The following is a 144,179-nucleotide window of genomic DNA, read 5'->3' on the forward strand; positions in this document are numbered from 1 at the left end:
AATCATATTTGTTAGATGAGCAAGCAAAAGTAGCATGTTTGCCTGTATTTTTTAATGTTTCTAATAGTGAATTCTAAAAATACATATGCTTTTGAAATGCCAAAAGCCCTTGATAAAGAGTTACTATTAAGCAAACTTTTTTATTGTGGTGAAAAACACATGGCAATAAATTTACCATTTTAAAGTGTACTTTTAGTAGTGTTAAGTATATTCATATTTAATGCAACATATACCTAGAACTTTTCATCTTGCAATACCGAAATTCTATACCCATTAAACTCTAATTCTACTTCTCCCACCCCTCAAGCCTTTGGCAACCACCTTCTACTTTCTCTTTCTGTGATGTTGACTGCTTTAGATACTTCAAATGAATGGAATCATACCATATTTGTTCTTTTGTGACTGGCCTATTTTGCTTAGCAAGGTGTCCTTGAAGGTCATTCATATTGTAGCATGTGACAGGATTTCCATCATTTTAAAGGCTGCACAATATTCCATTGTATGTGTATATTGCATTTTCTTTATCTATTTATCTGTTGATTGACATTTGGGTTGCTTCTACCTTTTGGCTCTTAGGAATAATGCTGACACGAACATAGGTGTGTAGGTATTGCTTCAAGATTTTGAATTCTTTTGAATATATACCCTGAAGTAGAATTTCTGTGTCACATGGTAGATCTATACTTAATTATTTTAAAATATATTCTTATTGATTTCAGCGAGGGAGAGGGAGAGAAAGATAAAAACATAAATGATGAGAGAGAATCATTGCTTGGCTGCCTCCTGTATGCCCCCTACTGGTGGTTGAGCCTGAAATTGGGCATATGCCCTGACCAGGAATCGAACCCTGACCTGATGGTTCATGGGTTGATGCCCAACCACTGAGCCACACTGGCTGGCCACCCCTTATTTTAGTATAGACTTTTAAAAAAGTAGAAGTTCTGCCCTAACTGGTTTGGCTCAGTGGATAGAGCGTTGGGCTGTGGACTGAAGGGTCCTGGGTTTGATTCCTGGTTGTGGGCTTGATCCCTATGAGGGGGGCATGCAGGAGGCAGCTGATCAATGATTTTCTTTCATCATTGATTTTTTTTATCTCTCTCTCCTTCTCCCTTCCCCTATGAAATCAATAAAAAAAGTAGTTCTTCTTTTTTTCCTTTTTCTTATTGTTTTGTTTATCACATCATCTAGAAATCTAACACCTACCAGTTAGCATATTGGAACACATTTCCTTCCTGTTCTTAATATATTTAAATATCTGAGCTCAAACTGTGCATATAATGTTGCATCCTATTTTTTATACTTAAAAACATATGGTAGTCATTTTCCTATGTTTTTAGCTCTTCATAAAATCACATCAATGACTGCATAATATTATATCATGTGGCTTTATATTAATTGATTTTACCAATTGCTTAATGTTGCACTTTTTAATATCATTAAATTTTTAACATTAATGCTAAGATTTGGTTGCCTCCACTATGGAACTACTGATCTAGACCCAACTTGGATTCTTTGTTAAGAGAATGAGCCAGACATTCTGGGTCTAAGAACTATGGTCCCTCTGAGAATTTTCGGTCAACACGGAAATGCCAAATATGATGTGTGGGTCTCTCAGAGATTCAAGGGTGTTTCATGGACTCTCTGAAATATTTGTAACCATGTTGATCCCCAAGTTTTTTTTTTTTTGTGAAGATGGGAGCATCATGTAATATTCCCATTTCCTTTTCTTAAAACCATCACCGGACTGTCATTTCAGCAACATCTTAACAAATGAAAATCCTCCTCTGAGTCAATAGTAATTATAGGAATTTATCACAATTGCCAATCAAGGTGTTCTGAAGAGACTCATCCTTCTTGTTAAATTAGCTTTCACGGCACGCAAACAGTGAGTTATCTTTAGGAAATCAATTGCAGGGAAATTACAGCTTTCATGGAGGGATATAACCTTGCCAATCGTCTTGTTATACATAATTTCTCTACCAAGAAATTCAGCTGGGCTCATATGACTTATTTTTGGAGATCATATTTCGATGCAGGAAACGTAGAAAAGTCAACTTCTAAAGGCCCAGGAAGGAGGGGGCAGCAAGGACCTTAGAAACGTCCAGAGACACTTGCAACCAATTAAGCTATCATCCCAGAAGAGGTCAGTAGACTGGGGCTCGTCATCTCGAAAGACTTTGATCCAATGTATTTGGAGGAACAGTCGGTCATTGGTGGTAGATGTCACTGGCTAGTTCTTACATACCTACAGCAGAAGAAACTTTAATTGGAGGCTACTTTAGGCAATTACTGGACTCTTTTAGAAGCAGTGCCATAGGAGGTTTTTCTGAAAAGCCTTGGTGATATGGAGTGATCAGGGATCATTTCCTATAGCAGTGAAGAAAATTCATTTTAGCGTTCAATCTCTGCTGCAGGTTCCCATGTCAAATGTATGGCTCATTGATGCGATAACAAGATGTTAATTAATATGCAATTAACCTGGAATTACTGGGGAATTACCATGTAGTTTTTAAATGAACTCAACTTAGTAATTGTTATATTTATTAGCTGTGCCCAGTGCATGTTTTCCTCCTGGAACATTGGTGAATGAACTGTCGTCATGAAAATGAGACAAAATCCCAGACTCTCACATTAGCATGCCCCACCCTGGGCAAGGCATGTGTATAAAATAGGTGTGTCTAGGGAAGTTACTAGAAGGCAGAAGGACCTCTTTTAAGTTATATGTCCGTAGTGTGTTAAACACTTCTTCCATAAATTGTCTCATTTAGTCCTCACCTCAACACTCTGAGGTCAGGCTATTATTGTACCCACTTTATAGACCAGGGAACTGAAGCACTTGCCCAAGGTCAGTCACAAGGCTAGGAAATGGCAGAGGAGGGGTTTGAAACCTGCCAGTGGACTCTCAAGTCTACATTTAATGCCTCTTTTCTTACTATGTTCTCTAGCAAGGTCCCCTGAGGGCTGGGCACTAGCAGTCATGCATGAAAGCACAGTACTTCCATTATCACAGCCTGTTGGATATTGCCATTCTTGAGAATATCAGAGGCAATTTCCCTGTGTCGAAACTTGGTCTCTCTTTGGTAGGAGGATAAAGGTGGGTTCTGGGGAGGACAGACTGTAAGGGCTGCACTCTATTTCTATTTTTGCAATCACTTGTGTGATTTGGGGTAAGTCGCTGAACATTTCTAGCCTCAGTTGCTTCGTTTTCTTTGTAGACGATAAAATTGCATCAGATAAAGGCTACAACCCCTTCTAGAAACTGGATTTTTACTTCTACAGAATTTGTCATTTTAGACACATCCTGAATTATCGTGTAGTTTCAGGGCTCTCTAACATAGTTCTGAAATGGTGAATTCACACAGGCAGCCTGGCTAGGACCCATGATGACATTATTCTCAAAGGGTCACGAAGGCTGGAAGAAGGTGCCAAGCAAGGAAGCGAGGCTCTGAGGAAGGCTGGTCAGTGAAGGAGGATCTGAAAGGGAGAGTCAGGGAGGAAGAAGTTGGGGCTGGCATCTGGTCAGGGGTCAAACACTATGGAAACTGTAAGGGAGAACTCTGGATATCTTGCAAAGTGAAGAACTTTTGACTGTGGGGCCTAAAAGGGAAATCTGATTTGAAAGTTAAATGAGATCTAGGGTAGCTTGTCAGCATCGAAAGAATTTCTGTAATAAAGTAAAATAAGATAAAATAAAATAAAATAAAATAAAATAAAATGCTGGCCCTGACCAGTGTGGCTCAATTGGTGGAGTGTCCTCCTGTGCACAAAAAGGTCTCAGGATCAATTCCTGGTCAGGGCACGTGCCCAGGTTGCGGGTTCAATCTCTGGTCTCAGTGTTTATGGGAGGCAACTGATTGATATTTCTCTCTCTCTCTCTCTCTCTCTCTCTCTCTCATTGATGTTTCTCTTTCTCTCCCTCTCCCTTCCTCTCTCTGTCTAAAATCAATAAAAAACATATTTGAAAAAATACTGGACAGTTAATATACAGTTTTTAGCCAGATTTCTGAAGTATTCAGATACAGGATACCCTGACACACGCAGAATGGTTTATTCAGGTCGGGCCCCTGGTAGCGCATCTGTGCTTTGTGTGCATTAGAAAGAGGCACCTGAGGGGTAGGTACTGCTCCTTAGCAGTGTGGCCTGGGAGGAAGCCATGTGTTTGTGAGAAAGACACTCCTTCCTCCAGGCCAGTGATTTTAAACTGGTGTGCTGCAAGAATTTTTAAAACATGTGATACCTGACTATTTAGTCAGGGGCACCGACCTCTTTTCCCTTAGGTTGTCAAATGAAAAAATGACAACAGTCAACAGAACAATAGGTGTGGAGGAATCAAAATTATACCTACTTTTTTTGGTCAGATCTGCAAAAATACATAATATATTTTTTGGTGTGCCACAGAATTTTCATATTGAGTTTATGTGTGTCATGAGATGAAAAATGTTGAAAATTGCTGCTCTAGGCCGCTGTCCCTGCGTGTGCCCGCACGTGACTGGGGGAGTTGGTGGGGTCTGGAGGTCAGCTCCTCTCTCCTGCTGAGCCAGACACTTTTGTGCATAAACAACCCACACAACCACGCTCTGCACCTCCACCTTGGGCACAGGGGCCTTGAGGCTGGAAGCATCAAAGGCCTGGGCTGAAGGGAGTAGCTACAGGGTTAAGTTTTCTCTCCACCTGGGAGGGTGGCTTCTATCTGCAGAGCGAATTGAGATATCTGTCTGATTCTCTTTCTCCTGTTATAGGCCGAGGCTTCTGATGTATGTTAGGGGTGCTAAAATTTGTTGGTTCTACAGGTTGATAGACTGAAGACATAGTGAGAGGGCATAAAATCAACCTGCCATTCCTAGTTTCTCTCCTTGATCTAGTTATGAGCTTAGCCGCTGAAATAGTTTATGGCCTGCTCCTGTCTGGAAAGCCTGTTGGGGGAATCCCTGCTCTGAAAAATAATGCCCTTGCACTAATTCAGCCCGCAGCCGAGCCAATCCAAAAGAGGGCTGCGGGTATCTACCTGGTCAGTAGCTTTCCTTTCAGATTAGGAGGGTGAGGGCCTCGGGAGCTGTAGCCTTGGAATCAGAGCCCAAGGCCACACACAATTCGATGCCTCTTCCCCTGCCCTTAGTGTCCCTTGGAGCCCTGAGAAACAATTGTCTAGAAGGCAGCAGCTCTTTACCCTGAAGGGGCCTGGGAGCATCCTCCTGTTGTTCTGTGCAAGCTTCTGTCATTGCTGGAAGCAAATGCTACCCCCTAAATCCCAGGGCTTAAAGGTACAGGGCCTCCAAGCATCTTGGAAGCTGGTGGAGGCAGGGATTATGGGTAAATAGTAAAGAAACCGGCTGATAAATGTTTAAAGACAGACAGATGGTTTCTAGACAATGTTGTAACCACATCATAAGATAACTGAATGTTGAATCACTATGTTGTATACCTGAAACTAGCATAATACTAATATTGTATGCCAACTGTAAAAAAGGGAGATCATACTTTTTGTTTTGTTAATCCTCACCCAAGAATAATTTTTCCATTGATTTTTAGAGAGACTGGGAGGGAGGGACAGAGGAGAAAGGGTAGGGGAGAGAGAGAGAGAGAGAAACACTGATCCATTGTCAGGGATGAAACCTGCAACCCAGGTATGTGCCCTTGACTAGGAATCGAACCTGTGACCCTTCGGTGAGCAGGCTGATGCTCTAACCATTTAGAAACACTGGTAAGGGCTATAACACTTTTATTTTCTTGTCCTCAGTTGTTACTGAAAAAACAATAAAACAACGTGAAAAAGAAAAAGAAAAATGTGACCCGTAGCCCCCTCCATCTCCGCACAGCAACTATTTTCACTTCTAGTTCTTGCTCTTGTATCTGTATATTTACACAGTCATAAACCAAATTTGCAATTTATAATATATTAGGTGAGGGAAGCAGAATACTTAATGCCTTCTCATATTTATTCTTCCTATCTTCCTTTCCTCAATTTTAATGGCTGGATAATATTCATATATTAAAATAACATACTCTCAAAACATGGCTGTGTCTCAAAACCTTTATTCCTCTTCTGCCCTTACATATTGGTTAACTTCATCCTGCATGGACTGAAGGAGTGCTTATCATGTTTAGACTTTAGAAAACACCTAGCATGGTCACTACTGATAGAAGGTGAACATAAAGGTCTTGCCTGCCATAATTACACTTTATATTATTTGTTGTCAGTGAATTTAGATAGGAAAGCCCTCCTGTAGTTTACAAAGCCATCTCAGACATGTGATCTCATGAGATCCTCACCAAGACTGTACGGTAGATCTTTTATCACTTTCATAGAAGAAGGAAAAAACCCACATAAAAGTAAGGGGCAGCTTCAGGACTTAAAGTCAGACTTCCGATTCATTGTCCCACTAACTCCTATTCACCCTTCAGGGCCCAGTTCACACATCGTGACTTCTCAGTAACTTTGTTATCAGTACCCTCCTATAGCCCATTCTCACTGAATGAAAATGTTCTTTTATTGCTTTTTTTATTGAGGAAAAAATACACATAATATCAAATTGACCATCTGAATTGTTTTTGTCTATAGGTCAGGGGCATTAAGTACATTCACACTGCTGTGCAACTATTCCTGAACTTTTCCATCATCCCCCAAGAAACTCTATACCTATTAAGTACTAAACTCCCCTTTCTCCCTTTCCTCAGCCCCTGGGTAACCTCCATCATTTTTCCTGTCTCTATGAATTCGTCTATCTCATACAATATAGGGTGGGGCAAAAATAGGTTTACAGTTGTTGTATAGAAAATAACACAATAATTACTAAATAATAATAATATAAGAATAAACTCTGTGTTTCACATACTCACAACTATAAACCTACTTTTGCCCCACACCCTGTATTTGTCTTTTTTCACGTCTGGATAATATCACTTAGCATAATGTCTTCAAGGTTCATCCATGTATCAGAATTTCCTTTCTTTTTAAGGCTGAACAATATTCCAGTGTGTGTGTCTGTTTTACCCATTGCTCTGTTGATGGAGATTTGAGCTGTTTCAGCTATTATGAATAAATAATGCTGCTATGATATACAGGTACTTATTTGAGTCTCTACTTTTAACTTTATAAACTTAAAATTGCTAGATCCTAGAAGTGGGATTGCGGGATCATGAGATAAAACTATGTTTACATTTTTGAGGAACCATGGAAAACTGAACCATTAGTAGCTGAACCATTTTGTACTACCACCAGCAATGCACCAGCGTTCCAACCAATAGTTGTTTTTGATAATAGCCATCCTAATGGGTGTGAAGTGGTACTTCCATGGCCTCTAAGACATCTATTAAACATGCCACTATTGCCCACTCCACCCCCTGCACCATCTCCTGTGGTTCATGTACCTGAAGCCTGTGGTAGACTGTGATGTGTGTGGCCATAGGGATCGTACACCCCCAGCCCCTGGTACAGTGCCGGGCAGAGCACAGGTGCTTGGGAAATGCTTGCTGAGCTGAATTCGGACTGCTCACTATCTTCTCATTTTGATGTACTCACTAACATTAATATTTCAAAAGTGCCCTTTTGTTGTTTTGGCGTATGAGGGCGAGACGAAGATATAAAGGGTTTTTGTCCCCTGAGGAGTACGTCTGGAATAATGAACCTGTTGGACATAATTTGGCCTTTCCATTTCATCACGGCTACCCAGAGCCTCACAATGGCAACTCCTGCCTATTTTTTTAAATGAAATACTTGAGAGCACATCTTGTGTGATAGATAATGGGTTAGTCCTAAGGATCCAAATTGAATGAGACATCGTGTCTGTATTTGAGAAGTTCTTGGCTTATTGGGGAGGATACATATAAATAGAGCAACAGAACAGTGTAAGAAGAGCATTGTATATACTATACTATGACAAGACTGAGGAAGATGGAACTGACTGAGTGGAGGAGCTGGGATAGTCCCGAAGAGGAGTTAATATTTGGTTGGTCTGTAATGTGTGATTAGGGAGAGAGGGGAAGGGGTGTGATCCTAGGAAGAAGTACCATCCTGTACTTCAGGGAGGGAGGTGAGAAAGAGCATCTTGGAGTAAGGAGATATTGGGCAGGAATGTGAGCCAAGGGAACTCATTTAAGAATTTTAAACAAGAAAGTGAAGGATGGGTTGGATGGGGCTGAGGTGAGAGGCAAGGAGACCCATTGGGAAGGTTTTGTCATACATAGTCTGGGAGAGAGAAGATGGGGACCTGAGTCACATCATTGACAGTGGGGATGAGTGGTACAGGGAGAGGTGCTGCAGGCTTTTCTAGAGTTGGAATGACAAGATGTGTGTAGTGGCCAATTGGATATAGAGGATGAGAAAGAGGAAAGTGAATTTACCAGACTTATGAGTGTAGCTCAAAATACCAAAGTGCATGTAGCATTCACTTATTTACTTTTAGTCCTTTAGAGGCTAATGCTTACATGTTTTTGTCATATCATCATATATCAGTGTCAATTTTTATGAGCCTATTTATTACATGCCAAGTGCTTTTCATATATTCATCATGCCCAAATTCCTATGTGGTCGTTATTATTATTCCCATGTAGTGGATAGATACGTTTGTTATGTCACGGACAGGAGTGTTGAAGATGTCATATTATTTTCTGTAAAATCAATCTGAATTCATGTACCCCTGTCCCACTGGAGTGGCAGGAAACTCAATTTGTCATTATTGGGATTGCTTTACCAACTTCTCTCTGGGGACAACACAAAGGCCTTAAGGGTCTTGCCTTGAACAGAAGTTTTGGAGAAAGCCCTTTGGTTTCATGTCCATGCTGATCACAGCTTATTTGCTCATTGCTCAAGTCCACATGGGTTTTTAAAGGCATCCTAGTCAAGAACACACAAAGGTGCTTATGGTACTACCTTCCTATGAAACCACATGACCACACCTTCTTATATGCCACATTCTCTTAGGAATCCTGCCAGCTTAGGTTTTTGCAAACAAAAGCCAAGAAGAAAAGCTGTCTTCAGTCCCTACAAATCCCCCTGAAATGAGGGAAGCCAGGTTATCTTGTTAGAATAAGAAGGTTAAAGTGCAGCAGTAACAGAAGAAAACAGAAAAGTAGTAATTCTGTAAGGCATCCTGCCACACCTCTTTTAGAGTTGAGGAATACTCAGGTAATTTGCCCAAGTTATTCTCCAAAGATATAGTAATAATGGCTCTCCAAAGATGTCCATGTCCCCATCTCTGGAAGTTGTAAATACGTTATTTTACATGGCACAAGGGAATTTGCAGATGTGCTTTAAAGGGAGAACAATAATGGATTGTTTGGATGGACCTCCTGTAATTACGTGAATCACTAAAAGGAATGAGGGAAGCAGAGAGTGGGTCAGAAGGGAGTGAGGACTTGACTCCATATTGTTGGCTTTGAAAATGGAGAAAGGGAACCATGAGTTAAGAAATGTGGCCACTCTAGAAACTGTGGACAGCCCTGAACTACAGCCAACAAAGAAATAGGGATCTCAGTCCTACAACCATAAGGAACTGAACTCTGGAATGAGCAAGAAATGGATCCTCCCCTAGTACTTCTGGAAAGGAACACAGTCTTGCCAATACCTTGACTTTAACTCAGTGAGTCTGTAGGTTTGACTTACAGCACTGTAAGATAATAAATTTGTGTTTAAACTGTTAATTTGTGATAATTTAAGTCAGTAAGAGAAAGCTAATATAGTCACAAAGCTAGTAAAAGCCAAAATTGTACCTGAGGTCATACTCTCAAGCTCATTACATTATGCTTCATTCTTTATTTTTTATTTTTTAAAAAATATATTTTATTGATTTTTTACAGAGAGGAAGGGAGAGAGATAGAGAGTTAGAAACATCGATGAGAGAGAAACATCGATCAGCTGCCTCCTGCACACTCCCTACTGGGGACATGCCCGCAACCAAGGCACATGCCCCCGACCGGAATCGAACCTGGGACCCTTCAGCCCGCAGGCCGACGCTCCATCCACTGAGCCAAACCAGCTTCGGCAATGCTTCATTCTTTAAAAATGTTCCCAGGCCCAGCACTATTCTCCACAAAGTTAAATTAGAAAATAGAAGATGTGAATTTATTTTCTCTTGGAAATAAGCCTATCATTGTCAAAACAATAGATGTTACTTTGAGAGAGTCAAACAATACATAAAAACACTCAAAAGAAAGTAAAATCTCCCAGAAATTCCATAACCTAAAAAATGAGCACTATTATAATTTTCACAAACACCCAGAAAATTTGCATGTATGCATGTATGTATGTATGATAAATATTTATATTTTATATGTTTCTATAATTTCTTTTTTAAGTGGATAATTTTTTATAGATATCCTTGTGTCAGTAAATATAGATCAACACCATTATTTTAGATATTCTATGGTATGGATGTTTCATAATTTACTTAAGCAGTTCTTATCAATGGACACTTACATAGTTTACAAGATTTAGCTCTTAAAAATAATATTGTGATTAATGCCTTTTTACCTTACCTTACTCATTTAAATATCCCATAATGGTAATTCTTGGGAGTGAAGAGTTCTAAAGAGTAAACATACATTACATTTTTATATATTTTGAAAAACTGCCATCCAGATTGGTTTTATAACTTACATTCTTAACAACACTATGCAAGCAAGTCAGTGTTTTCATGAACTCATGAACACTAGGCTTTGCGAATGTTCTTAATCTTTGTCTACCTAACAAGCTAAAAAATAAATGAATAATTATTCTTTTGGTTTTGACTTTTTGGTTACTATCACACTTAAATGTTGTTTAAATTTTTACTGGTCACCAGTATTTCTTCCTTTGTGGGCAGCCTGTGAGAAATTAATATAACATAGTGTAAAAGTGTAGACTTTCAACAGACAGATCTGGTTTTGAATCACTATTTCTTTCTTTCTTTTTTTTTGTTTCAGAGGCTCAGGCAGAAGCCAAACACCAGGGCAATGCAGAGGGCCCCTCAAAGTCCTCTGATCTCCAAAGTTTCCTAGTTGTACTTGTGGGTAAACTTTTCAAAGAGATGCTAGCCCAGCTCAGCCTAAGGAGGCTACCATCCTGCGGAGGTGAAGCCTATCTTCTTGATGGATGTGGTTCTCCAGGAAATGGTTCTCTAGGAAGTCACAGAGCTGAGGGTCTATGCAGGCAGAACCCAGGACATGCAGGTCCATGAAGGCCCAGTTCAGGTTATTCTTCATGACCAAGGAGGCTCTCCTGGTGTCCTGAGCTTAACCCACTCAAGTTGGGAAGGCTTTTGCATGTCCTGGAAGAGAACTTGGCTGACACCCTGGTTTTGCATCTTCAAGAGATGCTCAGCGCCCTCATGCTTCTCCTGGGCCAATTCTCAGAAGTGGTCCACACCCTCCAGAGCCACACTGTCACAGTCGAAATGGAAGCCCAGAGAGGGGTAGGTGTAGGAGGCCACAGATGCAGGGTGACCAGGCGGCTGATGGTGGCCTCCATCTTGGTGGAATAATTCTGACAGATTTGGGAGCTCATGGTTACTTAGCAGTCAGGAGTTAAGCTCAAAACCGGTGTTGACCGGTGTTGGCAGAGGATAGCTAAAATGGTTTTGAAGGTGGCGGCTAGAAAAGAGGTTGGAGGGTGGTGGGAGGCTGGAAGAAGGGGCATCCCTGGGTCTGTTCCGTCTAAACACTGTTGATTTAAGTAACTGCCCAGAATCATTATTTCATTACCTACTAGCAATGTGATCTTAAGCAAGTTACTTAAATCATCTAAGCCTCAGTCTTTCCACCTCTCAAATTGGTATAACATTTACTTCCTAAAATTTCTGGGAGAGTTAAAGGTTAATAACTTAAAGAAAGCTCTTAAATTTTGCCTGGCATGTAGTAAGGTGTTTTATAAATATTAGTTATTATTAAGGAGATCTTTTGTTTATTCTCTTTGATTTGCAAGAGCTTATAAGCTCTTTAACTAGTAAGACCCTTTATCCTTTGACATATACGTTGCCAAGTGTTTTATGTGAGTATATTTTAAACTGATGGAGGGGAGAGAAAAAACACACCCATACAGTCACATACCTGGTAGGGGGGCACACCATCATCACTGAAGCTGTATCCCACACAAAGCCTATTCGTCCTGCTCAGCCCTGCCTCGCTGACCCTTTCATCACTATGATGTTAGCAGCTCTAAATTCTTGGGCAAGGAGGAGCCCTGCACTTGAAGGCCCTTCTTTTGATTACAGGGACACACGGGGGCTTTCTGGTTGACATTTCTGTGTTTAACTGGTGAGCATCTCCTCCGGGGTCTCCTTGTCACACTGAATTCTCCTCTCCTTCCTCAGGGGCTGCAATTGGCCCAGGTTAGGAGGCCCCAATGCCCTGCCCCTTCCTTGCCGAGACTTTTCCTTAATCGTCAGCTTGCTGCCTCTTCACTAGCTGACTCCGGTCCCAGCCCGACAGCTGCTGACAGAGGAGTGATTCGTTGATTCATGTTAACAACTATTAATAGGGCTCATTATTTCCCAGGAAACCGACAGGATGACGGTCCTGCTTGTCTCCTGTTTCCAGGGCACAATTGATTCTTCTTTGCCACATTAAGTGGCAGCCGTTTAAATCATATTGATGTCTCCAGTTCAAAGTGATGCCTCTGATGTCTTGTGTGGTAACAAATTAAATATGGAAGCCAGAATCCTGAACATGCCACTTACCCGTTTCCAGGCACGGAGAGGAGCTCATGGCACGGAGGGAGGCGTAGATGTGTGCACACACGTGGAGTTGCCATAGGTACGTATTTGTGTTTCACTTCTCTCTGGGAGTGTGCATTTCCCCCCTTTTTATGTATTAGTAATTTTTATTATATACTCCCATTGCCTCAGTGGAATTAAGCAAGAGGGTTTTACAAGATCTAGTAGTCTCTGGTCTCTTCCAGAAGGATGCTGAACTAACTGTTTTAAGTGCATATGTATTGGCTGAGTGGAATGGACAGTTGGGTGAGTGAGAATAGGAAGTTAAAGTGGGTTTGGAGGGAGAAAACATAAGATTCAAGATTAGTTACTTGTAGAAAGATGTTAAGAAATTAGGCTAAAATGCAGAAAGTCACCCAGTGGATAACAGTGAAAGAGTAGGACACTGAACTATTTTTTAAAAAAATACTTTCATTGAATTTTAGAGCGAAGAAGGGAGAGGGAGAGAGAGATAGAAACACCGATGAGGGAGCACAGCCCCCACTGGGGATCCAGCCCACAGCCCGGGTATGTGCCCTGAGCGGGAATCGAACCAGAGACCTTGGTTCTTGGGTCGACAGTCAACCACTGAGCTATACCAGACAGCCGTGAATTATTTTCTTAAAATTAAAATAAAAACAAGCAGAATTATAGTCCTTTTATCTACTGTGGCTAGCATGCTTACAAGAAGGGACATGGGTGATCGATCTTGTCATCTGCCATTGTATTTCCCCAGGTTCCTTGTTGAGGTCAGAGCCCTGAGACCCAGCGGCTGCTCCAGCGCTCCGGGTGTGTGCGGCTTTCTGTGTATCTGGGGGAGGATGCTCCCTTTATGCCTGGGCAGTGCATTTCTGTGTGGGTGCATTTCAGAGGATTTGTGGCTTGTCTGGGAGTTATTGATTTACCAAGTGCAGTGCAAAGCCAGAGAGGGAGGAAAACTTTCCTAAGGATGGATATATAATGGCTTCGCCAAGTGAACTGGACTCAAATAAAACTGCAAGGCAAGCCGCTTATGCGGTGATTGCTTCCCTCGCACGTCCTAAGTGAGTCCACAGCCGAGCTTCTGCGCGTGGCACACCTGATTGATTGATTTAACATTACAGCCTCTGAGAAATGTGGAGCAGCTGTAATTGTTGCTGGAGGTCTCTGTCAGCTTCATGCCGAGTGAGTGACTGGTGCCTGAGAGGTCCCTGGGGGGGCCTCCTGCTGGCTCAGGGGGAGAGGGCTCCCTTCTCACTTCACTGGCACTGCTGTTGCTGAGCAGACCCCTCAGCAACCAGGGAGTTTGAGAACTCTGGAGGTTAATGTGCAGGCAGCATACACACACATATGCACGCATGTACGCACATGCACACATGTACACACATGCATACACACCATATCTATTGGAGCCTCACAGTGCAAGGGCAAGGGGGATGAGACACAGTGAGCTATCAATTTATTTATTTGAGCAGAATCACAGAACAAGTCCTTGCTTGTAGGGACTGGCAGGTGGGGAGGGAAGGGGGTTCCACACAAAAGAAATAACAGGTGGGCAAGTGTGAAGTGTGTTCACCCCTGATGGGACCAGAACAGTCAAGGAAGCCACTTTGAATTGTGTCTGTAGCCCTACTATTTTCTCCGGAGGTGGGAGGTGGCTACAGGAATAATATGAGTCCAAGGCCACTGACCCTCATATTCCCTTAATCTGATGACTGATATTTCATTACTTTGTCCCTTGTTTAGGGTGTTGGCTACTCTACAATTCCAATACCTTAGAGGAGGGAGTAGTTTCACTATTGTTATTTTTGTTTTGTTTTTACTCACTGATATCTAATTGCAAGTGGGTTTATTAGATCTTCTGTGAACATGTTTTGTGGGGCGCAGGTGGGAACAAGAGAATTCTTTAGAAGATAACTAACATGATCTCTATGAGGTAATTTACGGTCGAATGGAAAGTGACTCCTGGGGACTCTGGCTGTCCTGTTGGAGTGGAGGCAGCGGTGGTTGGAGTGGGCATGGGGTGGGGGAACACTTATATAAAAGGTAACCAAATACTCTGATGCTTCCCTCAATCTTTATTTCTTTAGATTTGTTTGTTTCATTGCATTGGGGGAAACTGAGGGCTTAGGAAATGCTTCAGAATAATTCCTGCTAAACATGCCCAAAGGCCAATGGCATTGATAAATCATTGCTCCATCTTATATACAGGGAAATGTGGGGATGTAATTAAAAAAGTAATTAATAAACTTTAGTTTTTGGAGCAGTTTTAGGTTCACAGCAGAATTGAGGGCAAAGATCAGGGAGATGTGGGGTTTGTTTTCAGCATCCCCTCTATGCCCACTCCTTCTCTTGCCACTTCCCTCCAAACTCCTGATCTTCTAAACCTACTGCAGCGGCAGCCTTCCCTATCTCAATTGATAGCAACTTCCTCCTTCCCGTAGCTCAGGGCCAAATCTTGTTCCTCACTCCTCCAGGCGGTCCTGGTGGTGCCGCCTGAGCACACAGACAGGACCTAAGGCTCTTCACACCTCCACTGCTGCTACCCTGGCTCACCTATGTCAGCACTTGCCTGGCAAGTTCAACTTTACATCGGAGTCTCCTAGAAGCTCACCTGCTTCTACCTTGTCCCCATAGACTTGAATCTGTTCTTAGCACAGCAACCTGGGTAATTGATCAAAACATAACCCAGATCATGTCACTCCTTTGGCTCACAAACTGGGGATAGCTCCCTATTTCAAGAGTGAAACCGAAGTCATTACCATGGCCCACAAAGCCCCGAGTGACTGCACCCCTTCCCTCTCTCACCTCCTCTCTTCTATTTTCTCCTGATCACTCAGGTCCAGCCATAGTGCTCTCATTGATTCCCGGAATAGCCCACAAGGCTGGGCCTTTGCTGTAGCAAAGTCTGGAAAGTCCTCTCCATTGAGATCTGCGTGGCTAGTCTCACCTCCCTCACCTTTTTATTAAAATGTCACCTTTTCAATGAAAATTTCCCAGACTGCCCTATTGAAAATGGAATCTTCCACTCTTTATTTTATTTATTTATTTATTTTATTTTATTTTTTTTAAAAAATATATTTTATTGATTTTTTACAGAGAGGAAGGGAGAGAGATAGAGAGTTAGAAACATCGATGAGAGAGAAACATCGATCAGCTGCTTCCTGCACATCTCCTACTGGGGATGTGCCTGCAACCCAGGTACATGCCCTTGACCGGAATCGAACCTGGGACCCTTCAGTCCGCAGGCCGACGCTCCATCCACTGAGCCAAACCGGCTTCGGCTCTTCCACTCTTTATTCCCAAAACCATGCTTTACCTTTTCTTTTAAAACATTTTAAATTGATTTCTGAAAGGAAGGGAGAAAGATCTTTTAAAAAATATTTTTATCAATTTCAGAGAGAGGAAGAAAGAGGGAGAGAGAGATGGAAACATCAACGATGAGAGAGAAGCATTGATCGGCTGCCTCCTGCATGCCCCCTACTGGGGATCAAGCCTGCAACCCAAGCATGTGCCCAGACAGGGAATTGAACTGCGACCTCCTGGTTCATAGGTTGATGCTCAACGACTGAGCCACACTGGCCAGGGTACCTTTTCTTTTCCTCTATAGAATATATAGTATATATATTAAATATTAAATATTTTTATTGATTTCAAAGAGGAAGGGAGAGGGAGAGAGAGATAGAAACATCAATGATGAGAGAGAATCATTGATTGGCTGCCTCCAGCACGTCCCCTACTGGGGATTGAGCCCCAAACCTGGGCATGTCCCCTTGACCGGAATCAAACCCGGGACCCTTCAGTCCACAGGCTGATGCTCTATCCACTGAGCCAATCAATATTTAATATGCAATATACACTCAATTATTGTGTATTTATTTACTTATCTTTTGTCTGTTCCTTTTACGAGAATGTAAGTTCTATGAATTTCTGTTTCGGTCACTGATGTATTGCAAATACCTGGCAGTGTGGTGCTCGGTATGTTTGCTGCTTGTGTTAAGATTGATTTCCGCTCTTAGTTTGGTGCCCATGCCTTAAAAACTCTCCTCTGGCTGCTCATTCTGACCTTCTAAACTAAATCTACCTTCCCAGGCAGTGCCTCAAGCTTCTAGATATTTTCAGATTTTCTACCAACCCCCTTTACCAACACTTACAAAGTTGTGTTCTCTTAGGACTTTGCTTTTAACTATATAATGCAACTCATTAATCTATGCTAAGATGCGATTATTCATTTTTTTCCCTTTGAGGTGTTTACAATATAATTTGGTTCTAAAAACCAAATGTGCTACTCCCAGGAGTCGCTACTGTTTGGCTCTTAGGTTTCTAGCACGCCAGTGGGGCAAATGTTTTTTAATGATAGAGAAAGAAACTTGTATCTCAAGTCAGGTAGTAATAAAGGTAACTAGTCCCACCTCGAATCCTCATCTCCAGTCTCTGCCCCAAATTCTACATATTATTTTTCTATGATCATTAGCTAAACAAATGTTGAATGTGTGTCTGTACATATCACTTTATTTTGACCATTGCAAGATTTCTGTCTGGCAGATAGTATCATTCTCATTTTAAGGGTGGTGTCACTGAGGTTCAGAGAAGCCAAGTGACTTGCCCAAGTTTGCACAGCCAGCATGCAACGAAGACCATAATAGAATTAGAATCTATATCTTTTCAGTCTATAATCATTTTAATGCTTTATAAAAGTTAATAAACTTAATTTTTAGAGCATTTTTAGGTTCACAGCCAAATTGAGTGGAAATTTCAGAGAGTTTCCCTGAACCCACCACCCCACACACAACCACCCAGACCACAATTGACACATTATAATCCCCTAAAGTCCATAGTTACATGAGTGTTTACTTTTGATGTTGTATATTCTGTAGGTTTGGATAAGTATATTAGTGACATCATTATAACATCATACAGAATAGTGTCCCTGCCCTAAAAATCCTCTGTGCTCCACCTATTCATCCCTCCCTCTCCTCTAACCCCTGAAAACCACTGATTTTTTTCACTGTCTCCATAGTTTTGCCTTTTCCAGAACGTCATAGAGTTGGAATCATACAGCATGTAGCCTTCTCAGATTGGCTCTTTTCACTTTAGTGGTATGCATTTAATACTCTTTTTAATACAGCAGGCTAGAGGCCTGGTACATGAATTTGTGTGCACGTGGGGCCCCTCAGCCTAGCCTGCGTTCCCAGTGATCAGCCGATCAGCCGTCTCACCCAGTCCTGATTGGGGCCAATGGGGGCCGGCCAGCCGCCAGGGGAGGGACCATGGGAAGCGATTGGGTCGGTGAGGGAGTGCGGGAGGGCTCTAGGGCGTGTCCGGCCCTCTTGCCAGTCCCAATCATCTGGACCCCAGCAGCAAGCTAACCTACCAGTCAGAGCGTCTGCCCCCTGGTGGTGAGTGCGTGTCATAGCGACTGGTCGAGTGGTCGATTGATAGGTCAGACACTTAGCATATTCCATTTTTATTATATAGGATTCCCCTTGGGTTCAAAAAATTGCCATCTGTTGCCCAGAGTATAAATGCATTTAAACATGCCAGATTTTGTCATTGTAATGCATTTGTTGATAGCTATTTATCAGATGCCAAATTATAGCTGATTGTGACATGCAATATGATTTTATTTATTCTGACTTCCCTTCTCCAGCTTTCAACTTCTTGTGAAAATGAACCCCCTTCTAAGCCCGTAGCAACAGGACTCTGAGCTGGCGACTTCTTTATAACTAACAAGGTATAAATGGTAAGACAAACAAGACAGGGAAGGAGAAGCCAGGAAGAAGAGAACACAGACACAGAGACGTGGTGACCTCTGATTATCCAAAGCTGTTTATTGCACACATTTTTGTGCTAAGATTGCCCGCTGTTTCCAGTCTGCACGCTGCCTTCACTCCTCCTAATTAAAGCCAGCGGGCTAGAATGGAAGAAAACAATTTCAAAGCGAAGGGGCAGGATAGAGAGCAAGCAGTAGCTTTCTTTTCTCCCTTTTTCAGAAGACTGAGCTCTTTCTAGGAGAAGCTGGTAGAAAGGACATGTCCTGGAAATTAAAACTCAGGGTAGCCAAAGGCATCTTTGAGTTGACTGCAATCCATTTCACCTGGACTGTGGCTGATTGTGCCAGAAGAAAGGGAGCCTTTGTCTGGCTGATGTTCTCAATCTGCATGACTACCTCCTTGTCTTAATTATTCCTGGAGTCTCAATGGGAGGAAATAGCTTTTCAAAAATGATGGCATTTGCCCTTACTCTTTTTTCTTCAGTCTACTGCTCAGGTAGTTCTCAAATTTTAGTGAGCACCAGAATCACCTGGAGGGCTTATTAAAACAGAGATGGCTGTACCTCACCCCAGGGTTTCTGATTCAGTAGAACTGGGGTGGAGCTCAAGGATATGCACTTCTGATAAGTTCCCAGAGGGTGCTGATGCTATTGGTCTGGGGATCACACTTTGAGAGCTGTTGCCCTCAACCAGCTGTTCTCTGGCTGAGTCATGCATTCTTGAGTTTTCCTGGTTTGCGTTATCCCACAGTACATGGAGCTGCCATGGACCAGCGTGGGAGGTAATGTTCTCAGCTCAGAGCATTCTGAGTGAACGTGATCCCACTCCCAGTGGTAATGATACTCCTGTCCATAAGGCTCTGGGGAAAGGGAGGTAAGCTCCTTCGAAACAGAGTTGGGCAAGGAGGGAGTTGAGTGTGAACTTGCTGTCTTTTCAGGCAAGCCACATGGTATTGTGAAAAGAGCATGCGTGGCTTTAGAGTTAATCAGGTCTGGCTCCACTCAACTCTTAGCTCGTCCCTTGTGTTTGATTAACGTTGAACATGTTATTTAACTTTTTTGAACTTCAATTTTCTACCTGTAAACTAAACTTATTCAACATATGTGTAGCATGTGACCATCTTTCTAGCTTCTGGGAATACAGATGCGGAAGGGATCCAGTCTGTGTCTCATGTCTTCATTTCCTTATGAAGGTACCTGAATCATATAAAGTTTATATTAAATACACTAGTACTCTTTTATCTTGCTAATCTGTCTATTGTTCCAGGAGCCTCAGCTGAAAACTTAGGAGGGAAGAGGTAAAAAATATTTTTTGTTCCTTACATGGGGTTACAAAAGTTGAGAACGATAACTGGGCTCCTCTTAGACACTATTATTATTATTTTTGTTAATCCTCACCTGAGGATATTTTTTCCATTGATTCTTAGAGAGAGTGGAAGGGAGGGAGCGAGGGGGAGAGATAGAGAAAGAAACATCAACATGAGAGGGACACATCAATTGATGCCTTCCCCATGCACCCCAACCAAGGCAGGGATTGAACCTGCAATACAGGTACATGCTTTTGACCAGGAATCGAATCCTTGAGCCTTAGGTTCACAGGCTGACGCTGTCACCACTGAGCGATACCAGCTGGGGCCCTCTTAGATACTATTTATCACTGGTTCTGAGGATCCAAAGCCTCTTTGTTATTGAGACTGGCCACTGAGGCAGAGGTGATTTCTGGTACCTTGGAAGCCTTCTTTGTCCCTGTTTCCCCCCACCCCCACTTCCTGTCCTTCCCCAACATGCTGCAGGCACATATAGGACCTTAAACCTCCCTTTCCTTTCAGATGTCTGACACTCTTTTGAAAGAGTCTTAATATTTCACCATAATTTGTGTGATTTTAAGTTAATGGATTTGTCTTTTCTCCCTGAGCTGTCTGCATCTCATCTCTAAGGTGAAAATGACATATAATTAGACGCTTTCCTTAGAGCAGGTTTTGATGGAGAGAAAGAGAGAAAAGCATAAGGACCAGTCTAGGCCCTGGAGTGAGATGGGTGGGGAAGAGAAAACAGTTCCGTACTTGGCATGGATTTTTGCTTCAGAAAGGACCAAGGTTGAATTCTAGCAACTTCACTTAGACTTCAGGAAATTACTTAACCTTCCTTTGTCATGCATCAAATGAAAATAGTAATAACAATAACAGTAATAATAATACCTGTTTTCTGAGGCTGGAGCAGAAGAATGACTAGTTCTAATCTGAAGTGTCTGCTCCATCAGTACTTACTACTTAACATATCATTTAGCGCCTCCTTCCCATCTCCTTTCCACCTGCTTCTACCTTCTCACCAATTCCCTCTAGGCTGACTTGTTCTCCACCTGCTCAGGTGAGGAGTGGTTTCTGCTGTCTGGTGCACATTTTAGGGAAGAAAGACATAAGAATCTGCTACTTTACATTAACGTTTGGGGCACAGTAAGTCAAGTGCTACCTTTGTGACAGGTGTTGCATTTTAAAAGGCAACATTCTGCTTGGCTGGCATGGCTCAGTGGTTGAGCATTGACCTATGAACTAGGAGGTCACAATTCAAATCCCATTCAGTGCAGGTTCCATTGCCAGTAGGGGGCATGCAGGAAGCAGCTGATGGATGATTCTCTCTTATCATTGACTAGAGCAGTGGTTCTCAACCATCCTAATGCCACGGTCCTTTAATATAGTTCCTCATGTTGTGGTGACCCCCAACCATAAAATTATTTTTGTTGCTACTTCATAACTGTAATTTTGCTACTGTTATGAATTGTAATGTAAATATCTGATATGCAGGATGTATTTTCATTGTTACAAATTGAACAGAATTAAAGCATAGTGATTAATCACAAAAACAATATGTAATTATATATGTGTTTTCCGATGGTCTTAGGTGACCCCTGTGAAAAGGTCGTTCCACCCCCAAAGGGGTCGCGACCCACAGGTTGAGAACCGCTGGACTAGAGGCCCAGTGCATGAAATTTGTGTACTGGTGGGGGGGGGGGTGTCCCTCAGCTCGGCTGGTGGCCAGTGCCCTCCCGCAGTCTGGGAGCCCTCGCTCCTTCCTGCCCACCTACTTGCTGCTTCTTAGAGCTGCTGTGGAGGCAGGGGAGGCTCCCACCACTGCCACTGTGCTCACCAGTCGTGAGCCCAGCTTCTGGCTGAGCGGTGCTCCCTTTGTGGGAGCACACTGACCACAGTAGGAAGCTCCTGCATTGAGCATCTGCCCCCCTGGTGGTCAGTGCATGTCATAGCAACCAGTTGTTCCTCCAGTCCTTTCTGCTGTTTGGTCAATTTGCATATTAAGGTCTTATTACATAGGATGTTTCTATCTCTCTTTCCCTCTCCCTTCCTCTCAGAAACCAATAAAAAATATATTTTAACATGCACCATTCTGTGGAGGAGGTGAGGCTTAATACCCTCACTAATTCAGCAAAACTAATTTGGCAAAACTAATTAGGGGTGATGGTGGGCAGAAGAGTTTTCTGGTGTCAGTCGAACCACCTAAAATAATTTCTTTGATTCTCATCTCTGGGTCCTACAAAGTGAGGATTTATGCCATCCCTGCAATTGCCATGCTCATCAGGGGAAGGGCTCCTGTAGTGTAGAAGGCAGGTGAGCAAAGATACCTTCTGGGTCTTAATGAGATTCAGTTAGTTTCTGCCCACAATCTGGTGGTAGTGGCGGCAGTGTGTGCATATTTAATTATAGGTATTACGTATCATTTATGTATGCATATATAATAGCACTATATATCATAGAGATGTATTTATACACACAAAATTTATTGCTTTTTTTTCATGTGTTTCTAAGATAGGCTGTGAGGGGCCATGGGTCACAGGTAAGGCAGTTGACAGTGGAAGGAAGGAAAATTTCCCCCAAATAACACCTTCGATGTACTTGAAGGAAGAAGAGGAGTCCAGCAGGCAGGAAGGGCATTTTGGGCAGAGGGAGGAGCCTGTGCAAGGCCCTTTTGAAGACAGCATGCAACCTATGTGATGGAGGGCATTGCTGAAGCATCGATAGAGCTCCAGCTACATTCAAAAGAAGCATAACCACAAGAGGTGAACATAAAAGAAATAAAGATCTCAAGGATCAAATGTGGAGCTCATGTTGAATGTGTTCTACGCTAATGCACTCACCCGAAGCCCAACAACTTACCAGCTTTTATTGAAATTAGGGGGCAAATGTCTGGCTGAGCCCCTTCCCTGTGAAATCAGGGAGCAAATGTCGGCTGAGCCCCTTCCCATCCCAGCTCCATACATTTCAGGGCCTCCCAAACCACTGCGCTGGTAGCAACTCACTTGTCTTGGAGGACAAACTCAGTGCCCTTCCTTTTCTCTAATGCTGTGTTCTTTGGGTGTTGGGTCCCAGACAGCCAAGGGATGGTGAAGCTGTCGGTCCACATGCCTTTTTGAGAGGCAAATGTAACCTTTTCGGTCCTGGGGTGGCTAACCTCTGTGATTGTTTTGCCCATTTGCTATAAATGACTATTTCTACCGCTAGGTTAATTATGTGATTACAGCACCCAGTGACAAGGAGAAAATTAAAAATCCGCGCTGCATTTTCTAGAACACTTTATTGCTCTATGCAAAAGAGGGCAAATGCAATTTAACTGAGCTTCGGTGAACAAGGCCTGCTTCCTTCCCCGCATTCCAACCCCTCCTCTTTCCCCTGGAGAGAAGCTGTGTTAGCAGTTGACTAAAGCTGGGAAGAGAGCAGGTGTGAAATGAAACATAAATTACCATTATCCTTGACAATTCTGGACAGTGCCACCCACAGAGAAGGAGCTCAGCCGGATTTGCCCCCTAATTTCAATAAAGGCGGGTAAGCTGTGGGGCTGCGGGTGAGTGCATCAGCGTAGAACACAGATTCAACATGAGCGCCACATTTGATCTTTAAGATCTTTCTTTCTTTTATGTTCACCTCTTGTGGTTATGCTTCTTTTGAAGAGTCCAAGAGGCACACTGCTAATATGGAATGACTACAGTTCTTGGCACCAGGAGATCTGAGTTTGCCTCCCAACTCTGCTACCTACCTGGTGTCTGATATTGGGCCAGTGCTCACTCTCTCTAAGCTTTAGTTTCCCACTCAGAAAATGGAGAGTTTTAAGACACACGTTTTTTCCCCTCTCCGATTTTTTTTTTTAAATTAAATCTTTATTGTTCAGATTATTACATTTGTTCCTCTTTTTTCCCCCCATAACTCCCCTCCTTCCAGCTCCTACCCCACCCTCCACCCTCGCTCCCCACCCACTGTGTTCATCCATAGGTGCATGATTTTTGTCCAGTCACTTCCCGCATCTCCCACACCCCTTTTTCCCCCAAGAATAGTCAGTCTATTCCCTTTCTATGTCCCTGATTCTATTATAATCACCAGTTCATTCTGTACATCAGGTTATTTATTCACTTGATTCTTAGATTCATTTGTTGATAGATGCATGTTTGTTGTTCATAATTTGTATCTTTACCTTTTTCTTCTTCTTCCTCTTCTTAAAGGATACCTTTCAGCATTTCATATAATACTGGTTTGGCGGTGATGAACTCCTTTAGCTTTTCCTTATCTGTGAAGCTCTTTATCTGACCTTCAATTCTGAATGATAGCTTTGCTGGATAAAGTAATCTTGGTTGTAGGTTCTTGGTATTCAGCACTTTGAATATTTCTTGCCATTCCCTTCTGGCCTGCAAAGTTTCTGTTGAGAAATCAGCTGACAGTCGTATGGGTATTCCCTTGTAGGTAATTGAGCCTCTTTCTCTTGCTGCTTTTAAGATTTTCTCTTTGTCTTTTGCTCTTGGCATTTTAATGATGATGTGTCTTGGTGTGGTCCTCTTTGGATTCCTTTTGTTTGGGGTTCTCTGCGCTTCTTGGACCTGTAAGTCCATTTCTTTCACCAGGTGGGGGAAGTTTTCTGCCATTATTTCTTGAAATAGGTTTTCAATATCTTGCTGTCTCTCATCTTCTGGCACTCCAATGACTCTGATATTAGACCGCTTAAAGCTGTCCCAGAGGCTCCTTACACTATCTTCACACTTTCGGATTCTTTTTTCATTTTGCTTTTCCAATTGGGTGTTTTTTGTCGAATCTTTGGTTTGATTATCGTACTCCTCTGGTCTGCTATTGGGTATAATATTCTTTATTTCAGTCCGTGTATGCTTACTTTCTAATTTCTTTATCGTAGCATCGAGGGTCTCATTAGTTTTCGTGAGGCTCTGCACAAATTTATGGCAAGCCCTCAAAATTGCGATTCTTAGCTCCATATCCTCCATTTCTGTCATGTTTTTTTGTCTCCGCATCTTTTATGCTTTCTTGGTGCACCCCCTTGTGGTCTCTGTGCGCAGTCTTGTTCTAGCCAAGCCTTAATTGTTGTAGTTAACACTAGAGGGATTTGACCCCCAGGCCGACTGGCTATAGGAATCAGCTGTATGGAAAACGTCTGCCTTCTGGGGAGGCGCTAATCCAGCCTTTGCCTGAGGCGATCGGCAAATGGCTGTGCGCAGGGTTTGGGCGGGGCGGGATCAACAGGGCGGGCGGAGGGAGCAGTTATGGCCACGCTCAGTCCCGTTCCCAGAGGCTCTGCTTCTCAGAACCCCGGCAGCCGCTGCAAACCTCGGAGAGAAAGCTGCCCTCAGGTTCCAACTGATGCCGGATAATCCCGCTTCTCCCGTTTGAGTCTGGGTCCCTAGAGACTCACCCAGATCTGGAGCCCAGAGTCTAAGACTCACTCCCGACAGAAAACGACAACCGCGCCCTCAGCCACCAGCCCGCTTTGCGCGCGCACCTCGGTACCTTTGTATTTTCCACACTGCGCCGCCTCTGAGCCTCGATTTGCTGTTCTCTTTCCTTCTAGTTGTAGAGTCTCTCTTCAGCCAGCCTTCCTGTGGTTCTGGGTGATGTCCGTTCAGTATTTTAGTTGTATTTTTGAAATGGTTGTTTGCGGCAGCGGTCTCCGGTGTTTACCTACGCCGCCATCTTGGTCTCCTCCCCTCTCATATTTTAACATCTCTGAAATCAGGATGCTCTTATAATGAATGGTGTTTGAGCATGTGTCAACGCTTCATTGAGCTTACTTTTTCTTTGTCAGTGTTCCCTAAAATAACACTGGGTTTCAAAATTGGCATTTTAGGCTTAATAAAATAAGGTCCGGTGCAGGCTTGTATTAGGGATCCAAAGAGGAAATATATGTGATCCATGTGGCACTCTAAAATACTATTAGACTCTGAGGACATGAATTCTAATTCTGGCACCCTGGTGTCACTTAGACAAATTATTCAAACTGGAATAATTCATTTGGAAAATGGAATAATCCCCCAAATCTCCTTAAGGATTATCATAAGGCAGTCCAGGGCTGAGGAACTAAACAAGGATTAGATGGTAACATAATCTGCCTTGTCTGTACCTTCTTCAACAAATAGTTGTGGATGCAAAGAGTCATAGAAGATGCAAATATGAAGAAAAGTTGGCCACAGATGGGGGCTTATGGCTTATGGGTGGAGGTGGCATACATGTGACACCCGGACTGGTTCCATGCTGGGGGCTGACTCTGCCCGGCATGGTCCGGGACCTCCAGGCTTTTGATTTCTGCAGGAAAGAATTCAAGAACAAGTTCAAGTGAGAGCGAAAGCAAGTTTTATTCACGTAGAAAAAAATAGAGACTAGGATGTGGGTTCCTGGATACAGAATCAGGGGTTGAGCCACCCACTGCCCCGCAGTTGCAAGTCTCAGAGGGCATCGCTGTGAAAGAAGCAAGGGTACATATGCCAGTGGATGTGGGCGAACTTGCCAGTGAGTTGCCTACTGTGGTCAGTGGTTCTTGGGATTTTATGTTTACGAAAGTGTTGTTTGTAAGCTTATTCTGTCTCCCCGTTCTGGTTGGGATGGTGTCTTGTTCCTAGTGTAGTCCCTTCTGGAAATGTCATGGTGTTCATCTCTCTTGGCCCACCTTCCACTTGTAGTGTCAGTTTTCATTATAATGATGGAATAATGATCTGGTCATTTTTTTCTCCATCTTGGATGCATCTGGTTTTAGCCAGTTCTTGTTGATTTCGGAGGCCACCGTAGGAATTTCCTGCCATCCACTGTTTTCCTTTGATCAGGCCCATGTGGAGGTGGGGGCTCTAGTGAGCAGGCCTTGCGGTTTATCGGCCTGTGATGTCTGCTCTTACTTCCTCATTCCACTTGTTGGGAGCTTCACATGGACAAAATAATAGGGATATAATTAATATTAATATATGTTTTAATACGATAATATTAATAATATTAGTACAAGGTGGAATAGGTTAATTGTAATTGAGGTATAAAAAAAGAATTTCAGCAGACAAGCTCAGAAACTATGACATTGGTTTTGAATCTTGAATTATGTCCAGAGGTTAAAAAAATGCAGAAATAAAGAAATTGGACATTAAAACACATTAGAAAAGAGTACACTGTGCTCAAGAGGTGATGCTTTTTCTAGTTTGACTCTAGAGTGTTTAGGGGCCTAAGGGACAAAGAAGGGGATACAATGGGAACTAAGCAAATGGCACCGCTGTCTGCCCACTTGCTCAAGCGAGGCACTTTGAAGCTGTCGCTGATGTCTTTCATTCTTCTCTTTCCTCTGCCTCCCACATGCGATGCAAGGGTGCATTGTGTCAGTCTGTATCCCACATCTCACCACTCAGTTCATCTCCTCCATGGCTCAGGAGATGAACTGATGGTGATGAAGAGATGACTCTGATTCAAGTCACAATCATCTCTCACTTAAACTCTGCACGTGCTTCCAACTGGGATCCCTGCATCATCTCTTGCCCCAGTTCACTCCCTTGTCCTCAGAGCAACCAAACCGACCCACTTAAGCAGAATATCATATTGGTTCACTTCCTTGCTTAAAATTTACTAATGGCTTTTCACTAGATATGGAGTAAAAATCCAAATTTCTCACCTTAGCTACAAGGCCTATGTGCTCCAGACCCTGACCTCTCCCCACCTTCATCTCACACCTTATTTCCCATGTACCTGATGGTCTCCCCTCCCTCGTCTTCCTGGTTCCACTGCCCCTTTATCTTGGCTGGTACCGTTGTTGGACACCTTCAGCCCTGGAGGGTCATGCTGCTTGCCCTTTTTATCAGGTCTCAGCCCAAATGTTACTTGTTCAGATGCCCTTCCTAATCACCTGTCCTAAAGGAGCTCCCTGCCTTTCCCTATCACTCTGTCTTCTTTTTCTTCATAGCACTTATCAACATTTGCAATTTTTGTGTGCTTGCTTAAGTTATCTCCCTTCCAGTATTCTATCATGAAATCAGTAGACATGACTGTCTTGTTTTTCTCAGTGCCTCCCATGCCCAGAACAGTGCCTGACACCTAAGGGATATTGAATAAGTAAGCAAGGCTGGGACAGCACACTGAGGGTAGGTTTGGGCGTGTTTAGGAGTCATGTTAAGGAGTATGGACTTCACTTGGTAACCAAGGGGAGAGGCACTGCCAGCCTTTGCTCAGGGGATGAACACAATTAGAATTAAACTTTAGGAGTATTAACTAGTGGCAGGATGGAAGATGAATTAGAAAAAAGATGAGAGGTAAGAGGCCAGTGAGGAAAGCAAACTTTAAGTATCAGGCTACTCGACTTCTTCCAAAATATTTGATCTCTGGCTTTTTCTTTAGCCTTGTGCATAAGAAATAGTATTCGGATGCTCATATAATAGTTTGTACATAGAACCATTAGAACATTAATCACTTTCAAATTTCCCTGTTTGTTAACTCATTTCCCCCCTTTCCCTTCCCTGCATCGCTGGACAGAGAACTTATTGAGGGTAGTAGCCATACCTTGTTTTCCTCTGATCTGACACTGTGCAAGGCTCATGGCAAGTGCTTAATACATGTTTGTGGGGTGAATAAATGCAGGAAGCAAACACTTTTAAGTGTTTCCAGAGGCTATTATCCGAGTCATTTCAGGCTGGCCCATGCCTTTCTGTTGTAGAAACCAAGAAATGCAGCTTTAATAACCTGGGTGGCTGAGGTAGAGATAAAAGAATGATGAGCAAAAAGATGGCGATCTTTTATTTTGGTCTCTTCTCCAGACTTTGACCTATGATTATAGAGGTTTTCAGGTCATAGATGAAGAAGAGATGTTTAGATCATTTCTAGGAGGACTGAGAAGGTATCTGGCCATAATTTAGTATGTTTCATTTGGGGAAATGAGAAATTCTGTTTTTATTTCATTTGTTGTTGCTAAGCTCTGAAGATTGCCAATTAGCCCTTACCCTCGCTGGATGCTTTGGTAAATTTTAAAAATGTGTGGTCCTTGAAAAAACAAAAACAACCCTATTATTATCTATACTTTTGTATCTTTATTATAGCACACATTATAGTCTGCCTTGTAGTATGGTTGTTTGTTGGTGTATTTTTCTTCTCTCCTAGATTGGGAACATTTTAAGGCAGGCACTAAACTTATTCATCTCTTAGCATGGTGCCAGGTACATGGAAGGAGCTTAGCTGATGCAGGTGTATTGAATTTGAATTGTGCATTAAGACACAGAGAATGGACTATTTAGCGTTTTCTCAGTTCCCATGGGAACTAGGAGTTAATACCATGCCTTTCCATCTTTCTGTTTGAGCTGAAAGCATTTGTACATTACCTTCAGGTGATCCATAAAGATTATATATATCTGTGTATCTATCTGTCTGTCTGTCTAGTCCAAGGGTATAGCTGCCTCTCCCACAATAGACAGCTCTTCAGAAACTAGGCAGTATCTATGGGATAAATGTTGCCCTTGAAAGACCTCCATTGGTATCTCTCTGATATTTTTGCACTATTTTGCTTCTTTAAAGTTGTGGGGCACAGGAGGTATTTTCTGAGTCATTGTTAGTAAGGACTTCTGTGGAGTTTTCCCAGGAAGGGACTGAATAGAAAGCTGAACCACAGCTTAAAGTGATTCTTCCTTATAGGGTGGGTTGCTGCAGAGACTCTATGACCTTGAGCTGAACTTGAGTTGCCCAGACCTATTGATCCCTGGTGCAGGCACTCAGGACCCCCAGAAGACATGGATTTTGAATCTTGAGAGGGCCGAATGGGACTTTTGGAACTGCTATCACTGGCACACTTATCCCCAAAGGTCTGGACACCCGGACTCAGTCAAGGCTGTCAGGCAGCCCACTTTGTATTCCTTTTAACTCAGGAGGAAGGCAGCACACTGGTAGGGCTGTGGAAATGTAGGCCGACGCTGGTAGCAAAAGTTGTTCTTGGCTGTCTGACTGTGATCATGTTGGAAATCAGGATTCAGTCCATACCTCCAGACTGACATCCAGGTTTACTTTATTCCTTGACTCCAAGTTTCTTTTGGGGATTTGATTTTAAGAGTATGTTTCACAGAGCTAATTAAAAAATCATAGTGTGGATGTGTAGATGGAGCCAGGGGACGAGAAAGCTGGAGCCTTGGGGATGTGCATCAGAGCGATGCCGGAAGACAGCCGGTGCACTTAAAAGATTCACAGAGGTGGCCGTAGCAGTTAAAAGAAACCCCTGTGAGCCAGCCCCAAGACAGGGATCTTCAAATGATAGCTTAGGAGGGAGATTTTTCAAACAGCGGTTCAGTGGGCAGCTATAGCTACTGATATCTGGAGGAAGCCGTAGCATTAAGTATAATTTGCCACAGAGTGGAATGTTGCACAGAACAGTACCTTTAAGAATGAGCAAGTTTCTGGTCCTCTTGAGATAAATCAGTGTAAAAGATTTTGAATGAGTGGTCATATCAGTGATGGAGAAAAGGATTGCTGTCAAATGAATGAATTGACTCTGGAGATGGGGACAGATGAATTCAGTCTGGGATGAGCAGGTACAACATCCACAGTGCATGTCAGGTTATGGTATCTGCTAACCTGAGCCACCGAAGGGGCGGACATAAGCCATGAAGCTCCTACTATAGAGACGAATCCTCCTTGCCCACGGAGCCTCCCCTTGCAATGACTCAGAGCGCATTATATGTGGCTCTTCCTTGTCTGGCTGGGGTAGCTGAGGGGCAGCTTTGCACAGAGACAGCCGCATGGCCAAACCACCCTGTGATGCAACTGCCTGGAAGAAGCTGGAGATCCCACAGGGCAGACTAACCAGCAGCCACGAGGCATGGCCAGGGAGATGGTCATGGGACCGTGGTTTTTTTTTTATTTTTTTTATTTATTTTATTTTTTATTTATTTTTTTATTTTTCGCTTAAAGTATTACAAAGGGTATTACATAAGTGTCCTTTTTCCCCCCCCTCCCTTGACAAGCCCCTGCCCTCCCTTACCCCCCAGTGTCTTATGTCCATTAGTTATGGTTATATGGGTGCATACAAGTCCTTCGGTTGATCTCTTAATCCCCTCTCTCCTCCCCCCCAACCCTCCCTGGCCCTCCCATTGCAGTTTGACAATCAGTTTGAGGCAGCTCTGCCTCTGTATCTATTAATGTTCAAAAGTTTGTAATGGTCTTTATTATCCATGAATGAGTGAGATCATGTGGTATTTTTCCTTCATTGACTGGCTTGTTTCACTTAGCATAATGCTCTCCAGTTCCATCCATGCTGTTGCAAATGGTAGGAGTTCCTTCTTTTTAACAGCAGCATAGTATTCCATCGTGTAGATGTACCACAGTTTTCTAATCCATTCATCTACTGATGGGCACTTAGGCTGTTTCCAGATCTTAGCTATGGTGAATTGTGCTGCTATGAACATCTGGGTACATATATCCTTTCTGATTGGTGTTTCTGGTTTCTTGGGATATATTCCTAGAAGTGGGATCACAGGGTCAAATGGGAGTTCCATTTCCAATTTTTTGAGGAACCTCCATACTGCCTTCCATAGTGGCTGCACCAGTCTGCATTCCCACCAGCAGTGCACAAGTGTTCCTTTTTCTCGACATCCTCTCCAGCACTTGTCGTTTGTTGATTTGTTGATGATGGCCATTCTGACAGGTGTGAGATGGTACCTCATTGTTGTTTTGATTTGCATCTCTCGGATGATTAGTGACTTTGAGCATGTTTTCATATGTCTCTTGGCTTTCTGAATGAGCTCTTTTGAAAGGTGTCTATTTAGATCCTTTGCCCATTTTTTGATTGGATTGTTTATCTTCTTTTTGTTAAGTTGTATGAGTTCCCTATAAATTTTGGAGATTAAGCCCTTATCAGATATGACGTTGGCAAATATGTTTTCCCACGAGGTGGGTTTTCTTGTTGTTTTGTTGATGGTTTCTTTTGCTGTGCAGAAGCTTTTTATTTTGATGTAGGGACCCTGGTTTTGGGTTGAGGCGGTAGGCACCCTCAGCTGAATCCCAGCACTGGCACTCATCACTTGTGTGACCTGGGCAAGTGGTTCACATTTTTGTCCTTGGATTCCTCTCTTGCCAAGTGGGTACAATAAAGGTACCTCCTCCATAGGCTTTAAAAAATTATATTTATTGTTGAAAGTAATACAGATGTCTCCCCTTTTTTCCAATGACCCCCTCTACACCCCACCCCTCCCCGCAGGCCTTCACCACACTATTGTCTGTGTCCATGGGCTATGCATATATGCATTAAGTTCCCCAGTTAATCTCTTTCCACGCCGCCCCGCCCTCCCCCCCCTTTCCTGCCTCCTCTCTGAGATTTGTCAGTCTGTCCCATGCTTCTAAGTCTCTGGATCTATTTTGCTCATCAGTTTATTTTGTTCATAAGATTTTACATATGAGTAAGATCATGTGCTTTTTCTGGGAAAAAATAACATTAAATATTATTATAGAGTAGGTGTCTGCACACTATAGCTTATGGGCCAAATCCAGCCCGCCAGACTAATTTTCAGAGAGGCTCTTCATTACTCCATCCCCACCAGCAATGTGTGAGTGATCCAGTTTCTCTGCATTTTCACCATCATGTGGTATTATCACGATTTTTCATTTTAACAATCGTGATAGGTGTATAGTGATATATCATCGATGTTTTAATTTGCATTTCCCTAATAGCTAATGATGTTAAACATGTTTTCATGTGCTTATTTGCCATTCATATATTTTTTTCAGTGAAATTTTATTCACATATTATGTCAATTTTCTAATTGTAACATTTGGTTTTTACTGTTGAGTTTTGAGCGTTATTTTCCATAGGAGGCCTTTGTCGAATATGTAGTCCGCAAACATTTTCTCCCACTCTGCAGCTTGTACTGTTATCCTCTTTACAAGCTTATTTTTTCCCTAGTATAGTTTTTATTTTTATTTTTGTGAGGTTCAGTTGATCAAAACTTCCTCTTATGGATTGTACATTTTGTGTCAAATGAAACGATCTTTGACAGGAGGGTGGAGTGGGCAGGGAGCAGTGGTGTGGAGAGAACATAGGGATCAGCCACAAAATACGAAGAGACCAGGTGGCCCTTTCCCTTGTTTTGGCATCACTCCATGGGGGTGGGGGGGAGTGGGCGTTGAGCGTAGGCATGCCACTAGGGCATAGGAAAGGCGACAGAGGCTGGGTGTCAGCTGTGGGGGAGCAGGATAAAACCGTCAAGGGCCAAGAGCTATCTCAGAGAATTAATGGACTGCTTTCCTCCAGCCTATTCAAATAATCCAGCTCATTTCATGTGAGATAAATTGCAGGACCTTGTCGCCCTGGCTCCGAGAGGAGGACACTTCTGTGATTCATAGCTCGTGCCCCCTGGGAGCCTGAGGCGGGGAGAGGGCCTGCCTTGCTGACTGATGACTGGCGGCCTGCTGACCTCGCCACAAGGCTGCTGCTCAAGGAGCAGGGCCAGGGAGGAATTCCAATAAGGCCTTGTCCGCATGCCCCCAAGGTGGGGTGGTCTTCATGATCACTGTCAGGTTAAACCCACTGTCACTATTCCTGCCACTCCCAGGGGCCTGGCACAGTTTAAGCAAATGCTCCAAGCAGCCAACATCTAGCTTTGTTGTGTTGAGCCATTATTGTTATTGGTGGTGGTTATGTTGGTTGCCTGTTCTGGCTGTGTTGAGGCTATAAGGGGTTGTTTTGTAAAGAAGAAGAAAATGCTGGGTGTGAGCTAGGAATAATGGGACTTGCCAGAAATGGAGTCTAGGCCATATCATGTGGGGACACGGATTCCATGAGATGGCACGTGTTTATGGCCCTTTGAACAATGGAGATTAATGGGAATTAACCAGAAAGCACCATTCTCTATCTGTCCCTTGCCCCTTTACACCTGTTCACAGCAGCTGGTTTTTCTGTCATTAGCTAACAATGCAGGCATTTCCCTGGCTTTCCTGATCACTCTTAGGTAGTATAAAATCCAACCATTACTTTAAATAACAGATGCAGCCTAGTTTTAGAAAATAGAATGTCTACCGCCTTACAGTAACCAGTAAGTCTATTCTAACCTACAGTTAAGACTTCCCCCACCCACTCCATGTCTAGCCAGGTACAAAAGGGAAGCCTGCAGCAAAGAAAGAGGGGTGCAGTCAGCCTCTCCTCCATTTCCTGCTTCCATTTGGCTACCTGTTATTTCTGACTCTCCAGGCTAGAGATGCCAGGACAGGTGGAGGGACCGAGGGAGCAGAATATTATTTAACAGACACTGCTGGAGGCTGGCCTCAAGCTTTCTAAGCTTGGCAGATCTCTAAAATAGCATCTTTCTCTCTAATGCTATGCTGGTTGGGTCTGTGGAGACTGCTCACCTCCCAGGTGCCTGGGGTGTCTCACCAGCTGTTCCCTTACTGCAGCCAGAGGTATCTGTAGTCTGACTGGTCACTTACTCCTGTCACAGCCCATGGGGATTTGACAATACCTTCCACTAGCATCTCTCTAGTACAGTGGTTCACCCAGGACACATTTGGCAATATCTGGAGATGTTTTTGGTTATCACAACTGGCAAGTGCTATTGGCATCTAGTAGAGAGTAGCCAGGGGTGCAACTAAATACCCTACAATGTATAGAACAGTCCCACACAGCAAAGAATTATTTTCCTAAAATGTCAATAGTGCTGAGGTTGAGAAGTCCAACTCTGGTACAAAGAAACTCTTGTGCATCCTGTGCTCCAAGTTATGGGCTTACAGGTGGCTATCATTGCAGTCTGTCACCTTTAGCTTACCTGTCAACGTCTAGCAGTTTACCTTTTCTTGCCCACATCCCACAAACTGCAGTTCTGTGAGTGGTCCTGCTGAAATCCTTTTTCCTTGGCTTGGGGTGGGGCCTATAGTACAACTCTTTTCAGAGAAATCTTCCTCACAAGTCTCTCCTCTTCCTCCACTGTTATTCCCTTGGTGTGGGTGATGGGCTTCAGGGTTATCTAACTGAGTATTATAAAATCTATCAGCTAATCACTGCCACAATAATTCTGTGTAACAAACAACCTCAAAACCTCCATGACATACAACAATGTGCATATTTATTGCCTGTGCACTTGGGGTGGTTGACTGGGGCTCTACTGATATGACCTTGCTCATAAGTCTGGGGGTCAATGGGCCCTTTGCTGATCTGGGATGGGTTTGGCTGGGGTGATTAAGCTGTGTCCTTCATCCTCCAGAAGGTTTGCGGGGGCATGTTATCATGGGAATGGCAGAGGAGCAAGAGTGTGAGCAAGTTCAGGTCCAGAAATCTCATCTCAGAGTGGCTGAGCACTGAATGGCACAGTGTTGGATACAAGAAGGGGTGAAAAATTAGGGTTATTTATGCAAGTCTATCCCACTTTCTTTGAAATTTCTACAAGGTACTCATGTAAGAATATGGTGTTTCTTAGCTTCAAGCCTCAGCTCAAACATAAACAAGATTGTCATATTAACATATGTTAAACATATACATGTATATTTATCTTAAACACTAGAGGCCTGGTGCACGAATTCGTGCACTAGTGGGGTCCAGTCGGCCCGCCCTGATGGGGGCCGATTGGGGTCAGGGCTGGCTGGGGTGAGGGGCCATGGTTGTTCCGGTCGTTCTAGTCGTTCTGCCATTCAGTCGCTGGGCTTTTATTATATAGGATTAGTCAGCTCAGACAGCCATAACAAAATATCATAAATTTGTGTGGCTTAAACAACAGAAATGTATTTTTCTCGAAGTTCTGGAGGCTGGAATTTGGGGTCAGGGTACCAGCATAGCATCGTCCCATACACCAGAAAGTGGTATATCGATTGCCAGTCAGGGCATATGCCCAGGTTGCAGATTCAATACCCAGTCCAGTGAGTGCAGGAAACAACAGAACAATGTTTCTCTCTCTCTCCCTTCTTCTCTCTGAAATCAATTAAGATGAATGATAAATAAATAATGTTCTATAAGTATGGTTTTAACAGGAAACACATTAGTGATCTATGAAGTGAAAAACTCATTATGACACATATATACAGCATGACCCCATTTAAAAAATATTTATTGATTTCAGAGGAAGGGAGAAGGATAGATAGATAGAAACATCAATGATGAGAATCATTGATCAGCTGCCTCCTGCATGCCCCTTCTGAGGATCAAGCCCAAAACCTGATTGGGAATCATATAGTGACCTCCTGGTTCATAGATCGATGCTCAACCACTGAGCCCACCAGCTGGACCCCATTTTTATCAATACCAGGCACATGAGGTACATTAGCAAGATCTCACTCCTAGATGAAAGTCTGAAATTGCCCAAACTCCTTTGCAGCTAGGTTTCTGGATATGAATTTGTTTCTGCCAATTGGATGCGCTTGCACAATATTTTGAAGGCAGAAGTGGGGCAGAGGCATCTTCCTTCAGTTTGGGCTGTTTGCTGCTGGTGATCATGTTTGCAGAGATGTGGAGGTTTTCTGCAGCAGAATCCAGGCTGTGCACAGGCAGTTGTGGCAGAGGCAGTGCCCAGTGACCTGTTTTGTGGGAGCTGGAGGGCACTTGTGGGGATAGCAGTTTCCCGATCCCTGGGTCACAGCTGTGCCAGAGTGTCCTAGAATTCAGTTGTGGCTGAGGGGGCAGCTCCTCCCACTGGCCAGAGAGTCTTTCCTGAGAGCTCAGTCTAATACCTACTCCTCCAGCTTTCCAATGATTTCCCAAGCACCAATTCCCTGTGCTAAATTCTTTCCTGCCTAAAATAGCAAAGACCTAAAAACATTTTGGATCCTCTACTTTCAACAAAAACAATGCTGCACAGACTCAGGTCTGAGAAGTGGGTGAGGTGTTGGGGAAGGCTGCCTTCTTTGAGTCTCAGCTTCCTCTTCTGTAGAACAGAGACCAAAGATTATCTGTTCATAGTTTCTGAAGACTGGCAGCTGTGTTTCCTGAAGATGGCCACATTTCCCATCCCTCCTGTGGCCTTGCCACTTTCCGCCACGTCCTCTCTCTTGAAGCAGGGCTGACCTTTGAATTCTAAGGCCAAGGCTGAAAAGGTGAGGGGCTGCAGCCCAGCTCACTCCACCAGGGTTTCCAGCTCCGGCCCCGCCTATGCCGCTGGGGGCTCTGTCTGGTGCAGGGCCTTGCCCTCCTGGCTTGCTTCCCTTTCGGTCTGTGGCCCAGTGCCTCGCTGCACATCATGGCCCACCTGCTGGTGCTGCTGGGCCCAGTGGGTGGGGTAAGGGCATCCTGCCTCCTGGCTCCTTTGTGCTGCTGCCCCCTGCCACTGTTCTGATCCGGGCCAGATGCCTGGGAGCTGTGTGCTGCCTGAGGGGACTGCTGTAGCCACCAGGAAAGCCTCCCCACTGCATCCCCAACTCTGGCACCCTGATCCTGGGTCCACTTCTGCCAAAGGAGAGCTTTGCCTGGCTGCCGGAGACCGAGACTGAGCAACTCCAAGGTCCCCGGACCCCAAATTTCTGCCAGCCAAGGCAGTTGGCTGGCTGGCCCCGCCCTGATTGGAGTTTTTGGGGGTGATCTGGCCCGGATCAGGCTGGTTGGCTGCCGCAGTGGGTATCATAGCCACCGATTGTTCTGGTTGTTCCACTGTAACGGTCGCTGGGTTTTTATGTATATAGATGGTTGTACAGAGAATTAGCACACACTCATGCTATTGCCAGCATCTCAGGAAGCAAAACCTATTGGCTCTAGGCTGATCTGGCCTCTCTAAGCCACTTGTCACTCATATCCCCTTAAAACACAGGTTATAAACCTACACTCAATCTTACACCTTAAAATCATAAGACTTCAGGAAAATCAAAAGTAAGACATCTACAGGGAAATACAAGAAACTCCCGAAGAACAAAACAAAAAATGTTAGCCAGGTTTCTTTGAATTTAGATAGCACCAAAGTTGAAAACTCAGCCAGACTGGGTTGGAATTTTCTCACTCCTATCTTTCTTTTAACTTTCCTGTTGTTTAATAACAGCAGGCATTTACTGAGAGCTTATTATGTGTAAAGCACTGACATAGAGTTTTGCAGCTTTTTTTACTCACAACTCAGAGAGGTATGAACAGTGATTATTTTACTATTGAGGAAACTGAGGCTTGGAGAAAAGTTTAATAACTTGCTTAATGTCACAGTTGAGTTCAAGTTTGTCTGGCTATCGTCATGACATTGTTCTGCTTCATACCTTAAGTTTGGGTTTGTTTTCTTTGGAAGAAAACTCTCAAGCCACACTTTGTTCCTACCCACTTCCCTATATTTTGGTGCCAGAAATTGGTTGATTCATTTCAAACACTAAGAAAGCTTTACCCCTTAAATATCAGCCCTTAACCTGATACCTCTGTCACCCAGAGACGTATTTTCTTTGCCCCCTTTGGGCCACTTAATTACATCTCTCTTCTTTAGGAGGAAAGCTGACATGTAATTATTTTCATGATTAACACTCTTGTGCAGCTAATTGTAATTATGCCTTATAATCACAGTTATGATCATTAATTACTCATTCCTGCTTCATTTAAATATTTTTCTTTATTCAAGCTTCACAAAGTTGATGGAGCTAATGTGCCTGCCCCACTCCCCACCTTCTAAATCATGATGCATGGGTATTATTTTGGTTTTCTCTGTTTATTCTCACCTTTGTTCTTGCTCCACATTTCATTATGGTGCGTCACTGCCCACTGCCCATTTGCCACTCATTTCCGGGTTGGCATGCTTTAATTGCCTCCCACTGATCCTGTTGGTGAGGGAGGGGTTCCTGCCCTATGGTTATGGGGATGGCCAAATACATGACACCTGACACTGGATGGATGCAACTGACAGCAGGTTATTGGTCATATAAACTCACTGCTCTGAGGAGGAGGACACTGTGCCTGCCACACAGGGACACAGATGGTTGTACTTGTGAACAACTAGGAGCAGTGGGGGATAGATTTTGTAGTATCTAGAGGTTGGGGTGATAATAGAAGGAAGTGATTGGCTTGCTAAAATAATTCTCTGGGCTGGTGGAGAACTGAAACTGGCTTCAGTGGGATAAGCAGGAACTGTGCCTGGTCCCCATGATAGGGACAGTCACTTAGCTAGGGGGCTTTATCCACAGAGGGTATGGGGAGTAGGACTTATGGTCAGATCACTCAAGAATGTCACCAGATGTCAGGGCAGTACATACTAGTAGGCCTTATTTTAGGCCTTCGACTGCACTGCTCTCACCTTGAAGTAGGAGCAAGGATGCTGTAAAATGAAGAGGTTATAAGTACAGGTCCTGGGTGGACCATGCAAATTTGAGCTCTGGCTCCAATACTTAGCTCTTTGATCATGGGAAAGTAACTTCACATTCCTGTGCCTTGATTTCCCCATCTGCAAATAAAATAATTCATTGCCCATGTCATTGGGCTGTTGTGAATATTAATCCTGTTCTGCGTAGTCTATGAAGCACTCAGCTCAGTGCCTAGCCCACAGCCTTGCTCAAACCATGTATCTAGTCCTCTGAACATGTCTTCTCTGGTTTTGATGTTTGAGTGAGTTCTCTAGGGCCTAGGGGGCTGCCTTTTCTCTGTTTCTTTCCTTCTAAGATGCATGAGGAACATGAAGTGGCCTCATATAGTTCTAAAATGCAGAATTCAGATTCTGGTTCAGGCTACACAATCCTCCCTGGGGAAGACCCGAGCGCAGTTTGAGGCTGAATGCATCTCTCCTTGTCACCATCCTTTCATCTGAGGCTGGGGCCACCAGCTTGCTGAAATCATGAGCACCACCCACCATTCACCTTTCCTCAAATATGCTTTGTCCTGGCTGTAGCCCGGACAATGTCGGGGACCTCATTCTACATTGTGCTCCACGAGTTTCAAGACACATGGAGTTGAAGGACCAGGCAGCCTGGGCTTTGTCCTCTCTGGAGCACAGCTGCCTGATTCAGGGACGCCTCTCCATCTTCTCTGACTACCAATAGCTCTAAATCCACTAACCCATTTTGTTCTTCAAGTCCCAGATGGTATCTTCCCATAAAACTTTCCCTTATCTCCTCAGTAAGAAATGAAATCGTCCTTTTCTCAATGCCTATATTTATGGTCTATTCCAATCTTAGCCGCTCATTCGTCATTGCAGTGTCTTATGTTGCTGATTATATTTTTACTAGAGGCCCAGTGCATGAAATTCATGCATGGGTAGGGTCCCTAGGCCTGGCCGGTGATCAGGGCCAATCAAGTTCCCCGCCTCCCTACCTCCTCTTTCCCTCTCTCTCTCAGCGCCTCACTGCCACAGTTGGTTGCCTGCCATGTTCCACACTGCCCCCTGATGGTCAGCGCATGTCATAGCAAGCGGTCAAACTCCTGGTCTCCTAGTTGAACTCCCCAGGGGACACTTTGCATATTAACTATATATATATATACTAGGTTCAAAGGCTGTTAAATCGCATTGTTTACCCAGATCTTCAGAAAAAAAAATCACTTCTACTATCGTGGTAAACAACCTGCTTCCCTATTTATAATGGTCTGGCCCTCCAGCAACTTCAGCATGAAATTATGGCCACTCAGTGTGTGTGTGTGTGTGTGTGTGTGTGTGTGTGTGTGTGTGTATAAATGTAAACCTCACTTGTCTGTCCACTTCAGATGTGAGTCTGGCACACAGTGGGCACTTGATGACCTGTTGCTGATTGAAACTTCCAGAAACAATGTGTGTAAGGATTTCTGGGCTCCAGAGGCCTGGCGGGGGGGATAGTGTAGATAGTACTGGAGGAGGAACAGGCCCAAGGTTGCTGACAGGCAATATCTCCTGGCTCCTATTTTTTGTCTCAAATGCTGGTGCTCTGCTTTGCACTTATCACCTGATAGAGGGGAGCTGATATTGAGCTTGATTATAATTTCTGGCCTCAAATCAGAGTCACTCTAGAAAGGGCCTGATCCTGGAGAGGTTAGTGGCAGGTTTGCTGTGGAATTGCCTCTGGGAAAGCTGAGAGAGGGTAAAAGGAGCTAACATTCATTGAGTCTCTTCTACATGCATCGTGACAGTCATTACCACTCTAAAAATTGCATCTCTGTGTTACACACAAAACATAAAGATGTTGCAAGTTGGCTTTTCTAGAAAGCAGGCTCTGGGATGGAGATTGGCACCTGAAAAACTTGTTAGGGAGAGTTCCTGCCTTTAATGTGTGTGGGACAAAGGAAGGAAGCAGGCATTGGGTAGAGTGGGCTGTAGTGCAGTTCCAACGAAAGCTTCAGTAGTCCCATGGGAAGTTCTAGAGCTGGGATGGTCTGTCAGAGGAATCCCACATTAGGAGGGGGCCCAGGCCACTGGAACCTCACCAAGCAGTGAGGTAACCTTGGGCAAAGTAACACTGCTCTTTCTTTAAGGCAGCACCCACGGACACTGAGGAAATGAGTCACTCAGTTCTTCAGAGGAATTTAGTGGGTAGCACAGAATCCACCACAACACACTTCTGATCTCCATTGAGCCCATGCCCTTCAAATCAGAAAATCATTTCTCACTCACAGTGGCAGGCCCAGGGACCATATTTCCCTGACCCAAGTTGAATTGTCCAGAGGTAGATCCTAAACCACAGTTGGGCCAATCAATTGTTCTTTCCCATGGGCTGACACACTAGATACCAGTGTGTAGTCCCAACAAAAGCTTCAATAGCCCCATGGGAAGTGCTAGAGCTGGGATGGCCTTTTAGAGGAATCCCACATTAGGAGAGGAGCCCAGGCCACTGTAACCTCACCAAGCAGTCATTGGCTGTATGTTGCCTCTGGGAAGGGAGTTAACCTTGGGCAGTCATTTTATGCCATATACACAAAGATCTTGAGAAAGCCAGGCTGTATGCATGGCGTCTATAGCCAATAACACTGTTTGTATATTTGAAAGTTGTTAAGAATGTTGGTGTTAAAAAAGTTTTCTTCACACACACATACATACACACACACAAATACTTGTAACAATGTATGGTGATGAATGTTAACTTAATTTATTGTTGTGATCATTTGTAATATATACAAATATCAAATCACTAGAGGCTCAGTGCATGAATTCATGAATGGGTGGGGTCCTTTGGCCTGGCTGGCTATCAGGGCTGATTGGGGCTGTCTCGCCCAGTCCCTATTGGGGCCAATCGGGGCTGGCGTACCGGGGAGAGGGACCATGGGAGGTTGGCTGTGGAAGCGCACTGACCACCAGGGGCAGCTCCTGCATTGAGCATCTGCCCCCTGGTGGTCAGTGCGTGTCATAGCGACCGGTTGACTGATAGTTTGGTTGTTTGGTCACTTAGGCTTTTATATATATAGATTATTTTGTGCCCCTGAAACTAATATAATGTTGTATGACAATTATATCTTAATAAAATAAAGTGAATAAAAGGAAAGAAAGACAAATGGGTAAAGATCCTCAGTCTTATCAGTAATAAGAGAAATGTAAATAAGATTGAAATACCATTTCTTCACTTGTCAGAATGACTATTCAAAGGAATTACAGTATTTGGGACTGGTAATGGTGCTGAGAAACAGTACACTGTGAGTGAAGGTAAAATGATTATACAATCCTGGAGAGCAATTTTATACCATGTAACTAAAGTCAGAAATAAGAACTTTCACTTCTAGTAATCTTGAAAAAAAGAAAAAAGCTGGTGGGTAAAGTGACATAGACATGATAACTAAAGATTCATGAGGTAAAAAAGAGGTGAAGTGACAGACTGCCTGGGTTCCCGAGGACTTTTTACTTTCTGGTTTTTGCTTGTGACTCCTGACTGCATTTCCTGTCCTTAGGTTCTGTAAAATAGCCTGGTGTTCTCTTATTTCACACCTCCTTTTCCTCAAATCAAAGATGGCTTCTGTCACTTGCAAGGAAAACAGCATTGATTAAGATCAAGGATGATGAAATTGAGGTTCAGAGAGGTCAAGGTACTTATCCAAAACCACACAGCAAATTAGTGACAGAACAAGGACTCAAATTCAGTATTTTCCTCAGGAAAGTTTTTTATTTTATTATGCAATGTTGCACTTTTAAAATGAACCAAAATAATGTCCAAGATTGACGTTTATATTTTGTTTATTTACATTTTTTATGTCTTTAAGGTTTTATATTCACACTCATCATTTCACTAGAATCAATCAATACAACTTGGGTGTAGACAGGGTAGATAGTATAATCTTCATTTTACTAGTACAGATAAGGAAACTTAAGCCTGGGCTACAGTCAAAGTGTGTGTTTGTGTGTGTGTGTGTGTGTGTGTGTGTGTGTGAGAGAGAGAGAGAGAGAGAGAGAGGCTATGAATTTTGAAGGTGAGTCTAGAAGTATCTCTTTTTGATGCAACATACCCAGATTTGGGCTCTGTTAGGTGTTGGGTAATGTGGAGTTAGAGTTAGGTGGAACTTTTTAACTAAAGAATTATGAGATCTTGAGAATTAAAAGGAGAAAGAAAAGTCAGAATCCGTAACCTGTAGAGATCAGGGACGAACACCAAATTCTAGAATTGGAGGGAGGGAGTGCCTTGGTTCTTGTAGATCCAAAAGCTTAAACAAGAGTTTGGAACAGAAGATGAGGAGAGATTCCTAGGGGTGTATGTGTGTGTGTGTGTGTGTGTGTGTGTGTGTGTGTGTGTGTGTGTGTTTCACTGTCTCCTGAGGGTGAGGGTGTCTACAGCAATCATTAAGGTCAATTTCAGAACCAGGGCAAGAGATAGTTTCCTCAACAGCCTCATGTGACCTGAAATTGGCTCTGTGCAAATTTTCTCATTCGGCAGAAAATTCTTGTTTGGAATGAGGCTGGATATAAGTAAATAAAAAATAAAGACAGAAGGAGTGCTTCAGGCTAACGTGAAGTTTAATATACTCATTCCCACTTCTTTGACTCCAAGCTATTTTATCTTTGAAGTCTAAAAACAGACCTAATATAAACTATGACTACTTTGAACTCTGCAAGTTATAAGTTTTAAGAAAGGCACAGGGCTTCAGTTTTCTTTCTGGAACATTTCCTCTGGTTATCTCATTTGGTCCCTCATCCAGGTACACATTTGAGAGGTGAGCGCCTGAGTTCTGTTGGTCATATTACAACTGGTGTATGTGGATGGTCTTTGTCTTGGTCTAACAAGCTCCAACCTGTGTCTCCATGTTGGAGATTTTGGTGAGCAGAGTAACCATGGTTAACTGGCTAGGCGAGGTCATTTTATTCTAATATTTTCATGTCCACTGTTTATTCTTCAGGTTGATCTGATGACAGCAACAGATGAGGGGAAGTGGTTGTCTGAAAATCACATGAATTTTTCTGGGGTGTACAATGGAATCTGATGCACATGTCTGTGAGAAGGTAAGTCTCCATCTTCAAGAGATAAGAGAGGTGGTATTGTGTGTGTTTGTGAGTGTGTGTGTGTGCCCACACGGGCATGCATGACTTTATGGATAGAGATGAGGGATATGTGGGTATGGTGGATATAGGGTGGTAAAATGCCTACTTTAGTAAATGATTTCATTATTATCAGCTAAGTAAGGACAATTAAAAAATTACTTTTGTGGTCTTGGATTTTGCTGAAACTTGGACCCAGTCCATGTTTCTCTTCACCTCACTCCAACAGAGAGCAGTGGGGGCAGGGCTCCAGCTGGAAAAAATTCTATTACTTATTCTAAAGAAGCCAGATTCCTTTTCCGATGAATAAGAGCTGTTCTCCAACCTTGAGGTGACCGCTTTATTAACAAAGCCTACAGGGAAATATTTGTTTTGGGTGCTAATTTGAATCAAAAGTATTAACCCGCGGTCCTCCTTTCATTGGGATGCTTCATGTTCTGTGTGGTTTCCTGCTGCGGCCTCCGTGACTATTGAATACTCTTCCCCCATAAGCCCACTCAGCAGCAGGAGGCACTGATTTGTTCTCTCTCTGGACTCAATGTCCAGTGTCCTCACCATATCTGGCTGCCTCTCTATCAGAAATACCTTCTTATGCTTTCTCGGCCTGGGTTAGTTGGATCAAATTTATAAGTTAGAGTTGGAAGGTGCATCTTTACAAACGTGAGAATGCAGACTCAGAAAAGTGAGGCAATTTGGCTAACAGAGCTCTGATAATGGCAGAGGGGAAGTTAGGGCCCAGGGCTATGTGACTCCTAAATCTAGGGGTGTTTCCTTTTGGTGATTCTGTGGTAGTTAATAATTAACTGTTCAGATCCTTGTATTTACCAAACACCTATAAACCAGTCACAGAATTTTTCAGCTCATACTTAATTATTCTTCCCTATCCTGTTCTAGGTGAGTAGGGACAGAAACTCTCTTGATTTCTCATGGGAATATTAAACATTTAACAAATTAAAAACATATTTTTATTGATTTCAGAGAGGAAGGGAGATTATATATATATATATATATATATATATATATATATAAACATTAATGATGAGCCCTAGCCAGTTTGCTCAGTGGATAGAGCATTGTCCTGAGGACTGAAGGGTCCTAGGTTCGATTCAGGTCAAGGGCACATGCCCGGGTTGCAGGCTCGATCACCAGTAGGGGACGTGCAGGAGGAAGCCGATCAATGCTTCTCTTTCATCATTGATGTTTCTCTCCTCCACTCTCTCTCTCTTTCTCTCTGTTTCTCTTCCTCTTTGAAATCAATAAAAATATATTAAAAAACGAAACATCAATGATGAGAGAGAATCCTCGATTGACTGCCTCCTGCATACCTCACACTGGGGATCAAGCTTGCCACCCAGGCATGTGCTCCTACCGAGAATCAAACAATGACTTCCTGCTTCATAGGTCAATGCCCAACCACTGAGCCATGCCGATTGGGCTAAGCATTTAACAAATTTAAGTAGCAATGCTGAAGTCAGTGACTTGGAGGGGGTGATATTCAAACAAACACTTTGAGGAGATGTCCTTCTCTTGGTCCCTATTTTGAAATTTCAACACTTGATGTGCATAGGGGTAGATTTGGGGATAACAGTCAGATACCAAATTTGCTCTTGTAGCACCTACAAGTTTTTATTCAGGTGAATGAAAGTGAGCTTCATTCATTGACTAGTGCTATTTCACTGTGTCATTGTTTGGATATAGGGAAAATAAAGCGTTTACAAAAACAATTAAAGGGAATTGCTGGTGTAGAGGAGGGCATTATGAGAACTCATTTTATGATGTTCTAAGTGTGTGAGGAGAGACAGAAATGGCGTTCTTGAAATGGAAAACCTAGATTTTGATTGTCTAATTAAAACCCCTTACTACAGAATCTGGAAAGGTGGCAAAGTTTATCAAACATTTATGGAAAGATTTCTTCTTCTGGAGATTTTAGAAAGAGGATAGCCATCTCTGTTGTTAGCTTAAGAACTGAACTTTCTGTAAGTAAAAAGATAAAACAATAATTGTCATACTGAGTTCCGGTAACAAAATTCATTTTCTTGCTATGATACTGATTGATGTGATGGACTCATTTATGCTGACATTTAAGATATTTTCAAAGGTTCTATTACTTTAATAAGCTTTACCCTTTGTCTCTCTGTGAGTGCTCCTTTTTTTCTCATTCCAGATTGTCCATCTTTTAAGCCAATTTCCAATTCACGATATAATTAGCCATCAAATTCCATGAGGCTGTCAATACCAAAAGGCGGTTTTACAACTTGCAACTAGGTGGGATGAGGGAATCTCCACAAGATCTTTTGGGAGATTGACTGATTACTCTGCATCAATTGACCAATACACGACATGTTAGGAAGAAAGCCCAATACTGCAAATTCATTTCAATAAAAAGAATGATTCTGTAATGAGGAGGATAACACTACTCAAAACTTCCCTTCTCCCCAGGTGAACACTCTACAGCAAATGCTCTTAGTTAAGTCAACCTTTAATGAAAGAATCAAAGTAATTGAGTATATCTATGCTTCTTATTTTTGATGAAGATTTTTTTACCAAATTATAGAAGCATGAAAAGAACAAAAATTTTTGCATCTCAATTCTACTACCCAGACGTTTTAAACAGTAACACTAAATGTTCATCACTCTATTCATATACACTGTACACATATATGGAGAGAAAGGAATAATTTCATAAAATGGAATCAAACCAATATGTTGCTATTAGCACATGCTAACTTTACTTTTATGTAAAGTTAACAGAGAAAACAACAAGTGAATTTATAGGAATTGCTGAACTTGTATAAATGCTGGTTGTTTTTTTTTGTTGTTGTTTTTTTACCTCAAGAGGTTTCAGTTTTTTAAAAGATCTGTTTTAGGTTATGAGAAAAGACCAGGAAAACATTATAGAATGGAAATCCTTGTGGGTATTTTATAGTTCTACGCCTGCATTTTAGACAAGGAGTCATTGGCTCTCCTCTCCACCTCCCAACTACTATTTTTACTGTGTCAGTGTTTATAACATTTACATGCTCTTCTATAACCATAATGTCCACAGTATATTGAGTTCAAGTCCTCATTTTTAAAACTTTCAAACTAAAGGTTAAAACACATTTCTCAATGACACTCTTCATCTTACTTTGTATTTCAGTCTTCGGGAGCCAACCCCTGGCAGTCTATTGCCTTTTGTTGCACTCTGGGTTGAATTTAGTATTGACTGTACCAAAAGACATCTTCCTAGGTTTATTCCACCTATTTTGGGGGAATATTTACTCAATAACTTCCTGAGAATTTCTTATTTTATGAGAATAGGGTGTTAAAAAAATATTTGTGGGTTGCTGCTTTGGTAAAATGTGAAGGTTGATAACAAATACAGGTTCAAAAACCCTGAAACAATTGAGGAGTTGAGACATTCTTATATTAAAAATATTTTTTCTTTAAAATAAAACATGCTCTTTATATATAATTTAGAAAATATAATAAATAAAAAGAGAATAATCATTCTCTCCCACAATTTCACCACCCAGAGAGAAGAATTGTTAAAATCTTAGTAATTAGGTTATTTTGTATACTTACAATCTCTTTCTCTGTTCACAGAAAAATACTTATTTATCCTTAAAATAAAAATAGGCCCTAACCGGTTTGGGTCAGTGGATAGAGCATCGGCCTGTGGACTCAAGGGTCCCAGGTTCGATTCTGGTCAAGGGCATATACCTTGGTTGCGGGCACATCCCCAGTGGGGAGTGTGCAGGAGGCAGCTGATCGATGTTTCCCTCTCATTGATGTTTCTAACTCTCTATCCCTCTCCCTTCCTCTCTGTAAAAAAAAAAAAAAAAAAAAAATCAATAAAAACAATAGGATATATTATGGTATTTTTGTAACCTTATTTTTAAACTCAACATTATTGGGAAATGTTGGGTCCAACCCCAGCAGGTCCAGGGGTTCTCAAAGGTGTGGATGGAGTCGGCGAAGAAGAAATGACACGGAGACAGTGTTCAGTTGATCAGCAGTTTAGCCAGATTCTCTAGTTAGGTTCTCTAGTCAGGTTCTCCAACCAGGTTCTCTCTTTATTCTCCTGTTACATCTGTATTTATACCAGTTGATTTTAATCCTATCCATTCTATTCCAAAGGTTAGGGCATTTGTTATCTCCATTCCAAGGTCACTACTCTATTGTTCTGTTAAGCTACAAGGAAGTAACTGAAGGAGATTATCCTAAGTAAAGATTATGTAGCTTAAGTGTGATCGTTCGTAGTTAAAGTGATTAACTACCCGCCTGGCACTTAGTTAAGGGGTTTTACTGATTTATTCCCTTCCTTAGTTCTGTTAATCCCTAACTCCAGGGAAAAATCCCCACCTGGGAAAACAAATTTTCTTGGAGAGGTGACCTTGGTTAAAACACATAGTGCTAAGTAGGGGAGCAAACATATTAAGAACAGTATGCTATATACGTCAGGTCCCTTGAAACATATGCTGTGCAGATGTTTCTTCCCCACAGCGACTGTGTCAAGCAGCAAAGATGGACTGGCTTCCAGCAGGGAAATATCTTAATTGTATTTTTATTTATTATTTTAAATAAGTATAGCCTTGTAAAACCAATTCAGAAAATATCAAAATCAGGATGGTCTGAAATAATATTACCATCAAGTAACACAATACTATTATTTTCAAAAGGCCCAAGAACTTAAGTTTATTAAATTCTCTCTCTCTCTCTCTCTCTCTCTCGCTCTCGCTCTCTCTCTCTCTCTCTCTCTCAAAAGCATGGAGAATAGGGAGGGGACATCACTAACATGTTCAGTTTCCTTCTTTGTGTCAGAACCTGAGAATTGAGACAGATAATGAGTTTCATAGAAATGGTGACTGTGATGGTTAATTTTATATGTCAACTTGGCTGGGACATGGAAGCTCAGATTAAACATTATTTCTAGGTGTGTCTGTGTGGGTGTTTTAGATGAGATTAGCATATGAATCTGAAAAGTAGATTGCCCTCCCCAAGTGAACATCATCCAGTCCACTGAGGGCCCGAATAGAACAAAAAAGAGAGGAAGGGATAATTCACTCTCTCTGCCTGACTGCATGACCTGACGTCTCAGTCTCTTGCCCCAGCACTGGGACATACTATTGGTGCTCCTGGTACTCAGGCCTTTGGACTCTGATGGACATTTACATCATTGGCTTTCCTGGGTCTCCAGCTTGCAGATGGCAGATCATGGAACGTGGCCTCTATAATGGAGTAAGCTACTTCCTTCTAATATCTATCTATCTATCTATCTATCTATCTATCTATCTATCTATCTATCGATATCTCCTCTTGGTTCTGTGTCTTTGGACAACTCTGACTAATACAGTGATGGAGGGTTTTTTTTTTTAACTTCAAGTTTTTTTTCCATTACAGTACAATTTTTTTCACTGAATGAATGGCTATTTACATATATTAAGGAAAAACATTTCCTGACCTTTCCTAAAAGTTTCTTGATATCTCAATTGTATAGTGATAACTAGGAAAAACTTTCTACAGTATATATATGCCTCAGTTTAACCATTGTCTAGTGAAAGTCTAGATCTTGGTATGAGGATATGACTTAATATAAATTAATTTCACTGACCAGTCAGTCCTCCACAATAGTAATTATTTTCTTTCATTGGTCTACAGACAGTGCTTGAGGTTGAAGACCCCTTGGAGTAACTCTGCAGTCCAAAGGTAGAGGGACTTCTGCTGAGATGACTAGACCCACATAGGCAGTCCAGGCACCTTTCTTCACTTAGGGCTAACTACTCAGATAGAATGAAGAGCTCAGAGAGAAATGAGTGAGCGACTGTATTAATTTTCTAGGGCTGCCATGACCAAGTACTACAAATCATGTGGCCTAAGACAACTGAAATTTATTTGTTACCCACTCTGGAGGCCAGAGGTCTGAAATCAAGGTTTCTGCAGGACAATGCTCCTTCTGAGATGGTGAATAGAGTCCTTCATGGTCTCTTCCTAGCTTTCGTGGTGGCCATCAATCCTGATGTTCCCTGGCTTGTGGCTGCATAGCTCCAATCTCTGCCTCCATTTTCACATGGTGTTATTTCTTTACATCTTCACACCATCTTCTTCTAAGGACACCAGTAATACTGGAGTAAGGGCCCACACTATCCCAGTATAGCATCATCCTAACTAATTACAGTGGGGCCTTGACTTACGAGTTTAATTCATTCCGAGACCGAGCTCGTTAAGGAGCTCGTTAACTCAAATTACTCTATCAACTCAATGCAAAAAATCGTCCGAGACAGCTGGTATCTCAAAAAACTCGTTAGTCGGGACACTCGTAAGTCAAGGCCCCACTGTACATCTGCATCAACTCTATTTGCAAATAAGTCACATTCTGAGGTCCTGCGGGGTAGAACTTCAACAATTCTTTTTCTTGTGGGACACAATTCAACTCAACAATGACCTCTGAAATACTAGCCTTTGATGGAAAGATTTATAAAATAGTGGCAAATGTCACATAGCCAATACTATACTTTTCTTTCTTATTTCCAAGATTACACTTTCTTGATGACAGTGAGGAAAAGGGCAAAGGAAATGATATGATATTTAGTTTCCTGAGAAATTATGACCCTTGTAAGGTCTGGTTATCAGAGGTAGCTTTAAAAAATAGCCAGCACACCTATCACTAATGTAGCCTTTTACAGTTTATAAAAGGCTGTTGCACACATTATTGCTCTGATCCTGACAACGTCCCTGTGAGACGGATTGTGCTGGTATTACCATTTCTCCCATTTTACAAAAGTGGAAGCAGAAAGTTAAGCAGGTTACACAGCTAGTAAGTCATGGCTTCCTGACATCAGATTACTTTTTCATACCACCCAGGGTACGTCAGGAAGTAAGTCAAATCCCTGTCTCTTCTGTGGCTCCCTATATTATATTTAGTAGGTATTAGTAGGAATTTCCTTAGGCCACATCAACTTGGGAGAGTCATGGGGAAGCAATAGAATAAAAAGCCCATCAATCCCTGGGAATGGCTGACAGACATTCTCCCCAGCTCTGTCAAGTGTCTGGGAGCTTCTGAATGGCATTGGGGCTTTCCATTCCATCAGCAGACTTAACAGAAAGCTTATACTTTTATTCAAGGCTTTCTCTCCATGTATGAGGAATTATATGCACACATTAATCTCTCCACACAAAAAGAGAATCTTATGAAGAAAAGGTTCTTTGAAAGAGAAGGGAGACTTAGGCTCTTTCTTACTTAGAGAAGGCCTATGATCCTCACTCTCCTATTTTAAAATAAATATTAGTAGTAACACATGCAGATGGAGTGTAACTTAAAACAACACAAAATGTATGTTGAACAATCTTGATTCTACTCATATCTCCATTGCCTAGTTTCCATCCTCTGCAAATAAGAACATATATATTTATCCCCCCACACTCCACATTTTACACAAAAAGTAGCATCCTATCACAGTCTCTGGACCTTGCTTTTCTAAATTCAACCATGTACTTTGGAAGTCTTTCTACAGCAGTGTATACAGAGCTTTGTCATTCTGTGTTGTACTGCATAGTATTCTATTACACAAATGTAGCATAAATTACTTAAACAGTCCCCTGTTGAAGGACCTTGGGTTGTTCCAACTTGTTATTATTAAAGACAATGCTGGAAACAAACTTGTACAAACACCATTTAGTGCATATGCAAATATATCTAGGACCAATTCCCAGAAGCGAGGTTGCTGGGTCAAAGGATAGATGCATATGTTATTTTGATAGTTCTTGCCAATTGCTCTCCACAGTGCTTGAAAATTTTGTACTTCCTCTGGCACAGTATCAAAGTATATGTTTCCCCAGAACTTTTGCAAATAGAGTATAATGTCAAAATTTTGCATATTTTTCAATTTTCTTATGATGAATGAAGTGAACATATTTCCATATGTTTAAGGGCTATTTGTATTTCCTTTTCTGTGAATTATTAAAGCTCTTTGCCATTTTCAGCTGGCAAAGTTGCTTTGATATTTAGGTGCTCATTATGGTATTTAATTATCTCAATTATACAACTAGCACATTTTTAATGCAAAAATAACAAAACAAGCCAAATAAAAATTACCCTAAGTGACAATACCCCACATTTGATATATAATTATTAGACCTATTTCTATGTATATATACACTTATTTTATAACACAGCATCATAGTACACATATTGTTATACAATTCTTTGTAACATATCGTGAACATCTTACTATGACACTTTGAGGAGGCATGGAATGCTTGGTGCTGGAGGGATTAGGCAAGTTCAAGCCCACATGAAATGGAAATGTTTCAGACACCAAAGAGATCAGGAACAAACTCTAAGTCTGCAAAGTCAGAAGTAGGAGAAATGATAGGGTCTTAGAGGTGAAGTAAGACTCAAAGATGAGATTCTGGCAAGTAAAGGATAAACCTAGTATGGGGGAGAGGAGATCTTGGGTTAGATAGTTGCCTTAGGTTGTGGGTTAGTCAGCACTGGGCCCAATGCTATGCAGACTCTCACCTGGCCAGGATATTCCATGGGCAGAGGCAAGGATGACTTTGACTTGGTCTGGGTCAAGTATTCTAATTCTATCTTAAGTATTTAAAGAACAATATTACCAGAACACTATATTTCTACTTACAATGACTAGATAAAGGTTCAATAAGTTACATTTATTATTTAGGAATTTGTGCAGTATGATTTTTTAAAAAATATATTTTATTGATTTTTTACAGAGAGGAAGAGAGAGGGATAGAGAGTTAGAAACATTGATGAGAGAGAAACATCGATCAGCTGCCTCCTGCACATCTCCTACTGGGGATGTGCCCGCAACCCAGGTACATGCCCTTGACAGGAATCGAACCCGGGACCTTTCAGTCCGCAGGCCGACGCTCTATCCACTGAGCCAAACCGGTTTCGGCATGATTTTTGTTTTTAAAAAATATTTTTATATTGATTTCAGAGAGGAAGGGAGAGGGAGAAAGAGAGAGAGGGAGAGAAACATCAATGAGAGAGAATCATTGCATGTCCCCCACTGAAGATCGAGCCTGCAACCTGGGCATGTGTCCTGACTGGGAATCAGACCATGTCCTCCTGATTCATAGGTCAGTGCTCAACCACTTAGCCACACTGGCCAGGCAACAGTAGTTTTTTATCAGGCTGTGCTCACCTTTCCAGAGAAATCCTCCAAGAAACCAGGGAAGAAGGTTAAAGACTTAGCTATGTCACTAGCTTTCCTTAAATTGCCTGACGACCCTGCCCTAAAATACCCTGAAGACTTTGCTGTACTAAATCCAGAAAATTAATTCAAACCCTGAATTGGGAGAAATCCTTAGGAGGGAAGGTATTCATGTCACAGTCCTTCCTGGCATGACAGAGAGACAGGATGAATAACTGATACAGTTGGGATGATTTGGAAGAGATGCTCTCACAGAAAGATTTGCAGATTTCATTATCCTGGGCGTTTTTGCTCATCATTCTGATGAAAGGTGTGAGCCTCTGTCTTTCCGTGCAAATGAAGATAGACGTGGGGTATCTGCTGGAAGGTAATAGCATTCCAGCTGGCTGTGGCAGCCCCACAGAATTTGGAGTTAGACTTAATCAGCAGCAAACACCATCATCCACGCTCTCCGTTGTTTGTTCCAGGTCGCCATGAAGAGGCCACCAGCTGGTGTTTTGGGGATTGAGCTGATGAGATATTATTATCTGCCAGTCTTCATTTTCAAAAATAAAAAGAGATTCAAATGAATGCAGGGATCCTTGCTTTTAGCTCTCAGCCAAAGCATGTGTGAGCGTTGGGAAACTGTTGAGAGTTTTAAGGGTAAGGGTGAGAGAACAGGAGGTCTACTTGCACTCTTTGGCCTATGGAAGGTGTCTAATACACGCCCCCCTTTCTTCTTTCCATTCCCAATATCCTGGTTTTGATTTCCCCTTGCCAACTTTCTCTGACTTCACTTTTTGTTACTTGACTTTCATCTCTACTGCCACTTTTCTTTCTTAAATACAAATTTGAAGCTGTTGCTCCCTTGCTGAAAAATCCATGCGAATTGTTTTTGCCCATAAGGGTAAAATACCAAATTTTTACACAGAATTCAAGTTCCACATCAGGCCACAATATACTCCTCTGCTTTCCTTTGCCTGCCATACAGTCCAAGTCCCTGAAACATAAAAGGTTTAGGGATCATCTGTATCTTCCTTCCTTTGCCTTGGGTATTCTGATTTATCCTTGAAGTCTCAGCTCAAATATATCTCTGCTAAGAAGCCTTTTTTTGATTCCTCCAAGCAAGAGCAAAGGCCCCCTTAACAGCGATCCCACAACACTACATCCTTTCCCAGCATAGAATATTTTGGGTGGTTCAGTCAGTTTTCTACACTAGACTGAACACCCCACAAACAGGTTCTTACTTGTATTCGGTTATGTAGACTCAGTCTATTTTAGGGTCTCTCTCTATCTCTCTCTGTGTGTGTGTAAATGAAGGGGTGGACAGTGTGGGCAGTGGGACCAGATATGTGAATAAAGTATAGGCTAAGATGAAGTTCAGGTTGGGGAAAGGTTGTGCAAAAACTAGAAGTTGAACTTTTATTTTTGTCTTTGAAAATAAAGGGCACCATAAATGAAGGCACCAAGAATGAAGGCAGTGAGAAATGCCAGAATTGTCAGGGGCCTTTGTGATTTGAACATGGTGTCTTTACCAGGAAATTAAACTGAGATCATTATCTCATTAACTTTTTACTGGAGAGGGAATATTCAGCTGAAATTGTATTATCTTTCCAATATGACAAGTTGGTAACAACCTGGGATTTTGAAAGACACTTTGTTTTTTTAGCAAGAAATTCCACCAATACAAATGAGTACTCATAGAGAGGAATTCCATTTTAGAAAGATCCTTAAAGGCAGGAACCAGGGGTGTCTAAATTGCTTTGTGCGCACAATAAATCCCAATGGTTGATAAGGGTATCCTTACACTAAGATTAGATTTCACCATCAACATATTGGAGTAGTTAAAATTTTTAGCTGCTATACAAGATAATTGTGCTAGACTAACCTTTTTCTTCTCTCAAGAGATCCTTTGAAATGCAGATAACAATCCCAGCCTGTTTATTAGCAGCCATCATTTTTAATGTCCTTCAACTTCTAATGAGATATTACAAATTCTGTTTGATCAGATTGTTTATATTCGACCTTGTTTTCCAAAGATGGGCGGAAATATTTTGAGATTCTTAAACTGCTTGTTGGTCAGACAAACACATTACAAGCAAGAGGCAATCTGTGTTCTTGAAAGACACTATTTTATTTCTGAAGGTGTGCTTGAAGTCAGAGCCATGGGTTTTAATTCCAATTCTTCCTCACGTTTGTTTAACTTTAGTCTCAGTTCTCTTAGCTATAAAATAGGTGGAGGACATATGACATAAACGGGAGCTACTGAATGGGACATGGACATCTTGCCTGGCTCTCAAAGACCCCCATGTGTTCGCCGGGGCAGAGCAGATCCTGGTGTTTGCTAAGCAAATATTTTGAGGAATGATTTTACCTGATACCCTTCAAACAAACCTCTCTATATATTAAAGTCTTAAGAAGTACAATATATAGAGAGGTTTGTTAACTGGGAGGTTAGGAGTTTAGTATTTTAAAACTCCCTATTGCCTATCATCAGTGTTTGCAGGGTAAGTACCTACAAACACTCTACTTAAATATGACAGCTAACATCTGAGGAGACATCCAACGAGGTCACCTTCTTGAACAGCAGGTTTCTAAATCTGTGTGAAGCCAAGCTGAGGGATTGACATCAGGCTGGCCCCAAATTCCCTTTGCAAACTTATTTTGAATCTGCATCAAGTCATGAGCACTTAACATTTGAGAAACTAAAATCAAACCCTCTTTACCTAACTTATTTTGAATCTGCATCAAGTTATGAGCACTTAACATTTGAGCAACTAAAATCAAACCCTCTTTACCTAATATAGGGTTTCCTTTCTCTTTTCCATAGCAAGATGCGCATGAAGTCAGCACCATAAAGAGGTCACAAGTAACAACTTCACAGAGTATAGAAAACTGTACATCCTTTCTAGGATCTCTATGCAGATCTGCATTTGGAAAGAAAAGAGTGTGAGGCTAACAAGGTTGCCTAGGAAGACTCTGACAGCCCTTCAGAGCCATACAAGTGAGGGGTAGGGAAAGCTATTGCTCAGAATCTGCAAATAACTTTGCAATAAGATGAAAAGTTAGCATCATATGAAGGAATGTTACAGGTGGCTGAATTAATTAACTCCAAATCCCAGCACCCCCAAACATCCGGTGCTGAAATTAGGGAATCAGAGCTAGTTTACTAGTAAATCCCAAATCTCAGACATGATTTGGATTCAAATTGGAACAATTGCAGATGGATCCAGGTGGGGAAAGGATTAGGGAAATAGGATGGTTGGATTATTTTCTTTCTCCTCTGGGAAAAAACTGACCATCTCTCTTATTTCTTCTCTCTTTGTTCTCTCAGACCTCCCTCCTTTTTTTTAAAAAAAAAATTGTTTCCTCATTGGATTTTTTTAAAAAAAATTAAACTTACGGAGTGACATTGGATACCTTAATATATCTACCATTGGCCATCCTTCTTTATTTCTTCTTTCCCTCTATCCATCTCTCTGTCTCTTTATCTAATGCGATGTCTGTTCCTCATCTCTTTTTACTCCTGTCAGCCCCCTTTTCACCACTTCTCTCTCTCAACTTTCTCTTTCTGTTATTTATGGTTTATCTATTGCTTGAAGGCACAAATGCACCACTTGATGAGTTTCTCTCTATTCTAGAACATTTGATTTAATGAAAAAAGGTGAAAAAATGCTGCCATTATGAAGTGGGAGTATGAAAGGTGGAAGTGAACAGCCAACAAGAATACGGTAAAAGGGCTGACTTAAAAGGTCATGCTGATGTAGCCTGGGTGAGCCTTCCACTGGTCTAGCACATCAGTGGCTGATGATGTTTTATTTTCATTAGCAAATCAAGGAATACTGGGTATCCTCAGGTTCTATGGCAATGTTTTTGATAGAGAAAGATGAGAGTTAGGGGGAAAGTAGGTCAGGGGAATCTATTATGTGTAGGGTTTTAGAATTAGATATGGGGTGGGATTGGTGAAAAAAGAAATTTGGGGTATAGCAGAATATAGTGTTACTCCCAATTCATCTTTAGGCCTAGCCTTCCTGAATGCGGGCATTCAATTCATAAATGCATTTATAATAAACTGGGTTTGGGAGCCAGGCAGACTGAAGTTTGAATTTTCACTTAGCCATTTATTAGCTGTCGACCTTGGGAGTATTATTTAAATTTCCTACATTTGGTTTTCTTACCTTAAAAAGGGGGGTAGGGGGATCATGAAAACTACCGGAGGGATTGTAGATAATTTTAATGAGATGACGCCTATGAAATTCCTGGAACATAGTGTGTGTTCAATAAGTGATAGCTAACATTATTATTATTTCCATGGACAAAAGACCTGTGCAAAATGGCCCTTGGTCATACTTAAAAACACCTGCTACTGAAAATAATCACCTGGAACTTTCAAATTCTCTTAGAAAGACTGCTTTGCATAAATGCAAATGAGGCATGCTCTAGTGGAATTTTATATTTTAACTAGAGACCCGGTTCACAGGTTCGTGCACTGGCGGGGTCCCTCAGCCTGGCCGGCGCCCTCTCGCAATCTGGGACCCCTTGGGGGATGTTGGGTAGCCAATTTCAACCAGATCCCCGCAGGCTCAATGAAGACAGGAGGGAGCACTATCCTGTGCATTGAGCATCTGTCCCCTGGTGGCCAGTGCGCATCATAGCGACTGGTTGACCAGTTGTTTGGTCACTTAGGCTTTTATATATATAGATGGAGCAGCTTAGAGTGATGTCTTAGACCAGGGTCAGCAAAGTTTTCTTGTAAAGAGCCAGATAGTAAATATTTTAGGCTTGTGGGCCAAGGGTCTTGCAACTATTCCACTCTACTGTTATGTTATAAAAGCCATTATAGGGAATATAGGAATGAATAAGCAGGGTAGTGTTCCAATGCAACTTTATGTAGGGCTGCTGAAATTAGAATTTCATATACTTTTCCTGTACCATGAATATTATTCTTCATTTGATTTTCCTCCCATCATTGAAAAACATAAACACTATTCTTAGCTGTGCATAAACTGGCAGCTGGCTAGATTGGACCTGAGGGCTGGAGTTTGCTGACCCTAATCTTAGATTTACAAGATGCTAAAGCATCAGGTTGTTTCCTTCCTTTGGGTCACAGATGAGGACTTGGAAGTTCACAGACTTTCAGTGACATGGAAGAGCTGAGGTGAGAATCTAGACCTTTTAACTACTGTTAGTCCTGCTGTCTTTTTGCTGACCCCCATTTTGCTCTAAAACTTCCCTTAGTCTTTGCACTCCCATATTGTTTGGTTCTCTCAGAATATGTTACCAATAATATTGTATATTGATTTCTGCAGGGATCTCATTGATTAGCACTGGAGGCAAACTCAGATGCCTCAGGACCAAAAGGTTAATAGGTCTAGAACATGCAGTGGGGTGGGGAGTGTGTCAATTGGAGGGCACCTGCCACATCTAATGAAGAAAAATCTAATCAGCTTAGATGACTCTGGCCTTCAGGTGTGAACCCAGAGATCCCCGGTCTTCTGGCTTTGCAGGGGTCACCAGAAATCTGGATTTTTATGTGGAATTTTAAGATACTAGCACAATTTTTAAAAAGCCTGTGATGATCCAACAAAACCTGTCTAGGGACTGCAGCCGGCCTTTGGAGATCAGTTTGTGATCTTTCTATCAGACCATCATTTCTTTACTGCATGACAAAAATGTGAACTAAGTATTTTGAAAAGTCTTTCTTGTTTTCTTTATAAATATATGTTTGTTCCAAAAATGATAAAAATATTTGTTCGGCAAAAGACAGTAATGAGCATCAGTCTAGGACAAGTAGTTAGCCTTTATGTTTTCACTTGTATTGTTATTATACTTGAAAACAGACCTGTGGGGCAAGTCTGGAAGTTTGGAGGGAGTCTAAAGAGAAACTGCCAAGTGCCTCAGGGGTGGGCTACTTGTAGTTCTTTTATTTATTTATTTTTTTATTCTTTTTTTATTTTTTATTTTTTATTTTTCGCTTAAAGTATTACAAAGGGTATTACATAAGTGTCCTTTTTTCCCCCCCGCCCTTGACAAACCCCTACCCTCCCTTACCCCCCAGTGTCTTATGTCCATTAGTTATGCTTATATGCATGCATACAAGTCCTTCGGTTGATCTCTTACTCCCCTCCCTCCTGCCCCCCAACTCTCTCTGGCCTTCCCACTGCAGTTTGACAATCAGTTTGAGGCAGCTCTGCCTCTGTATCTATTATTGTTCAAAAGTTTGTAATGGTCTTTATTATCCATGAATGAGTGAGATCATGTGGTATTTTTCCTTCATTGACTGGCTTGTTTCACTTAGCATAATGCTCTCCAGTTCCATCCATGATGTTGCAAATGGTAGGAGTTCCTTCTTTTTAACAGCAGCATAGTATTCCATCGTGTAGATGTACCACAGTTTTCTAATCCATTCATCTACTGATGGGCACTTAGGCTGTTTCCAGATCTTAGCTATGGTGAATTGTGCTGCTATGAACATCTGGTTACATATATCCTTTCTGATAGGTGTTTCTGGTTTCTTGGGATATATTCCTAGAAGTGGGATCACAGGGTCAAATGGGAGTTCCATTTCCAATTTTTTGAGGAACCTCCATACTGCCTTCCATAGTGGCTGCACCAGTCTGCATTCCCACCAGCAGTGCACAAGTGTTCCTTTTTCTCCACATCCTCTCCAGCACTTGTCGTTTGTTGATTTGTTGATGATGGCCATTCTGACAGGTGTGAGATGGTACCTCATTGTTGTTTTGATTTGCATCTCTCGGATGATTAGTGACTTTGAGCATGTTTTCATATGTCTCTTGGCTTTCTGAATGTCCTCTTTTGAAAGGTGTCTATTTAGATCCTTTGCCCATTTTTTGATTGGATTGTTTATCTTCTTTTTGTTAAGTTGTATGAGTTCCCTATAAATTTTGGAGATTAAGCCCTTATCAGATATGACGTTGGCAAATATGTTTTCCCAAGAGGTGGGTTTTCTTGTTGTTTTGTTGATGGTTTCTTTTGCTGTGCAGAAGCTTTTTATTTTGATGTAGTCCCATTTGTTCAGTTTCTCTTTAGTTTCAACTTACTTGTAGTTCTTTTAATTTTTCCTCCACTAACCAAGAGCCAACAATCATGGCAGTTGTTCTGTTTAATGAAGAACTGAGATTTTGTGGTAACTGTTTTCCCTCATTTCACTGATGCATACAGTAATACAGCTCCTTCCTGAGGGGCTGCCTCATTGTGGGAGTTTAGAGCCAAAGAGGAGGGGCATTAGTTACCAGTGATGGGTGACTATGGTAAAGAGAGGGGGGCTCTTATGATTGAGACAAAGTAGTTGGACAGAAATCCGCCAAATTAGAAGTCCCCAGGTTTGTATGACCCAAACCTTACTTTAACATCCAAACAGATGTGCCCATATCTTAAATGTATATATTTCGAAAAATGAACATTCAGGCTCAACATGGGCCAATGGCCCATTGTTGATAGAATAAAATTTAATGTTTTCTATTCTGCCTCTATCTTCCCTATCAGATGTTATTATCCACAACTTACCAGATTTTTCCGTCCATTGTATCCTGTACATGTTATTCTCTTTTTTATTTTATTCTGAATTTTAACTCCCACTGTTCCTTTGAACTAAAATACCCTTCCTCCTTCACTACCTATCTTTCCAGCTCCCACTCTTGTTGATTTTCCTTTCCTCATCCTGTAGCAGTTATTATCAGTGTCATATGGGTTATTAATCACATATTGATTTACATTGTATTCTAAATTAAAAGTGGCTTTTTATATGCAAAAGCAAATGTATTCATTGTGAAACTAATTCAAAGCTACAGCTGTTCAAATTATAAAAATAATCCTTCATTTTACCTCTGACATCCAACTTTTATTATATTTTCTGATCTTTTTGTACACACATTTGCCCACATTTACATGTGATTATTTTATTGATCACAAATGAATGACAACTCATAAATAATTTTTTAAAATTATGTAATATATTTTATGTGAAGTTACTGGAATGCAGATGTCATTTACTGGAATTACGCTCACAAGTGTTGAGTTGTTTAATATTTCCAAGTTTAAAGAACAGAGAAAGGCTTTAACTAAAGTAATTCCCGTATGTGCTACAAATCCACATGTCACTCTGACATGATCTGATTGAAAATGAAATGCAGTGGGTTTTTTAGGTCCAAGGATATGCACATTTTGAATGCTTTTTAAAATAAGTATGATAAATTGCAAAATTTGTACCTGTTTTATCTTGTTCCTGCAGTGTGAGAGGTGGTGTGTTTCCCCAGACCCTGCCAAGATTAGAGCTACCTATCTATATCATCTATGTCTACGTCTATGTCCATGTCCATGTCTATCTCTATCTATTTATCTATCTGTTTTTTGGGGGGACAGCTTTGATACTCCTTTAACCACTTCTTAGTTATTACCTTTGTGCTTTATGGCATATAAAGAGCCTCCACAAATATCATCTTCTTTGATCTACACTGCAATGCCAAGAGTAGGAAGGAAAGATATTTTCCCTCTCACCTTACAAAAGAGGAGCTCAAAACTCAACGAAAGTCAAATAGCTCACACAGTTCACATGGTTAGCGAGATAGCTCAGAAAAGAACTCAGGTTCTCCGTGCCTTCTCTGTTGCTCTCAGGGACACCCTGAAATACTTCCCTTGGAGTGAACTGTATGGGAGCCAGGGCCCCAGCACTCCTGGTCTGAGAGGTGGTATGGTGTTGGGGATCCCTGCCTGCTTGGCAGCTGCTGTCCCACCTGATGGGATGGTTTCCTGATGCTCCTTAGAACTTCCTTATTAGGGCTGCCTCTGAGCCCCTTACTATTTCACTGGCTTGTTAAGGCCACAGATTTGGATTTCTCTCTCTTAATGAAGGGTAATATCAAGGATACATTGAGGAAAATGAGAAAGATCAGCTACTTCACTCACTAATCACAGTACACTCGGTGACCTCAAGGTAAGGGGCAAACTGAGGGAGGACACTGAGCATAAGGAGGAAGAAGTCTGGTGTGTGTGCATTCTAGTTACAGACTGGACAGTCATGACTATTCTTCCCTAAGCTGCCAGCTGGAGTTATCAGAGTGATGGAGAGAGCTCCGCCTCCCTGCACAGCAGCAACCCTTGCTAATGGAATGGAAATGATAATTATTCCCAGTCCTGAGCAATTCACTTCCTCTGGACTGTAGGGGTATTAAAGTTGATTAAACACATATGCTTTGGGTAGATAGCAACTCCAGTCACATATGGAGTGATCAGTTTTTTTCCCGCTCAGGAAGAGGGAGACCCAAGATCACAAGAGCCAGGCAGAGGCTGAATTGGGGGTAGGAGACAGGAAATGAGGGAATGCCAGTCCTTTGTTGCAGACAAGGCAGCAGCAAAAACTCAAAGACTTAAAAAAATTTTTTTCAACATCTCTGTGCAGAAAAAAAAGCTTTAAAAAATGCTTATTAAAGTTGAAATTCAATTTTAACAGAATTTGTGATTTTTCCCTCCTTGCAAAATATATGTACTTGACAAAGATGAATAAGTTATACCCATTTGTCTAAATTTGCAACTTAGGTACAAATGTTCGTATATATGTATTAGATGATGGGTTTAGTACTAATGTGTAGGAAATGACTCACATGTCCTTGGGATTCAATTATTATTTTTAAATGTATTTTTTAAAATGATGGTTCCATGCTACAACATTTCTTAAAGACAAGAAGTGATGTTTGCCTCATTCAAAATCACATGTTTAATTAATCACAGCTTGATTTTCCATACCATTAGCACGAGGAAATATTAAGGGGCTGCTAGAAATGGGCTTTGGAATACTTGATGCTGGATCTTGAGGTGAAACTTCTGCACACTCTACTTGTTATGTGTCAGCTTTGACCTGTCTCTCAGCTTTGCTGGCACAGGTGGGAACTGTAGCTCCAAGTCTAGGCTGAATGGCAGGGTGGGTGTTGGGCAATGGTTAGCCCAGTTATGCTCTGGGGTTCTAGAGATATTTGACTTGGCCACATTGTTCAGAATAAAGAAAGTCCCTCCCCACTCCATGTATTAAAATATATGTATTATATCTGCAAGGAGTGAATTTATATAACTGGATATACAAAACTTTTTACAAAATATTTTACATATTAAAATTTAATAAATAATACCCATGTTTGCCAATATTAGCACTTCTATTTTTTTAAATCTCAAAAAACATGTTTGTTGTTTGTTGTGTTCTAATTCAGAAAAATGTAAAGAAACAAGTTAGAATCATCTCAATCCTGTCATTCAGAAGTAACCAATGTTCATATTTTAATGTTTACTTTCTTTCATTCATAACTTTTGATAGAGTTGCAATCCAAAGCATTTATCCTCCATGAAGACATGGAGGAAACTTAAGTGCATATTATTAAGTGAAATAAGAATTTATCCTGATTTTTTAAATATAGGCATTTTTCCTCATCTCAAAACTATTTTAAAATATAATTTTAATAGTTTCACACAAAAATTAGCTTTTAAAATAATGTTCAGTTTTCTTGATGATAAAAGTACCAAATATTCTTATTAGAAAATTTGGAAAAATAGAAACATAAAGAACATAAAGTCACACAAGAGCCCATCAAGTAGTAAACAATTACTAATATTTTTGGTGTATGTTTCTTTCTCTTAATCTTTTTCCTTCCCTTCTTTTACAAACATGTATATGTTACACACAGACACACACACATACACACACAATGATTACCTATATGTGTGGATGGGCTAAATTATGAAAAAAATTATTGATTTTTAATTTTTTTCTAATGGCATTACAAAGTTTTTGCAAATCTTAATTTAATGGCTACATTATATTTAATTGTATGGATGTACCATAATTTATCTAATGGATCTTACATTTAAAAACATAATTTTATTGATTTCAGAGAGGAAGGGAGAGGGAGGGAGAAAAACATCAATTATGAGAGAGAATCATTGGTTGGCTGCCTCCTGAATGTCCCCACTGGGGGTTGAGCCCACAACCTGGGCATGTGCCATGACACGGAATTGAACTATGACCTCCTGGTTCATAGGTTGACACTCAGCCACTGAGCCATACTGGCCAGGCCAATCTTACATTTTTGATACTTAGATTGGTTGCAGCCTTTCAGTATTGTAAATATTGAAGCAGACTGCATTTAGATGTAAAAATCCATGAGCCCATCATTATGGCCTTACTTAGGACAGCTACTTCTAGGTATTATAGTAGGGTCAAAGGAAGCATTATGAGGCTCTTGCCGTGCCCTGTAGATGACTTCCCAGAAACTTCCCCCTATTATATACCTTCCTAGAGGACTTGAGGGGTCCCGTGGTCTCTCCTCTATAACTCACTGTGCTCATGTAGTGAGCTGTGGAAAGACCAGCTAGTCTTCCCTTTTTTAATAGGTGAAGAAAGGGGTCCAGGTAATCTTACTGGAGTTACATGGGCAAACAAGCAGTTAAGAGGTATAGCTAAGTGACTTGAATCTTAACTCAGTGCTAGATCCTTAAGACAAAATAAAGTAAAATAAACATGGTTTGTGATGCCCAGAGGCAATGGAACTGATAAAAAACAACAAAAGAGATACAAATCAACAGGTCTTCCAGCACTTTCGCCAGCCAGTCGGAGACTCCAAAGGGAGGAACAGAAATAGCTGCTGCTTTGGACTGTAATTGCCTCAGTCTGTCTAGGGAAAAAAGTGCGAGAGCTCTAATTTGTGGAATCACAAACTAAAGTGCTTTGAAATGTACTTAAAAAGAAATCAAAGTGCTGAGACAGCTTTGTTCCTTCATAACCACAATAGAAATTTGGGATAGTTATAGTTTTTAATCAGATGTTTAGGGAGTCCATGTGGCTATTCTCTTGATGGTGGTTGTATGTATTTTTTTATTTGAAGAAGGAGCCAGACAAAAATTCCTTAGGATGAATGTTTCTGACCTAGATTAAACCAACAGAAAGCAAAACTCAAGCTGTTAACTCTTCAACGGCGCGTTGTGTTTGGAGGATGTCTCAGAAGCCCTGACACTGGACTCTGATCCCTAAGTTGAGCACAGACACTGGTGTGTTCTATTCTGCAGCTGCCCCCTGATCCTGCCGCTCAACATCTGGATCAATATCCTGATCCTGGCAGCCTGAGCTGGTGTTTCACTGGGGGATATTTACTCCCACACAGCTGTTAAACAGAAAATCAACTCGGATACAATTAATACCATGTGGTAATAAGGGGACGTCACCAAGAGACAGTTGCTGAATTGATTCTGATGATGCCGAGGAGGGTGACTATAATGATAATGGTGATTAATATAACCATTACTGGGCACAGACTCAGGGAAGGAGCATATTTTTATCCTGCCTTTGTTTAGGCTGTTGCCATCTTTTATGCTCCAGTTACTGACCCAGAATATGCACAGTTGTAGATAAACTTGGTTTTGGTTTGAATTTGCTATATGGTTGATGAAACATAGTCAATATAATTCAGGTAGATGATGGGATGACACCTAAATGCTAGTATGATTTTTTTTTTCTGGATAGAGATAACCTTGTCTGAAATTGCCAAAGTTCTCATAAACTGAATTTCTTAACAAGCATGGTCAGACTGTTGAAGTTGAGTTAGAGAGGGCCAGGGAGGCTTTGATTGCTTAGTATTCCTCCCTGTCTTGGGGAGCACTATTAGGACCCTTTGCCCAGTTGCCATGGTTCAGTGGTTGAGCATCGACCTATGAACCAGGAGGTCATGGTTTGATTCCCAGTCAGGGCACATGTAGGAGGCAACCAATCAATGATTCTCTCTCATCATTGATGTTTCTATCTCTCTGTCCCTCTCCCTTCCTCTCTAAAATCAATAAAATATATTTTTTTAGAAAAGAACTCTTTAACTGGATACAGTATCTCCATTGCCTATGGGCACTTTTCCACGCTACCATCATTGTATGAGGAGGGTAAGTCTCCTTTATGTGGACCTGCCTTTAAAACTGCAGACCATTCAGCAGCTGTAGGCTCTGCATACCGTTAACCCCATCCTTGTGAGAACCTAAACTGTTCCTGCACTTTCCAAACTGCTCTCCCTGCGGAATGGTCCATTGGCCTAGGCAAAGATCCACGGTGGTGGTGGTGAGGTGTTCACCAAACTTTGTTCAGTTTAGTCAACTTTTCAGGTTGGAAAGAATAATTGAGATCTGTGACATCAATTCTCCTTATTTCACAGTTGGAATATTGGAGTTCATGATACTTTAAGACTTTTCCTTAAAACTGATGCCTAAAATCCTACCACTGGAGATTACGTTATGTATAGGAATAGAAAAGCACTCACTCTGGCATTTTACTACCTGGTTCAAATCCTGGCTTCTCCGTGTCTTTGCTGATAATTTTGGGCATATTAATGAACTTTGTGCTGCTGTGTTGTTATGGTTCATGCCCTTGCAATGTGACATTATAGCTTCTTTCAAAAAAGTGGATCTTTCTCAACTTTTGGACTAGACTTGTGACTTGCTTGGGCAGTGGACACTAGTGGACGTGGAACACTCACAGACTTGAGAAATGCTTGCACAATGAAGCTCCACTGCCCTTAAACCCCTGGACCCTCATGTGAGCAAGACTTGGCTAGTCTGCAGCATAAGCAGAGGTACGTGGCTCAATTGCCCCACTGCCCCAGCTGGCAGTGAGCCAAGCACTTAGGAGCTGAGTCACTGACTTATGACACACGAGTGTTCCCAGCTGAGATCAAAAGAACTCATTCAAATTGCTGATCTGCAGAATTATGACCTAATGGCTATTGTTTTAAGTCACCAAATTTGGAATGGTTTGCTTCATGGCCAAAGCTAACGGGTACGTATGTAAGAAAAGACAAAGCAGGAGTTAAATAATGAGAGAAAGGGATTGGCTTTAGCAGATGCTGGTGTAAAATTTCATAGTTCCAAAAGCTAGGTCAAGCCCAAGGGGTAATGTCACTGCTGGGCCATGGAGCAGTTATTCTGGGTCTTTAATGAGGCTTCTTCAATGCAGATAATTAATACTTTTTAATTCTCCTGGTACTCTTTCTCTGGTGGAAATAGAAAGGCATATTTGCAAAGTAGGTGTATCTTTATGGCTTCAGGACCTAAGCATGGCAGATCATCTTAGCAAGAGAATTGTATAATTTTTCTAGTAAGTTAGGAATAAAGATTATAGAGTGATTTTTTGAGAAGTTAGAGTAGGGACTAAGTGGCATCGGCCAGCAGGGCCACTATTTTCCTTCCCTGGAGATGATCATGCCAGGGGTTATCCCAGCACAAATAAAAGAGGAACCTGGGAGAAGAAGAATTGAAAATCCAAGGCCTGTGCAGCCTCAAGCTGTGGGGTCACTTGTGAAACCCAGCAATGTAGGAAACAATCTGATCTCACTGCCATTAACCAATCTTGTAACCCTGAGTGAGCCTTTTCATATCTAGGGACTTCAGATTATTTATCATAAAACATGAATATCTGGCGGCCTACCACAGTTCTGGATGAATGTTCTGAAACTTGTCTACAGGCTGGGATGTGCCAGTTGAGAGAGCTGGCTGTGGGCGGAATGTTGGGGAGGAGCCCTTTAGAGTCCGTGCTTGTCCATGAGTGTGTTTGGCTGAGGTGGGAGCTATCTTTGGTTTAGAAACCAGTTGGTGGATCTGGGGGAGGGGTGGATATTTATGGCACCATGTAGGGCCAGACTGTGAGGAATCTTTTAATGATTAAACTGTGTAATATGTTGAAGGCTATTATATGCCTTTGAAATACGTGCATATGTTTGATGAAACTTCCTTAACATATTTCCTAAATAATAAATCCTCTGCATCATACCATGAATGTACTCCACAAGAAAAGAAAAGGTACTGCATCAGTCTCAGGGAAGTGAGATCAGTGAGCTGTAAGGATGCATCGCATCCACTCATTCACCAAAACCTTTCATAGCCTTCACTCCTGGGGCATTCATTGGAGAAGTTGCCATTTTAATAAGTTCTCAATAATTCCAGAAGATTCTTCAGGAGGTAGTAAAGAATATAACTGGGCTCTGGGAGAAACATTAATGTTTTCACTCAACAACTAGATAGTGAATATCTACATATGCCAAACACTCTTCAGGGCACTTAAAGTGCATCAGGAAATAAAATTCATAAAGAATCCTGTCCTGGGGGTGGGATGTGCATGGAAACTGACAGTAACTAATAAACACAATAAAGTAAATAAATAGAAGTTTTGCCAACAGGAGATATGTGCTATGGAAAAAAAAGGCTGAAATAGGGATAAGAGGTATCAGGAATGATGGGAGCAGTTGCAGTATTAACAACGTGACCAGGACGGACCTCATTGAGAAGGTGAGGTCTGAGCAAGGAACTGAAGAAGGTAAATCCCAAATGTCACTGTGGAGAGATGGCAAGTGCTCTTGTTCACCTTCACATCTTTTCTCCTAAGAATCTAGTTAAGCACTTTCTGTATAGTAGTGGCTTGATAAACCTTTCTTGATGTAAATTAAATTAGAGGTATCCAAACCTTTTTTCAGCATGGGGTTGGGAGGCTTTTCCCCAAAGAGGATATGGCTATATTTATCCTTGATATGTCTCCATTTACTTTCTTCACATCTTCCCTCTCTTCTTGCTTTTCATCCCATTGCATTCTGGATTCTTTTTTTTTTTAATTAAAAAAACTTTGCTGTCAAGAGTATTACAGATGTTCTTCTTTCTCCCCCCTCATTGTCCCCATTCACCTAGTTCCCACCCTGCCCCAGGCCTTCACCACCCTGGATTCTGTTTTGATCACTCCCATTAAATGTCATCACTTTTTCCTTGGCTAACCTCTGGCTATGGATGAAATACTCTAGTTGCTGTGATTTTTTTATTCAGCAGCCCAAGTCTATTTGGTGCTGCTGTGGGAATGCATACAGATTGTTCCCTGTAGCAGTTCCCACACGTCCTAGGCACCACCATCACTGCCAGGACACATACTCTCCTCTCTCCTCTTGCCCTAATATCCCTGACAGAGAGCAAGAAGAAACTCACTTTCCTCAACTGTCAGAGGGGTAAGATGTTAACTTCCTTTATTTAAGGGGAAGTGGAATTGATTGACAGACTAGAGAGCTGCTACTTATTTACCCACCAGAAGATATTATATGGCTTTAAGCAGTGTTCAGGAGCACGAGAAGGTAATAAGCTATGTGTATTAGTTTGATTCTCAAGGGAAGGAGAGCTGCTGCAAAACCAATACTCAAATTGTTTCTTTCCTTCTTTTTGTGGGGCCCTCCGTGCATGCCATGTTTAATAAAGGCAATAAAAAGGTAGCATTATAAAGAAGAAAGAGGCCTATCAAGAAAAGAAGTCTCTTTATTTATTCTGTCATGGTATTCTTCTCATCTACTGGCATTTAAGCACATAAAAGACGACTCGCTGAATGGCAGGCATAGAACAGAAGAGCAAATGAGGGTTATATGGATAAATAAGTGAATTTGCAGTGTTCCCAATATTGTCATTTTTTAAAATTTCTTTATTGATTAGGGTATTACATATGTGTCATAGTTTTTGAGGAAACCATACCTCTCAAGAGATTGATACGAATTCTCAAAAAGCAGAGCTGCTCCTTGGTTTTTTGAGTGTTATCTGTGTGACCACAAACTGGGTAGGAATTTTGGGTTCTCCATTGTTCTCCTGGGTCAGCTTAGACAGGTGGTGTACAGTTTGTGTCCTTCATCACATTGAGGGCATAACTGGGTACATTGTAGGTACCAAGTACAGTTTCATTTATAAATTAATTAATCTCCCCTGTGTCCTTGATGCCGTAGTTTCTTCAGTTGTAAAATGTATAACTAACTAAAAATATTTTCCCTTATATTCCTCCAAAATTCCTTCAACTATACATGAAAATATTTCATCAACATGTTATTCACTAGAATGAGATTCAGTCTGTGGAGCTTATTAGCTCCTTAATGTGGAGATTTTTAAAATAAATACTAGAATATTACCTTGCCTTTCATGGAAATTTCCAGGTGTTAGGAAGTCCTGGGAAGAGTCCTGGCAGGAGAGAATTATCATGTGACTGTTGCATATTCAACAATAATAACTGACACATGTTGAACACAATGTATTAGGTCCTCTTTAAAGTACTTACGTGTATTAATTTATTTAATCTTCACAACATGAGTTGGGTAAGTCCTACTGTTATCCCCATCTTATTGGTGAGAAAACTGAGCTGTGGATAGGTTAAACTGCTAAGTATCTTAAGACTTACAGCCCGACTGGCATGACTCAGTGTTTGAGCATCCACCTATGAACCAGGAGGTCACGGTTCAATTCCCAGTCAAGGCACATGCCTAGCTTGTGGGCTCAATCCCTGGTGGGGGACATGCAGGAGGTAGTCAATCAATGATTCTCTCTCATCGTTGATGTTCCTATATTTCTCTCTCTACCTACTTTTCTGAAATCAATAAAAGTATGTTTAAAAAAATTACAGCTAACAAGTTGAAGAACCAGGATTTGAACCCCAGCAGTCTAACTCCAGAAACTTCTCTTGCAGCCACCAAGCTATAATGACTGAACAGCCAATACACTGTGACTTTTACAGGAGACTTGAGCAAGCTTTGCTGGTAAAGGAAATGCTATAATTGCTTCCACATGACTGTTACTTATTTAGAGGTTGTCACCTTTCTCTTCTACTGCTCAATTTTTAAAAAAATTTAAATTTAGGAAGAATCCATGAATTACTGGGGTAATTATTCATTTTGCTAGACAATATAAGTAGCCATAGAAATCCCTTCCAATTCATTATTCACTCTAACTAATATAGGTCACTATATCTACTGTGGGCAATGGGACTTATATGGAAGCCACAGTTTCTGCCCTCCCAGAGGTTTTCTATCTGTTGGAGAAACAAGAATATGCACACGGGTCCTGAAAGGATATGGTGAAGCAGCATGTGGTATGTGTACAAGGGGATGGCACAGACTCTCTGCTTAATGGGAACTGAGCTTATAATGGGGCTGTGTGGATAAGGAAAATGTCATGGAGGAGGGCCAGCTTGGCCCTTTCCTCATGGGATGGGTGGGATTTTGAAGGGAGCAGAGAAGTGACAATTCAATTCTAGTCTAGTGTGTTAGTGAGGCACTACATAGCTCAGGGGCTATAAGAGAAGTTTCTGGAGCTAGACTGCTGAGGTTCAAACCCTGATTCTACTACTTATTAGCTTTAAATCTTGAGAAACTTAACAATTTAACCTCTCTGTGGCTTAGTTTTCTCATCTATAAGGAGGTGGGAGGAGGGAAAGAGAGTTTCAGTCAGGGTCTCAACAGGAAACAGATGGGGTACTCTACATAGATCAGAGGAGGAGGATTTATTTACAAGTAATAGTGCATAACCTGGAGCAGTGGTGGTGAGGAGAGAGGAGGGTATATTACCATCAGGTCTCTAGGAGTGAGGGCAAAGGACGGTCACTAGAACCAGTAAGTGCAGTGTAGAGGAAGCCACCTCTTTGGGAGCAGTGCCCTTCAGATGAGGGGCAACAGTTAGCTTCAAGGAACCAGATAGGGAAGGAGCCATGACAATGCTGCATCCCTCAGATCTCCTGCCTACCCCCACCCATCTCTCCCTATTGGCCAAGCCCAACCAGGAAGCCACCGTCCCTGGGAATTGAATGAAATTTGCCAGTCAGGTTCCCAGTGGAGACTGACAAAGTGTGGACCTGGAGAGGCAGACCGAAGTGGGGACTCCAAAATGTCAATGCAGGGAAGGGCTTGCTGGGGCCAGTTCTTGAGAACTAGGCTTAGGGATTTGGACTTGGTTCTCAGCAAGAGAGAGCTAACCAACATCTGTGACCGAGGCAGACTGTGAGGCAAAAAGACAGAGTAAGTGTTGGCAGGACAAGTGCCGGGTGGGACCTCAGGCTTCTGCTCTCCATCCCCTTCCTGTGGCCTTACACGTTTTCCTGGAGGCAGCCATCAGGAGCTGTCAGGGACCTCCCTCCCAGCACCATAGGAAGCATCTCACCTCTACTCTACAGGAAGTGCTTTCCCATAAGAAACTCCTTTCTAGGTTGACTCCCCTTCTCCTTCCTTGCCTGTGCTTTTAAGTCCTGACCTGGTAACCATAACATCCGTTGGCTATGGACTTGAGCTGGATCTGAAGCGAGGCACAGTCTGAGTGGCCATAGAGCAGCACCACGGAACCCTCTGCTGAGGAGTGGAAGTTAATGCTTCTCATTACAGCCTAACGCAGAGATTCCCTCTGGCAGATGCAGGCGGTGATGGCTTAGAATGAACACACACCTACGAACAATTGGAAAAGAAACTTTGCTTTGTTCTTTGGGGCCATAATTTGTTTGCTGTACGAATGACTACGTTGGTTATCCCACACATTTCCTCTCTGAACAACGCCTCTACTGGATCAACTTAAATAGATGAAGAATGAAGGGCTTCGTGCAAGAAGAAACCCGGCGCCTGTATGTGGGCGTGAAACAGCAAGATATCCTGCAGCTAAGGCTTTGGGGCTGTTTCTCTGTTCCCTGATGGTTGTGTTTACATCTGCTTTACCAGGAAGAACCTGGCCCTGCCTTTCCCCATGAGGCAGAGGACTGCAGGGTTCAGGGGCCACCACAAAACCAGCCGGCGTCCCCTTGGGGGACAGCTGGCTGCGCTCCTGCCCCTGCAGAGTGGGCTTTGGGAGAAGATGCCACCATAGACTGCTCTCTATAAATCCCGCAGGAAGGAGCAGTTCTTTTTCATTCCAGGTGCTGGTTCTGAGCCTCGCAACCCCAAACCAGGAATGGTACTGCTTCCTCAGAAAAACAAGTACATGGCAAGACATCACATTTCTTTCTAGAAAGTCACCCATTCTCATTCCTCTCATCCAAATTGCAGGCTGCTCAGAAGGCTGGCTGATGGCAAAGAGGCTTGATTTCAGAGTGGGAGGGGTCAGTGGGCCTTATTTCTGATGAACCCAGATGAAGTTGCGATTTGCTCTTTTCAATCAACAACATCCGGAACAGGTCATCCACCAACCATGTTTTATAAGAGGAATCTGAAAATACCTCCTTAAAACAGCCCTCAAGAGCAGTTTTCTGCCTTTTTCCACAGTGCCCCTCACAAATAGGATGATCACAAATGTATGTACATTGGGCTTCGATTTTGCTTTCGGATGCACATAAAATAATTGCTTTAGAAACAATCCCCTTGTGATTAAAAAAGCCCACAAAACACTACAGCTAAAAATCCTAATATATAAAAGCCCAGGGTCATAATGACTGATCACAACCAAAGGCTGACCAATCCAGAAGCCCTTCAGTCAGTGCTGGGTTGCTGTGGTGACCCAGCACTGATGGCCCAGGGGGCTGAGACCCAGAGAGAGAGGCAGGGTCTTATCTGCAGCCTCAGTGGCAGCTGTTGATCAGTACTTGCCTCTCTCTTTCGCTCCCTCTTTTTTTCCAGGCTTTGCCAGCAGCTGGGTCTTTCTTTCTCTCCTGGCCTCTCTGATCAGGCCTGAGATAGGCCTGGAAATGCTGACTGGCATAGGAACCAACCAATCAGAACCAAATGTGGGTGCTGTGAAGAATCAATGGCTGTCTAGGAGGTGGAGCTTTTGATTGATGCTGACTGGCATAGAAACCGACCAATCAGAACCAAACTGGCCAGCAGAGGAGGGCAGTTGGAGGTGAGATCAGGCCTGCAGGGGAGGGCCATTGGGGGTGAGATCAGGCCAGCATGGGAGGGCAGTTGGGGCAACCAGGCCAGCAGAGAAGGGCAGTTAGGGGTGATCAGGCAGGCAGGCAGAGGCAGTTAGGGGCAATCAGGCAGGCAGGCAGGTGAGCAGTTAGAAGCCAGCGGTCCCAGATTGCGAGAGGGATGTCTGACTGCTGGTTATCCCCAAGGGGGTCCCCAATTGGAGAGGGTGCAGGCTGGGCTGAGGGAACCTCCCCCCCTCTGTGCATGAATTTCGTGACTGGGCCTCTAGTATTTAAATAAGGAAGCATCTCCAAATAAAGGACTTGACAAAACACATCCACTATGACAAAAACTTTGCTGGTGGAATGTAAAATATCAAAAGACCAAGCTACACATAAGGCACCATGAAGTGCTAGAGTTTTGCTTGGTACCATTTGCCTGAGATGTTTATATATCTCCATGTAATTGCCATTGCAGCTAATCATATACATTCTTTGTTTCACTTTGAAATCTGTTCAGGTTAACACCTCCACTTTTGTGTTGATTATTTTTCTCTCATCTTCTGATCTCCTTCTGACCCTTTTTAAAAAGAATAAATTATTGGCAGAGCATGGGCTTTTGAAGCAGGGATTTGAGTCTGTTGAACTCTCTTCCCCCCCCCCCCTTTCTTGTTATTATGTTCATTTTCAGCATCACTTGGTCTTGAGATCGGGGTCCACTTCAGGGTCTCTCAATAAATCTTTATTTTAATTTTTACCTGTCATACCAATCTCCTTTCTTCTTCCCTTTATTCTCTCCCTTTCCCCTTTTTTCTTATTGCCTTTCCTAGATTTATTTTCACATTTTATAGGGCAATTCTAAGCTTTGCACTCTCACATATCATGGATGAGCTGTTCTGTTTGATGGGCTAGGGTTCACAACTAGATTTTATGACATTGATGTCCCCACTTAGAGGAGAAAGACTTACCCTGACACCAGAACTATTCTTCCTTCTTTTCTCGCTGCTTTTCCTGGCTACTTGACCAAATTTAAGTTGGGCAAAAGAAAAGGTGTACAATGATCATGGCTACTACCCTCTCCCTACCCATAACAGGGATCATATAGTTTTTGTGAATAGACAGAGGAGAGCATTGGAAGTTTCTATACTGCTATGGTCTGAATGTTTGTGTCCCTCCCAAATTCATATGTTGCAATCCTAACCCCCAGGTGATGCCATTAAAGTGATTAGGTCATGAGGATGATTGGGATTGGTGCCCTTGTAAGAAGAGGTCCAAGAGAGCTAGCTTGTTACTTCCTCCATGTGAGGGCACAGTGAGCAGATGGCTGTCAATGGGGAAGAATGCCTCAGCGGACACTGAATTTGCTGGTGCCTTGATCTTGGACTCCCTGGGCTCTAGACTGTGAGAAATAAATCTCTGTTGTTTATAAGCCACCCAGTTTAAGGTATTTATGTTATTGCCACCTGAACAGCAGGCAATGTTTTGGCAACATGATGGGTGGGAGCATGATGATGCTAGAGTAGGACAGAGGGTTGGTCCCACTGTCTTCCTCCCCCCCCCCCTGTATTCTACCATAAGTAATATTTATTGATTGTTACATAAACTAATTTAAAAACAAAACAATGAAAAAGAATTCCAGCTGGAACAAAGGCAGGTGTTGGGAAAGAGAAGAGCATTGGCAGTTAGAGGTGAAGAAGCATTGGGTCCCCCTGTTCCCTCCCTTCGTCTGTCATCTGTGACTTAGAGTGGTACGAGTCTGGGGCAGCTGCAGCACCAGGCAGAGCTCTCCTTCCTCTCAGACCTCACAGCCCTCTGACTTCCCTGGAGCTTCATATAGCTCTAAAGGGGGTGTGATCCCAAGATTGAGAGCTAGAGTTTGTTACATTCCTAGATCCCAGAAAGGACGCTGGGATCTAGGAGTAGCATCATTTTAGAATATTTTCCCTTTAAAAACATTTCTATTTATTCAACACTGTCCTCCCATTAACATCTAAATGTTAGAATAATAGGCCATCAATTTCCATCTGGAACTTACTCAGTTCCTGCTTCCTGTGATTTCAAATCACACTTTTCCTGACTGTTCAATCCACAATGATATTTCCATTTCAAATGCCCCTATCCAATACCAGGGCTCCATGAGGGTGGGTTCTGCCTCTTATTCTCTTTGAATCCCTAGCACTTAACAAGAGACATGTCACATGTGTGGAGCTCAACAAATACTTTCCAGCAGTTAGCATGTATTGATGATATGACTATTTTTTTCATTTAAATATGTTTAGCTTGCCAAACAGATTGTAACTGGCCAAGAGCATTGTACCACATCCCATCATAGAGTGTGCTGTTTTTTGCATGAAGTAGGTGCTCATTATTGACTTGTTTTGTTGATGATCGTTAGAATGCCACAAATTTTTTTATTGAATTTCTTCTGTGTTGTGTGCCAGAAAATGTGGTGGGTACATAGGATGCAAACATAAAATACAAAAGAACTCTGCTCTCTAGAAAGTCATAATATAGCATGGTCATAATAACATATCCCTGGGCTCTGGCAGGAGATGAACCTTACTCAAATAACTGTTGATTTCATCATCATTATGTAGCCCTGGTTTTGGAAGTACCTGGGCATGGTCATCCCATCACATGGCATGTTTAATGCAAGGCTGGGATTAAATTGTCTTGAGATGCCCTGAGTTTTTTAGTCAATGAACTGCATGCATTGCTTCCCATACAGTAACTTACACAATGGAAATTCACATCAACCATCAGCACAGGCTCTGTGCTGAGCACTGAGCAGAGGGAGAGAGAGAGAAAGAGGGAGAGGGAGGGAGAGAGAGGAGTTGTATTGGATATATTACTAGGTGTCAAGGACTCACAACTGGGACTCACACTGACATGAGGCATTTTTTGCTAAAGTGTAGGAACAGAGACAGACACCAAGAGTTACTGGAATGATTAATTCTGACTGCAGTGATTCTGGCACACTTCACAAATAAATTGAATTTGAGTTGGCCCTTGATATTGGGTTTTGACAAGCAGAGACTGGAGGAAAGACCAGCTCAGACAGGTGAAATAGGATAAACAAAGGCACCAAAGTGTGAACATTTCTGCCCTAAATGAGCAGTGAGGCATCACAGTTGGGTATGGTTTGAATACAGATGTTCAAGAGCCGTGAATGACCCAAGGCAGGGGTTTCACTGGCATTTTCTGGGTCAAATCAGGCCTTCGGCCAAGTTTTGTTTGGCTTAGCACAAGGTTTGAAGAGGTTTGAGTTGCTTCCAACATTTAAAAATCAGGAGATTTCACATACACGTTCAGGTTTCGGGCTTCTTTTGAAAACAGTCTAGCAAGACTGTGCCTGCATTTCTTTAAGGAGCCAACTGGCTGGAATTGAGTAATGGCTGCTCTTTTGAAACAGGCAAGTAGAGCTCCTCAGCTTGCCTTGCCCCGCTGTGCCGCCCCCTCTCTCCCACTAACTGGCTACGATCAAATGGCATAAGCAGGTGTTTGAGTTGCACCCTCTAACCCAAAAGCTCACAGACTGCTGCATGCTGGGACAGCTGGTGTCTGGCGCAGGGAGCGTTTGTTATACAGTGCTTGACTTGAACACACATCTGGATGGCTCTTGGGAATTGGCAGACTCTTTAAGGGAGGAAAAGTGTCAGGAAGTCATCCCAGATGCTGCTCATGCGGCATCTTGTTTGTCTGATTCTAGCCGAGGCTGGCACACCTGGTGGGTTTTTAGAGGCAGAGGCTAATGACCTTCATAGTTTAGAAGATCTCTTTCCATGGCAACCTGCAATGCTTTTGTCAATTCGAGAGCTTATTAGCATCCCATCTCTGGTTTATCTTTCCCTGATAAGTGAGTTTTCTTTTCTCCTGGAATGTGGACTGGCAGTGTGCCAACAAGCATTCAAATCCATTTTCAGAACAAAGGAGGAAGTGTGTATGTTCGTTCCCTTTCATTTCCTTTGTTCATCTGTTATGCCAATCAGCTGTTCATACTTCTTGGGCCTTTATGAGCTAACTTTTCACTTCCCCTTTTCTCATGTACTTTGATTGCACTGGTGTGCATGTACCTATGCTGGACTTTGGATGCAAAAGCATGCAAACGCCCCTATTGCAAACACAAAGTGATATACACACAAACTGTAGTTGTTTATGTCCTCTACCCACACAGAGACCTGAGCTCTTGCTCATATAGGAACTCTGTGCCTGATGCCCATGAAGAGTGAGAGGCTCCTAATGGACATAACCTTCTTTTTGAAGGAATAAAATAGGATAGAGTCAATGAGCTAATCAGATGCCTCTGAGCGAAATGCATTTAATTTGCATGAATTATCTTAACATGCAAAGAATAGGACACAGGAAGGAAGAACTCAAGGAAATTTGCATTTTGATTTTGGGCGGGGAGGCTTGGGGTCTATAATCCAGAAGGTCCTTTCTTCTTTTATGTTTTGGAACTACACACTAGAGGAGCTCCATTGTGTTGCCTGATGTCAGCAAAGACAGCCCTGCATCCTTGGTTTTGCAAGCAGTTCTTCCAGCTACCGATGAAACAGCCCTCAAGCCCAGATCATGGAAGCTTCATTAAGGCAGTGTCAGGGGATGCGGATAATCAGTTTTAGTCCTGGCCTCTTGCTGGCTGGAAGGACAATTGCTTGTTGGCCTCTAGGTGGCACTGTTGTATCTATTGTAAAAAGCTCAGTACTTTGGCTAGATGCATCACAGCTATTTAAAATGGAGGGGGAGGAGGGGGGAGAAAAAAAGAATAAAAAACAACTCCCCCTTTCTGTCCACCTCACCTTGTAACATCACAACCTGACACAGCTCTCCCATGCTGCCCTTTGGACATTATATGTTGTTTAACCTCAGAGAATTTACTTAAAACCAGTGAGTCTCTTGGATGCACCTATGGAGCACAGGGATAATTCATTTGAGATCTTAACTGTCTAAGTTGTACGTGCCTCTCCACATTTTACTCCCTCTGCTCCAACCCTCCCAATTCTTCCTTTCCATGCTGCTGTTGACATTCACGCAGTGATGGGAGTGTTATTGGAAGAAGGATTAGGGTTAGTAGTGGCACAGGTTAGCAATGGGAGTCAGGGCTGAAAGCGGCAGCATGGTAGTGATATGACAGGGAAGATGGCAACAAAGGGGAGAGAAGGAGAAAAGCCGCTGGCTGCTTCTCCCATCCTGCTTTTTCTGGCATTTTAGAACACTTGTTTCCTCCCTGGCTGGCAGGTTTGGGCCAGGTATGAGAATTACATTCTGATGTCTAGTTAGAGGTAGTGAGATTGAGGTAGGGGAGAAAGAGTTCACTCATTAAGGTTGCCTCAGTGTCTCCAGTACTGAGATGGGACACCCTACTTACCCATTAGGCAGAGTCTTGAGGGCAATCTTAAAGGTATTTATAAAAAAATGATAGGAGTTTTGGGAGATGGGAACTAAGTCTCAAAACAATAGCTTGTAATGAATGAGAGGAAATGATACAGGGAAAATAGGTCACATTTGGCAGAACTATAAAGTTTTCATGGACTTCTTTCTCTCTGATATTAATAATCTCTCTTTCTTCTCACAGCATTGTTATCCCTAATTCACTAGGAAGATACTGGGTCCATTCAGTGACTTTCTCAAGGACTCCAAGTCCAAGTTTTGCCCTTACTAGGTAGTTGTCTTGTTTATTTTTATCCTGAACAAATTCTTCAGTTGGGAAGCAATATTCAAGTCTAACCGATCAACATTTGCCTTACTTGCCAACCAAGAATCAAATCAAGATATGCTTAGGGCAAAGTAATAAAAAAGGAACCAGTAGTCTTTTTTTTTTTTTTAATGAAAATTCTGACTTTACATTGACTTGAGAAGCAATAACCTTAGGGAATATTCTCTGTTCACTTTCAATTTTGTAGTTTTTATTTATTTTTGTTCATTATTTTATCTGTTTGAGCCTCAATGGTATAGTCGGTAAAATAGGTTGAATAAACTTTATTCAGGTCTTGAACATTTATGGAAAAATTAATGAATGTTTTATGAGTTGCTCGGGGGTCTTTGAATAAAAGATTCAAGATAAGCGTTAGTTTTTATCATTGTTTTTATTGACAATTTATAAAGCCAAAACCATTGGGAATCATGTAAGAATATATGATTTCCTCTGCCTGATGAGATCTTTGAGTTTTATAAAAGTTTATAATGGATGAAATAGTACTTAACAGCTTCATAAACCAAACTGTTACACATGTTTAAATGGTCTTCACTCCTATCTTAACTAATGAATTTTGCCAGGCATCTTTGTTATAGCTGTATGATTTATAAAGATTATATTTACTTTTCCTCCTTATAAGAACCTAATGAGACCAAATTGGTTGCATGTAATCAGACACTGGCCTTTTTCATTTCTTCGGGTTTTATTTACGAAAGCTTATTAGAGCAAACGTACTGAGTAATATGCAGCGATGGCTAGGTTTTGCCTAATGATCCCAAACAGCCAACACAGAATGCAGATAGTGAAATGACAGGCTGATTACGAATGCAAGGAGAAAAGTAAATGCACTCAGGGCCCATTTCAAAAATCTTTACCTAGGCAGAACACCCATTAACATGTTTTCAACCGAGGAAACATTTACTTGCACAGAGCTGGAATGAGACTAACGGATCCCAGAAAATGAGGGTGAAATTTTTGTTTTCCAGTATAATGTGTGTAGAATTGTGTCCAAGTCCTACGTTCAATGGTTGTGCAGGATGATGACTGCTGGGGCCCCAAGGATCTGGTGAGCCCCAGTTCATGAAGAGAAACTATAGGAGTTGGTACACAGGGCTTAAGTTCAACAACTAAAATAAATAATAATTTGGATTAACATGGGTATCTTTCTTTCGGAATCTCTTTATTAGAGCCAAACCTAATATGGCCTGGACCAATATTGCTCAAGTTAGAATTTAGCACATGTCAGTCCTGTCTTAGAGACATAGCCAAGGACATGATGACATTGCTGGACCAAGTGTCTAGTATTAGTGCTGTTTCAAGACTCTACAGTGTTTTTGGTTGTCCTCAATCCAGAGTATTTTCTTCCCTTCCTTGTTGTGATGTTTTTTTTCATTTGTAGTACTTCCAGCAGTAGAACATTGAACTGATTTTTTCCTTCTATGACTTAGAAGGGCCCTTAGTGATCAGAGACAGCTTTATTGTATTCCAGATGTCAACTTTAAATGTTGCCAGTCCTTTGTAACGTTCTAGTCTGTAATGACATGGTCATTTATAAAACCATGTTTGAAGCCATTTATACATTTATGTCCTCCCTTTACCACCTGCTGATGTAATGCATTTGGTAAGTTTATTACCCTTTGGGTAAACAACTTCCTCTATAAATTTTCAAAGGGTGTCCCCCTATACTAGTATTTTGAGATTTAGCAAATAAATCTGTTTGCACGTTGCTCATACTATTGAATATTTTATAGTTTAAGACAATGTTCTCTCTCCATTCTTCACATTTCCAGGCAACTGATAACCTAAGATCTTGGACCTCCAGTTGGTTTGTGAACCATTCTCTTCAGGCTATCCCATTAGTAGAGCAATATTTGGGTTACTTATTTATTCATTCAGGCTTTTGCTCTATAATTTTGTTTCCTTTACCTAGACTAGACTCAGCTAGTCTAGCATAAACTAAAGTAAAAGGTGAAAGCCATTTTGGAATCAGAGAATGTTAGAAGCCACTCTTATCGTAGAATGGAGAAAGTCAGGCTTAAAGAGGTAAGATGACTTGCCCAAAGTCATGTTATTAGTTAATTAAGAGAGAGCTGGTTTAGAATTGGACTATCAGACTGATATTCTTTTCAAGGTCTTGCTTAAGGTCAAATGGACAACTCTTGTAGGTTTTTGTTGTTGTTCTTATCCACATATGGTCAAAAGTTCATGGTCAAAAAGTAACAGGGACAAAATTGTGAAGTAGTCTATTCTTGTCTTCAATGCTTCTTTATTCCCTACCATGTCTCTCATTCTGATGAGGGTGTTCTTGGTTGTGTTTGCTAACCACCCATTGTCTTGGTGCTACTTTCTATCTGTCTCAGGCCACCACATCTGACAATGTGACCCTATACACTGTACTGTTTGCAGCCCCATTTGACCTTTCCTGTTGTTTGCTCCTTTCTTTCCTCAGTTCTATCAATCTACTATGTGGCTCCTGCGTCAAAACTTCCAAGTCTGGTACCATTCTGTGACCTTGGGACTTGAGATTCATACTCTAATCAGATACACCATTTCTAGCTGAGACACTCAGGATCCCAAATTTGTGTTTCTTTAATCTCTCTCTTTCTGTTATTGCAATTACACAAAGAGTGAATATTGTGGAGCTTTGAAAATCATGACTGCTCGATGGAGAAGATGATTTTGGGCAAAGGGGTCTTTCCCACGGTCTATTGCTTTGAGGTGCTGGCCTAGACTACAGCTGATTCTTCATATATGAATCTGAGCCCACCTTTGCATAGGGGCTATAGCTTTCTCCTTTTTAGCCTCTACCCCCCTCAGAGGAATTCTTTCCAGAGGAATGCATGGAGGTTGAAAATGACTATTGATGTGGCTAGACACAGAACTCAACCAAGAACAGCATGAAGACACCAGGGAGAGGCCATTTATTTTTTATTTTTAAAATATATTTTTATTAATTTCAGAGAGGAAGGGAGAGGGAGAAAGAGATAGAAACACCAATGATGAGAGAGAATCAGCCGCCTTCTGCACACTCCACACTGGGGATTGAGCCTGCAACCCAGGCATGTGCCCTGACCAGAAATCGAACCGTGACCTCCTGGTTCATAGGTTGACACTCAACCACTGAGTCACATCGGCTGGGTAGGAGAGGGCATTTAAAGACAAGAGCACTCAAGGGAAGGGTTTGTGGAGAATAGAGAGGAGAAAGGACCATAGAAGGCAGGTTTCCCTGTTACTACAGTGTAGTCTACTGTCCATTTATATTACATGTCTCCTCTCACAGTTTCTGGTTCAATTCTTTCTCATTTTGTTTTGTTTTATAGTTTTTAATCTGTGTGCTTCTTCTTTTCTACTTCCTGCAATGCCTCTCAGGCACTTTTCTACTTGAACTGAGCAGTTTTTCTGTTACATTGTCCCAGAGAAGTTTCCTCTGGTGAACTCTCCCCAATTCTCCCCCTATTATAGCTGGCTTTAGGTGTTCTTCACATTTGTCTGTGCTGTTTGGGATCCTGAACTTGAAGGATACGGTTACTCCTTCTTCATTCAGAGTCTATATTCTGATGGTATTTCAGGGCTTGGTGTCTCTGCTTTTTCCATCAGAAGCATTTGAGCCTATAAGAATTTATTCCCCAAACTTTGTATCTCCACATTTATGAGCATCTTGTAATACCAGTGGTAGATGTTATCATCTGTATATTACTTTGAAGATTGCAAAGTGTATCTACAGGGCTTGCCTTGTGGAGCTGTTCGACCTGCCTGACTGTGTAAAAGTTTCAAGTACCTGATGGTTTTACCCCTCTTATGACTGTAAACACATGGGTAGAAAAGTCATTAATTCCTTCTTTCCAAAAGTTGCCCCTTGTAGAAGAAAGCACTGTACACAATGGACACTCAATTTTCTGGATAGGCTTATAAATCTCAGCCCTTAACTCAAATGTCCCTATTACAGATTTACTATGATTTAAGAAACCCAATACACACAACTAGAATCAACAGAAACATATATCATTTGTATTACAAAAGGATTTACCATAGGACTTCCTCTAGTAGCAAACTCCTTTAGTGTATTCAAGTTGTTTTGATCTCATAAGGCAATTTAATTTACACAGAAAAAATAGATGTATTTGGCTAAGGGTCATATTGATTGCACAGGTAAGAATACTTGATTCTTAGTCAGTGACTAATGGCCTGGTGGTATCTCTTTTGATCATATAGTTATGTCATATATAAAGGTGACTCTATCTGTCATTATTATGAACCACTAGCTCTCAATTTATGGAAATGGAAAGCATGTAAGGGTAGGTAGCATAGAGGGAAGGAGCATTGTTCTCCCAGGTTTCAGCTTGGAGCCTAAAATCTATCTCTCCTGTGGTAGATAACTTGAAAGGGATTTGGAGGCATACACACACATGCATACATACAGAATCCCCACCTTTTCAGGTATGAAAAGGGCATAGCATTGTCTTGCAGCCCCAGATTAACCCTGGCTTTGCTTGTGAACTATCCTTACCCCTCCTCTGACTTCTCCTGAGCCCTGTTGGACTTTGTCTTTGCCCCAATGGGTGCCATTCCCTGGGCCAAGTCATCCCCATTCTCCAGGGCAGGCCAAGGAAGCGGACACAAATGTTTCCGAGCTGGCCCAGCTCCTGGCCGAGCTCAGCCATTGTGGAAACACTGGGATGGAAACAGCCGCCGACCTCTTAGCCCTTTCTTTCTCTCCTGCTCTTGAAAGCCAATTTCCTGCTTCAATCTTATTCTTCTGAATAGAAACACGTTGCTTGCATGGAAAATGAGAAACTACTGTATCATAGGAAGCAATCACACAGAACACAAAAAGCCATTCAAAGTAATTAAACTACTCCCATCCCCTTTTCTATATTTCTTTTCAGCTCCGTGCTGATGGGCTGTTTATCTTTGCCACCACAACAGCCGCAGAGGCAGCCGAGGAAACAGCGAGCCATTTTCTGCGAGGGCTCATGCCGAGAGGGCAGAATTAAGACAAACACTTTCATTTTTGGCTGCCAAAGCATTAGAGCTTCTGAGAATCAAGGGAAGCAATGCCATCACCCCATGTCAGGAAATAAATACATAGATGCCCCGGTGGTGAGAGAAGCTTCTGGGTGATTTTGCACTTGTGAGAGGAAAGGGGGTGCGGTCGGTGAGGATGGGGGTGGGAGGGATGGGCAGCTCATTATCTTCCAGCCCCTAGAAGCTTTTGTTCTCTTCAGCTGTGGTAAGGAGGCTGCAGCTCTGCTCCCAGCTGTGCAGAACCTTGCAAGACTAAGAAGGGTGTCTGAGACCACAGCAACGTGACTCCAGCAGGCATTGCACCAGGGAGATGGCAGCTGGGCAGGAAAGTGGAACCCCCTGGCTCTGGCTGAACAGAACTGAGTGAACAGGGCTCCCATGAAAATACCTGTGTAGATGCTCTTTTCCAGGCAGCTGCAGAGAGAGAGCTGAGGACTTAAAAAATATTTTCCCTCTTGGCCTGGCCCCAGCCTGTCTATGGCAGCTGCCTGAGAGACTGGGCACCTTGGACAGTGCCACGACGGCTTAAAGTTGGAGAAAAAAGGGATGAACCCAGCTTGACTCGATAGCATCTACTCTGTCATTAGCCCAACATTACAAATGCATCTGGAATGTATTTGTTCTTTTGTGAATATCAATGCTTCTTCAGAATAGTGTTGGGAAGTGGAGAAGAGAACTTCAGGAAATTTGCCTAAGGGCTTCTGAGCTGTCAGAAGTCTCTCAGGCCTGCACTTCCTGGATGGGAACTGAGAGGGGTCACAAAGGACAGGAGGCAGGCTCCCTGATGCAGGCTGGGCTGCTTGAACATAAAGCCCTTGGGTGGACTCTCACCAGCCCCAACCCCTGAATACCAGCTCGAACTCTCCCCATTTTGGGTTTCAAGTAACTTTGCATCTAATAGGCAACCTGGCCTCGATTGAAGATTTTGCAGAAGATGGTCCATAAAATGCCAAATCAAGCTACATGGACTACCTCAAGCCTATTTTAGGACGAAGTGGCTTACACTCCATTCCTGGGAGCTGCCTCACTCTCCACTACAGCCATGGGATTTGTAGTGCAGGTTTAATTTCCTGGTTTTGGAAAACGCCAATTTCAGAGCAGCTCCAGAGGCCCTTGATCCACTCCCTCCCCAGTCCCGCTGTCCCCGCATGGAGTTGCCTGCTTGGCTTGATCTGGGGAGCTGGCCCCTTCACATGCTCCACAGACAGACCTGCAGAATTCAGCATGTGTTTTGCACCTGTCATATCTTTTGTAGGCAAGGAAGCTTCATGTGCAATCAATGTAAATGGCCAATGTATGTTCTGTGTTTTATTAATTCTCATTTGAGCCTGTTGTTGCCAGCAACTGCTCTGCCTTATCAGGATTCATCAGCAAGACTTTCGGTCCTTGGTTTTCTTTGCCTGCTCCATCTCATTTCCGAAATCTGCTTTATCCAATGTCTCTCTCTGCCTCTCAGTGCCTTCCTTTGGCTCTCAGGGTGATGGGTACACCCACATTTCAAATGGCCAAGTCTTTCTGGGATGGTTTACTTCAACCATTACCCAGATCTGGAGGGAGGGGGGTGGAGAGAAAGGCCTCTTGTGCATGTATCATCTATCTTGTGTATGAATATTTCAGCAGGTAGGGAACTTCAAAAGTATTTCCTGAAAATCAAATGTTGCTGCTGAGACAGGAACATTAAATCCTTCCCCACCCCCATTTCAACATTTTTAAAACAACCTTGTCTTGCAATAATTTTACTCACTTTGCAAAAGTGTTCAATATGCTAAATTAAAATGATAATTCAATTTATTCTCTCAGTAGGAATCCTTGTAAGGTACAAGAAAGGTGGGGAAATGCCTACTGAAAACCAATTGAGTCTTTGGGGCAACTGCAAAAGCCTGGGATTCTTATCCTCAGAGCAAGTGCATTGACATTTGAAGGTCACTGGGGTTAATATGTGTTTTTAAATACTCACCTAACAACTTAGGCTGGCTTCAAGTAATGCGAACAGATTTTAATTCTGACTTTTGGGTGAGCACTGAGAGCAGTAAATCAAGGGAAAAGTCATTCCTATAATGTTTTCTCAGAGACTTAGCCAGTGAACATTCCTGGTTTGAGGATGAGAGAGGGTATCAACAGTCGCATGTCAGACACGAGGGAGGAAGCCTAGTGCTGAGAGAGCGCCTTGGTCAAAATCACAGGACTCTGGGGTGGCTTTCACAGCTCCAAAGCCATGGGTAGACTCTAGGTGGCGCTCAGAAAATTCACAGCCACATAGTGCAAAGGTCTCCCTTCCCAGCCCTGGCTATATCTTAATTAAGGGACTTTTCAGGTACTTCTGGACAGCTTCCTAGATGTGCTATTGCATAGGTGATTCTAACATTTTCTGAGTGGTAAGGAAGAAAGGTTGGTTAAAGTTATCAAGAGACTTTAGAAGCATATTGTTCCAAATTTCCACAAATGCTGAATCAAAACACTCGATACTTCTCCTGCAGCGTTTCCCCAAATCACAATGTAAATGAGTACCTACAGAGTAATGGAGCTTTTGCTTCTAAGATGGCTTTAAAAAACAACAACTCAGGTTTATTGAGATGTAATTCACATAAGATACAATTCACCTACGTAAAGTGTACAATTCAGTGGTTTTGAATATATTCCCAGAGTTGGGCAACCATTACCACATCCATTTTAGAATATTTTATCACCCCAAAAGGAAACCCCATATCCATTAGCAGTTACTCCTCACGTCCTACCAACTGCTAATTTATATTCTGCCTCTAAATTTGTCTATTCTGAATATTTCTTTTTTTAATTAAATCTTTATTGTTCAGATTATTATATTTGTTCCTCTTTTTTTCCCCCATAACTCCCCTCCACCCAGTTCCCACCCCACCCTCCTCCCTCACTCCCTATCCACTGTCCTCATCCATAGGTGTACGATTTTTGTCCAGTCTCTTCCCGCATCCCCCACACCCCTTTCCCCCCGAAGAATAGTCAGTCCACTCCCTTTCTATGCCCCTGATTCTATTATAATCACCAGTTCATTCTGTTCATCAGATTATTCACTTGATTTTCAGATTCACTTGTTGATAGATGTGTATTTGTTGTTCAAAATTTGTATCTTTACCTTTTTCTTCTTCTTCCTCTTTCAGCATTTCATATAATACTGGTTTGGTGGTGATGAACTCCTTCAGCTTTTTCTTATCTGTGAAGCTCTTTATCTGACCTTCAATTCTGAATGATAGCTTTGCTGGATAAAGTACTCTTGGTTGTAGGTTCTTGGCATTCATCACTTTGAATATTTCTTGCCACTCCCTTCTGGCCTGCAAAGTTTCTGTTGAGAAATCAGCTGACAGTCGTATGGGTATTCCCTTGTAGGTAACTGAGGTTCTTTCTCTTGCTGCTTTTAAGATTCTCTCTTTGTCTTTTGCTCTTGGCATTTTAATGATGATGTGTCTTGGTGTGGTCCTCTTTGGATTCCTTTTGTTTGCGGTTCTCTGCACTTCCTGGACTTGGAAGTCTATTTCTTTCAGCAGGAAGGGGAAGTTTTCTGTCGTTATTTCTTCAAATAGGTTTTTAATATCTTGCTCTCTCTCTTCTTCTGGCACCCCTATAATTCGGATGTTGGTACGCTTGAAGCTGTCCCAGAGGATCCTTACACTATCTTCGTATTTTTGGATTCTTTTTTCATTTTGCTTTTCCGGTTGGGTGTTTTTTGCTTCTTTTCTTCGTATTTCAAATCGTTGACTTGATTCTTGCAATCCTCTAGTCTGCTGTTGGGAGTCTGTATAATATTCTTTATTTCAGTCAGCGTATGCTTAATTTCTAGTTGGTCTTTTATCACAACATCGAGGGTCTCACTTGATTTCTTGTAGATCTCATTAAGTTTATCGGCAGTTTCTAGAAACTTATTGAAAGACCTTAAAAGTGTGGTTTTGAACTCTATATCCAGTAGTTTGCTTTCCTCCATTTCTGTCATTTGTGTCCTTTTTCTTTGTCTCCTCATTTGTTATGCTCCCCTGTGTTGATACAGTGGTTTTCTGTGCTAAGTGTCCTCAAGGGCCCAGTGGTTCAGCCTCCCCAATTACCTGAGGAGGACACTCTTGGTGCAACCCCTTGTGGTCTTTGTGCACAGTCTTGTTGTAGTTAAGCCTTGATTGTTGTAGGTATTACTGGGAGGAATTGGCCTCCAGGCCAATTGGCTGTGAGAATCAGCTGTGTCTGCAGTGGGAGAACTATTCTGAACATTTCATGTAAATGAAATTATATAATATGCAGTCTTTTGTGACTGACTTCTGTCACTTAGCATAATGTCTTCAAGGTTTCTCCACGTTGTAGCTGTTTTCCAAAGTGGCTGCACCACCAGCAATGTGCGAGCATTCCAGTTTCTTCATATCCTCACCAATGCTTGTTATTGTCTGTCGTTTATGTTGTAGTCATTATAGTAGTCATGAAGTGCCATTTTAATGTGGTTTTGATGTGCATTTCTCTAGTGATTATAGATGTTGACCATCTTTTCATGTACTTATTTGCCATTTGTATGTCTTCATTTGAGATATTTTTATTTTGTGTCTTTCCCCATTTTAAAATTGGGTTACTTATCTTCTTTTTTTATTGTTTAAGTATTACATGTCTCCTTTTTTTCTGATTGACACCCCCCCACTCCCACCCCCGAGGGCAAGCCCCCACCACCCCAGTGTCAGTGTCCATTGGTTATGCTAATATGTATGCATACAAGTCCTTTGGTTGCTCTCTAACACCCCCTTCCCTGCCTTCTCTCTGAGGTTGGACGGTCTGTTCAGTGCTACCTTGTCTCTGGATCTATTTTGATCATCGTTTATGTTGATCATTATGTCCACATATGAGTGAGATCATGTGATATTTATCTTTCTCCGACTGGCTTATTTTGCTTAGTACAATGCTCTCCAGTTCTAACCATGCTCTTGAAAATGGTAAAAGTTCCTTCTTCTTTAGCAGCATAGTATTCCATTGTGTAGATGTACCACAGCTTTTTAATCCACTCATCTACTGATGGGTCCTTAGGCTGTTTCCAAATCTTAGCTATTGTAAATTGTGCTGCTACTAGTATGAGTTCCATGTAAATTTTGGAGATTAAACCTTTATCTGAAATAGCATTGGCAAATATGTTCTCTCATGCAGTGGGCTTTCTTGTTGTCTTGTTGATGGTTTCTTTTGCTGTGCAGAAGCTTTTTATTTTGAAGTAGTCCCATTTGTTTATTTTCTCCATTGCCCTAGGAGCTGTGTCTGTAAAGATATTGCTACAACGTATGTCTGATATTTTGCTGCCTATGGAGTCTTCTAAGATTTTTGTGGTTTCCCATCTTACATCTAAGTCCTTTAACCATTTTGAGTTTGTTTTTTTTGTGTATGGTGTAAGTTGGTGATCTAGTTTCATTTTTTTTACATGTATCTTACCAAATTTCCCAGCACCATTTATTGAAGAGTATGTCTTGACTCCATTGTATGCTCTTGCCTCCTTTGTCAAATATTAATTGAGCATAATGGCTTGCGTCTATTTCTGGGTTCTCTGTTCTGTTCCATTGGTCTATATGTCTGTTCTTGTGCCAGTACCAGGCAGTTTTGAGAACCATAGCTTGGTAATATAGCTTGATATCTGGTATTATGATCCCTCCAACTTTGTACTTCTTTCTCAGGATTGCTGTGGCTATTCGGGGTCATTTTTTATTTTAGATGAATTTTTGGAGAGTTTGTTCTAGGTCTGTGAAATATGCCTTTGGTATTTTAATGGGGATTGCATTAAATCTGTAAATTGCTTTGGGTAGTATGGACATTTTAATGATGTTGATTCTACCAATCCATGAACATGGTATGTTCTTCCATCTGTTTATGTCTTCCTCTATCTCTTTTTTCAACAGGTTTTTTTACCTCCTTAGTTAAGTTTATTTTTAGGTATCTTAATATCTTTGGTGCAATGGTAAATGGGATTTTTTGTTTGTTTGTTTCTCTTTCTGTGAGTTCATTGTTGATGTATAAAAAAGCCATAGATTTCTGGGTGTTAATTTTGTATCTGCTACATTGCCGAACTCATTTATTAAGTCTAGTAAATGAGTCTTTGGGGTTTTCTATGTACAGTATCATGTCATCTGTGAATAATATCAGTTTTACTTCTTCTTTTCCAATTTGGATGCCTTTTATTTCTTCTTCTTGTCTGATTGGGTTACTTATCTTTTTAATCTTGAGTTTTAAGTGTTCTTTATATATTCTGGATATAAATCCCTTATATGTAACATGTGCAAACATTTTCTCCCATTATGAAGTTTGATTCTTTTAATGGTATCATTTGCAGTGTAAAAATTTTTAATGTTGCCGAGCTGGTGTGGTTCAGTGGTTGAGCATCAACCTATGAACCAAGAGATCACAGTACGCTTTCTGGTCAGGGCACATGCCTGGGTTGCAGGCATGATCCCCAGTGGGGGACATGCAGGAGGCAGCCAATCAATGATTCTCTCTCATAAATTTTTTTTCTCTCTCTCCCTCTCCCTGCCTCTCTGAAATCAATAAAAATATATTAATTTTTTTAATGTTGATGATGTACAATTTATCTATACTTTTTGTCTGTTGCTTGTGCTTTTGTACATGTATTCTAGAGATGACATTTAAGTATAATGAATAAAGAGCTCCCAGGTACAGCAGGAATTCACTGGGAATCATATGAGGCAAGAAGGGCAAGGCCACACGGAGAATGAATGAAGCTTATTCACTTTCTAAGGTTGGCCAGTTTAGAAAGCTTTTATTTCCTTATTTTTAGAAATTTATTTTATTTTTAAAGTAAGTTGACAGTCAATATTATTAGTTTCAGGTGTATAGTATAGTGGTTAGACATCTTACAAAGTGATCTCCCTGATAAGTCTAGTATCCCCTGACACCATGCATAGTTATTACGGTAGTAGAGGCCTGGTGCATGAAATTCGTGCATGGGCAGGGTCCCTAAGCCTGGCTGGTGATCAGGACCAATCAGGGCCTACCGGCTTCCAGCTGGGGCCTTCCTTCCCCAGCTGCTGGCTGCTGGACAGGACCTTCCTTTGCTCCATGCTGCCCCCTGGTGGTCAGCACATGTCATAGCAAGCGATCGCACTCCTGGTCTCCCAGTCAAACTCCCAAGGGGACACTTTGCATATTAGCCTTTTACATATAGAGAGAAGATTATTGACGATATTCCCTATGCTGTAGAAATATTTTATTTTTAGAAGGCTTCTATAGTCAAACATTTTAAATTCATGCATGTATTTTTTTTGGACATACACCTTCATTTGAGGAGAAAGGGAAGTGTTAGCAATACTATTTTATATATTTAAAGTCATACTCTATCAAGTCAACTTTGAATTAAATAGGAATTATCTGTATAGAATTTAAAGTTCCCCCTTTTTTAGTTTCATAATAATCTTATCTGTCAGGATGTTGATTTACCACTGTTCAAACTATCCTTGGTGTAAGCTCAGTGAGAAGGCTTAGACCCCGTTTCTTGGCAACTGTAAGTTTCAGTTGCTTCATGATTTGTAGAAGTGTGTCAAACCAGGCAAGGTCAAGGCTTGTGAAAATTAAATAGGAAAATTAGAATGAAAAAGAATCAAATAAACATTTAAAGGATTTTATTTAATAAATTTGAAGGTTACATATTTTGTTCGTGTCAATGATGCTATGAAGCAGGGCAGTTGAATGAATTTGGTTTAGTTCAATGTGCTATTTAGTAACAGCTTTCAAATCAAAAATATTTCTTCTTAATTTAAAAAGAAATCAGTGATTGCCTAAAAGTATGATAGTTATGATCCCTAGTTGCTGAAGGGACATGTGGAAATCTAAGCTATTGAAGATGAAGCATTGAGAAATTGTATGACTATGGGCTGTATTAGTCTGGGCTCTCCAGATAAATAGAACTGATAGGAGAGAAAGATAGAGAGATTATAAGGAAATGGCTCATGCAATTATGGAGGCCGAGAAGCCTTAAATTTGGGAGTCAGCAAGCCAGAGACCCAGAAGAGCTGACAATATAGTTTCAGTGTATGTCTGAGGGACTGAGAACCAGGAGAGTGAAATAGTAAGTTCCATTATGAGCCTGGGTCCAAAGACAGGAGAAGACCACTGTCCCAGCTTGAAGACAGATAAGGTAAGAGAATTCTATTGTTCTATTCAGGCCTTCAACAGATTGGACGAGACTCACCAATGTTAGGGAGGGGAATCTATTTCTCATCCAGAAATGGCCTCACAGACACCCAGAATAATATTTAGCCAAATGTCTGGAAACTCTGTGACTCAGTCAAGTTGACACACAAAATCAACCATCATAAGGGCATAGCTCCCTGTGCCTACTCTACAGTCCATATTAAAATCCCAAGAAAATGATTTCTTAAAGCTGTACTTGGTGTACCAGGGTGGTAATGTGATCCCATAAATTGAGATCTTAAAAATATCCTAAAGAAAAAAAATATTTCAAAAAGGCAGGATAAATTTTCATCTGCTCTGGCTTTCCCTACTTTGCCAAAATCTCGGGCTATTCCTTATCATAGATTCACATAATTTGGGGAAGGTTGAAACAGTGCCCAGGATTTAGGATAGTATATGAATATACTAATCCTTTCAATGGGCAATTGGACTCTCCCTTTGTACACATTTGGGAGACAAGCTTCTCATGACAGCAGTTGCTACTGGTCCTGAATTTAATTATTACAAACTCTTGCATTCGTAAGTGCAAATGCAGCTCTGCTGGGCCTAGAATACTGCCTTCAATCTGCATCCAGGATTAAAAATCAGCAGCACTTTCAGAAGAGAAGGACTCTTCATATCACTAGAGTTGCCATTTTGGAAATGTCAGTGATTGCTGAGTGTGTCCCATGGAAGGCTTTGACTCTGGGATATGAATGAGAAAAATGACATTAGCTTTATAGGCACCCTTGTATTGCATGCACACTCTTTCTGCCATCATGTCTATATCCCAGAAATATTTTAAGCTCCTCTGGCAATTGAGCACACTTTCTACTGACTATAAGATATTAACAGGTTATGTAAACAGAGAACTGGTGAAACTAATTAAAAACAGACAATATTTAGTCAAACAATTGTTTAGAGTCCAAGCGAGGGGTTTGGGGAGGCAGTGGACAGCAGGGAAGAGGCAACACAGTGTCAGGTAATCATTTTTTAATTTATTCCCCCCAGTGAACTTATTGAATGTGTGAGCAGGTTTCTATGAAACCAAAAGCAGCCAGCTGACATGGTCAATTCCATCAATTAGCACTGGCTTCTTTTCAGGCTGGTTCTCAGAGGTGCGTATAAATTATGCAGGATTGGCCACAGGCTTTTGGACAGGTAAAACCTTTGCAAAAAATAGTCTCTTTGCCCTCTTAAAATGTGCTATATTTGCTACTCCTTAGGATATGGAGTTTTCTATATGGTAGGGTTGGGATGGAGATGAAATTCTTTCTCATTTGAAAACCCCAATTAAAACAATTTGGAGCAAAAGACAATGGGCCCAGTGATTATGAATCCAGATGTTGGTTGGCCTCTTTTGACAAGACAGAAATTGGAATATGAGTCAAAGGGCTGAAACATATGCATACTTTTTTGCATGTTTTTAAGTGAAGAATTAATGACTTGTGACTGTTCTCCAGCCCTATCAATCAGAGAGATGCCAATTCACCCTCCTTTGAAAGCTTGAAATTTTATGCTTATTATTATTATTAGTTCTACTTCTTTAATCAGACACTATAGTTATTTGAGTACTTGTCTTATTTCATTTTACTTCATATATCCTTTTTATATGCAGGAATGTTCATATTTATCTTCTTATATTTTCCAGCACAATGAATTATTAATACATTTGCAAAGGAATGAATGAATGAATACCCAACTCAATTTGAACTATACTAGTTTGCATGCATAACAAGAGAAGTGACTCAAATTCATAAAGCTATATAGTATATTATAAAATGGTGGTAGTTAAATTTAAATGTCAGATATAATTAAAAAAATAAAAAACAGAGTAAGGCTTTTCCCCATGGTACACAGAGGGGCATAGCTATTCTCAAAAGTGTTGGACTTACAATTCATTACCTGTAGGCTGATATAATATAAAGAAAAAACATCAAAATGTTAATACTTTTGTCCTAAATCAATTGGTTTGGCAAACACCTCCTTTATTGCATGTCTTAAATTTTGTCTTGTGAAACATGCCATGTATACAAAAAGGCCGATAAAATGTATATGTCTGGTTTAAAGAGTTGTAATAGGATAGCATCCATATACACATCATCCAGGTAAAAAATAAACTATTACCTTAGAGATCTTCTAGTGCTTTCCCTGTGGAGACATCCACATCCCTCCTTCCCCCTAACAGGTAACATTGGCTGTTGATTGAATCATTCCCTGGCTCTTCTTTATACCAGTGGTTGCCAACCAGTGGTCCACAGACCACTGGTGGTCTGGGAGGTCTGAAAGGTTGGCGACTGCTGCTTTATACTTTCAATTTCGTTTTTTTATACTTTTAATTAGTATATATCTATCACTAGGTGGTAAACAAGGCATTACTTAGTGTTTTCTAAATTGTACACAGTAATGTTCTTGTATGGAAAGATCTATATATATAAAAGCCTAAGTGACCGAATGACGTGCACTGACAACCAGGGGGCAGACGCTTGATGCAGGAGCTGCCCCCTGGTGGTCAGTGCGCTCCCACAGGGGGAGCTCTGCTCAGCCAGAAGCCGGGTTCACGGCTGGTGAGCACAGCTGTGGCAGGTGAGTCTCTTCCGATTGGGACTGAGTGGGTGGGAGCCCACAACAGGCACAGCAGGGCCAGGATAAGCAGGAGCTGCAGGCCACGCCGAGGGACCCCACCAGTGCACGAATCTGTGCACCGGACCTCTAGTTTAATATAAAGATGTTAATTATTCCTAGGTTGAATTAAATTTGATTTTCTGATTGAACTAAATTTACATCGATTCAGTAAATGTTAATAAAGGTCTCAGTAAGTATTTCTATGAAATTTGAAAATACGATATTCAAATTTATACAAAATAGTAAAGGGTCAAAAATAGCCAAGACATTCCTGAAAAAGGATGTGTGGGGGGCATGGGAGATGTTCTCTAACAGATATCAAACTTTATTATAAAGCTAAAGCAATTAGAAAGTGTGGCACTGGTGTAGAGATTGATAAGTAGACCCATGGCCAGGGTAGGCCAGAAACAGACACATGGTTGTATGGGAACTGAATATATAACAGAAACTGCATTGCAGACCATAAGAAAGAAAATTGAACTATGTAGCTAACCATTATCCATATGGACAAAAATAAAATTGGATCTCTGCTTCAAACCATGCACAACAATACATGCCTATTGAATTAAAGATAAATTTGATAGTTAAGAAAGTCAAAACTATAAAACATATGAGAAGAAACAATAAAAGGATATATCAGCTCTTGCTGTGAATAGCTTCTTTCTCAAAATTAATAAAAAGCCTAAACATAAAGAAAAAAGTTGATAAATTCAACTACATTAAAAAGAAGAACTTCTGTTCATCAAGACTCCATAGACAAACCATAAATGGAGAAAAGATATTTGCAACAAATGTAACTGACAAAGATTTATTATCCTGAACATATAAAGACTTTCTATGAACCATTATGCAAAAACAAAACAAACAAAAAACCCCCCTAAATTTAAAAATGGGCAAAGAACATGAATATAAATTTCAGAGAAAAGGGAACCTATAACCCATAAACACATGAAAAGATGCTCAGCCTGTTTAGTATTCAGTGAAATGCAAATTGAAATCACAATGAAACTTTATTTCGTATCTACCAGATTGGCAAAAGTTAAAAAAAAATCTCTCGTTACCATTTGTGAGAATGCAGAGAAACAGGACAGGATCTCTCACCCACTTCTGCTGGAGTGCAAATTGGTTCAAAACAGTGAGACAACTATCTAATAAATTTTAAAAAAGCTATATTGTTTTACTTTATTAATAGAAATAAAGAGATGAAAGGGAAGGTGTCAGTTCCTTGGAATTATCATTAGATGTGTTTAGAAGTCAAACAGTACTGAGAAGGAAGAGGAAGATTGGGGTTCATTCTTTGTTGGGAGAACTCTCAACGGCCTTTTTGAATCTTGGCGTTTTTGCATGGGTCAATTTGTTTCTCAGGAAAACAGGTGAAATTTCACCAATCTTAGAAATTTTTGGTGCTAAGAACTGGTTTATATAATTAAAGGAATGTAAAGTAGATCTGCCATCCACAACACTGTGGAGACATAATTAGCAGAATTCAGATTATTGGAAGTTGTAAAAGACAAATGATCTGGTTTCCTTAACACATAAATTGCAAGAGAAAAAAGAAAGAAACAAAGGGAACTTACAAATTAAGAGACTGAAGAGCCAAGAGGCATGTTAACCAATTGGAAAGGGTGGGCCTCATTTAGATCCTGATTCAAACAAGCAGACTGTAAAAGCCAAACAAAGCACTAGCTTTACTATTCCTAATTAGAAGTTTATTCCAAAAATAAATTTACTTATTCTCTCTAAGCCTTTATTTTCTCATCTATGTAATAGGGATACTAACCATGCCTCCTTTCTAGAGGTTTAGTTGGAATAAAATGAAATGATGTTTGTAAAGCATTTAACACAATGCCCACTGCATTGTAAAAAACTCAATAAATGTTTGTTGCTATTATTATTTTTGTTATTATTACCATGAAAGATGGTATTAGAAACTTGGTGAGTAGTCTAATATCAGACTATCATATTCAAAATCTCTCTCTATATAAAAGCTTAAGTGACCATTATGACTGAACGACTAGAATGACTGGTCGACCAGTCGCTATGATGTGCACTGACCACCAGGTGGCAGACACTCAACTCAGGAGCTGCCCCCTAGTGGTCAGTGTGCTCCCACAGCCACTCTCCTGGGGTCCTTACTTCTGGCCAACTGGCTCTCGAGGGACCCCACCCGTGCATGAATTTGTGCACCAGGCCTCTAGTTATACAATTAAAAAAAAAAAAGAAAGCCAAGATGAAAGCCAACCAGATTGGTGCTGGGTGTAGCGGGTATATGAGGAAGATAGACATGAGCTGTAAGAAGAGGGGGACTGAGGAACACTTTCATCCAGAGTTCTGGAATTTACTTCAGCCTGTACCAAGTTCTCAGAAATCAGAGAAAAGGACTACCAAGGAGAACACAGCCTGCAACATATTATGAGTGAAAGCTGAAATTTTCTCCAGGCCTCACTCTCATTTCAAGACTGCAGTGGAGCTAGGACTCAAGTCCAGGTTTCTTAACTGTGGAGTTCATTACTAAAATAAAAATGACAAAGAAAGTGGAGACTTAAGTATAAAGGGCAAGTTCTGGTCTTTGTAATACTGCCAGAAAGACTCCTGAAATAGGAAAACTGACAGATGTGAAAAGAGCAAAATAGTCTTATAGTTTTTCCTCTCCTACCTTCATATCTTGTAATATTTCCCAAATATAAGATCAGTTGAGAGTTGTCAGATGAAATGTTACAAATCTAATTGATACCCTAAGAAGGAAAGAGTACATACTCTTTAATCCTCAAAATAGCCTTGTGAATTAATATTGTTATTAATGATAATGTCTTCATTATTCCTTAATTTAAGGCCCCATCATTACCAGTAGTTTCCTCAGGCCCATATGTTGTGCTCGCACTGGTGTCCCCATTGGTGTTCCCATTCAGTTCCTTGATGGTCATTATGCATTAGGAGAAGGAGAAAAATCTCACTGAACTCACTACCAGTATTAAAATCACTTTTCCTCTTATTCTTGTAATTTACTGTTTTTATTATTATGGAAATCATATCTTCTAAAAACTGTAGAAAATTCTTTCTTAAAAACAGTTTGTATTGCCCAGCCAGAATGGCTCAGTTTGTTGAGCATTGTCCTGTGCACTAAAAGTTTGCCAGTTCAATTCCTGGTCAGAGCACAGAGCACAGAGCACATACCTAGGTTGTAGGTTTGATCCTAACAGTCAAGGTACATATGGGAGGCAATCAATCAATGTTTCCTTCTCCCTCTCCCTCTCCCTCTCCCTCTCCCTCTCCCTCTCCCTCTCCCTCTCCCTCTCCCTCTCCCTCTCCCTCTCCCCCTTTCTTTAAGCATGCCCTCAGGTGAGGATTAAAAAAAGAAAAGAAAAGGAAAAAACAAGTTTGTATTTAGAGATGTCAATTTGTATTTGGAACTTGATGGTGAGCTACATTTGAGTTAGGAAGTGAGAAGAGATGAACGTAAGACTGACCAGTGTTCTGAAACACAGAAGTAATCATTTTGTGACTACGAAGTCTTGATCTCCAGACAAATCATTGTACTCTACCTATGGTATGAGAGCTTTACAGAGAATAACTGCAGGAAGACTGTAGGTATTACATTTCTTTACATTGTCTTTCTTAGAAGGCTGCCTCAAAACCTTAAGACATGTTTAGGCGTTCCTTTGGGCTGTTCATATTACTGAATTCCTAATGTGTGAGAGAAAGAAAGTTTTAGAATCATAGAATGAAAATTGGAGAATATTGTTTAAATGAAAGAAAAGCTCTTCAATGTGTTTTTTGGTAGCTTATGCATCACTTTTTAAAATGCGCTTTTGTGTCTGTTTTGTGTGTCTTAGTGCTATCCAAGAAGTCATGATAAACCATGCTTATACTAAACATTTCTAGGAACTGACCTAGAGTGGATCCTCAACTTATGTCACCTGTGCATGATTAAGATTTCAAAATATTTAACTACTAGAAGCCTGGTGCATAGATTCATGCACCAGTGGGGTCCCTTGACATGGCCTGCAGGGATTGGGCCACCTGCCACTCTTGCCTGCCGCTCCCACTCATCCTGGCCCCTCTGCACCTGCCATGGGCTCGTGCCCAGTTAGTCCGGATTGGGAGAGGCTCACACTGCCGCAGCAGTGCCTACCAGCATGAGCCCTGTGTGTGGTGCCCGTCGATCAGCTGAGCATCACTCCCGCTATAGGAGCACACTGACCATCAAGGGGCAGCTCCTGTGTTGAACATCTACCCCCTGATGGTCAGTGCGCATCATAGCGATGAGTCAACCAGTCATTTGGTCATTCGGTCGCTTAGGCTTTTGTATATATAAACTAGGGGTCCAGTGCACAAATTCGTGCACCTTGAATGGAACTGTGGGCCGCAAGGCTGCTGTGGGCACAGGGGTGGGTCTCGGCCCATCCTCTGTGCCCCCTCCTGGCCCCTCCTTCCATGGCCCCCCGTCCCCTGTCTGCCAGCAGCCCTGCTCCCGCCGCCGCCACTCCCATATGCTGATGGCCGGCCCCGTTCACACCTGCTGATAGCTGGCACCATCAGTGGGTGCGAGCAGCAGCTGCTGCCCCGATTGCCCCTCAGGAGCAGGGGGAGGTGGAGAAGCCCTCAGAAGTGACCAGGGCCAGCAGCCACTGCTTGCATCCACTGACTGTGCTGTGCAATTGGGGTTGGCACTGGGCACTGGCAGTGGGTGTGAGCAGCAGCTCTGGTGCCGGCAGTGGGTGTGAGCGGGGCTGGTGCTGGCAGCAGGTGCGAGTGCCAGGTGGGACTGCAGTACGCGGGAGCAAAGAATTTTCAGTAATACCAGGGGCTCGCCCTGATGACAGCAACTGGCACCCACACTCACCTGCTCCACCATTCCATCGCGGCCGATGCCCGCCATGTTCCACACACACCCCCTGGTCATTAGCACGCATCAGAGTGACTGGTTGTTCAGTAGTTCTGCCGTTTGTTCTATTTGTATATTAGCCTTTTATTATATAGGACTAGAGGCCTGGTGCACAAAAATTTGTGCACTTGGGGGGGGGGTCCCTCAGGGGCTTGCGGGCTGGGGGCAGCCCCTGTGCTGAGTGTCTGCCCCCTGGTGGTCAGTGTGCATCATAACAACTGGTCGTTCTGTTGCAAGGGTTGCATAGGCTTTTATATATATAGACTAGAGGCCCAGTGCATGGATTTGTGCACCAGTGTAGTCCCTTGGCCTGGCCTGTGGGGATCGGGCTGAAACTTGCTCTCTGACATCCCCTGAGGGGTCCCAGATTGTGAGAGGGCCTAGGCCAGGCTGAGGGACCCCAATGGTACACCAATCCATGTACTGGGTCTCTATTATGCATATAAGATCTTTGGTTAATCTCTTCCCTCCCTCCTCCCTCCCCTTTTCCCTCTGAGATTTGTCAGTCTGTTCCATGTTTCCATGCCTGTATTGAGCATCTGCCCCTTGGTGGTCAGTGCACATCATAGCTACCAGCCAGTCAGCCAGTTGGCTGGTTGGTTAGGCTTTTATATGTATGGATAATATCATCAATACACTGGACAAGCACGATAGTCTATGAAATAGTGAGAGAATCAAAGTCCCTGTGAACAAAATTATGGTAAAAGTTTGGATAGTTGATGTGGTCCTGAAGCAAGAGAGTGAAACTATACTTCTGACCAAAAAGTGAAAGTAAACTACTTTGGTGATTTTTGCTTCACGCTTTAGAAAATAAAGCATTTCCAGATCTATGCTGCATACCAGGTGCTTCAGTATATGCTGATTTGTTCCAGTAAAGAGACCACATCTGGAACAGCAGATTAATTTTATAATTAAGTTTATGATAATTTACTGCCCTTCTTCAAGTCCCATCTGCCTTTTGCAAAAGTCACACAGAGAGTTAAATGGGAATGCTGAGCATCATCACCCCTGAAGCTTTTAAGTTCCTGATAGTGGCACAAATACCTGAAGCTTCCCAGGGATATGGTATTGGTTCTGGTTTACTATTTTGAAAGGAAGATGGGGCTCTTCGGGCCTCCTTTAAGTGCTTCCTACATACTAGTCACATCATAGGCCAGGGAACCAATGTAGGTGCTTTGTCAGTTGCTGAGCATACCTATTTCAACTACATAGTTTTTCCAGAGGAAATAGCCACAGGATGAATTATCAGATGAACTGAACTTACTATGAAATGGACTGTGGCCAACATTTATTATCAAACCCACATAAGCTCTGGTAGATCTCAGTATATTTTAAGATGATAAAAAGGAGCTCAGAGCCAGACTCCAACAATTCCTGAAAGGTCCGCATGTTTCCTTTACTCTTGGGCATAGTCATTCTAGAAAGTGGTGGCAGGTCTCTTTGAGGAAGACCAGGCAGATTATTTACAGAACATAAATGCCACAATATGGCGTGAGCCTTCCTCAATGGTACAGAGTCCTTCCTTTATTCATGGGCCTCTTTGAAGTGATCGGCTCTGGAATTAGATGAGACCCCAATTCAGGCCTCTAGTTGCCTGCTCTAGAGATTTTCTCCAGTTATAGAAATCAATCAGGTTTCTCTAAGGAGTGTGGGCTACTAATTTTGGCTCTAGAGACCTCATTAGCAGTTATCCACTGTCAAAAATATTTGTGTCAAACCCTTGGGGATACTTTATCCCCAAACCTAGGTCTATATATATGTAGAATTATTATGAGAAATTGTCTCATGTGATTATGAAGGTCAAGAAGTCCCATGACCTGCTATCTGCAAGCTAAATTTTTAACAGGCAGGCAGAAAGGAACAAATCCTTCATTCCACTGCTTTTTATTCTATTCAGACCCTCAGTGGATTGGACAATGGAGACCCACATTGGACAGGACAATCTACTTTACTGAGTCCATTGATTCAAATGGTAATCCCATCTGGAAACACCCTCAAAGACACACACAGAAATCATGTTTAATGTGGGTACCTCAAGACCCAGTTAAATTGACACACAAAATTAACCATCACATCACCTGTGATAAGTCCATTCTATCTCCTTCCTCTATCATATCCAGGAATTTATAGCATGTAGTCCACACTGAATCTATATTTCAATCAACTGAAACATGTGTGTAATAGGAGTAGAGAATAAGAAAGATTGTCACCTATTTTTTAGGTAACTCCCACAGGCAATGTTCTGTTAAGGTATTTGAGCAAGGCATGACCAACCTCATCTGAGAGCCAGAGATCACTGCTTCTACTAGTAACAGGACTCTTCAACCTTTGCAAGTTAGAAAAAATGAAGTCATTACTAGTAAATCCTGCCAAATATCTTTATTCAAATTTTCAGTGTTCTAGTTTTTCCAAGTCTTTCATATAAAAGATATATTGATCCTGGAATTTAAACCATGAAATATTTGGCATATCCATGTTGAATCAGAGTGTGAGTTTGATTTTAGCTGATGCCAGGAGACATGATAGACATTTAGGGTATAGAAACTAGTTTTTTTTTTTTATAAACTGTGTTTTGAACTGAGAATTAAATATTTTGATTGCATCACTTCCTCCCTTCTTCCCTTACTCCTTCCCTCCCTCCTTTCTGTTCTTCATTTTCCCTGCTCAGTCCCTGTACTTCCCATGCTATTCATTATGGTCTATAGGAGCTACTTCTCAGTCCTTTAAAGTCTTGGCTTCACTAGGCTCTTAATTCAGGAGAATGCAGGTAACAGTTTAAGTAATTGCTTTTGTCATTGCGTGCCATGGAATGCCAATATCTCATCCTCTGAGACTAAACAAATATTTACTAGTTTTAGGACCCTACCAGTTTAGGTAACTGATTCTAGATTTTCATTTCCTTGAGGCCTTGTTGCCTGCAACCTTTTCTGTTATAAATTACTTTATAAATCAGGCTTCTTAGTGTAGAAAACAGAATCCATCCTAGCTAGTTTAAGCACAATGTGATTTAATCAATATATTAGCTTGCAGAATCTCCTGGATCGGCAGAAAATGAGGCTTAAATATTGCACAATTAGGAGATATTTGGGGTAATTAAATGAGTCTGGGTGGCCCAACTTTCAACTTCCACACCAATATTACTAATTCTCTATTGCTGCTTTATTCTTCTTGTTCTTTATCACATTAAACATATTACATATGGCCCAGCCAGTATGGCTCAGTGGTTGAGCAGCAACCTATGAACCAGAAGGTCATGGTTTGATTCCTGGTCAGGGCATATGCCCGGGTTGCTGGCTCAATCCCCAGTGTGGGGTGTGCAGGAGGCAGTCGGTCAATGAGTCTCTCTCATTATTGATGTTTGTATCTCTCTGTCCATCTCCCTTCCTCTCTGAAATTAATAAAAATATATTTAAAAATATTATATATGTATATATGATATACATATTAAATTATTTTGTTTATTTCCCAATTCCACCTACTAAAGTGAGAGTGGAAAAATTTATGTTTTCTTTGTTGCTGCATACTCAGTACCTAGAAAAATGCTTGGCTCACAGTAGGTATTCAATAAATAATTGTTGAAATAATGAATAAATAATCCTTGTCTTTTTATCCAGTGGAAGAGAGAGAGACATTAAACATACGCAATCTTCCAAATAGAATGTAAATTTCAGTCTGTTGTAAGTTGTACTGAACTGTTCTATTGTTAACTTGGTTAAGCTGGAAATTACTTTGCCTAGAATCCCTTTCTCTGTGGGTTGTGGGCCCACAGAGGTAGAAGCTACAGGGGAGCAACAGCCATAGACCTCCCCACAAGCTCCTCCTGTAGTCTCACTTTGGCAGGTTAACTTACTCAATTTCTTGGGTTACCTGGGAAGCTCTGATTTTCTCCCTTATGTTTGCACTTTTGGGGAACTTGTTAAGGACTCTATTCTGATCCTCCAATTCCCCACTTACAGGTCTTCACTTCCCCTGCTCCTCCTACAATTTTTGTAAAATCAAATTCTTATTCTAAATTCTATTATCCAATAACACTCACAGTGACTGTGTCTCTATGAGTAATTCCTGACTAACACTTACATGCTGTAAAAGCATTGTATGGAAGCTGATTATGAGGAGACATGTCCAAGTTAGGAATACATGGAGGGAATGATGATGGGCTGTAAATTGAAGAAAGAGTAAGATGGTAAATAAGCAAATGGACAATAGAAGCATCCGAGGCAGAGAAAAGAGGATATCAATAGTAGAAGGAAAAAATGGTCAGCGAGAGGGAGGGACTTAAAGAAACTTAATGTGATGGGAGCAAAGAGTTGGAATGGAATCATGGGGTGTAAAGCAGCTAGAAAGCCCAATAGGGATCAAAGTATGCAAGGTTTTGAAGACCATGACAATACATATGTGTGTGGCACATGATCATATTTGTATTTTAAAATTAGTACCCCATCTTCAGTGCAGATAATTGTAGGGGGCAAGAATGAGTGCAGGTAGAGCAGTTAGGTAGCTAGTGTACTGTTCTAGGGAATACATGATGATAACTTGGAATGGTAGAGATGAAGAGAAGTACAAATGGGCAGATCATGAGTTTGATTTTGGATACATTAAGAAGTAGGGTTCTAGAGCATCACTTGGAAATCTGAGCTAGAGATATAACTTTAGGAGGCATTTCCATATGTACAGTCCAGTTGAAATGATCACACTTTTGTTTGTGTAAATAAACCCATTAAGTCAGAAGCTAAAGAAACAAAAATAAAACAGGAGTGCAGTGGTTCTAATAGTGTGGAATTTTCTTGCTGCCATTCCATTCAATAACTACATGCCCTGTATTGAGTGAGATTTGGGAGATATGTATCAAAGCCCAGAGTGAGTTTTTCACCGAGTTGAATGTGATTCTAATACTTAAAAATACTACACATAGTTTACACACAATATAACACCTAAATATAAGACAACTCCTAGAGATAAACTAAAAAAATCATCAATCTTTCAAGTCCTGGATGAAAAAAATTACTGAATTTATTAAGAGATGGCATCTCAAATATGGAAATTTGAAGAGATTTTCTTGGGTAATTTTGACTATTTGTCTTTTTTTTTGTCTGACAGGCTGATATATACTAATCTTCATGTAAGAGGGAAGTCCACTATAACTGTGTGGATGAGACAATTTAGGAAAAGAGAATATTAAGAAAAAAAAAGAGCCTCTATGACAAATCCTGGAGAAACTCCAAAATGTATTGTTCAGACATGGGAGAATAAATCTAAAAAGTATGCAGAGTAAAAATGACCAGGAGTAGAAACTTAAGCTTCTGTAAGTTTTACATATTAGATATTCTGGGGAGGAAGTCTCTTCAAATTAATAAAAAGGGGAGTTTTAATTTAAAAAGATTTTATTGCATAGTTGGGCTCTCATGAAGTAGAAAGATCTCCAATGGGCAAGGGAAAAAAAGGAGGATATAATATCAGCAGGATCTAAAATGGTGCGCAATGAGCACATTTGAAGAGATTTTATGAAGGGCTTTTTGCAAAACCTGTAGAACTGTCCTCTGTGGACAGGTAAGTCAACCTGTACTACTATAAAAAAAGTGCTTTGGGCAGGTGACAAAACCAGGGAGTTGAACTCAAGACTCCCAGACTTAACCTGTGAGATTGGAAATGAACCGGAGCCATCCCAGATGGGTAGCACCTCTGGCTTCAGAGAGAAGCAAAACCAAATAATCTCTGGAGGAATGTATTCTCGATGTGGACTTTCAGGTTTTCCAGTTTCAAATCAACCAATATGAGCTCACAAATCATCCCCAGGGAGAGAAACAATGGATTTAGTTTCTCAACGGTTTCAGATTTCAGATGATGAAACTATTAACTATGGATATAAGGTAATTGTGTGTATTAGTTTTCCATTGCTGCTGTAACATATAACCACAAACTTTGTTAAAAACACACAAATTTATTTTCCAATAGTTCCTGACTTCAAAAATCTAAAATCAAAAGTGTTGGCCGGAATGTGTTCCTTTTGGAGGCTTCAGACGATGGTGTGTTACTTTGCCTTTTCCAGCTTCTACAGGCTGCCTATGTTCCTTGGCTCTTAGGCTCTTCCTTTATCTTTAAAGTGCATCACTGCAATTTATGGTCCCTTTATCTGACCTTTCCTCTGGATTGTCTCTTAAAAAGATCATTGTGATTTTATAGACCCACCCAAGTAATCCCGGATAATCTCTCCATCTCAAGATCCTTAATCACATCTAGAAAGTCCTTTTTGCCATGTAAGATAGTGTAGTCATAGTCTTGGGGGGATTAGAATGAGGACTCATGGCAGAAGTGTGCATTATTCTGTTTATCACACTATGCATAAATGTTTAAATAACTTTAAAATAATGGAGTCACAAAAAGATATGACAATATCTGAGAGTAACTGTGTAGATTTGAAAAGAAAATTATTGAAAAGAAAGAAAAAAACAGATTACAACCCTCTCCCCCACAAAGTAGTTAATGGAGAAGTCAAATAGGATGAAAACCAAATCGGTGAATTTTGTGATGTAAACCACTGTTACATTTAGGGAGGGGAAATGACAAGGTTGGGTTTACAAGGGAGTAGAAAGTAAGAATGGAGATGTATGGCATGGGCTAGTGCCAACTGTTCCTGGGCTTAGATGATATTGCAACAATAGATTTCAGATCTTTCCCACCAATATTGTGGCATGGCTAAGTCAGGCATGCACTGACAGCATGGACCCTAAGATCTAAATATCATGAGGCTTACATGTAGATTAGATTTTAATTCAGGGCTTTCTCTGGAGTTGGCTCCATAAACTATGCATTGGTTTTGCAGGGCTAAAATATTTGGCTTGATTCACTGTAGCTCCTTTAATGTCAAGCCTCACAGTCCAACAAAATTATCCTTGGTGATCCAGACCACCTAAGTATTTTCCATCCAATTCTGGTTTTCTATTAATACAGAGATTTAGTCTTATACCACAGCAGATGTTTATGCCACTAAGGGACTCTAACTTTATTTAACACTTAAGTAATAGTGAGTAATATCTGATTATAGAATTAGATGGTCCAGTCCATTAAAATAGGATTTGAGCCCAATTTCCTGGCTCTAGCTGCTTGTGTTTGGGATCTGAGATTTGGCAAGAAGGAGAGTTTCCTTTCTGCAGGCTGTTTCCAGGAAATGACTTTCATATGAAATACATTCATAACAGTTCTTGGAGTCACATCTTGTGTTGTGTTGAAAGATCTTGGTTGTACAGAACAGCCACAGAGCTACAGCTCTGTATCAGATGAGATTGCAAGGAAGGTCATGGCAGGGTTAATGAGGTAACCTCAAAAATTTAGCCATGGAAAACCTCTCCTCCTGGGGTTAGTATTAAAATTTTTACAAGTAATCTGTTTCAATATGAAGGTGTTTGGTTCAGTTTATGAAGTCTAATCCTTTGGGTGAAATTCAAGTAACTTAATAGGCAATAGAACTTCTCTTGGTCCTTAGGGAACAACCAAGAAGGGAGAGAGGCACAAAGCAATTCATGTGCATCTTTTGAGGAAAAACTCAGGCAGAGAGCCATCCAATAAGAAGCCTACCTGCTTCTCCTGGAGCTCTCTCCCTGCCTCCACCTACCCCCCATCGACTGCTTGATTTTCTCAGGATTTCCTAGTTTCCTCTTTCCTAGAAAGCAGGAGCCTCATTAACCTGTTTTCCTTATCCTCAGAGGTTCTTTTTCTCAGTAATAACTTTAGGATAAGGACACTGGACAGAGAGAAGATTGGAGCAGGACACCTGCAAATCTCACACCAATCTAAGCAGAGTCACAGTAGTTAGTTCAGGGTCACAGGGAGAACATGCAAACAGGAAATGTTGGCTGGCAAGGTGTTGGGGTCCAGCCCCAGTGGGTCCAGGGGTCCCCAAAGGTGTGGACAGAGTCGGCGATGAAGGAATAACACAGAGACAGCGTTCAGTTGATCAGCAGCCTAGCCAGGATCTCCAGTGAAGTTCTGGCTAGGATCTCCAGCGAAGTTCTGTAGCCAGATTCTGTCGCTAGGTTCTCCAGCCAGGTTCTCCAGATTCTCCTGCCATGTTCTGCCTAGGTTCGGTCGCCAGGTTCTCTAGCCAGGTTCTATCCAGGTTCTCCAGCCAAGTTCTATAGCCAGGTTCTGTCCAGGATCTTTTGCCATGTTCTCTCCCTAGATTCTGTCTTCTGCTGTCTTGTTACATCTGTATTTATACCAGTAGATTTTAATCCTATCAATTTCTATTCCAAAGGTTAGGGCGTTTCTTATCTCCATTCCAGGGAGTAAAGATTATGTAGCTTAAGCGTGATTGTTCGTAGTTAAAGTGATTAACTACCCGCCTGGCACTTAGTTAAGGGGTTTCACTCGCTCCCTAACTTCAGGGGAAAATCCCCACCTGGGGAAACAACCTTTCTCAGAGAGGTGACCTTGGCCAAAACACATAGCGCCAAGAAGGGAAGCAAACATATTAAGAACAGTATGCCATATACGCCAGGTCCCTTGAAACATGCTGTGCAGATGTTTCTTCTCTGCAGCGACTGTGTCAAGCAGCAAGGATGGACCGGCTCCCGGCAGCAAGGAACATGAATCTACCCTGAAGTATCTTCTTCACATTTCTCTTGTTGATTCTTTTTCTCATTTTTGTTCATGGCAGGAAGTATGTGTTCCCTGTGTTAAGGAAGCTATCAATTGCTTTTAATAACCCAGGATTGTAGTTCATTTGTTAAGCTTGTCTTCAAGGTAAAGTATGCCCTACAGAACACATAATAGAAAGGTTTCTGGCCCTAGCTGGTTTCACTCAGAGCATAGAGCATTGGCTGGTGGACCGAAGGGTCCTGGGTTCCATTCTGGTCAAGGCTCCTTCTCAGCCCAGGCCCTGGTTGGGGCTCATGTGGGAGGCAACCAATAGATGTGTTTCTCTCACATTGATGTTTCTCTCTGTCTTTCCTTCTCTCTTTCACTCTCTTTGAAAATCAATGGAAAAATATCCTCAGGTGAGGATTTAAAAAAAAGGTTTCTGATTGCTGGTATTCAGACATCTTAATCTTTATATGAAGGGACAATATCTAGTATCTTTGGGCCACATCATATAGCTACCCAAAGATAGAGTAATGATTTCCAATGAATCACACTTTCCAATATTCCAGGAATACTATGTATTACTCCCCCACATGATTCTGAACTTGGGCACTGGCTTGTTTTTGGCCAATAAGACATCACAACTATGGCCCAAGAAAGGCCTTGTCCAGCACTTGCATATGGGAACTTGCCTTTTGAAATGTTGCCTGAGCTGTTGCCATCTCAAAGCCCAGAATGAAAGGCCATGGAGAGAGACTGAACTGTCCCAGCTGAATCAGCTGAGCCCGGTCACTGGCTGTCCTGCTGGCTACCTGAGTAGCCCCTGGAGAAAGCATTAGAAGATCCACCAGGATCTTGAAAAATAATGTCACTTTTTTTTTTAAAAAGTAGTAAACTTTGGGGTGCTTTGTTGCACAACAATAAATAACTAACACAGGCCAGGATCTTACAGTTTTCATATTACATTTATTTTCTTGCATATGTTTGAGGGTAATTGTGTTTATGATACTTTACAACAAATTTCTATGTCTGAACCTTTAAATATCCCTGTACACATACATTAAAATATGACTCCTTAGGGAAGAGGAGATGATGATTGCTGGTGGCTGGGGTTCAGGGAAATAAGGAAATGTTGGTCGAAGAGTACATGCTTTCAGTTGTAAGTTCTGGGAATCATATGTACAGCATGGTGTTGTAGTTAACAGTACTTGTATTATGTACTTGAAAGTTGCTGAAAGAGTAGATATTTAAAAATATTTTTTATTGATTTCAGAGAGGAAGGAAGAGGGAGAGAGAAATAGAAACATCAATGATGAGAGAGAATCATTGATTGGCTACTTCTTGCATACCCCCTACTGGGGATTGAGCCCACACCCTGGGCATGTTCCCTGACCGAGGATTGAACCGTGACCTCCTGGTTCATAGGGCAACTCTCAGCCACTGAGCCACACCAACTGGGCAAGAGTAGATCTTAAATGTATTTGCCACACACACACAAGGAAAATTATGTGAGGTGATGAAGGTATTAAGTAACCTCATTGTGTAATATATATATATATATATATATATATATATATATAGTCATCACATTGTACCTTAAACTTACACAATGTTATTTCAATTATATCTTTTAAAAAATATATTTTATTGATTTTTTACAGAGAGGAAGGGAGAGAGATAGAGAGTTAGAAACATCGATGAGAGAGAAACATTGATCAGCTGCCTCCTGCACATCTCCTACTGGGGATGTGCCCGCAACTCAGGTACATGCCCTTGACCAGAATCAAACCTGGGACCTTTCAGTCCGCAGGCCGACTCTCTATCCACTGAGCCAAACCCGTTTTGGAAATGTTAATTATATCTTAATAAATCTGGAAAAAATATAAAAAGTGACAATATAGAAATGGGACTGCTTTCCATAAGACATACCCAAAATCTGTCTTATCGCTCAGCACTGCATATGCATATCCTATATAATACAAGCCTAATATGCTAAGTGTCTGACAGTCCGTTCGACCTTTTGGTGGTCATGATGTGGACTGACCACCAGGGGGCAGACGCTCAGACAGGTAGGTTAGCTCAGGACTGGGCAAGACAGGCCAGACATGACCTGGAGCCCTCCTGTAGTCTCTCCCCAGCCCAATTGTGCACCAGTGGGGTCCCTTGGCCTGGCCTGTGGGGATCCGGCCGAAACCTGCTCTCTGACATTCCCTGAGGGGTCCCTGATTGTGAGAGGGTGCAGGCCAGGCCGAGGGACTGCCCCAGTGCACAAATCTATACACTGGGCCTGTAGTATTGTATAATTAAAGGTGGCACAAGATCATAAAGTTTGGGTGGAAGAATGTGTGTAATTAATTGGGAAAGTAGAAAAGACATATCAGCGTGTGTGAATAAGCATGAATGCATGTGTGTCTGCATACACATTCAGAGAGGAGGAGGGGTACAGATATCAGGGAAATAATTAGAGGAAGCTAGTTAAATAGAAATGGTTCTTGGGGGGTGGTGATGTACTAAATAGCACAGGTGGTAGAAACATGTTAACATCTGAGTTCAAGACCTAATGAGTAAAACAGTCTACATGTGGCATCTAAGCATTGGCTCATAATTAAAAGTTAGATTAATGAAAACATTGGTATTCCAGGGGATTCATCCCTAGGATTTTTTTATTTAGTCTTTATATTGTTTGAAATTGTTTGCAAATTAAATATTGAATGCTGGAGCCGCAAAGAAAAAAAGGGATGTTGTAAATGCAAATAATCTCATTTTGTCACTAAATTGCCTACATATACACTGTCCTATGATACCCTGTTGTTGTTTTTTAACTACAGAGAATAGATAAACAATAGATTTTTTAATGACTAGGAAAAGAAAATATATTAAAGAATATTCACAATTAGAATTATGTTTATAAAGCAATGCTCAGCTTTATTCAAAACATTCTAACAGGTGTGTGTGTGTGTGTGTGTGTGTGCATGTATATGTAATGTGTGTTTTTCAAAACACGTTTTTAGTAGCTAAAAAGGTCTCCGAGTCATTGGGACTTTGTAGTAGTTTGTCTATGGGTTAGCCAGCTCCTTTTCTGAAAAGTTTCCTTCCGTGTATGCATGTAATACCCACTTGCAATGAAACAAAATGAATCCTCTGGCAATAACCACTTCCCACAGATCTGCAATGTAGTGAAGACACTATACATAAATATACACCCAATTATTTCTGATTTGTAATAGCAATTTAAATGTACAAACACACACACACACACACACAGATACATCATACATATTAAGACACCACCTAGTTGGGATCTAAACTTCTGGACTGTTCTGGCATAGAAACTAACATCTCTTGTTTGATGGCAACAATTGGAAGCAGCATCAGTCAAATCCTTCTCACTGCTTCCCTAATTGTCTTGCTGTTATAACAGTGGTGATTTCTTAGGAAGAAGTTACTTGATGTGGAGCAAAATGCTATTTGCTGCACGCCCCATCCAGAGTCACAGGTTAGACAGCTTTCACCCCAGAAAGTGATGAAAACAAATGGAAAGGAAGCAGGTGTGGCTGCTGGGCATGCTGTGCCCAATGTTCCTTGGGGTGTAATGATACCTGGCATTGCAGCAAAGGAGTATGAGGAGAACGTTCAATGGCCTGATTTCTAAACAATTAGCTTAAGGACTCTTATTTGTGCTCATAAATAATTTTTATATTGCAATCTTACCTCTTCCCCCTTCTTGTCACTTTACACCCTCCACCTCCACCACGCACAACATATTCTCTGCAAAAATTAAGAAATCAGTATGCCATTGTCAATGGTGAGATTGTTCACAGCAAGTTTTCAATGAGACCGGGTTAAACGACTGTACTGTAGTTTGATTTTAAAGGGGTATTTCTTAAAGTGTGGTCTGGAGACCAGTGCTTCCGCAGAGGGTAAATGACACTCCAGGGCAATGTAATGTGTTTGCACTTGCTTTCCCAAGGCAGTGCTAGAATTTTCCTAGGAAATAAATAAGCAGATAGCAAAAAAAGTTTGTAAATTCAGAATACAAGTCTGAAGATCAATGAATCTAAATCTTCTACTGGTGTCTTCGTAGTACCCGAGGACACATGCTACCCACCATTTTTCATGCCTTCTCCACTGGAGACCAGTTGCCTTGTTAAAGTTACTTGTGAAAATAGATTCCTGGTACCCTCTGGGAAAATTCTGGTTTTGTAGGTCTGGGGTGGAAGCAAGGAACGTGTTTTTTGTACAAGCTCCTAGAAGACTTATGCACATAATTTTTGAGAACTCCTGTCAAAGATAATGAATAAAACCTCAATGTCTATCAATACCTGATGCACAGGATTGTTCATGGATAAAGATTTCTAATTCACTGAAGATAAGTAGTATTTTATACTTTGAAGTAATTTGAATGATCAAAGTGCTATTTATGTATATTTATATATAAGACAGTGGTCTTCAAAATCAGCAGGGAAAGGAAGTTAACATATACCAAGTCAACATTTTTACTTCTCTTTTCCTTTTATTAGGAATTTACTAGAGAATATGTTCTACTAAATGAGGGCCCAGAATGAGAAAGAGTAGGAAATAAGGTCTAGGAAACAAGAGACCAGTGGGAGAGAGGTGTGAGGCATTGCCTGATGTGGGTGAAAGGAAGTCCCAGGCACATAACTGCAGAATTGTGATAAGCAACTCCTCTATATTGGAGCAATGCTAGGCAGGGGTAAACAAGGCTTGATGGTTTACTGTTCATTTGGCTGCATCATTTGAGGATTAAGAACTCAGCCCTAAGAAGCCAGAATACCTGGGTTTCAACTCAGTTTCATCACTTACTAACCACGCAGCAGATTATTTAACTGTCTTCTATTTTGCAGAATGAAAATAGTCGTACTACCACATAGATGAGTATTAAATTAATACACGTAGAGTACTTAAAATAGTTTCTGGTACATAATACTCGGCCATAATAATCTTTTTATTATTAAAAATGTTTCAGAGTTTTGTCGGATATTTTGGAGGAATTACTGATAGGCACATGGAATATTGAACAAATATGCCTCTCCATGAGAAAATTGCAAATAGTATTGTAGTATAACTTTCAGTTGTCAAGGATATTTACCATCATAAACAAGTATATAAGCATTAACTATTGAATTAACCAACATTGTGGTTTAAGTGTTTTGGAAGGTTGTAGAGAGTATGTTGTGTGTGTGTGTGTGTGTGTGTGTGTATGGTTGTGTGTGTGTGTATGGTTGTGTGTGTGTGTGTGTGTGTGTGTGTGTGTGTGATTGCGGTGGGTATGTGGTGGGTGAAAAGGACATCAAATGATAAGGTATCAAATTGTGAAATCAAGATATAGCAGTATAAGCATATTATTTAGGTACAGCTAAAGGAGTTTATATTGTCTCTAGGGATTATGATATTGAAGTGTGGCTAAGTAAGACAAGGAACTATTGATTTCCTTTATAAGCCCCATGGCACTATCCAGCTTTTTCAAGTATGTACATGTATGCTTTGCTAACATTTTGAGTGAATAATTAAATTAACATATGTTATAGAATACATTAGGCACGGTAGGCAAGCCATATAAACTTTATTACCAATAGGGTTATTATTAAAATTCTTTGACTATTTTCCAAATACTCAAGCTATAGAACAAAAATTAGCTCAGACCTCTGGAAATTGAAACTATTCAGTAACCTTTAGGTCTTATCTCCAGTGATATTTTAAAGCCAATGGTGCTCAACATGGGCTGCAAATAAAAATCATCTGGATTATACACTGCAGTCACCTAGGGAGCTCTAAAAACTCCTAATGTCCCCGCTCTATCCAGACCAATTAAATCAGACTCTCTGCGGGTGAGTCCAAATATCAGTATTTTAAAGCTCCCCTGGTGATTGCAATGCATGGTCAAGGTTGAAGACAACGGTATGAAAATATTTTGAGTGGTGATTGATAAGACTTTATACTCACTGGCTTTGTAGTAAGCAAAATTTCACATTCACCAGCCTGGTAGGAACAGATGTGGAACTGGTGGTAGTTTACAGAAATAAATATATCTAAACTATAAATATATATATGTGTGGGTTGGTGTGGATGTGTATTTTTTAAACATTGTAATTTGGATGAGGATCATGTTGGAACACTTCTTTCGTTAATTTTGTCAAACTATATATAGCTGTATACTAGTTTTTTTTTTGAGTTATTTAATGCATAAGTCAGATTCTCAAATCTTAGAGGTTTACATACTGATTGCTATTGTTAAAACACACTGGTCTATGTGAATGCAAGATTTACTAACAAACTAATGAATAATAACTAAATTACACCAGAAAGACCTAGTATTAATTCATTACCATGTAACCCATATTACAGTTTATAAATCAGATACAAAATCCAATAATTATAGGATAACTCCTATGTAATTACCTCGTCTCCACATAGTAATTACAGGGTAATTTTGTCAATAGTTTACATCACACACCCATAAAGAGAACTGCTATTACTTTGCCCCCTGTACTTGAAAATAACTGGCTAGATTATGCTAGCATTAATTTAGGAAGGAAACAATATATAGTCTTCACTATACAGTTTGGGATACAGAAGTCAGATTTAGTTTGTAACCTGCTCAGTATTTAGCATTGTATTAATTGATACTAGACATATTTAACATGTAATGCAATTGGTGCAGGAAGGATTCAAGTGTTGGGGGCCAGATGTAAGCTGGCAAGGTCCTTGCACCTGTAGGGGCTAGCAAGGCTGGGATCCTTACCCACACAGTTTTCCCAGACTTGTTTGGATGGCAGTTATCAGTAGAATAAGAGCAACATTTGTAGAATGAGAACAGCCTCTCATAGCTTACTAAGAAGTCTGTAACTGTTTACTGAGATATGCTGTACTGAGAACTTGTCCTTCTGCTGTGTCCTTCCCTTAGAGATTAAGAGGAACAAAGAATACATTCCTCTTGATAGACCTCCTATTCAGTGTGTTATGTATAAATAGTATTGTGTGGCTAATAAAGTTGCTTCAGTTCATCAAGAGAACTGGGGTCCTCCCGATCCCGCTTTCCTGTCTTTCTTTCTTTTCTCAATTTCCACCTCCCTGCCTCAGCCCAGCTCAACCCTGTCAGGCTGGCCCTGACAGATCTGGCGCCCGAGCTAAGGGACTGAGGAACTGGGAAAAAGACGGTGAGAAACTCCGTCGGGCTTGGAGAGACGATGGTGAGGAACTCCTCCGGATAAAGAGTGCACTCGTTAAGGTAAGGGAGGAGCAATTTTTTGATAATCGGGAGTAAAGCATGGGGCAATTAGAATCTAGAGAAAATGCTCTTTATGGGCAAATGTTAAAGTTTATGCTCAATAGTAGAGGAACTAAGGTTAATGACAAGCAAGTAGAAAATTTTTAAAAATTCATTCAGGAGGTCTGCATTTCCTTATCGAATTTAATAAGGGATTATTTAGATCCCAGGCATGACCATAATCAACCGTCTCTTAAGCCAGAAAAAAAGGAGAAGCAGTGTGATAGCACAAAACAGGGGTCTAAAAAAGACAGTATATTAAAAAGAAATAATGTAACTTTTAAAGACAATTTAACTCCTCAAGATGAGGGGGATTTTGAGGAAGCTGCTGCTCTTTGTCATAATGATAATACAGGTATTGTTCAGGCAAAAGAGGAGGAAAAATGTTTTTCTGCTGGAACTGAAGAGGGCAGTGATATAGAGGATGTGTTGGAATGCTTTTTAGAAAAATTAAAGCTTCTTGGCAAGAAAAAGAGAAGCTGCGGGGGCCGTTCCCGCCACTCTCCGCTGCCTTGTGCAGCACCAGTTCCACTTTCCCTTCTCCAGATGGCTTTGCAGGAGGCACGAAAGTGTGGTGAGGAATTGGGCATTCACGCCTTCCCTGTTATGGAACAGGTGAACCCTCACACGGGACAGCGTGAGCGTGCTTATGACCCGCTTCCTTTTAAAACCTTGAAGGAGTTAAAAACAGCCTGTGCTCAGTATGGGCCCACTTCCCCTTATACTTTAACCATCTTGGAAACTATGGCCTCAGAGGCTCTCCCACCTAATGATTGGAAAGCTATTGCCAAGGCTTGTTTATCAGGAGGGGATTATCTCTTGTGGAAATCAGAATATGATGAAAAGGCTAAGGAGCAAGCTTCTCGTAATCGAGCTGCCCAGATTAATATTTCTTATGAAATGCTGGTAGGTGAAGGAGTCTATGCTGATACCCATAATCAAATTCAATACCCCCAGGGAGCTTATGGACAGATTAATGGAGCTGGGATTAGAGCCTGGAAAAAGCTGCCCACCTCTGGTCAGAAAACAGGGGAGCTCTCAAAAATTATTCAAGGGCCAGATGAAAAGTATCAGGATTTTGTCTCTCTGCTATTACAGGCTGTTGGCCGAGTAGTGGTGGATGGAGAGGCTGGCATGTTAATAGTTAAACAGTTGGCATATGAAAACGCCAACACTGCCTGCCAAGCTGCACTGCGGCCCTATCAAAGACAGGGGACTCTCTCAGATTATATCCGCATTTGTGCAGATATTGGTCCCTCATATATACAAGGAGTTGCCATTGCAGCTGCATTAAAGGGAACCACCATTGAAGGAATTCTTCAGCAACAATTTAGCACAGGGAAAAGTCCAACATACAAGTGTTACACTTGTGGAGGAACAGGACACATGGCAAAACAGTGTCCTTCTAATAAAGGGATTAATAAAGGAAATGGCAGGGGTCCCAAACAACCTGGACTATGCCCTAAATGTAAAAAAGGAAAACATTGGGCAAATGAGTGTAAATCTAAGACAGATGTCCAGGGAAATTCTTTGCCTCAACACCAGTCGGGAAACTACCAAAAGGGGCCAGCCCAGCCACGGCAAATAACAGGGGCATTGTCTGTTTACCCTCCTGTCCCTATGCCATCTCAAGGCCAGCAGGCTGCACAGTATCCAGCCTGCCACAGAACACAAAATAGATACAAGAGCTATTCCAAGCAACCCCCGGAAGTACCGGGCTGGACCTTGGATCCATAGAGATGAGACATTCTCTCTGCCCTGGGTGCTGCCATTGCTTATTAAAATAAACAAAATATCATTAGATTTAAAACCTTCCACATAGAGAAGAAATGATGATTTCCTTGCATTTCTGATACAGCTACAGCAAATGCCACCGGATCTGAAATTTAAAAATATGTCTGGGATTTCTGTACATGTGTAAAGAGAAAACTAGCTTGGAACTAAGGCGCCCATTGTCCGATTTTGGACATTTAGATAGAGTTTTAAGCTGAAATCTCTTTGCAAATATACAAAATAAAACCCAAGACTGATTATTTCCTAACAAAAATAGCAAAATTTGACCCAAAGGAAAAAAGATGCTGGCTAGATTCTAGCAGCAGGATTGGCATTTCCATAATAAAGAACAGTTTTTAAATACTAATAAAGGGTGTTAAAAGGTTAACTTCAAGGCTGAAAAGGAAATTCAGTAAAATTATCTCTGTTACAAGAATTTGCTAAAGAATATGCCTTAAAATAATAAATTAGATTTAAATCTCAAGAATTATTGAAATATATTAATTATAAAAATCTAAATAGCCCAGATAAAAGACAGCTACACCCTTTAATTAAGGCTGGCTTCCCAAAGCAATTTCTAATAGAGGAAGGGCTAGCCTCCCTTCCCCCAACAGAGCAGGTAGGCCAAAAATTTCCTGCCAGTGACAACTTTTAAAGAGAGGTTTGCTTCTCAGTTTCCCATCCTTAGTAGAAAGAATGTAACTAATTTGCATTTTAATGGTTACCTGTTTCCAGTCAATGGCAGCCCAAGGCTTTGAGAGTTTACTAACTTAAATTAGATATTCTGAAATAACTAAATACTAAAATATTAATCTAAATTTCCTTCATGAAAAATCTAGAGGATAGAATTAAATCTACTGATTATGTCTTATATTTTTAAAGTTTATTCTTAAAAATGTTACTGATTGAGAAATGCTGAATGTTTAACTTGCCAGCTAAGAGTTTAAAGTTCTGGTTAAATAAATTGGGAGAAATCATATAATTATAGTAAAATTTCAACATTTATCTAATTGAAAAAAGAGGATAAATTCTATTATCCCAACCGACATTTTTAAATACAAAGATCAGTTTTAATTTAATTGATATCTCTTAATAATTATAAAAGTTATATAATCATTAAATTATATATACACACATATATATTTAATACTCTTTTAAGTTAGATTTTAAAACTATAATCAAGGAATGACTTTAGGACATTTCATGGGCCCTGAAATGTTTTCAAAAGTTTATTCTCTCTTCTTAAAGGATTTTTTAATAAAGGCAATTTAATATACTTGAAATCACATAGAAAGCTTTATCAAATAAAAGTTAATAAATATATATTTTAAGTTTTTGCCTCTAAGAAAGGGCAAAACAAGTTATCTTATTTAATATTTCTTAAAATACAACAGTAGAATTTTAAGATATATTTTAAAATAACAAAAGCTCATTAATAATTTTTAATATTTTACAACAGCATATTATACATTTATTCCAAACAAGCTTACAAACTAATTGTTTGGCAGCAATTTAATAAGAACATGGATTTTATCCCTTCCACTGTGTGGAAGGCCCCCTGGGAAGGCACTTAAGCATTCTATATTGACCTCTCTTGACCTTTTTGCCAAGGGGGTCCCTCTTCCAATTACCCAGAGCTGTTACCTAAGCTCTCTGTTCATACTGAGGTTGAAGCCTAATGGTGGCTGGTACCATAGATCTGTCTCTTGCCCAATAGCGTAAGCTGGGCCCTCTCTGGAGAACAAACCTGGGTTCCCCATGATCAATGCCAGGACCCCGCCAGCAGGCGAGGGGATCCCAAGGCAGTTACTGGGCATGGAGGCCACAGGGGCATACGCTACCAAGGAGACAAAACTAAACCTCACATCACCCTGATTGGCCCTGGGGGATGGATGGTTAGTCAATGACGGGTAAGACCCCTCAGGGAGGGGCAACCTAAGACAGGCACAGTCGCAGGGGGCCTCAGGGGAGAACTTGGGAGTCAACAGAGGTGGGGCAGAGATCCTCACCCCCCCAACTATGCAGGGGCTTGAACACTCGCCCCTTCTGAGGAAGGTCTCCTGCCCCCATGGCTGCTGCGCTTCCCATGCCCAGCTCAAATCGGGACCTAGATAACAGAAAGAGACTTGATCCAGCCGAAATCGGTACCCAAAAAACAGAGACTTGGCTAACAGCAACTACCCTATATCTAAATCCAGTTTAACACCAGGAATGCTCAGGGCCTTCTCAAGGATGCAAAATAATCCTTTCCATTAATATTTACAGTATAAACTAAGATTGTTATTAAAGTATTAAATTTGACAGTAAAATAATAGTCAAGTTTTCAGATTAATTAAAACTAGCTCAAGAAGTATTAACTATAATTATCATTTCATAGTAAAATTGCTTAACATACAATAAACCTAAAGCAGTCATATTTTTGTACAAAAAATTAAAATTTAAAGTTATCTAGACTTCATTATATAATTTCCAAAAGCCTCCTAATAATTAAATTTTAAAAAAAGGGGGGGAGGATAGTGGAAAGATAGTGGAAGAATACCATATAAGGAAAAATATCCTGTAACTAATTTACATCCAGAAAAATTTTTTCATTTGTAATGCTAACAGCAAGACACACATGAAAAACATACGTGGTGTCAAAATAAGCCAAAGGAAATTCATTTGAGCAAAAATAATTATTAATCTTTGGTCGAGAATACATTTGTATATTTTCAGAAAACAACTCTAAGACCATGTGGATTCCTGCAACAGAAGAGAATTATCAGGACTGCTCCAGCCACAGAATAGCAGTGTCCCCGTGAGACAACAAGAAGAGAAGCAGTCCAGAAATAAAGATGGTGACGACGCCTTATCACGCTAGCGGTCAGCAGCTGTGCGTCGCTGCAGGTTGCCCAGGACCAAACCAGAAAGGGTCGGACCTGCATTGCCACCATTTGTCCACCATCCAGAACTGAAATATTACTGCTGACAGATACACATAAAAAACTGTCGACACTGAAACTTGAACTTCGCCTAAAAAACAAAGAAGAGGGATCTGTTGGGGGCCAGATGTAAGCTGGCAAGGTCCTTGCACCTGTAGGGGCTAGCAAGGCTGGGATCCTTACCCACACAGTTTTCCCAGACTTGTTTGGATGGCAGTTATCAGTAGAATAAGAGCAACATTTGTAGAATGAGAACAGCCTCTCATAGCTTACTAAGAAGTCTGTAACTGTTTACTGAGATATGCTGTACTGAGAACTTGTCCTTCTGCTGTGTCCTTCCCTTAGAGATTAAGAGGAACAAAGAATACATTCCTCTTGATAGACCTCCTATTCAGTGTGTTATGTATAAATAGTATTGTGTGGCTAATAAAGTTGCTTCAGTTCATCAAGAGAACTGGGGTCCTCCCGATCCCGCTTTCCTGTCTTTCTTTCTTTTCTCAATTCCCACCTCCCTGCCTCAGCCCGGCTCAACCCTGTCAGGCTGGCCCTGACATTCAAGTATGCTCTCTGTTATTTTGTAATATCCAACATTTAAATTAAATCAACTAAGCAGGTGAAAGTAGATATCTACAAGGAGGAATGGACTTTGACTAAGAACATTTGGAACATTGTAGAAAATGCTGCTCTTCCTTTGGAGATGTAGCCTACATAGTTTTATTATAGCTGAACTTGAGCTGACCAAAGGCTTCTTTAGCAATGCATGTACTGCAACTTGCTTAGCTCTCCACAGGGAGGTGTTTTCTCCCCCACCCCCAGATGTTTCAGTTCCATTGGCAGCACAATATGCTGGGAAGCTAAGGAAGACTGTTTTAGGAGGAAGAGCAGTGGATAGAATTGCCACAAAATGAGGAAAAACCTAATACCCTAAACTGCTCAGCAAAGGGGATTACAGTCTAGGAACCCATTCTAAAGAAGGACAAAGAAGTTTCTGCCCATGTTCAAGTAGAGTTGACACAGATGGGAGGTTGCATCTGTAAGAATGGTACGTGGGTGAATTTCCTATGATTCAGTATGGCGATAATGCCAATAACTGAGGTGAGTCTTTTGCGGAATTGCTTTAGATTGGCAAAGAAATGGTGACAAGTCATAGATGTATTTGCCATTCCTCTACCACCTTGGAGAACAGATAAATCCCAAACAGGAGAGGTTCTAGGAAAATATTCAGAAAAACCTGCCTCTGCTTTAGGGTTACAGAAGTCCTCAGGCATTGAGCTGAGAAGAAGGTTCTTTCTGAGACTCTGGGATGAGGTTCCAGATATCCTGGATTTGGAGCATTTTCTTGTAATTGTTTAAAGTGATGAAAGTGACAACCACAGAATATTTGGAAGGTTATAGAAAGGAAGCTCAATTAAATGATGAAACCCAATATATTAACTCCCAAATCTTGGCCATGTAAGGATGATCAAACCTACCTTTTAACTAAGGTCCTGGATATTTATAATAGAAAACAGAAGTGTTTGGATCAGCTTCCAACTACACCAAAATAGAATGCAGACTCCTTGATTCCTGTCTCCCCAAACATAATGAGGTAATTGTTAGCAAATCGATAAAGCAATGAAACTACAAACAGGATGCAAACTCCACTGGGGCAAAGCTTTGTAAATGGAACAAATGTATCCTGAGGCCTGAAATGCCTACTTAATTAAGAAAAGAAAAAAACCCCACTCCAAAGTTTGACCTTTAATGCCCTCCACAAAGTGTCTTCATATTAACTGGTGTCTTTTCCCCGCACTGTGCACATTTGTGCATCATACAACTCAGTCATCAAGAAAACTCATCTTTTGTTAAGTAAACCCTGCAATTTCCTGTTACCAGGCTTTTTCTTTTATCTGAAATTACCCATCTATCAGATTCTTGCTCAAATCTTACCCTTTAAGGCCCAGCATAAATGCTACCTCTGCCAAGGGAGTGTTTTCTTATCACCTCAGTAAAGAGACCCCTCATTCTTTTTGGAAATCCTAGACTTATTTGTTTTATATTTTTATTTATTTTTATTTTTTTTAAATAATTTTTTTATTGCTTAAATTATTACAAAGAGTATTACATATGTCTCCTTTTTTTCCCCCCACCCTTGACAATTCCCTGGCCTCCCCCACCCCCCAGTGTCTTATGTCCATTGGTTATGCTTATATGCATGCATACAAGTCCTTTGGTTGATCTTTTACCACCCCCCTCCTGTCCCCCCACCCTCCCCGGCCTTCCTGCTGTAGTTTGACAGTCTGCTCGAGGCAACTCTGCTTCTGTATCTATTATTGTTCAAAAGTTTATAATGGTCTCTGTTATCCATGAATGAGTGAGATCATGTGGTATTTTTCCTTCATTGACTGGCTTATTTCACTTAGCATAATTCTCTCCAGTTCCATCCATGCTGTTGCAAATGGTAAGAGTTCCTTCTTTTTTACAGCAGCATAGTATTCCATCGTGTAGATGTACCACAGTTTTCTAATCCATTCATCTACTGATGGGCACTTAGGCTGTTTCCAGATCTTAGCTATGGTGAATTGTGCTGCTATGAACATAGGGGTGCATATATCCTTTCTGATTGGTGTTTCTGGTTTCTTGGGATATATTCCTAGAAGTGGGATCACAGGGTCAAATGGGAGTTCCATTTCCAGTTTTTTGAGGAAACTCCATACTGTCTTCCATAGTGGCTGCACCAGTCTGCATTCCCACCAGCAGTGCAGGAGGGTTCCCTTTTCTCCACATCCTCTCCAGCACTTGTCGTTTGTTGATTTGTTGATGATAGCCATTCTGACAGGTATGAGATGGTACCTCATTGTTGTTTTGATTTGCATCTCTCGGATGATTAGCGACTTTGAGCATGTTTTCATATGTCTCTTGGCTTTCTGAATGTCCTCTTTTAGAAGGTGTCTATTTAGGTCCTTTGCCCATTTTTTGATTGGATTGTTTATCTTCCTTTTGTTAAGTTGTATGAGTTCCCTATAAATGTTGGAGATTAGGCCCTTATCAGATATAATGTTGGCAAATATGTTCTCCCATGTAGTGGGCTTTCTTGTTGTTTTGTTGATTGTTTTATATTTTTATACACATCTTCTCTATTGACTTATGTTTGTGGGAACAGGTATGATGATTTATACTGTTTGAGTTATTCAATACAAAAATATGTATTAAATTTTCACAATATAATTAAAACTAGAATGAATGTATCTCTATGTGTTTCTTTTTGAAAGTTTAAGCATTTTTAGGTTATGTAAATGACTGGTCCCCAGGAGTGCTGGTCCATGGAGTAAACATTTTTAGTGTGAGATTTTGACCCATTTTTTTTCTAAAAGTATTTTTTATTATTATGTTGATGAGCTTCAACAACTTCTTTTTGATTGAAATTGAAGATTCAATGTAAACATTTGAAGATGCCTTCTTTCGGTAATGTTAACAGGAGATCGAAGATTATATAATTAGACATAGGAAACACTTTTTGAAGGGATAGTTAGTTCCTTAAGGCTGTACAAATAACCAGATTTGAAAGTAGGAACAGTGGGAAAAAAGGTCATGTGTACTGTTGGAAGAGCCTACATGGGGGTTCAGGAGATGAGGGCTCCCCATTTCCCTCTATCACTAGCCATGTGAGTCAGGCAGGTCAGGGAACACCTCTGAAAAACGTGGGATTTAGTTTATGTGAGTTCCAGGACACCTTTTAGTGCTAAGACTTTATGAATCTAGAGACAAATATACTGTGAATAATTATCTTAGAAAGAAATACTGTAAGGAAAAGAAAACAGAAGGCTGTGATGAAACATTAAACTATTGGAAAAGCCAATAATGAAGCAATGATATTTTTCCTCCACACACTTTGTCCTAGGAAACTTATGGCTAGGCACCCTCTCTCATTTTCCCCACATCCCAGCCACTTATCCTTATTTCAATCCCGAGGGCACTGCTTTCAGATTTCTCAACTGATCCCAATGAAGATAGAGCTGACGGCAGTTTAAGGTATTGTTTCTCCTGCAGAACTCTTATAGGGGAAACAGCAGGCCTGGCAGGTTACCAAGGCCCCCAAAAGCAGGTTCCAATGTTGGAATTTTTAGGTACTTTTATAGGTGATTAGCTCCTCAAATGTCATCCATCCCACAATCATCGCAGGAGAGAGTTGAACCGTTAGGATAGATCACTCTAATTATTTGAGTGATGTCTACTATTATGACTCCAGTCATATGGGCACCATCACTTTGAAAACAACTGAAATGTTTTAGCTCAAGTCAGTTTCTCAGAGCACAGGGTCAAGTGGCCAGCCAGGGAAGACAGGTACTCAAGCCGTTCAGTCTAGTCATTGTTTTATTGCAGCAAGCACAAGGATCCCTCTGTCACAAGGACTGCACCTCACCCTTCCATGACAGTGGAGGTTTATTGCAGGAGCATGTGTGTTTTCCCACCACCTAACAACAATGCCTGGAACATATTTGGATGTTAATATCCATGAATTGGAAAACGATTCTGATTGTGTTATATAATTAATGAAAGTATTATACAAACGTTCTTATCAGGTTATTATTTCCATCTCAGTGTGGTAATTAACAAATAAATCTTCTTAATTGTATTAATGCAAGATGAATTAGAATCTAATTATTTAGAAAGTTTAGATTTTAAGGAAAGTAATTCAAGGTGTTTGAAGTAATATGTTAGAAAATTGCAGGCTAGCAGTTTCCTGTCTGAGCTAAGTATACATTCACATTGACTTACTATTTCTGACTTTCAGGGTTGTTGAAGATTCAACTGAACTTTCTCTTCTCTCCACCAATAGTTCCCTGAAAGAAGTCTAGAGGTGACTTGCAAAACCATGTCTGGATTTAATAAGGGATTGGAGTATGGGAATGAACTATGTGCTTTACAAAATACAGATCTTTTGTGCAGAATGACATTCAGATTTTAGTTTATTTGTTTACAGTTTCAGGGAAATTGTAGTGAGTGGTGTTTTTCCACTGGCCTCCAAAAATTTTTTATTTTAATAGACCAAAGAAATACAGACAATATTCATTTTTTCTGCCTTAAGAGAAAGTAGTTGGTCATTGATTTAGAGCCCCGCCCCAAAGTGAAAGACCATTGTGATGAGTAACTCAAGACCATTTCTTAATATGCTAATCAGTGAAGCAAAATTGGAAAGTGCCATGATTGATTGTCCTAGAGACATTCATAAAAGAACACTACCATTTTTCTAGAGAGTGTCCTTATACATGAAATGAAGTCACTTTCCCCTAAACTACTCAGTAAAGGCAGCCAGCAGTAGTGTGAATGATACCCTCAAATAATCCAAAGTAATTTTTGATTCTCAGATGATTTACCTTCTTAGTTATATTTTACATCACTTGGTATCCAATAAAAATTTAGCTCATTTTCATAGTGTTTAAGGTTGAGTTAAGAATCTTTTAATTAAAAAATAAATATTTATAATCTATGAAGTGATTAAAAAAAAGATCTGTCAGATCTTGAAGAATAAGGACCATTGAAACAGCCTCAACTCTTACTCACAGCTGCTATGAGTAAATTATATAGTCTTCTGAAGAGCAATTTGGCAATATGAATGAAAAATCATATAATGCATGTTTTTTAAATACAGTAATTCTGGGAATTTACAATGAAGAGATAATGTTGTGTGCATAAAGATGCATTGAATATACCAAGGATTTTCCACACAGTGTGGCTGACACTACCAAAAATTGGAGTCAAATTAAATGTTCAACAACAGACTTGGGTAGTATAAATTAACAATCATTAAAAGTGATGAGGCAGATTTATATTTTTGCAACATATATTGCTAAGTGAAGAAATAATTTCAAAACAAAATGAATGGTATTAAGCTATTTTCTAATTTAAACTATTTTCTATGAAAACAATTTTTTTAAATCTTTAACAAAATGTCTGGCAGGCCATGAGTTAGTTTTCAATTGTGATTATGTTTAGATGGTAGAATTATGGGTGATTGTTTTTTCATTTACTTATGTGCATCTTCTATGTTTTTTCCTTGTAAGAACATAAATTACTAATGTAATGATCTACTGCAGTTATTCCCTGTAAGAACTAAGAAAATAAGAATTCTATCAATATATTTTAGATAATAGAGTTGTATTATTATATAGAATATGTCAAAGAAAGAAAGTTTAATTTTTTTTTTTTTTTTTTTTTTTTTTAATTTTTCGCTTAAAGTATTACAAAGGGTATTACATAAGTATCCTTTCCCCCCCCCCTTGACAAACCCCTACCCTCCCTTACCCCCCAGTGTCTTATGTCCATTAGTTATGCTTATATGCATGCATACAAGTCCTTCGGTTGATCTCTTACTCCCCTCCCTCCTGTCCCCCAACTCTCTCTGGCCTTCCCACTGCAGTTTGACAATCAGTTTGAGGCAGCTCTGCCTCTGTATCTATTATTGTTCAAAAGTTTGTAATGGTCTTTATTATCCATGAATGAGTGAGATCATGTGGTATTTTTCCTTCATTGACTGGCTTGTTTCACTTAGCATAATGCTCTCCAGTTCCATCCATGCTGTTGCAAATGGTAGGAGTTCCTTCTTTTTAACAGCAGCATAGTATTCCATCGTGTAGATGTACCACAGCTTTCTAATCCATTCATCTACTGATGGGCACTTAGGCTGTTTCCAGATCTTAGCTATGGTGAATTGTGCTGCTATGAACATCTGGGTGCATATATCCTTTCTGATTGGTGTTTCTGGTTTCTTGGGATATATTCCTAGGAGTGGGATCACAGGGTCAAATGGGAGTTCCATTTCCAATTTTTTGAGGAACCTCCATACTGCCTTCCATAGTGGCTGCACCAGTCTGCATTCCCACCAGCAGTGCACAAGTGTTCCTTTTTCTCCACATCCTCTCCAGCACTTGTCGTTTGTTGATTTGTTGATGATGGCCATTCTGACAGGTGTGAGATGGTACCTCATTGTTGTTTTGATTTGCATCTCTCGGATGATTAGTGACTTTGAGCATGTTTTCATATGTCTCTTGGCTTTCTGAATGTCCTCTTTTGAAAGGTGTCTATTTAGATCCTTTGCCCATTTTTTGATTGGATTGTTTATCTTCTTTTTGTTAAGTTGTATGAGTTCCCTATAAATTTTGGAGATTAAGCCCTTATCAGATATGACGTTGGCAAATATGTTTTCCCACGAGGTGGGTTTTCTTGTTGTTTTGTTGATGGTTTCTTTTGCTGTGCAGAAGCTTTTTATTTTGATGTAGTCCCATTTGTTCAGTTTCTCTTTAGTTTCAACTGCCCTAGGAGCTGTATCAGTGAAGAAATTGTTTTGGCATATGTCTGAGATTTTGCTGCCTTTGTATTCTTCTAGAATTTTTATGGTTTCCTGTCGTACATTTAAGTCCTTTATCCATTTTGAGTTTATTCTTGTGTATGGTGTAAGTTGGTGGTCTAGTTTCATTTTCTTGCATATGTCTGTCCAATTTTCCCAACACCATTTATTGAAGAGACTATCTTGGCTCCATTGTATGTTCATGCCTCCTTTGTCAAAAATTAATTGAGCATATTGGTTCGGGCTAATTTCTGGACTCTCTATTCTATTCCACTGATCTATATGCCTGTTCTTGTGCCAGTACCAGGCAGTTTTGAGAACAGTGGCTTTGTAATACAGCTTGATATCTGGCATTGAGATCCCACCTACTTTGTTCTTTCTCAGGATCGTTGCAGCTATTCTGGGTCTTTTTTTATTCCAGACGAATTTTTGGAGAGTTCGTTCTAGATCTGTGAAGAAGGCCATTGGTATTTTAATGGGAAGTGCGTTGAATGTATAGATTGCTTTGGGTAGTATGGACATTTTAATGATGTTGATTCTACCAATCCAAGAACATGGTATGTTCTTCCATCTGTTTATGTCTTCCTCTATCTCTTTTTTCAACGTCCTGTAGTTTTCTGAGTAGAGGTTTTTAACCTCTTTAGTTAAGTTTATTCCTAGGTATCTTAATTTTTTTGGTGCGATGGTAAATGGGATTGTTTTTCTGATCTCCCTTTCTGAAAGTTCACTATTGGTGTATAGAAATGCCTCAGATTTCTTGGGGTTAATTTTGTATCCTGCTACATTGCCAAATTCATGTATTAAGTCTAGTAGCTTTTTGATGGAGTCTCTAGGGTTTTGTATGTATAATATCATGTCATCTGCAAATAAGGACAGTTTTACTTCCTCTTTTCCAATTTGGATGCCTTTTATTCCTTCTTCTTGCCGAATTGCAATGGCTAATACTTCCAGTACTATGTTGAACAGGAGTGGTGAGAGTGGGCATCCCTGTCTTGTTCCTGTTCTTAGGGGAAATGGTGTTAGTTTTTGTCCATTGAGTATGATGTTGGCTATGGGCCTGTCATATATGGCTTTTATTATGTTGAGGTATGATCCTTCTATTCCCACCTTTCTGAGAGTTTTTATCAAAAATGGGTGTTGGATTTTGTCGAATGCTTTTTCTGCATCAATTGATATGACCATGTGGTTTTTTTCTTTCAATTTGTTTATGTGATGTATCACATTTATTGATTTACGGATGTTGTACCATCCTTGCATCTCTGGGATGAATCCTACTTGGTCATGGTGTATGATCCTTCTGATGTACTGCTGGATCCGATTTGCTAAGATTTTGTTGAGGATTTTGGCATCTATGTTCATGAGGGATATTGGCCTGTAATTCTCTTTCATTGTGATGTCTTTACCTGGTTTTGGTATTAGGGTGATGCTGGCTTCATAGAATGAGCTTGGAAGCGTTCCTTCCTCTTGAATTTTTTGTAGTAGTCTGAGGAGGGTAGGTTTTAGTTCTTCCTTGAATGTTTGGTAGAACTCCCCTGTGAAGCCGTCTGGCCCTGGGCTTTTGTTTGCTGGAAGCTTTCTGATGACTGCTTCAATTTCTTCCATAGTTATTGGCCTATTGAGGTTTTTAGATTCTTCCTGATTGAGTTTTGGAATGTTGTATTTTTCTAGGAATTTGTCCATTTCCTCCAGGTTGTCCAGTTTGTTGGAGTAGAGTTGCTCGTAGTATTGTTTAACAATCATTTGTATTTCTGTGGGGTCTGTTGTTATTTCGCCTCTATCATTTCTGATTTGGTTTATTTGGGACCTCTCTCTTTGCTTCTTGGTGAGCCTGGCTAGGGGTTTGTCAATCTTGTTTATCCTTTCAAAGAACCAGCTCTTGGTTTCATTGATTTTCTGTATTGTTTTTTTGGTCTCTATTTCATTGATTTCTGCTCTAATCTTTATTATCTCCTTCCTTCTGCTCACTCTGGGGTTTTCTTGTTGCTCTCTTTCTAATTCTTTGAGTTGTAGAGTTAGATGATTGACTACCATTTTTTCTTGTTTTTTGAGATAGGCCTGTAGAGCTATAAACTTTCCTCTCAGGACTGCTTTCATTGTGTCCCAGAGGTTTTGGATTGTTGTGTTTTCATTGTCATTAGTGTCCAGGATGTTTTTAATTTCTTCTTTGATGTCATCGGTAACCCAATCAATATTTAATAACATGCTATTCAGCTTCCAAGTGTTTGAGTATTTTGGGTTGGTTTTATTGTAGTTTATTTCTAACATTATGCCATCGTGGTCTGAGAAGAAGCTTTTTATGATTTCAATCTTCTTGAATTTGTGGAGACTTTGCTTGTGACCCAATATGTGGTCTATTTTTGAATATGTCCCATGAGCACCTGAGAGGAATGTATATTCCGCAGCTGTGGGGTGAAGTGTTCTGAAGATGTCAATTAAGTCCATCTGATCTAGTGAGTCATTTAGGATTGCTGTTTCTTTGCTGAGTTTTTGTCTAGTGGATTTATCCAGTGATGTCAGTGGTGTATTAAAGTCCCCTACTATGATTGTATTGTTGTCGATCTCTCCCCTGATATCTTCCAGAAGTTTTCTTATGTATGTGGGTGCTCCTGCATTGGGTGCATATATGTTTACCAGGGTTATATCTTCTTGTTGTATTGATCCCTTTAGTATTATGAAGTGGCCTTCCTTATCTCTGGTTATGGCCTTCACTTTGAGATGTATTTTGTCAGATATAAGTATTGCTACCCCAGCTTTCTTTTCCTTTCCATTTGCGTGAAAGATATTTTTCCATCCCTTCACTTTCAGTCTGTGTGAGTCCCTTCTAATGAGGTGGGTCTCTTGTAGACAGCAGATGTATGGGTCATGTTTTTTTATCCATTCAGCCACTCGATGTCTTTTGGTTGGAGCATTTAGTCCATTTACATTTAAAGTTATTATTGAAAGGTATTTGTTTGTAGCCATTTCTTTTTTGTGTGTGTGTATGTGGCTGTTTTCTTTCTGAGCTTGATATTTCTTCTTTTTACACCAGTCCCTTTAGCATTTCTTGCATGGCTGGCTTGGTGGTGATAAACTCCCTTAGCCCTTTTTTGTCTGTGAAGCTTCTTATTTCCCCTTCAATTTTGAATGATAGCCTTGCTGGATAGAGTATTCTTGGACTCAGTCCTTTGCTTTGCATCACTTTGTAGATTTCCGTCCATTCTTTTCTGGCCTGATGTGTTTCTGTTGAGAAATCATTTGATAATCTAATGGGAGATCCCTTGTATGTTACTTTCCGTCTCTCTCTTGCAGCCTGTAAGATTCTCTCTTTATCCTGAACATTTGCCATGGTAATTATGATGTGTCTTGGTGTGGGTCTTTTCGGGTTCACCTTGTTTGGAACTCTCTGGGCTTGTGTAACTTTTTTCTTCCCCACCTCAGGGAAGTTTTCTGATATTATTTCTTCGAATAGGTTTTCTAATCCATGTTCGTCTTTCTGTTGCTCTGGCACCCCTATTATTCGTATGTTGTTTCGTTTCATGTTGTCCCAAAGCTCCCTTAGGCTCTCCTCCTGTCTTTTAATTTTTTTCTCCATTTGCCGTACAGTTTGAGTGTGTTTTGCTTCCTTGTCTTCTAATTCACTAATTCGGTCCTCCGCTTCTCCCAGTCTACTGTTGATACTTTCAATGGAGTTTTTTATTGAAGCTATGTCACTCTTCATTTCTTCTTGGGACTTACTTAAGTTGTTGATTTTTTCATCTGTTTCTTCTAGCTTCTTGCATAAGTAGTTGAGTTTTTCATCTGTTTCTTCTTGCTTCTTGAACATGTGGTGCATGTACTCTAGGAACCTTATTCTGAATTCTTTTTCCGTCATGTTGCATATCTCTGTCTCACTTAGCTGCTTTTCTGGGGAGTCCTCCTTTTCTTTCCTTTGGGGGTTTCTTTGCCTACCCATGTTTGATCTCGCTGACATATGTAGATGTTGAGATGTTCAGTGGCTGCTCCCTGGGTGGCAGGGGCTCCTTGGGTTGTGGTTGCTGCTCAGATGGTTGCGGTAGCAGCTGCTTTCCAGTTGGCAGCAGCTCCTCTGGTGGGTGTTGTTCACAGCTGTGTTGGCTCTTCTGGCTGGTAGGGGGAGGCTTCAAGTACAGTTGCTGTTCCACAGACAGAGGGTGTGGTGATCAGGAGGCTGTGGTGATCAGGAGGCTGCGGTGCTCAGGGGGCTGCTGTTGCTTGGATCTGCTGGGTTGATTTAAAGGCACAAAATACAACAGAGCAAGGCACAACGTACCAGGCACTGAACACAAGTATATTCACAATATTAATAACCCCAAATAAAGGTGACCACCCGAATTGAGAGAATTAGGGGATAAGGGAGAAAGAAGAGAAGAAGATAAAAGAGAGAACAGAAAAGAAAAATAAGAAAAAAACAAACAAAAAAGGAGTGAAAAAATAGAATTGGGAAAAAAGAGGGGGGAAAAAAAGAGAGCGAAAAAAGAGAATGAAGTAGAAGCGTGGAAGAGACTCCCCGTATGAGGAGCAAACTCCAATAGAACTGCCACTAATCTCAACAAATTCCAGCAACAGATCCCTGGAGATGAATGCAAACTACAAACCACCAATAATATCCAGAGGGGTAAGGGAAAACAGAAGCACAAAAATAACTGGGGTGGGGTGGAGGAGGGAAGGGAAAAACCAGCAGAAAAAAAAGAAAAAGAAAAAGAAAAACAACCTCACAACCAGTTCTAAAAAAGAAGAAAAAACACAACATAAAACAAACAAACAAATTAAAAAAAAAAAAAAAAAAAAAAAAAAAAAGCCCAATAAATTCAACAATCAAGAAAACAATAAAGATAAGAGAGAAAAAAATGTTTGGAAAGTGAAGAAGGATAAAGAATAGGTGTATAAGGATTTAGAGCAGTAGATTGGAAATAGGATATATAAGTAGGGTGGAATTAGACAGGGGGTAAAAAGAGGGAATTGGGAAAGTCTGGAGCAGGAATAGGGTAAGAGAAACAGGACACCAAAAGGGGAAAAGTAAGGAAGAGGGTTTTAGCAAAGAGGTGGAATTGAGATAGGGAAAATTAATGCTAAAGGAACGATGAAAATAGAATGGAGAACACTAATCCCAAAAGAAAATAAAGAGAAAATAAAATGGCACTTTAAAAAATGGTAAAATGGTAGCAGTAATAATACTGATTAAAAATAAAAATGTGGTAATTGAAAGGGTAAAATCAGGTGATGGAAAAAGAAGAAAAAGAGAAAAAAAAAATTTGGTTTCTTGGTAAAAAGGTGAAAAAATTAAAAAGAAAAAGAAAAAGAAAAAATTTGCAGTAGTGATGGTCTTTCGGTTCTTCTACTCTTCAGCCTGGTTCGCCTTAGTCCTGCCAGGTATTTAGGAGAGTGTTGAATTTGCCTGCATTACACTCTTCCTCCGTGTTGTAAATCACAGTCCTGATTTTAAAGCAGGCCGTATTTGTGATCCAGTCTGCCTTAATTTGTATTCCCCTAAGAGTCAGTTTGTGGCTCAGCCTCTGGGTGGCAGTGTTTTTGGGTTGGCCTCTGAGGCTATACAGCTTCTCTATCCTTTTTTAATCCTTACCCTGCTCTGTGTTGTTGGTGGGACTGAAAATCCCTCTATAGGCCAGACCCTGGTAACTCCCAGGGGCTAATCAGCTTGTTTTAGTCCTTTATCTCATACAGGGTGGAATCTGGGAGTGGCTGTGCTCCTTGCCTGGGGGGCTAGGGGGAGGAATTCCACCCTCTGGAGGAATGGCTGCCCCAGTCCTGGGCCCAGGGGGGGTCTCAGCACTCAATTCGCTGCCACCTCCTCCGGCTCCCCCTCTTTCCTCAGCCTCTCCCCAGATTCCCCTCGTCTGCACCTTCACCCTCTCTTCAGCACAGGTGAGTGTCTGTATCCGAACTGTCCTATGAGCAGGGTTCAGTGAAAACAAAGAAACAGACAAATGCCGGCCGGCCGCGGAAACGCTCCCCTCTTACCGGTCTGGGAAACGCTCCTCTCTTATGGGCACTGCATGGTCTGATCAGTTCCTCAGGATGCCCCCTTTAGTCTCAGTTCTCCGCAATCACAAAATCCAAATCTCAAATCTCCTGGCGCCAGCAAACCCGCGGAACTCCTTACCCTGGTCAGGGTCTGTGTCTGTCCCAAGAGACGCGGCTGTCTGCCATGCGGTCTCCCTCCGACCCTCTGGGCTCAGGTCTGGCAAACTTTCCTGCCCAGATCCCTGGTTTTTAACCTTTCCAGGGGAGGTCTGCCCTTCCAGGCTGCAAGCCGTCTCACCAGCTGAGTAAATTTGCCAATTCGGGGTGGGTGTTATTAGTTTCAGCTGCTTACTCCGTTTGCTCCGGGACAAGACCTGGGACGCGTCTGCCTATATCGCCGCCATCTTCCCAAAAAAAAAACGAAAGTTTAATTTTTTAACAAACATTTCTATAGCACTTAATTGTATGCCAGAAACAATTTTCTCTCTGTCTCCCTATTTGTCTTCCTGTATTTCATATTTTTTTTTATTAAAGTAAAATTTACTATTTTTGGTGCATGGGTCTATGCATTTTGTTAAACACATATAGCAGTGTAAACACCACCATCAAGATACAGAACAGGTCCATCACCCACACCTCTCATAAATTTCCTTGTACTCCTCTGTAGTAAATCCCTACACACCCAACCTCTAGTCCACGGGTGGGCAAACTTTTTGACTCGAGGGCCACAATGGGTTCTTAAACTGGACCGGAGGGCCGGAACAAAAGCATGGATGGAGTGTTTGTGTGAACTAATATAAATTCAAAGTAAACATCATTACATAAAAGGGTACGGTCTTTTTTTTTTTAGTTTTATTCATTTCAAATGAGCCGGATCCGGCCTGCAGGCCGTAGTTTGCCCACGGCTGCTAGTCTCTGGAAGCCACTGATCTGTTTCCTTCCCATATAGCTTTGCCTTTTCCATAATGTCATATGACTGCAAGCAGGCAGTATGTACCCTTGAGTTTAGCTTCTTTTCCTTATGCTGTTGTGTGGACCAGTAGGTTGTTTTTCTATTGCTGACTAGTATTCAGTTACATGGATATACTACAGTGAATTTACCCACTCATCAACTGAAAACATTTCAGTTGCTTCCAGTTTTTAGCAAATTTGAATAAAGCAGCTGCAAATATAGGGTGTCCACAAAATATATACACACTTTGAATGATCATAAAGTCGGTGTTTAATGACATACAGTTCATTTTCAAAATTTAAAAGAATTTAAAGAAATGAATAATTTTTTTGTCAATGCCTGTTTTCAAACTAATGACCATTCTGGTCCAGGCACTGCTGATAATGCGAAGCAAAGGAATTGCAAACATTAAGAATAATTTCATTTGGTATTTGTGTGCCCTTAATTTGTTGACTGTTGCTGGTTTTGTATTGTAAACTTTATCTTTTATGTATCCTTATAAAAAAAAGTCTAGTGGCACTTTGGATAAATGTTCCTTTTTCAAAGCTTAGTCAAGCTTCACCCATTATTTCAAATCAGTTAAACCTGAAAAGGAGTGAACATAAGTGAGTTATCAGCTGTTAAAATGTGTACACATTTTTTGGGGACACCCTATATTTGCCTACAGATTTTTATATAAACATGTATTCATTTCTCTTTCATAAATACCTAGGAATGAGATTGCTGAGTCATCTGGTTAATTTTAACTTTATAAGAAGCTGCCAAAGTGTTTTCCAAAGTTGCTTACTATTTTGTATTCCCACCAGTAATGTATGAGGCCTCCTTGTTACCACTTAGTATTGTCAGTTGTAAAAAATTTTAGCAGCTGCTATTTGAAATATTTACAAATAGTAACTCATTCGACTCTGTGAGATAAATACTATTATTTATCTCATGAAAATAATAGTAATAGATATTTAATAACAATCTATATATATAAAAGGCTAATATGAGAAGTGTCCCCTTGAAAGTTCGACTGAGTGTTCGATTGCTCGCTATGACATGTGTTGACCACCAGGAGGTAACGTGGAACATGGCGGGTGAACAGTGATGGCGGCAGGGCACTGAGGGAGGAAAGGGGGAGGCAGGGGGAATCGTGTGCTGGCAGCATGTGGGTAGCAAGGGAAGGAGGCAAGGGAGTCGAGAACCTGATCAGCCCTGATCGCCGACCAGGCCTAGGGACCCTACCCATGCATGAATTTCGTGTACCGGGCCTCTTGTAATTTAATAATTATAATAATTTAAGTTATTAAATAATAAATAAATATCTCACCAGTTTTACTATAACTGAAAGTCACATCAAGTTACTGTCTCAAGGTCACACAGCCAGCAAGTAGCAGAGCTTAATTGGAACCCAAGAGCTCAATTGGAACTCAATTGGAACTCCAAAACACATGCTTTTTGTATTATGCTGCGCAATGATTGTCTTTCGATCAATACAGGAAAGAAAGGTTTTTAATACTTTCACTGCCAGTTTGAAAGTTCATTTACTTCTTATCTTGGAAAGTTAGCTAAAATATATTCAATTTCAATTTAATTTACCAAAAATGTACAATGTGGTTCAGCATAGGACCTGCCTGTCAGCTATTTAAAGGATGTCAATCGGCTGGCTCCTGAGAGCTCTCTCAGAATGCTGTGCACTTGCTGGATTCCCCATGGCCCAGCCTCTGGCTCTCAGCCCTGCAAACCTCGATAATTGATCTTTTTGGTGTCCCAGAAATGACTGAACTCAGCTGTGCAGGAAGACTCAGGACACAAAGTTCATAAGACACTGATATGTTACACATAGTGGCAAATTATTTACTTCCGATGAGAAATATAATGATCAAAGGAAACAAAGATTCATTTCCATTTGACAGCATATCTTCTCCCTGTCAAAAAACTGCATGGGACAAAATTATAATCAGAAGGTTTCCAAATGTGACTAGAAACATAAGTAGGAGACTTCCCTGCTTTTAATGTTCTGAAGTCTTTAAACTCTCAGTCATAAATTCAAGTCTTGGTGATTTGGGCCAGAAATATCCCCACTTGTTCACTTGCACAGTATGCGCCAATCTGCCCAGGGGCCACAGGGAAAGACTGAATGCTCTGGATGGGGACATTCAACATCTACCTTTACATTGCTCCTCCTCTCATCAACACCTTCTTTCCTTGATCATGGATCTTCAATCTAATTAAAATCAATTGTTATCTTCAACAACCTAGTATATTTAAAAAATGTTTTTGTTGAAAGTTTTAGATATGTCCCCTATTTTCTCCCATTGACCCCTTCTAGCCTTCCCCTGCCCCCCACCCCAGGACTTCACCACACTATTGTCTGTGTCCATGGGTTTTGCATATATGCATATAAGTTCTTTGGTTGATCTCTTCCCACTACCCCCCCCCCCCCGCCCCCCGCCTTCCCTCTGAAATTTGACAGTCTGTTTCATGTTTCTATGTCTCTGGATCTTTTTGTTCAACAGTTTATTTTATTCATTAGACTCCACATATGAGTCAGATCATGTGATACTTATCTTTCTCTGGCTGTCTTATTTCACTTAGCATAATACTTTCCAGATCCCTCCATGCTGTCTCAAAGGGAAAGAGATCCTTCTTTTTTACTGCTTCAGAGTATTCCATGGTGTAAATGTACCACAGCTTTTTTATCCACTCATTTACTAACAGGCACTTGGGCTCTTTCCAGATCTTAGCTATTGTAAATTGCACTGTTATGAAAATAGGGGTGCATACATTCTTTCTGATTGGTGTTTCAGGTTTCTTGGGATATATTCCTGGAAGTGGATCACTGGGTCAAAGACATATGGAAAAAGATGCTCAAAGTCACTGATTTATGGAATATAATGAACAACATAAACTGATGAACAAAAATAGATCCAGAGACAGAGAAGCATCAATTAGACCGTCAAACCTCAGAGGGAAGATAGGGGAGGGTGGGGGTAAGGGGGAGAGATCAACCAAAGGACTTATATGCAAGCATATAGGCCTAACCAGTGGACACAGACAACAGGAAGGTGAGGGCATGGTGGGTAATGTGGGGATAAGGACACATATGTAATAACTTAATCAATAAAAAAAAGAAAAAAGAAAATAAAAGTCACTGATGATCAGAAATATGCAAATTAATATTTTTAAAAAATTATTTATTATGTACCAAGATTATTCCAGAAGTAGGGAATATAGCTCATTTTAAGAATCATTCTATCCTCTTAAGATTTTGAAATATATCTTCTTGGATCTATTCTGTGTCAATATATGATATAACCTTCTAAGGAGAGACTCATTAATCAGATCTTTGGGTCACCTTACTGTGGTTCCCATGTACTGATTCAGAACAGGTATTCTTTAAATCTGTGTTTACTCATTTTTTTTTTTTAATTTTGTCTCTCCACAACTTCTGGTTTCAGCCATAACCAATGCATGAATGCTTTTGAATTCTAAATCTTTTGTACAACAATTTCTCTCCTAAGCTAAATTCATGAATTTCAATTGGCAGATGTCACCATCTGAACATTGTGCTAGTTTCTCAGATTCAGTATGATTCAAACCAAATTTGTCATTTTCCTTTTAAAAACTAGCTCTTATTTTTGATCTGCTTATTGTTTTAAATCAATGTCATCAGTATCTTCTTAGCCATTCAAGACTGTAGTCTTCCACTCCCCATTTTTCCAACACCAAAGAGTGGACAAGTTGCGTGAAGAGCTCTTTTTTCATTATCATTGTGTTGGCTGGTTTGAGCTTTCACGTCTTCTTTACTGGATACTCAGGGAGTTGGGGAATTGAGCTCACAAAATTTACTCTCCTTTTCTATTTTTTCTCTTCTTTTTTCAATCTTCCCAACCTAATGATTGCAAAGTCATCAGACAATTTAACTGGAGTCGTTATAATCTGGTGGAGACAACAGGCTCTTAATCACTGGATCTTCTTTTCTCTTTCTGCTATCTCAGAGTACTTCTCTTGGCCCTTCCTTTTGTTTGCCATTTGGAGTTCCAATTATTTTATCCTGCCCGGTTGCCATGGTAGAACACTAGTTTCATATGCCATTTCTGCCTTTGGCTATTTTCTTCTAACTCAAATGCTTTGCAGCATCCCTTGATTGTTGAGACGGTTATTTTCTGCAATTTCATTCATCTATGCTTTTATGCATCTATTTTCCTGTTACCTCAAGTTAGCTCTACGTCATTATCATCTTTCCCACCCCTCTTTCTTCTATTTTTTCCTCCTTTTTCATCATGAATCCAAAAGAACTCAATCTCCCTTTTCTCTTATCCCCTTCTCCTTTACCACTTCCTTCTGTCTTTCTCCTCTGCTTGTCTTGGGTGGAAATTTAGATGACACTGTCACGCTTTCAATCAAAACCTTCAGTATCTCCCAATAAAGGCAAATATTTCCCATTTGGATATATGAGGCACTTCACCACCTTGGCCAAACCTCTATTTTCAGGCTTACCTTTTATGATTTTTCTATAAAGAGCCTTGTTCCAGTTAGAGTAGGGTTCCCCTTCTCTCCTGGTATTTCATGGCATGTACTATTTCTGGTTTATCCTGATTGCTAAATTTAGAAAATTCTTTTAGTTCCCCTGATATATATATATAAAAATTCTACTTCTTAAGCAAATTCACTTTTTCCTTTAAGTCTTTTCTATTACCCCAAGCAGAAAAATACCCTCTGTTGCCTTTAAATTAGAAAAGGACTTTGTTTTCAGATCATATTTTACAATGCTTAAAAGTTACTTGTATATATGTTTCCTACTCTACCAGATTATAAATTTACTGAAGATAGAACCCAAGGCACATTAACTTTTAGTTTCTCACCCCCTTCCTAGCAGGTACTTTGACACTTGAAGGAGCTTAATAATATAAATCAATTGAATGAAGGAATGACAAGATGAGAGTCACTATAGCCTTAAACACTATTCTATTGGTTCTCCATTCATCCCATCACCCTGCTGTATAATTTTCTCCTTTAACGCCATACACGTAGATGGGCCAACATTTTCAGGCAAAGCCCATACTTTGTTTTCTTCTACTACCTCACAGGCTTTATCAATTGACGACAGTGCCCCCAAAAGCCCTCCTTTCTTCAGATTTCTCTTCTTTTGAATCTAGTTACAGGTGTGCAAGCTGCAGATCACCCTCCCTGCATGGGCTTTGTGGGAAATTCCTGACATAATGGTCTGACCTGAAATGTCATCTAGGCAGGTTTGTGCTGGCTCCCAGCCCAATGCACACAGCAGGGAGAAACGACAGTGCTCCGCTCAACACTTCACTAGTGAAGCTGTCATTAAAAGGAAAACACTTGCTACCCAGAGAGTCTTTATATTTCACTTTGCCACAGGGGTCTACTCTGGACTTGTCAACTAATTGCTATGGGGCTAAGTTTCGAAAAAAGTACATTGTCTTCTCATGTCACTATCAAGTAAAGAAGGAAGTTTCCTCTGTATGATTGGACCCAACCACAAAACAGGCTCATGGAGGGTATAGAAGCCCAGGCTATATTTTAGAAAAGGAGAAATACACTATGTCCAGCTGTTTTAGGGAAGAATAGAACAGGGGCAGACAATATCATTGTGCACTCAGCAGACTGCAGTCAGTGGGAATCTCTGTTCCATAGCAGCCTTCTGTTATGCCAAAGTTACTTGTTGCAGATTAAAAAATAACAGCAGAAAACCCTAGAACTGCGATCTTCTGAATTAGGAGTTTGGGAGGTAGGAGGCATAAGGGTTCAAGTCCCACCTGTACAGCCTATTGTTTGTTTGACTTTGGGTAAAAGATTTGACTTCTTTGAGATGACTTCTTCATCAGTATCATGTGGGGGTTAGAGTGGGTGACCAGAGTTTGCTTATCGAGTTCTAATAGTCTAAAACTCTGGGACTAGTTAACACTGCTCAACTTCTGTACTCACACTACCTAAAGCACCGGTCAGGAGCCCTTTATAAGGCAGAGAATTTTCACAAGTTTTACAGTGAAATCTGTCTGGTTTGCACTCACAGAGGGGGCAGTGAATAGTTGAATTATGGGATGCTTTGTCAGAAATGCCATTTTTATTACTTTCAAATGGGCACAGTAAATATGCTCGGCTAACAAAATGTTGCCAGGATGTTTTGCCAAATATAGATCTTTGTGTGAATGTATCGGAATGATATGTAATTAACTTTTATTGTTTATACATCAGCGTGAGCTCCTAAAGTGTTTAAAGCAGTTTGTTCCCTTGAGCAGTGTCAGAAATACCTTTGTCACCAGCCTCTTATTTACATGAGACCCTATTTTTATGTAATTTTGTTGGTGCAGAGGCAAAACTGAACTCATATTTTCCTCTACTTTCAGCGCTTAAAGGCAAGTGATATTAATGATGTTTTGAATGACGATGACTTGGTATTTACAAGATTTTCCTGGATGCATATTTCTTCTGTGTAAGCATCATTACTCAGCCCTGGAATCCTAGACTCTGCAGGATTTGTCTTCGTGTTCACGTCATTGATTCAGAAGTTTTGCTTCCCTCTGAATCAATGACCTGGTTCAGCTTGAAGTTCAAGCTTATGTTGAAAACTCCAAGATTTTCTTTGGAGTTGAATGTCTTTTACTCTTTGAGTCACTGGCCACCCCTCTTGCTCCTGTGCTCTTAGCCTCCTATCTATCTTAGTATCTACTAGAACCTTAAGCCCCTTCTTATCTTGTCTAATAGGACTTTTCAACTCCAGAACTCCTCAATACAATTCAGAAAACATCAATTTCTATAGGGCAAAGCATTACAGCCTAGGAGATAACTGATGGTCATGGACAACCAGGCTTTTGAACTTTATATATATATATCAAAGAAGAAGGGAGAGGGAGAGAGAGATAGAAACATCAATGATGAGAGAGAATCATTGATCAGCTGCCTCCTGCATGCCCCCTACTGGGGATCAAGCCCACAACCTGGGCACATGCCCTTGACTGGAATCGAACCTGGAACCCTTCAGTCTGCAGGCTGATGCTCAGAATTCAGGCTTTGGAATTCTTCATGAAGTCATTAACTAGCTACTGAATACCTATAATGAGTAAACTATAGAGGACTGAAAAAAGATGAATAAGACACAGCCATACTCTTAGGAGCTTGCTTGCAACCTAGTTGAGGAGACTAATTTCTTCCTAACTGTATTTCTATTGTCTAGGGGAACTGATTTTTCCTTTGTCCCCAGGCTGTACTATGTACCACACACTGCAGAAGCTATCACCTTCTCAACACTGGTGACAGCGAAAGCCACAAACTTTTCATTAGGTTTGAACTATGCCAAGGAGAAATGACCTCAAGACAATATTACTTGGCTTAATTGCAGCTTTCACAAAAGAAACAATTTACACAATTATGAGAAAGCACAAAATAGCCTAATGATATATTGAAAGTCTTACAAGAGACTAGGGCCGTGGTCGGCAAACTGCGGCTCTTGAGCCACATGTGGCTCTTTGGCCCCTTGAGTGTGGCTCTTCCTAAGCCTTAGGAGTACCCTAATTAAGTTAATAACAATGTACCTACCTATATTGTTTAAGTTTAAAAAAGTTGGCTCTCAAAAGAAATTTCAATCGTTGTACTGTTGATATTTGGCTCTGTTGACTAATGAGTTTGCCGACCACTGGACTAGGGAGAAGGAATAATGGCATTTAAAAAAACAAAAATTAAACTGAATTGTTGGGAGTGGGTTGGGGAAGAGGAGGATCTGGCTTAGGGCAGCATCAACAGGAAGGAAAAACTCCACTGAACTAAGGCGTTTTAACCACCTCCCATGAAGGCGGAGTCTGTGCTGACTTCTCCATGTAATTGCATTGCTTCTAATGCTGTTAGAAAGAGGTTTTACCTGTTGGCAGGGATGCAAAGCCAGACCTGCTGCCTGTGTGGTGTGGCCCAAGGCACCTCTAGGCCAAGATGCCTTCCAGTTATTCTTCCCCTGGCTTGCAGCAACCAAAATCTCCACCATTAGACTTTGTAGATAAATGCTTTCTGGAGACATTTACTCTGTAGATGGATTTAGATGTTATTACCTAGAAGGTTGATGTTTTGGGTAGTTTTATATAGCAGGGCTTTGCTTGTCTGGAGAGCCCATTAAGATTCAGTTTCAACCTAGCTGGTTTGGTTCAGTGGATAGAGCATTGGCCTGAGGACTGCTAGGTCCCAGGTTCAATTCCAGTCAAGGGCACATGCCCGGGTTGTGGGCTCAATCCCCAGTAGGGGGCGTGCAGGAGGCAGCCAATCAATGATTCTCTCTCATCATTGATGTTCCTATCTCTCTCTCCCTCTTTATTCCTCTCTGAAATCAATAAAAAAATATTTTAAAAAAAGATTCAGTTTCACTTAAGGTAAAGAAGTGATCTGGGAGAAAGGAATGGGAAATTGATAAAGTTTAATGAAGTATGAATGGGAGAGACAGAAGAGAAAGATGAACTAGGGCTGACCTATTGTCTCAGTGGCCTTAGAAAAATGTGTTGAACACTTTGGTCATTGGGGGACTGGAGGAGACATGGTTTCTGTCTTCTCTCTTCTTTCTGTCATGATAGAGCTCTCTGAGCATCAGATGGGAACATGCATATGCATGCTTGCTTATAGGGTGGGGGTTGATAGTTTGCTATGAACCAAACAAGGCACCAGAGACTCCTCTCTTCACTGGTGTTATTTAAAGCCCGCCCAGCACTTCCTCTTCTCCCCCTTCTCTAGTAACAGTCTGCTGCCCTCTGTACTTGGAAGATAAACATTCTGCTGGTCTGGAGCTGGCTCCGCCCATCATATTTGCATTCCCTTCCATGGATCCTATCCTAATTGCCTCTATTATCTCTAAATTATTTTAATGGAACAGGAAGAGTGTTTCCATGGGGTGGAGAGAGCATTCTACTGGACACCAGATTAGCTAGGTCTTCAGCTTGACTCTGCCAGGAATTACTGCGTGGCCTTAGGCAAATCCATTCCTCTCTCAGGAGACCCAGTTTCATTAACTATCCATGACAGGGCTGGTGAAAAAGAGGGGCCATATAGAAGTAGCTGCCTTGCTCCTAGTTGGAACTTGTGCCAGCATTTTATAAAAGTAGAGAAGGATATAGTATTTGAGAACTGGATCTTACCCATCATTATTTAAAAATTAAATAAACTTCTGGGGGGTAGGGGAGGCCAGGGGAAGGTTAAGAGGGTGGGGGTGGGGGAAGGAGGC

At 41.0% G+C, this 144,179-nt stretch overlaps 1 long non-coding RNA gene across 1 annotated transcript; it reads left to right on the plus strand.

Annotated features, from left to right (window-relative positions):
- The first annotated feature begins 12,631 nt into the window (after positions 1-12,631).
- LOC139004878 (uncharacterized) lies at positions 12,632-120,940 on the plus strand. Its single transcript, XR_011470625.1, has 4 exons — positions 12,632-12,726; positions 43,839-43,941; positions 115,830-115,977; positions 120,505-120,940. It is a non-coding gene; the product is annotated as an uncharacterized lncRNA (long non-coding RNA).
- The last annotated feature ends 23,239 nt before the right edge of the window (positions 120,941-144,179 follow it).

This window comes from Myotis yumanensis, unplaced genomic scaffold (genome assembly GCF_028538775.1).
Source record: "Myotis yumanensis isolate MYYU_CA2020_CCGP unplaced genomic scaffold, mMyoYum1.0.hap1 SCAF_3, whole genome shotgun sequence".
Lineage (NCBI taxonomy): Eukaryota > Metazoa > Chordata > Mammalia > Chiroptera > Vespertilionidae > Myotis > Myotis yumanensis.